Here is a 144,179-nt window from a genome sequence, read left to right as displayed (position 1 = left end):
CCTTCCAGAAGCTCATAATGGTAGGAAATAAACCAGATGGTTTCCACAGGATTCCTGTGATTTTGGTAAATAACAAACTCTGCTTGAAGGCTACCATGTCTCATTTCCAAGCATTTGGAGGAGGAGGGAATGGGGAATAGACTTTTTTTTCTTGGGGTGAGAGAAAGTGTTCTGAAATGTTATAATGGTTACACAATCTGTGAGTGTTCAAAAAATCACTGATTTATGCACTTTAGAAAGTATAGATTTAATGGTGTGTGAATTATAGCTCAGTAAAAAACTTTTTAAAAAGAATATCATGATTTTAGTTGACGTTAAAATATAAACCCTTCTTAAAATATTATCTTGCAAAAGAGCCGTAAATATTTTACCACTACAGGGGCTTCCCTGGTAGCTCAGTGGTAAAGAAACTGCCTGCAATGCAAGAGACTGCATTTGATCCCGGGTTGAGAAGATCCTCTGGAGAAGGGAATGGCAACCCACTCCAGTATTCCTGCCTGGAGAATTCCATGGACAGAGGAAACTGGTGGGCTACAGTCCATGGGGTCCCAAAGAGTCAGACACGACTGGGTGACTAATACACATGTAGGTAAATATGTCTCAGAAATAACATTGTTTTTGTGGTCTATAGCACAATGTATAGCACAGATTTAGCCTATTAAGCAATTCCTTTCTGCAAATATTTTTCATCAGGAAGGACTCTAAATATTTATTTGGCTTTCTTCAATTAAATCATGAACATTTGTAGGCAATTTGTAACAGTGACAAGTATTTTTTGAAAATTCTGAATTTGCAATAAAGAAATTACCTCTGGCTCTTGTCTCTCTTTATATCTGGGATCCAGTAATTACTGTCAATGGAACCCTCATATTCATGGATGGCAATGCTTCAATTCTAGTTAGGAATTTCAATCTTAGATAAGAACAATATTCTATGAGGTTATTAAGACTGTTTTTAAAAAACCCTCCAGTTTAATCTGGTGGCAGCATATTTACTTTTCAGTGGACTTGTAGTGACTTCAGCATACAAATACACACACACACACACACACACACAACTTCCCTCCCCCCCCAAATTTCCAAAGATCATTGAGATTCAGAGCAGTTTGAAAAATTAATCCCACAATTTTCCACACATTAAAATTGCATCCTCCCAAATTGACTAAAACAATTTATTTTTATTACTCTAAGATTATTTTTGGTGGTTGTTTCACACTAACTATTTTTGGAGCACAAAAGTCAAAATATCTATTGCACTTCTCATTTATAACTTAAAGATATATTAATGAGTGTGAAATTACCTCTTCCCAGAGACAAAAATATAAAATACAGAAAAATATTACATTAAACCTGTGGATAAATGAACATACATATGTGTCATTTCTTAACATATATGTTAAGAAAAAAGATATATCTTTTATACATATATACATAAGAGGCTTACCTTTATCTCATTATGTTTAAATAATAGTAACAGTCATAGAAAGTATACAGTTGCCAGCTAATATAATAGGTGTACTCCTGTCTCTCCGTGGTCATCTGGCTTTAAAAAGCCAAACAAACACTTAATTGCAGATACAGAAAAAGACTATAACAGCATTTCTCTAAATAGATGGAGAGGATGTGACATTTTAGACATGAGCTAGGAAGTCCTCTGGCTTTTTCCAAGTCAGATGTTGGGGCGGGCAGTTGAAGGGAAACACTCAGGGAAGGGAAGAAATTAAGACCCTCAATCAAGAGGGAGAGACTTTCCACTCAACCCTCCCTCTCACCCAGTATCCACCAGCCAAGATGCCCAGAACTGCCAAGGAGACAGAGGCTGGCGCTGTCCGCGGTGCTGAACGGCCAGCCGCGCCCACTCACCTGCAACCACCGTGGCTCCCAGAAAGCCGAGAAGGGCGGCCGGCTGCATGGCCTGGCTCGTCCAAATCTGCGCGGAGAAGAGGATAGCAGTCGGAACGGTGAATGACAAACGGATGGAAGGCGAGATGAAGATGCTCCGGGAAAACAGCCCTGTATCCTGGTCCCCGCGGTGTGGGGCGGTTGGCGCAGGCCCTGCTCTTTTAAAGGGCAAGCCAGGGCCGCAAGGCTGGGAGGGGCTGGCACCCAGGAGGCGGCGCCCCCTCGCTTAGCTCTGACGTCATGAAACGGCCTTCAGGGGCGGTGGCGCACGTAGGTAGAAATTTACGCCAGTGCAGTCGCCTCAGTGCTCCGAGTCTTCAGCGCGAGTGGGGAGTTAGGCAGAAAGGGTGGAAGGATGAGGGGAGGTAGCTCAAATCGAAGTCCAGAGGGGAGAAGAGGGAGTCCTGCTTAGATTGTCTAAATATATTTCTCTTCTTCCCCGCATCCCGCCTTCCCCAACCCCTCCAAACCCCCCAACCCCCAACCCCTCCAAACCCCCCAACCCCCAACCCCAGCCGCCAACCTCCGTATCTAGAAACGTGTTTGAGGCTGTATGGAAGTGTTGGTTGCTTCAGTCGTATCCGACTCTTTGCGACCCGATGGACTGTAGCCCCGCCAGGCTCCTCTGTCCATGGAATTCACCAGGCAAGAATACTGAAATGGGTTGCCGGTTTCTTCTCCAGGAGATCTTCCCGACCCAGGGATTGAACCCAGCTCTCCCTCATTGCAGGCAGATTCTTTACCATCTGAGCCACCAGGGAGGCTATGTATCTCTTTTCATTATCGTAGCTGGCCGATAGCCAGTTCCTATATTCAGACTTAGTTTTCTTTTCTTCTCATTATTTTATAAACTTTTTGTTATTTTTGCTTTTGACATTTAGATTAACATGTACAGGGCAGAGGTGGGGGCCACGGAAGATTTCTTATGAATTCTCTCAAAGCAGGACGACGGAGGAAATGAGGATTTTCTTTATAAACAAGGGCTTTAGAATAAACATCCTATGAGATAGCAGCATGGTCACCTTTTTTTGTTTGTTTGTTTTGGCTGAGCAAGAAGCACAGAGTCTTAACCTCTAGACCTCCAGGAATTCCCACTTTTTTAAAAAAAGCGCATAAGTCTATTTTCTATGTCTGTTTCTCCATTGTTGCCCTGTAAGTAAATTCTTCAGTACTATTTTTCTAGATTCCTTATATATGTGTTAGAATACGGTATTTATCTTTCTCTTTCTGACTCACTTCACTCTGTATAATAGGTTCTAGGAAGGAGAGGGTGAGATGTATGGAAAGAGTAACAAGGAAATGTACATCACCATATGTAAAATAGATACCCAATAGGAATTTGCTGTATGTCTCAGGAAACTCAAACAGGGGCTCTGTATCTACCTAGAGGGGTGGGATGGGGAGGGAGATGGGAGGGAGCTTCAAAAGGGAGGGGATATATGTATACCTATGGATGATTCATGTTGAGATTTCACAGAAAACAGCAAAATTCTGTAAAGCAATTATCCTTCAGTAAAAAATAAAAAATATCAACACCTAATTTTTCTGGGAATTTGTTTTTTTCTTTTTACTGAAATGACCATATTTCCCACCTGCTGTGTAGTTTAACTTTGGAAAAAACCTAGAATTCATATGTGCATGTTAATGGGCATGTTTCTGGACTCCTCTAGAATATCAATCCGTCCCATTTCAGTGGTCTATTTGTTTGTCCTTGAAGCATTTCTTTATCACAGTTTCTTTATCATCATATCTTTTAAACATGTCTTGATATCTGGTGGAAAAGTTCTTCCACCCTTATCTTTCTTTATGAAGTTATTAGTTATTCTTGGCCCTTTGCACTTTCATATAAATTTTAGAAGCAGTTTTCAATTTTCATGAAAAAAGTCTGTTAAGATCTTGATATGAGTTTATCAAATTTATAGATCGATTTTATTACAACTGACATCTTTAATCTGTGAATTGATTTGGGAACAAATGACGATAGTGGATTGACAGTTTTTTGATTGCTGTTATTGTTCTGGATATAATTTTATCTGAACTTGTACAAAATACTATTACCATAGAAAAAGAAGAGAAGCTACATGGAAAAACATATCTCAGGAATGGTCTCAAAGAAAAACTGAGAAAAACAAACCCTTAGAAACCAGGTTTTAGAAAAAAGCATAGTTTTGTACATGACTCCTGAAATAAGTTACCCATCAGGATCCAGCTAGTAAAATGAAACTACTAGAAGGAATTTAATTTAGGAAAAATAGGGATTAGAAAAGCTGAAAAGCAAATAAGAGAAAATGAGGAAACCCAAAGACTGTTAACTGCAGGCAGCTGGTATGCCCCTAGGGAATGGTAGGATAAAGAAAGGATGTGTCTTTGCTAGACCCCAAAAACATGGGCCACCCAGTGGAGTGGAAACCTTTACAGGCTATGAAGGCCATGGAATCATGGAGGAAGGGCAGTCTGGTGGGAGCTAGAATCACAGAAGAGAAGCAGCTACTGCTAGAAATGCACCCTTTCCTCCCAAGAAGAGAAATGGGAAGAAAAACCCTGACTTCTCCTCTCTTTCAGTGCAAGTACCTGTTAGTGGCTGAACATAACTGGGAATGACTGACAACAGAGACTAAAAAATACAGTTTGCAAGGAAGGAGTCAGAAAGCAAATGACAAACAAAAGGCATATACATCAAAATTGCAGGTTAGAAGTTCAGGTTCTGAATGTAGATTTTTCTCTCAAAATTTATTAATTCATTTAATTTGCTTATATCAAGCACTGTGGTAGATGCATATTACATTGGCTCCAGCAGATTACAGGGTCAGTCCCAACATTAATGGTGAAAGGAAATACACTCCTCTCCCTGCTCTAGCAGAGTTCACTAGTCAGAGAGTAAAGATGAGAGAGATGGAGGGTAGACTCCAGGTCTACAGAGGACGGGGAGAGAGCATGGCATGCTGTGAAAATGACATTACCATGGAACCTGCTGCCCTGGGGGTATACATCTACAGAATTCCCTGTGTTTGTGGTCAATAAGATAAACATTTACCTCTGTGACTTTAAGGGATTTTTTCCCTAATACAGAGTGCCATGTTAATAAGTTTTCCTTTGATAATTTGATCCTACAACACATTTAGTACCTGGTTTCTTATGTCAGGTCAGATTTGACATAATTTGACATATAACACACTTTGACATAATTAAGAAATCACAAACCAAATTCTCCTCTTAAGAGAAGAAAGAAACTTTTTTGATCCACTACATTACGGGTAATATAAATCCATATAGCTTTTAAGAAGATACATATTAATAAAAATTAACACTTCTCTTATTAAATGTTAGTTTGTTTTATAGCTATAGAGATTAGTGTGTGTTTAGTTGTTTTCTGCTGTGTTTCAGAATGGCGTTAACCATGATTAGTTCTGTAGAAATGAAGGACCAAATTTTTGAGGACTGTTTAAAAAATTAACATTTCTCAAAAAAGGTCAAGAGATAGAGCTACAACCATTCAGGTGTGACAGAACAGGGAATGTTCCTCTTGAATTTGGAGTTTGCAGAAAATTGGATGTACTATATGAACAAGTGCACTTATTTGTCTATATACTGAGGAGTATGCAAGAAACAGATATTGAGGACTAGGTGGGAAAACTACAATTTGGGTCTGGTGAGTTGATAAGACCATTAAGCGCTTGACAAATCTATTACAGTTAGTAACATATCACATGGTAGAAATTTAGAATGGAGGGTGCTTGCTGGTCTTCACATGTTCCTCCTCCTAATATACACACACAGCAGCAGCAGCAGCAGCAGCAGCAGCAGCAGCAGCAGCAGCAGATACTCCTACTTTTCTGCCCATTTCCTTGATTTCCCTCATTCTTACCATTTTGGAGCACACTGCCTTGATTTCCAGTGGCCAAAATCTGCATTTCTCTGCCTGATGGCTTTCTCTGGTTACCAGAGCCAACAGTTCTATGCAAATGGCAACCTGAAAATGCTGAGGAACTGAGGCCCCCAGGAACAGCCCTCACCCAAAGGTGAGATGTATAAAATCCCCAGACTCACAGCTCCTTCAGCTCCTTGCAAAGGCTCTGAGAGCTTCCCAGCAAGACTGAGCTTAGTCACACACAGGAGAAGTTTTTGATAGCAAGCTATATATGGATGACTTTCTTTTCCTGGTTTGCTTTTCCACTCCCCATTGTTATTTCATGGAATTATCTACAGAATAAGTTATTCAAAGTCAAGTCTTTATTTCAAGGTCTGCTTTTGGGGAAAGATGAACAATGACACATATATTCACAAACCTAAATAGAATTTTTCTTGTTATGTCTGACTGATTATTGGCTGAAGCCTCAGAGGTAGGTAACGTGGGTTTTAAGTACCCACATGTTTCAAAGAGAGGAGCCAGTCACATTTCTATAAGACTGAACTAGCAGAGTGGGTGTCACTATGTAATGGAAAACTATAGGTACAAACTTAGAAATGCAAAACTATAAAGGAACTGGTTAGAGAAAGGACTTTTTTTGAAGAGAGTTTGCAGGGAGCCCTGTACTGTTTTGTGATACTTCTTCCTATTTCTGCCAAGTCAGGGGCTGCAAGAAAACAGCTCACATAAAGTGGAGTTGTCTGCAGGAAGGGAGACTAACATTTCGTTTCCTTGCTAGATGCTTGCTGAACTGCAGAAACCCATAGACTACCTCCAATGCCACTAGAAGAAAATGGGAAGCAGATCATAGGGCAATTTGTGGCCCCAAGATTTTGAGAGTGAAGTGAGCAAGGTGGAGGTGGGCAGGAGGCCAGATGGAGTAACCTCAATGGTGAGCTGGGGAGAGAGGACAGTGGCTAGAGCATCCACACATGCAGATTTTCCCTGGGCCAAGTGAACTCCATGAAATGTTACTGGTCTCAAGTCATCCCCCAAAGCTTCTGCTTGAAGGAGCAAGGGGATCCCTGGGATGTGCTGATGATAGTAGCTGAGAGGTGTTATGAGAGGTCAGAGAGCATCATACCTGTCAGGGACTGGGGGAGTAAGGAGGTTGCCATGGAGGACACTGAAGAATCAACAAAGGTCTCTTTGGAAAGGATCAGCCAGCATCTGGAGGTGTACCCTGACAGAGGGCACTGAAAACCAAGAGAGGAGATGCTGGCCATCTCTGACACCTCCACTAACACAGTCGTTTTCCACTTCATTCCAAACCGACAGGAGCTGAAGGGAAGGGTATGGTAGGAAAGAAAGAAGCAAGGGCCAGTACTTACCTCTTCCTTATGACTGGTTCTGGGTCAGCAGCTGGAAGATAGAGGGGCTTTGAATTGGGTGAAAAATAGAAGTTTGGACTATTGCAAAATCCAGAGTTAATGAAAAGCTATTGTTTCTGCCTGAGATATCATCCAAGGATTAGGAAGGCAGCTTTGACAGAAATGCTTGAAAACAAAGAATGAAGATGTTTCCTCAGTGTACCTTCCAAGTTCATCATGTTCAAATGGTTTATGTGTAACATGGGATAGAAAAATGCTTGCACATTGTTTACACATATGAGTACTGCAATATAAAGAGGAATGCTCTGATGGGACCAGAAAACATGAAGAATCGTTGAGAGACAAAAACAGATGGGTACAGACTGAAGGGGAAAAATCACGGCTTTTAAGACATGCTTAGTCACTCAGCTGTGTCCAGCTGTTTGCAACCCCATGACCAGGCTACTCTGTTCATGGAATTTTTCAGGCAAGAAAACTTGAGTGGGTTGCCATTTCCTCCTCCATGGCTCCTAAGATTTGACTAATGATTGAAGGAGGTTTGAAGTTCTGTCACGCCCAGAAGCAGGCAGAGAATGTTGGGGTGAACGTTGAGGAGTTTGAGTAGAGTCCCTAGAGGAAGCCCATAGATTGCATGACCTTCCCCCTCCTCCAGTACTTGTACTAAGATGTCAGGACCTGCATCCTGTTCTGTTGGGTTCTTTCCACCTCTTAAGAGCAACCTCTTTCCATCTCTGATGTCTTGATGTCCAGAAGACTCTTTCTTCTCTTTTCCTGAAAATTCCTGCTCTGTATGACATTCTTCATAGGGACTTTTAAAGTTTGGTTTCATTTGAAAATATGTATTTCAATTTGCGGAATTTCTAGCAACAAGGCAGAAATAGTGGTCCTCACAGTAACTTCAGGTCAACATGTCTGATACTGGAAGTCAGATGCAGTCCTGTGCTGATTGTTTTGAAGTCTCCCTCTGGTACTCTCTCTGGCCTTTCTCTCTGTGTTCACCCTCAGGAGTCATGAAAAGTAAGTTGGTTTCACCTTGTGATTCTAAGAAATTTATTGGACTTAACAAGTTCTCTTTTCTCTGAGAAGAGGCATTCTTTTGCTAATGCTGAATTTTTAATTATTTATGGCAAATATTAGAGCATACCAACTCCCAGGCCTCTCCTCTATAAAAATGTATTCTCCAGAAAAACTCCATGTAGGCTAATTTCAGTTTTATACTTATGAATATTTTATTTCTCAGTAATTCATAATGGTCCTCAAGGAACCATTCAGTTCAGTTCAGTTCAGTTCAGTCGCTCAGTTGTGTCCAACACTTTGCAACCCCATGAATCGCAGCACGCCAGGCCTCCCTGTCCATCACCAACTCCCAGAGTTTACTCGAACTCATGTCCCTCGAGTCGGTGATGCCATCCAGCCATCTCATCCTCTGTCGCCCCCTTCTTCTCCTGCCCCCAATCCCTCCCAGCATCAGAATCTTTTCCAATGAGTCAACTCTTCGCATGAGGTGGCCAAAGTATTGGAGTTTCAGCTTTAGCATCAGTCCTTCCAATTAAGTAAATATGCATAATCAGAAACTTCCCAAGATGTAACTGACCATGTATTTGTTCTGGGTAGCATGTATATAGTAGGCCGCTTCTTATCAGTTTTATTAAAGGGTTGTTCTCCGTCTTTTTATCCCACTTTCCTAGCTGCTTTTCCTTTCTTTTGCATTCACTCACAAAGCTAAGAAAACAGCCCTGAACAATATTATCCTGCTATATAAGCACAATATTGCCTAAAATTGTAAATTACCAATGGATGAGCCAGTCTTAAAATTTTTTTTCTTTCAGAAAGCATATTATCCTATCAAGTATGAAAACAAATATTGGAAGACTTACTATATTTGGTCCTTTCTCTCCAGCAATACAATGAAGAGCTAATTTCAGAGCTAACTTAAGAAAGTACAGAGAAACCTTGTAGACATTTGACCCAAAGTGAAAAGTGATGCCTGGGTCCTACAGACTAAAGCAGAACTCTCAGGATTCATCAGACCGGAGTCTTGGGCCAGTTCTAGCCTACAGGTTGAAGAGGAGCTAAAAGGAGCATCTAAAAGACCCCACTGAATTTATAGCCCAAGGAGAGGTTGAAGAAAGATCAGAGGATGAGGGACAGCACTTGCTTCAAGGGAAATGGTTGAGTCACTGAAAAGTGAACTTGAATGCTTCCCACTCCTGAATTCACCCAAAACAGCATGAAATGGACAGACAATTTTTCTTCAAAAGCTAAAGCAATGGTTTGTTTGCATAATAAGTCAGTGTTTTATTGTGATACTCTGGACACCATTTTAAGAGTGGAAATGTAGAGGGAGAAAGAAAACAAAAAGAATATTTAAGAGACCAAGTGCCATACGCACAAGTTCCTACGCTCTGGTCTAGGTGAATTCACACGTGGGTGTTCTTGGATGCTGCTACATCTTGATTTAAGGGAAAAAGTCACAGAGGAGTAATGAAAGCCTCAGAGAAGGCATCAAAAAACCAAATCAGTCAATAGCCCCTGAGTCTCTTGTTTCCATAGCCTATTTTCCATTTCTCCCTGCCCCTCTACATGAAAGGGAGGTGCAAAGAGAATTTTGGGAGGGTAGGAGGCAGTAACTTGGGGACCATGTTCTGTCTCCTTGTCATTCTGCTTCAGTTTATGCATCCAGACCATGAGCTTAATCATCATCTTGTCCCAGTACCTGATAACATCCCATGATTCTATCTCTAAAAGTGAAATGATAATTTGCATAAAATGTGCTATCACAAAGCACTAATGAATGTTGGGAGGCTCCAAACCAAACCAATATTTCTCCTGGAGCCATTTCAGAGCAACTTGTCCTAGAGACATCCAAGGGGAGAGAATCCATGAATAGAATGTCAGGCACAACGAGAGTTTCCCCAGGGACCCACTTCAGTTAAGAGCCTTCTCAGTGTCCCTCAGCTCATACCTATGGGTTGTGGCCCACTTGGTGGGCCAACTCTGCTCTTGCTCTACAAAAAAACAATAACTCCCATAATTATATTCTTGGAGTGGGGGTGGGGCTGTTAAAGTGGACATTTCTGTGAACACTGCGAAGTGGGTGGTGGGAGGGTCTTCCAGAACTTCTGGGAGGGGCACAGGTCTTTTTTATCTCTCTTGACAGCATTTGATCCAACTTCAGTGATTAAGGTGGTGTTGATCTTGGGGTGTGACTTGACTGCCTTTGCTGATATCAACTATCCACAACTAATATACTTTACCTGCACCCATGAGCTCAGCCTTGCCTTAATCTTAGGACTTCTCTCAACCTCTGTTAGGAGAGATTCATAGAGTTCAGCATTAGGCCATGTTTCTTTCTATGTGGTTGGGCTCAACCTGGCGTCTGACTTTTTGTGACTTTTTTATTTCTGACTACTCTGCCACAAGTCTTGGGGTCATCCTCAACTCCTTTATTCTCTTACTCTACTAGTTGATCTTTAGAAAATCCTGAAGACTCTTGATTGAAAATAAGTAGAGAATCTAACTGCTGGTTTCCAGCTCTAACTACTAACACTGCTGCTACAAGTTACCATCATCCCTCAGGTAAATGGATGAATGTTCACCTCACTGCTCTTTCTGCCCCTACTCGGGTCTCTTTATAGTCCATCCTCCAGAGAGCAGCCAGAAAGAGACTGAAGTGTGTAGTTGTGTCATGTCACTACTCTACTTTGAAAATGTTCAACTGGCTCCCATCTCATTCAACCAGTCTTTCATCATCTGGCTTCTTTTACCCCTCTCGCTTCTCCACTCATATGCCCTCATGCACCTGCTCCAGCTGTACAGGCCTCTGTGCTCTTCCTAAAACATGCCAAGAATGCTTCTGCTCAGACCCTTGGTGCTTTCTGTGGATTCAATGCCACCTTTTCAGTGAGTTCTTCCCAGAACTACCCCCTCCCAATTTGCCAGCTTTCCTTATCCTTTCTCCTGATTTTTTGTTCTCCAAAAAATAAGTAAAACAGTGTACTTGTTTTACTTGTTTGCTGCCTACCTCTCCCACTAGAGTGCAGGCTCCATGAGGTCAGGGGGTTTTGCCCATTTTATTCTGTACTTTCCCTGGCATCTAGGAAAAAGCCTGGCACACACTGACTGCTCAGGGCATGTTGAGTGAGTGACTAATGCAAAACTAGATAGGGGAATCATTATTAGGGAAGACATTCAACCAATAGGGTGCTGGTCGATTATGATCTATTTTTGAGAACATTAAAACTATGGCATTGTGTAGCATTTGCTGGGTTAAATTCAAATGTTAGATTATTTTTTAAAAACTGCTCAATTATGTTTGACTTCCCTGGTGGCTCAGATGATAAATCGTCTGCCTACAATGTGGGACACCTGGGTTCAGTCCCTGGTTTGGGAAGATTCTCTGGAGAATTAATATTTTTGGAAAATTTAGAAACACTATAATAAGTGAAGATACAAAGAGGTTAGTGAGATCTGTTTTGAAACTTTACCCAGGGTCAGTCCTGTTCCTGGAGGACAAATGATGGTCTTCATGAGGCATGGGTTTCCACAGGAAGCATAGATGTTTAGTAACTGTCACAGGCTAAAGAAGCCATAGAAAGTTGCTTTTGTTTTTCTTGTCTCCCATGATTGCAATTTCATTTAAAACATAATTTTACTTTGTCTTGGCTGACAAGTCAGCTCATATGCTCATGGGGGCTTAAAAGAATGCGGCAACCTGAGCTACTGTTTGGTTGTAGAATCAGCAGTTTCTTAACTACTCTGAGGCTGAAAGTGCCCAGGGCCAAAGAGCAAGATCTGCAGCTTCTCATGCCAACTGCGTTTTCCAGCCCAGACCAGTTTAGGTGGAACAAGATGTGATCAAACCATATCAAGTTCTCAAAGAACAGTGACTGCTCTCTTAAGAATAAATTATTCTTTATCACTATGTTGGAGACAATTGTGTCTGCAGCAGATGCCCTCTGGTCCTGGGGACTGGCAAGCAAAGAGAGGGCATGAATGAAAATCATCAAGCACCTGCTTAACTTCTTGCTTCAATCCAAATCAAAATGGAAGTCTCTTTGGCTTCTACTAGCAGGAACCAAAGTTGTCCTTTGAAGCCAGGACTAAGCCTGCAAAAAGTTTACAACTCTTATACTTTAGCCAGTGTGATCAACAATGGTCATGCTCTGTTCCACTCACATTTTAGTATATGGCTAGAGGAGAGAAGAATTAAAATTTAATTTTAGATGAAATGGACCACTCATTTTGATGTAACAAGCATTTTTGTATGTGGCCTGTGATATTATGATTTGTAATAAGAAATGTATATTTTTGTCTCTGTCTCTGTTTCTGGCACAGAGCTCCTAAAACCCTTGAAATTTCCTAAGAGTGACAAAGTTGCTTTGATATTCATAACAAATCTCGTCTGATTTGAATTTATGTTAAGAAGATGACTTCTGAAAGCACCTTAGGATGGGAGCTGGTTTCCAGGGGAACTAACCATCCACATGATTGGAGAGTCAGAACTTTCAGTCTCATCCCATTTCTGAGGAAGGGACAGAGCCTGGAAGTTAAATTCATCATGACTATGTAATGACTATGTTTGACTGTGTAATGATTGACTACGTAATTAATTATGACCATGTAATGAAGCCTCCATAAAAATCCCAAAGCATGGAGTTTGGAAAGCTTCTAGGTTGGTGAACAAAAATGCTTCCATGTGCCACCACGCCAAGCCCCAAACTCCATGAGGACAGAAGCCTTGGAAACCCTTCATTTATAGTCAGTCAGTCAGAAGAACAGATACTGTAAGAGAGCAGGATGAGCACAGCCCTCAGCAGGCAGCCATTGCTATGCCTCCTCCGCTCCATGTTACTAGGCAACAGGTCTTGCTCAGCCATTGCTCAGTGCCTCAGTGCCTCAGTGGGCCCTGCCCACAAGCAACCAACTGTCAACGAGTGACTGTTAATTGTCCTGCTCAGTAATTGTTCAGCACCACAGTGGGCCCTGCCCACTGGTAACTGTCAGCGGGAGACCACTGCTGGGAAGTGATTGAGTCAAGGTCAGTGTTGCAGTGGTCATCAGGTAGAGAGTGAGGTTAGAGGCAGATTCAGGCCTTCTCCCAGAGGCCTTCTACCTTACCCAGCTTTGGGTCAGTGAGTGAGCTAGAAGGCCCAGAGACCAGACTGGGGACTATGTCCTGCAGGTCTCCAGAGCCCTCACCGAGGCCCTGCACTAGCCTTGGTCCAGCCCTTGAGGCAGCGGTGAGTCTCTCTCCCACCCCTGTCTCTGAGCCCTAATAGAAGTGGCCGTCTGCCTGGGTCACCATCTGTGAGACCTGGTCTTCCCATTTGGGTGGCCTGAGGAGACTGAGGGCCAGTTGGGTTGGGGGCCAACCCAGGGATAACAGTTGGGCATGTTGTGAGAATCTGGCCCCAAAGGAGCTGCCAACTGAGATCTGCCTCCTCTTAGCCAGGACTGGGACCTTGGAGGGTGAAAGTTGTGCCTTGGGACTTTGCCCTTTCTTGTCAGGATAGAGAATAACATTTATCTGGCAGAGATTTACAGGAACATCGTTACCTGACCATGATCTTACCTCAGGAACAAAGGATCTGACACCAGGAAGTTTACAATTAACCATGCTCATCCCTTACCTTTTGCTTTTACAGGGGCTTGCAGAAAGCATTCAGTAACTTTGGGGTTCTTAGATTATGAGCCACCCATCCCTTGGTATGAATCTGTAATAAACCTTTCTCTATTCCAAACTCTAGTATTGATGGGCCTCACTGTGCGTCAGGCACACGGACTTGCGAATTTGCTAACAATACCAACTTAGACTTGTGATTGTTACCTGAAGTGGAGGGCAGCCTCATGGAACTGAGCCCTCAACAATGGCATCTGATGCTATCTCTGGGGTTGACAATGTCAGAACTGAGTTGACTTGTAAGACTCCTAGTTGTTGTCTTACCATTGTTTAATGGTGCAACCTCTTCCCCCACCAACAAACTCATGAACTGGTTCATCAGAATCTTTATGGTCAGAGAAGGGGAGAATTAAGATTAAATTTTAATTTTAGATTAAATGAACTACTAATTCCAACGTAACAAGCATGTTCTGAGCTGCTAATTAGATATAAAGGTATATGTAGATGTAAAAGACGTAGGTTATGTAGATGCAGGTGCTGATAGAGATTATGTAGTTTATGTAGACACTGTAGTTGCTGTCAGTGACATAGATGTAAACGCATATGTAGATTCTGTAGATAGAAATACAGATGTAGATAGATATCAGTTAGAGAATAGATGCGCATGACATAGCTGTAAACATGGATGCAGATTAAAATGTTCAACTGTAGCACTATTGATATTTTGGGCTGGATAATTCTTTGCTATGAGGCGCTGTCCTAGATGCCAGGGGCCCTCCTTCCCCTACTGTCAGGTTGTGACAATCAATGATGTGTCTGGATGCTGCCAAATGCCTTTTGGGTGCAAGTTTCTGGCGTTGCAAACCAGTGATGTAAACAATGTAGATAACTGATACATGCAAATATGGATGTATCAACAGATGATGATATAAGAGTAAATATAAACTATATAACTCTAAACATAGATGTAGATGCTTTTGTATTTTTAAATCTTTATGTACTTATTTGGCCGTGCCAGGTCTTAATTGCAGCATGTGGGATCTTTGATGCATCATGTGGGGTCTTGCTGTGGCACATTGACTGTCTAGCACGTGGGCTCAGTAGTTGTGGGGCACGGACTTAGCTGCCTTGCAAGTCATGTGGAATCTTCCCAAACCAAGGATAGAACCCATATCCCCTGAACTGGCAGGCAGATTTTTAACTGCTGGACCACAGGGAAGCCCCTAGGTGACATATTTGATACGGACAATGTAGATGGCATAGATATAAATTTTATGATCTGGGCAGGAAAATGTAGATGTTACTGATACAGATGATATAGATTAGGTATAGGTGATGAGACAGATATCTAGATAGATTAAAACAGAAATGTTTCTCAGTTTGAATTTAAGTTCTTTGAAGGTGATATTCATATCTCCAAAAGCAATTTTAAGCTGTTCATTAATGATCTGTTGATTGGTTAATTAGCTCTACCACTTCAGAGCCACCCAAGTTCTCTTTACTATTTCATGTATGCTTTCTATTAAGAAAAGATTATCTTCAGGAAAGTTTATGGGAATTTAAAACCCTGAGTTATAAATAAATGTATGTGGGCAGACAGTAAATACATTGTTAAAATATCCTTCATATACTTTCTCAACATTTTATTATGAAAATTTTCAAACATGCAAAAAACTTGATGCAAATTTACAAGGGCTGTATACCCACCACATTTTACCATTAACATTTTATATTTTACCATTAACGCTTACTGTGCTTACTTATTTCATGTCTATCCATCTATCCATCCATCACCCCATCTTACTTGTTGATGCATTTCAAGAACATCCTGCACATGTTTTTAACTGATTTCCTAGAAGACTAAATTCCTGAAAACTGCTTTGACTTCATATAATTACATACTATCATTTTACTTGTGATGGTCATAGGCCACTTGAGAGTTCTGCAGAATAAATCTTTGTAGTATTGGGAAGATTGTCATAATGCTTATTAAAAATTTGAAGCTAAAGGGGATGTATGTATATATGTATATGTATGGCTAAATCCCTTCCACTATTCACCTGAAAGTATCACAACATTGTTAATCGCTATCTCCCAATACAAAATTAAAAGTTCAAAAAAAATTTAAGCTGAAATTTAAGAAAGAATAAGCCCAGAGCTTACTAAGGAGAAACACTGAGATCAGGGAGGCTGTGGCATTTCTCACACCTCTTTTGGGAGAGTTTTCAGACCAAGGGTAAGTAGATTCCTTTCAGGAATGGTTTGGTGTAGTGTTGCCTGAAGTGAAGTGAACGTCGCTCAGTCGTGTCTGATTCTTTGCGACCCCATGGACTATACAGACCATGGAATTCTCCAAGCCAGAATACAGGAGTGGGTAGCCTTTCCCTTCTCCAGGGGATCTTCCCAACCCAGGGATCAAACCTAGATCTCCCGCATTACAGGCGGATTCTTTACCAGCTGAGCCACCGGGGAAGTCTAAGAATATTGGAGTAGGTAGCCTATCCCTTCTCCAGGGGACCTTCCTGACCCAGGAATTAAACTGAGGTCTCCTGCATTGCAGGTGGATTCTTTACCAGCTGAGCTACCAGGGAAGCCCAGTATTGCCTGAAGACAGAGAAATTTCCCAGATGATCTATTAAGGTTCTTTTCAATAAAGCTAACTGATACTGAGATCACTCAGTTTTTAATAAAGGTTAATAATCAGGGTAAAAGAGGCAGGAAAAAGGATGAAAATTAGAAAGACATCAGACTCAAGCTATCCATTTATTGATATAAAGTCATATGGCAAGACTCAGATGGCCTTTCAACTCATTCAATAAATCTTGGCAGGATATTCATACATCAGACTACAACTGAGTATATGTTTCTGCATTTACCAATGTCCCAGCCTTTCTTTCTAGATATTGCCAAGTTGCCAGCTCACCACTGGCTGACTCATAGTTTACACCAATACTATCCATAGTCCTAAAGGAATGTGACATTTTCCCTTGGAGATGAGAAATACTATATCCCCTCAAGATCATATACCGAAATCATCATGTTAAGCAAATGGTAAATCTCTCCAGAAGATCAAAGCTGACAGTTTAGTTCAGATCAGTAGCTCAGTAGTGTCTAACCCTTTGTGACCCCATGGACGGCAGCACACCAGGCTTCCCTGTCCATCACCAAATCCCAGAGCTTAGTCAAACTCATGTCCATCAAGTCGGTGATGCCATTTAACCATCTCATTCTCTGTTGTTCCCCTTTCCTCCTGTCTTCAATCTTTGCCAGCATCAGGATCTTTTCCAGTGAGTCAGTTCTTCACATTAGGTGGCCAAAGTATTGGAGCTTCAGCTTCAGCATCGGTCCTTCCAATGAATATTCAGGACTGATTTCATTTAGTACTGACTGGTTTGATCTCCTTGTAATCCAAGGGACTCTCAAGAGTCTTCTCTAATGCCACACTTTGAAAGCATCAATTCTTTGGTGCTCAGCTTTCTTTATGGTCCCAATTCTCATCCATATAAGACTACTGGAAAAATCATAGCTATGACTATACGAACCTTTGTCAGCAAAGTAATGTCTCCGCTTTTTAATATACAGTCTAGGTTTGTCATAACTTCTCATCCAAGAAGCAAGTGTCTTTTAATTTCATGGCTACATTCACCATCTGCAGTGATTTTGGAGCCCAAGAAAATAGTCTCTCACTGTTTGCATTGTTTCCCCATCTATTTCCCATGAAGTGATGGGACCCGATGGCATGATCCATGATCTTTGTTTTTTGAATGTTGAGTTTTAAGCCAACTTTTTCACTCTCCTCTTTCACTTTCATCACGAGGCTCTTTAGTTCTTCATTTTCTGCCATAAGGGTGGTGTCATCTGCATATCTGAGGTTATTGTTATTTCTCCCAGCAATTATGACTCCAGCTTGTGCTTCATCCAGCCCAGCATTTTGCATGATGTACTCAGGATAGAAGTTAAACAAGCAGGGTGACAATACACAGCCTTGACGTACTCCTTTCCCAATTTTGAAGCAGTCCATTGTTCCATGTCTGGTTCTAATTGTTGCTTCTTGACCTGCATACAGATTTCTCAGGAGGCAGGTGAGGTGGTCTGGTATTCCCATCTCTTTAAAGATTTTCCACAGTTTGTTGTGATCCACACAGTCAAAGGCTTTAGGGTAGTCAATGAAGCAGATTTCTTTCTGGAATTCTCTTGCTTTTTCTATGATCCAGTCGATGATGGCAATTTGATCTCTGGTTCCTCTGCCTTTTCTAAATCCAGCTTGAACATCTGCAAGTTCTCAGTTTACGTACTGTTGAAACCTAGCTTGGAGAATTTTGAGTATTACTTTGCTAGCGTGTGAGATGAGTGCGATTGTGTGGTAGTTTGAACATTCTTTGGCATTGCGTTTTTTGGGGATTGGAATGAAAACTGACCTTTTCTAGTCCTGTGGCCAATGCTGAGTTTTATAAATTTGCTGGCATACTGAGTGAAACACTTTCACAGCATTGTCTTTCAGGATTTTAAATAGCTCAACTGGAACGCCATCACCTCCACTAGCTTTGTTTGTAGTGATGCTTCCTAAGGCCCACTTGACTTCACACTCCAGGATGTCTGGCTCTAGGTGAAAGGTCACACCAAAGCTAACAGGGACCAGTCTAAAATACACTGGCTGTGGACTATGGAGTTTCCAGCCACCTAGGTTGTTGCTGAATTGAAAGTAGGAGTGAGTCAGTCAGTGAGACTTATTCATTTTTTCCAGGGCTGTGGTCAGGGTCTGAGCTGCTAACATGTTACCAGGCAGGGCTAAAAGAGGACTAAACCACAGAGTGACCCTATAACATGGGTGGAGATGTAAACAATAAATAGTGAACAATAAATAGATGGAATAAATAGATGGAACAATAAATAGTGAAATAAGTAATCTGTACCAATTAGAAATCTGGTCTGGAGTAGACAGAGGATGCGTACCTACTGGTTGACTCTGGGAAGATTTACTCTGGGCTGAATGGATGGGGAACAGAAAGGTTATCCATGAGTCTGGAGGATGAGAGAACACAATGTAGCAGATGCTGAGGCTATCCTGCTGGTATCACCCTGGGCCTTGACATATTGCACACAGCAGCCTGATTTCCAACTGCCAGCATCTGCCTGTTTACCAAAGGTCTTCGTCTGGTGGTTTGAGTTAGCTCTGTTCAGACATGCAGCAGGCCAGAAGTGCTGGAGAATTAGTGCCTTCCCAGCTGCAACCTTCCACCAAACACTGTGGAATTGGTGCTTATATCCCAGCTCCCTAACTCCTTGTGCAGGATAACTGAGGCTTGCATTCTGTACTGACCCTCAAAGTTCCCCAATAGGGTTGAATTCAGATTTTTTGTGGTGGCACTTTCCCTAAACATGAGCTTCCTACAGGCTTCTGTCCCTCCCATCTCAGGTCCTTACTTCCCTACTCAGACAAAGTACTTGCACTTGAATTTGTATCTCAGTCTACTTCTAAGGGAACCCAAACTAAGACACACAGTTCAGTTCAGTTCAGTTGCTTAGTCATGTCCAACTCTTTCCAGCCCCGTGAATCATAGCACACCAGGCCTCCCTGTCCATCACCAACTCAAACTCACATCCATTAAGTCAGTGATGCCATCCAGCCATCTCATCCTCTGTCATCCCCTTCTCCTGCTGCCCCCAAACCCTCCCAGCATCAGAGTCTTTTCCAAAGTCAACTCTTCACATGGGGTGGCCAAAGTATTGGAGTTTCAGCTTTAGCATCATTCCTTCCAAAGAAATCCCAGGGTTGATCTCCTTCAGAATGGACTGGTTGGATCTCCTTGCAGTCCAAGGGACTCTCAAGAGTCTTCTCCAACACCACAGTTCAAAAGCATCAATTCTTCAGTGCTCAGCTTTCTTCACAGCCCAACTCTCACATCCATACATGACTACTGGAAAAACCATAGCCTTGACTAGATGGACCTTAGTTGGCAAAGTAATGTCTCTGCTTTTCAATATGCTATCTAGGTTGGTCATAACTTTCCTTTCAAGGAGTAAGCGTCTTTTAATTTCATTACTGCAATCACCATCTACAGTGATTTTGGAGCCCCAAAAAATAAAGTCTGACACTGTTTCCATTGTTTCCCCATCTATTTCCCATGAAGTGATGGGACCAGATGCCATGATCTTCGTTTTCTGAATGTTGAGCTTTAAGCCAACTTTTTCACTCTCCTCTTTCACTTTCATCAAGAGGCTTTTTAGTTCCTCTTCACTTTCTGCCATAAGGGTGATGTCATCTGCATATCTGAGGTTATTGATATTTCTCCTGGCAATCTTGATTCCAGCTTGTGCTTCTTTCAGCCCAGCATTTCTCATGATGTACTCTGCATATAAGTTAAATAAGCAGGGTGACAATATGCAGCCTTGATGTACTCCTTTTCCTGTTTGGAACCAGTCTGTTGTTCCATGATTCTGTGAAAGTGCTGCACTCAATATGCCAGCAAATTTGGAAGACTCAGCAATGGCCACAGGACTGGAAAAGGTAGGTTTCATTCCAATCCCAAAGAAAGGCATGCCAAAGAATGCTCAAACTACCACACAATTGCACTCATCTCACACACTAGTACAGTAATGCTAAAAATTCTCCAAGCCAGGCTTCAGCAATACATGAACTGTGAACTTCCAGATGTTCAAGCTGGTTTTAGAAAAGGCAGAGAAACCAGAGATCAAATTGCCCACATCCTCTGGATCATGGGAAAAGCAACAGAGTTCCAGAAAAACATCTATTTCTGCTTTATTGACTATGCCAAAGCCTTTGACTGTGTGGATCACAATAAACGAAAATTCTGAAAGAGATGGGAATACCAGACCACCTGATCTGCCTCTTGAGAAACCTGTATGCAGGTCAGGAAGCAACAGTTAGAACAGGACATGGAACAACAGACTGGTTCCAAATAGGAAAAGACACACAAGCAGTGGACAAATGCTCTGAAGGTCCCTCTGGCTTTTTTTTTTCTCTCTTGTAATCTGTTGAATAAGGATAAGAGGCTTATGGAAGTGTCCTGATGGGAGAGACTGACTGAGGGGGAAACTGGGTCTTGTTCTGAGAGCATCAGAACAAGAGGGCAGAGAGAATGAAAAACTCTGAGGGCATCAGAGGGCAGACAGAATGAAAGCCACTAATCACACTGACCATAGTCTTTTCTAACTCAATGAAACCATGAGCCATGCCGTGTAGGGCCACCCAAGATGGATAGGTCACGGTGGCGAGTTTTGACAAAATGTGGTCCACTGGAGAAGGGAATGGCAAACCAATTCAGTATTCTTTCCCTGAGAACCCCATGAACAGTATGAAAAGGCAAAAAGATATGACACTGAAAGATGAACACTTCAGGTCAGTAGGTGCCCAAAATGCTACTGGAGAAGAATGGAGAAATTACTCCAGAAAAAATGAAGAGACAGAGCCAAAGCAAAAGCAACACCCATTTGTAGACTGGTGATGGAAGTAAAGTCCGATGCTGTAAAGAACAGTGTTGCATAGGAACCTGGAATGTTAGGTCCATGAATCAAGGTAAATTGGATATGGTCAAACAGAAGATGGCAAGAGTGAACATCAACATTTTAGGAATCAGTGAACTAAAATGCACTGGAATGGGCAAATTTAACTCAGATAAGCATTATACTACTCTGGGCAAGAATCCCTCAGAAGAAATGGAGTAGCCTTCGTAGTAAAAAAAAAAAGAGTCCAAAATGCAGTACTTGGATGCAATCTAAAAAATGACAGAATGGTCTCTGTTCATTTCCAAGGCAAACCATTCGGTATCATATTGCTATGATACTGAAGTTTATGCCCCAACCAGTAATGCCAAAGAAGCTGAAGTTGAACGGTTCTATGAAGACCTACAAGACCTTCTAGAACTAACACCAAAATAAGATGTCCTTTTCATCATAGGGGACTGGAATGCAAAAGTAGGAAGTCAAGAGATACCTGGAATAACAGGCAAATTTGGCCTTGGAGTACAAAATGAAGCAGGGCCAAGGATAACAGAGTTTTGCCAAGAGAATGCACTGGTCATAGCAAACACCTCTTTCAACAACACAAGAGAAGACTCTACATATGAACATCACCAGATGGTCAATACTGAAATCAGATTGATTCTATTCTTTGCAGCTGAAGATGGAGAAACTCTATACAGTCAGCAAAAACAAGACCGGGAGCTGACTGTGGCTCAGATCATGAACTCCTTATTGCCAAACTCAGACTTAAATTGAAGAAAGTAGAGAAAACCACTAGACCATTCAGGTATGACCTAAATCAAATCCCTTATGATTATACAGTGGAAATGACAAATAGATTCAAGGGATTAGATCTGATAGAGTGCCTGAAGAACTATGGACAGAGGTTCGTGACATTGTGCAGGAGACAGTGATTAAGACAACTGCCAAGAAAAAGAAATGCAAAAAGGCAAAATGGTTGTCTGAGGAGGCCTTTAAAATAGCTGAGAAAGGAAGAGAAGCAAAAGGCAAAAGAGAAAAAGAAAGATATACCCATGTGAATGGAGAGTTCCAAAGAATAACAAGGAGGGATAAGAAAGCCTTCCTTAGTGATCAGTGAAAAGAAATAGAGGAAAAAACTAGAATGAAAAAGACTAGAGATCTCGTCAAGAAAATTAGAGATACCAAGGGAATAGTTCATGCAACAATGGGCACAATAAAGGACAGAAATGCTATGGACCTACCAGAAGCAGAAGATATTAAGAAGAGGTGGCAACAATACACAGAAGAACTATGCAAGAAAGATCTCCATGAACCAGATAACCAAGATGGTGTGATCACTCACCTAGTGCCAGACATTCTGGGTTGTGAAGTCAAGTGGGCCTTAAGAAGCATCACTACAAACAAAGCTAGTAGAGGTGACGGAATTCCAGTTGAGCTATTTCAAGTTCTAAAAGATGATGCTGTGGAAGTGCTGCATTCAATATGCCAGCAAATTTGGAAAACTCAGCAGTGGCCACAGAACAGGAAAAGATCAGTTTTCATTCCAATCCTAAAGAAAGGCAATGCAAAGAATGTTCAAACTACTGCACAATCATACTCATCTCACACACTAGCAAAGTAATTCTCCAAGCCAGACTTTAACAGTACATACCATGAACTTCCAGATGTTCAGGCTAGATTTAGAAAGGCAGAGGAATCAGAGATCAAAATGCCAACATCTGTTGGATCATAGAATAAGCAAGAGAGTTCCAGAAAAACATCTATTTCTGCTTTATTGACTATGCCAAAGCTTTTGACTGTGTGGATCACAACAAACTGTGGAAAATTCATAAAGAGGTGGGAATATCAGACCACCTCACCTGCTTCCTGAGAAACCTGTATGCAGGTCAGGAAGCAACAGTTAAAACTGGACATGGAACAAAACACTGTTTCAAAATTTGGAAAGGAGTACATCAAGTCTGTATATTGTCTCCCTGCTGATTTGACTTATATGCAGAATATATCACGTGAAACGCTGGGCTGGAAGGAGCACAAACTGGAATCAAGATTTCCAGGAGAAATATCAATAACCTCAGATATGCAGATGACACTACCCTTAGAAAACAAAGAAAAGCTAAAGAGCCTCTTGATGAAAGTGAAAGAGAGAGAGAAAAAGTTGGCTTAAAACCCAACATTCAGAAAACGAAGATCAAGGCATCTGGTCCCATCACTTCACGGCAAATAAATGGTGAGACAATGGAAACAATGACAGACTTTATTTTGGGGGGCTTCAAAATCACTGCAGATGGTGACTCCAGCCATGAAATTAAAAGGTGCTTGTTACTTGGGAGAAAAGCTATGACTAACCAACCTAGACAGCATAATTAAAAAGCAGAGACATTACTTTGCCAACAAAGATCTGTTTAGTCAAAGTTATGGTTTTTCCAGTAGTCGTGTATGGATGTGAGAATTGGACCATAAAGCTGAGCACCAAAGAATTGATGCTTTTGAAGTGTGGTGTTGGAGAAGACTCTTGAGAGTCCCTTGGACTATAAGGAGATCCAACCAGTCAATCCTAAATGAAATCAGTCCTGAATATTCATTGGAAGGACTGATGCTGGAGCTGAAATTCCAATACTTTGGCCACCTGATGCGAAGAACTGATTCATTGGAAAAGACCCTGATGCTGGGAAAGATTGAAGGTGGCAGAAAAAGGTGACAACAGAGGTTGAGATGGTTGGATGGCATCACTGACTTGATGGACATGAGATTTGAGTAGGCTCCAGGAGATGGTGATGGACAGGAAAGCCTGGCGTACTGCCATCCATGAGGCTGCAAAAAGTTGGCATACGACTGAGCAACTGAACTGAACTAAACTGTGATCTGTTAAGGCTATCAGAATGCAGAGAAGACAGGAACTGCCCAGCACTCTCTTCAGCCCAGGAAACTCAAAGACATCTTTTCTTGGTAACAAAAAAATTCTTTGCCTTTGGGAACAGCTTTCACAGTGTCAGCTCTGGCTTCATATTACTTAACCACACAGTACCACCTCCCATTGCAAATTTAAGAGACATCAAAAATACTGAGAGGTCAGTAACAGAATCCTAGCCATTGCTTTAACAAATCTCCTGTGTTCCAGCTCATATCTGCCCCAATCTGATATGTAAAAACATGATATGTAGCTTATTAATCACTAATGGAATCCTTGTAAAAGTTTTAATGCCCTTGTCAGCCACTGTGTTCACATTGAGCATCTGAGTGAATCACGTGGATAAATTGATCTTTGGTTTCCTCCGCTAAGGAGACAATCACTGAACCACTAGGACACAGATTAAAACTGTTTTTCTTTCAGTGAGGTTGAAGTCTTTGCAAAATCACCACTTAGAATAATGCTGTTTGTTTGGGGATACAGTCCACTTTTGTAGGTAGGAAATAGCTTCATATTTTGTAGAAATAAAATAACTATTGTTGTCTATGTCCTTATACTAGAAGAAGTTCAATTGCAGAGACAGAGTGTGTGCATGGGTGCTCAGCCACTAAGTTGTGTCTGACTCTTTGCAACCCCATGAACTGAGACCTGCCAAGCGTCTCTGTCCATGGGATTTTCCAGGCAAGAATACTAGAGTGGGTTGCCATTTCCTCCTCCAGGGAATCTTCCTGACCCAAGAATTGAATCTGAGTCTCCTGCATTAGCAGGCAGATTCTTTACCATGGAGACACCTGGGAAGGCCCACCACAAAGATAGAGTGGTCATCCACTATCATGGGAGGATAATTAGCATCCTAACACTCTTTCCTCTATGATGTGGGTCATATGGTAGAAGCTAGCCAAGCCAGATGGTCCTTTCTCTGATCTTTGTCTGCCAGAGGACAGTCATAGGATCCAGCCTCAGCAAGTCAGACATTCTTACCCTGGACTTTTAATTTAGACTCAGAGACAGCTTAGAATTCTATGGCAGCAGAGGCACTTGGGCTGCTGGCCTCAGCTGTGGTGGTGTCCATCAGCCAGAAAGGCAGCAAGGCCAGAGTTGGGGGCATTCACATCAAACTGTCCCTGCAGCATACCTCAGCTGTTTCTCATCCCCAGCCTCTCTCAGATCCTGTCTTTAAAATCTGGTTAACCAGCCTGCTGGTCAGTTCTGTTAGCCCCCATTATCCTTCTACTAAAGTTAGCAGGTGTCCACTCCTGTTATGTGCCATTCAGAACCCTGAGGGGCACAGAGAGCAATATTCCCATGTGTGCAGAGTTTCCCCTGTAGGTCAGAGACCTGGCTCTTGTCCAGGGAGCATCTAGATGTCTAGGTAACTAGCAAAGGGGCCTTATCTCCTTTCCTGCAGAGAGCTTGGCTGCATAATTGTTGTTTCCTTTCCCGTTCTAAAAGTCTGACTCTTCATGAAGTGTTGTACAGTGAAAGACTCAAAACTACTTGAATTTCTGCAGCCTTAGTGATAAGGAGAGGATTTCTGGGCAGGGGTTGAGGAGTGGGGGGAAGCCATTATGTGAAGCCCATAGATGGATCTTGTCCAAATCAAACAGAGTATCTCAAGTCCATATTGTGCATAGGTCCCCAAAGAGATGATTGTATCTGGTAAACAATGTTTGCTGCATATCAAGACCAAGAAAATGCACAGTTCAGTTAATAATGTTCACAGGTGTCTGTTATATGAATGGTCCCATTGGCGACAAATAATCAGATGATAAGACAGGGAGAGTGACTGGCAGTTATACATACTCAGTAATCTGAATCATTTTTGTAGCCTGGAGAGTGGGCAATGTGGTCATAACATCCATAGATCATGGGGTTTGGTGGGGAGAGTAGATATTGTTTGTTTTTAAGCTGTTCCCATGGTCACATTATAATAGTTCCAGGGAAAACCCATTTGAAGTGTTATGGATCAGGGAAACTTTCCTAGTTAATGATGAAAGTGAAAGTGAAAATCAATCAGTCATGTCTGACTCTTTGCAATCCCATGGAAAAAGTCCTTGGATTTCTCCATGGAATACTGGAGAAATACTAGTAGCCTTTCCCTTCTCCAGAGGAAGGATCTTCCCAACTCAGGGATCAAACCCAGGTCTTCTGCACTGCAGGCAGATTCTTTACCAGCTGAACCATGAGAGAAGCCCAAGAATACTGGAGTGGGTAGCCTGTCCCTTCTCCAGCAGATCTTCCTGACCCAGGACTCAAACTGGGGTCTCCTGCATTGCAGGCAGACTCTTTACCAACTGAGCTACCAGGGAAGCCGTAGTTAATGGTAAACCAATCTATTTGGAGTGGTTCAAAACAGTCCTTAAAGGAAAGGGAGACTATTATAGATTGAGAGAGGCTTAAGAGATATGTCAACCAAAAGCAATGGTAGATCCTTACTTAAATCCTGATTCAACTAAAACTGTAAGAACATGAACTAAGTACTAGATGATATCAAGGAATTACTGATGATGATATCGTAGGGATATTAGTGCTATTGTGGTGTGTTTTTTTCCCAAGTCCTTACCATTAGAGATACATACTGAATTTATGTGTGAAATAAAAGAATGTCTTAGATTTGCTTTGAAATACTCTAGCACAGTATTACTGAAAGTGTGGTTTGCGGATCAGTGCCAGTTTTCCAACTGTGCGCTATCAGTTTGTGATAAGTGCAGACATTGACAATGAGTGTGTAAAATACATTGACAATGAGTGTTTAGAAACTGTGATATACTGGAGTGGGTTGCCATTTCCTGCTCCAGGGGATCGTCCCAACCCAGGGATCAAACCTATGTCTCCTGTGTCTCCTGCATTAGCTGGAAGATTCTTGACCACTAGCAGCATCTAGGAAGACCAAGAACCTGTGATAACACTTTGCATTGTCATGGCATCCAAGCAGCAATGAGTGGCTTTGTCTCATTGACCAGAGCAGAGCCCAGTTGGATATTGTTGAACTTGCATGGTGAACGGCCTATGGTCCATGATAACTGGAAATTAAACAAAAGGGTTCTTAACTACTGATAGCTTAAAAAGAAATGCTTTAGCACACACAGAGAGGGGTGAGGGTGTAGAGTTAGATGAAAAAGAATTGCAAACATCTGGTGACTGTTGAAGCTAGGTGAAAGGCATATAGCACAATTCTCTCTATTTTTGTGAAAATTTGAAAATCTACATCATTTGGTTTATTAAAATTAACCCAATGTGTTAATTTTAAACACACACTGTCAATAAATATATTTATATCTAAACATACAGTATGTAAGTATAATACATGTGTATTTTACACACATAAAAATGATACATAATATAGAAAGATACACAGAATTCACAGCTCACATAGGTTACATAACATATGTAGTTTTATTTTACTGAGATCTTAGGTAAACAAACAAATTAATTTGCTGGATGATAAGCTTGGTGAGCTTTTATTATATAACTATAATAAACTGATTATATAATAGACAACTTGAGGCCAAGGATCCTGTGAGATACCATTTCTGTGTCTCCACAGCACTCAACCCAGGGTACTGCAGAGTTAATGGTATCCAATAAACCCTGGCTAACCAGCTAAACTCAGGAAATTGTGATGCAGAGTGGTTTAATTCTCTGTGCAATAAGAACATACCACTCAATTCAAGAATCAGTTTCCTGAATCTGCCCTCATGGAGATTTGTCACAGAACATTTGAGACTGAGAGGAACTTGGAGCTTTATAAAATGTCCTCATTTTGTAAACAGAAGTGAGGGCCGGAGAAGTTCCATGAGCCTCGCTGGACATCTCGCTTGTTAATGGCGAAGCTATTGCCTCCAGTGCCTGCAATTGGACGGTTCCTTCTGCCGTGTTGTTTCTCAGAAGATACAAATCCACCTCCCACCCCACGCCCTCTGCTCCTGGCTTAAAATTATCTGGTTTCAGATGTAGGAAAGAGACAGTTGTCAAGCTGACTCCACCAGGAGGCTGAGCAGGAGATGTGACTACAGAGCAAGTCATATCATGACTAGTATTTACCCAGCACTGCTCTGTGCCTCTGGCCTTCAGGAACTTTCTGTCTATTGGGGAAGGCAGGTGTACACATGTCAAGAGAGAGTAGTTTTGCTGTGTAGGATTAAAGCATAAAGGATTAGCTGGGTAGAGCCCTGGGGTCTGGAGAAGGGACAGAATGTCTTAGAGGACATGGAGCTTGGGAATGAGGTCAGAGAACCAAGGAGAGGGCAGAACTCTGGGTTAGAATCACACGGACCTGGGTTTATGCTTTACCCTGTTGATACTAAAGAGCTTGAGAGGTTTCTGTGGGGAACAGGATAAGACCCAATACCGGCTGGATTTAAACAGACTAAGTGTGCGGAAGTGTCTGGCAGCAGGGAGAAATATGAAAAGGGCCTAAGGAGATGAAAGTGTGGAGCAGGTGATGGCAGAGGGAAGAGAGAGAAAATGCAGGTGTGAGAATTTTGACTTCTAAGTGAAAAAACAAAAAGACAAACAAAAAACCCTGCCAACACTCCCACCCACTGTCCAAAACTATGTGACATGCCAGGTGCTGTTCTAACACCATACAAATCTGAACTAATCTGAACATCCTGAATTAGGTATTATTGTTATTCTTGCTTTACAGATGAAGAAACTGAAACAAGGAAAGTTAAGTCACATGCCCGAGGATAAACAGTAAAATCAAGATTATACCCAGCAGTCAGTCTGTCTGCTGGTCTCAGCTCTTCACTACCATTGTACACTGTAGCGAAGTAAAGGTATTAGAGGTAGAAGTCATGATGAATCCATCCTGACCAAAGGTCTTGAGTGAGTGAGTGAGTGAGTGAAGTCGCTCAGTCGTGTCCGACTCTTTGCAATGCCATGGACTGTAGCCTACCAGGCTCCTCCCTCCATGGGATTCTCCAGGCAAGAGAACTAGAGTGGGTTGCCATTTCCTTCTCCAGGGGATCTTCCCGACCCAGGGATTGAACCTGGGCCTCCAGCATTCCAGGCAGATGGTTTAACCTCTGAGCCACCAGGGAAGCCTGACCAAGTGTCTTAGAAAATGTTAATGCCATTGACAAGTTAGATACATTAAACGAGAATATTAGCCTGGGGGAAAGCAGATACATACAGCTGGTTTTTTCTACATTTTGTTTAAGCTGACAAGGCCACATCTGAGTAAAGTGTCCCATGGGAATTTAGAACTATAGGACAGGAACTTGGGAGAGATGTAGTTGCCAGTTCCCTCCTGTTAGCACTTGAAAAATGTTGTGCCTCTTCATTCTGGCCTCTGTGATATCAGATAAGAAATCTGCTATCATCTGAATTGGTTTTGCTTGTAACTATTGCGTCATTTATCTCTGGTTGCTGTTGACATTTCTTAGTTTTCAGAAGTTTAATTATGATGTGTTTGATGAGAATTTTTTTTTAGATTTATCTTATTTCAGGTTCACTTACCTCTTGAATCTGTAGGTTTCTGTTTTTCGCTATTAATTTCAGCCATTATTTCTTTGACTATCATTTAGTCTAACAGTCCTTCTTGTCACCTGCTGGGATCCTGATGATATAGGAGTGAGCTTTTGTTTGAGTGTCTGGCAGCAGGGAGAACCAGGAGGAGAGCCTAAGGAGATGAGAGTGTGGAGCAGGTGATGGCAGAGTGAAGAGAAAGAAAAGGCAGGTGTGAGAAATTTGACTTTTTAGTAAAAAAAAGGGGGGGGGGAGCAAAAAACCCCACTAACCACCCCCCACACACCCTTTTTGTTGGAGCTTTTATTACTGTCCACAGATGTCAGAAAACCAAGAGAATTTTTACTGCCCCACAGGTCCCTTCCCCACCTTCAGTCTCTTTTAGCTGTTTCTCAGATTGAGTGAATTAAATTGTTCTCAAATCCAGTGATTCCATCTTTCATCATCTTCACTCTACCACTAAACCTATCCTGTGAGTTTTTATTTTAGTGGTTGTACTTTTCAGTTCTATAGTTTTCATTTGGTTCTTTTTTTGTAATTTCTATTTCTTTGCTGAGGTTTTCTATTTTTTCGTTTTTCTAGGGATTTCATAATTGCTCGCTGAAACCATTTTATGGTGACTGCTTGAACATCTTTGCCAGATAATTCCAGCATCTGATTCATCTCACTATTGATGTCAACTGATTATCTTTTTTCATTCAAGTTTTGATTTTTCTGCTTCTTGGTATGACAAGTGATTTTTGAAATAGCATTCTGGAGATTTTGCATATAATGTTAGAAGACTGTTGATCTTATATAAATCTACTTTAGTAGGTACTCTATTTAGTTTTTTTAAGGCTTACTTTTGTAGGCTATCATTTCAATGACAGTTTAGTTTTCTGAGTCCTTGCAATGTTGTTCTGGCCCACTTTGTGCTTCTGGCTCTGCTTAAGCTCTGCTTAAGCTTATACATGTGATACTTGTATGGGTAAAGGTGTTTCCCTGGACTGCCTGATGTCATTAGGCAGATGTAGGGAGATGCCCTGGGTTACCTTCTGCCACTGCATGGAGGTCTGGAGACAGCCTGCTGGCACTACTAGTGCAAGTGTAAGGCCCTGCCTGCCAACCTGGTGTTGGGCAGTGTACGAGCTTGGTTTCTCAGTTTCTCTGTTTCTACTGACATGGGCAGATTGAGTCCACTGCTGCTGGGGGTTGGGTGGTATGCAATGGGTTGGCCTGCCTGCATTTTGCTTTTGCCACTGCTGCGGGTAGCTCAGTTTGCTGCTGTCTGTGACTGTGGGGTGAAGACGGGTTGGAAATTAATTTCTGCTTCTTGATATTGCTATGAGTGGGTTTGGCCTGCTGTTACCACTGAGTATGTATCTTCTTATTGAGGCCCTGCTATGGTTCTCTTTTCCTGGTCCTTTATCCAGAGAGAACAGGTTTTTCTTTCTTCCTCCTTTCCTTCCCTTTTCCTTCCTTCTTTCCATCTCTTGGAAAGCTTGATTGCTTTCTCTTGCTCTTTCTTCTTCTCTCTATTGCTTTTGTCTTTTTTACCTATTATCTGTTGTTGGTTTCAAGTGCAGGCTGGCTGGTACCCAGGATCTACAGAAGGTAAAAGAACACCCAGGGAATTCTCCTTGGTGTTGTTCCTCACGTCATGAGGTCCCCAGCCAGTCCACTTTCTTCTCTCCATCTTTAAAAGTCTTTAAGAGTATGATTGGCTTTTGAATTCTTTCTGTGACCTTTAGTTGCTTTCAGAGGGGAGGAGCCAAGAAAAATGAATCTGTATCATCTTCTCCTGGAACTGGAAGTTGCTTCAGGATTTGGGGCAAATGTTTTTAGTTTAAGCCACTATATTGGCTGCTGACTGCTGCTGTAATAAAGTACCACAACCATAGTGGCTTAAAACAAGACAAATATGTTATCTTTTGTTCTGGAGGTCAGAAGTCCAATAATGAATCTATAGAGAAAATCAAGGTATTACTAGAGTTGACTTCTTTGCAGAGGCTCTGGGGGAGAATTTATTCTTTGCCTTTTCAAAGAATGCTATCTGTGGTCTCCTTCCAGCAATGGCATCACTCTGACTTCTGCTTCCATCATCACCTCTCCTTCTCTGACAGTCCTTTGTTTGTTACAAAGCTAATGGATGTACTTTTGGTTACGGATGCCCCCAGCCTCCCAGCTCTTCTTCACAGAAGCAGCAGGTGTTGTTTCTTCTGCATGTCTCCAAAGATATTTCAGGCATTCACAAACATTTCGCCTTTGTTTCCCCCATAGAAATGGTAATTGACTACATATACTCTTTTCCCCAATTAATAATAGAGTTTGGAGGTATTTCCACATTAGAGTGAAAAGAACTTACTCATTCTTTTTACAGCTGCATGTTGGTCCATAATGTGGATAGTCCATAATCCATCTAATGGTTCCTTACAATGGGACATTAGAGGCCCTGCTGGGATTTGAGGGGGTGACTGACAATGGCCTTATTTTCAAGGGAGGTAGGTGCTATTCACAGTCCCGGCTGAGTAGAGCTTCAGCTGAGTATCAGTAGGATAGAGGTCAGGTTAGAAAGGGATAATGAATCAGTGAGCACAGAGCAAAAGGGGCCATCTCACAATTTCACTGTGCTCTATAATTCATAAAGGGTTTTCAGGGACATTTTATATTAATATTGAATATTCATTAACTTATGAGAGCCTCATAAAGACTCCGAGACATAACAATCACCTATTATCTATAATTGGCATAGAAGTAAACTCAGACCCAGCAGGGCTGAGTGATATGCTTGTAGGTGAACAGCAGTAGAGCCATCTCAGGGTCTTCTCTGTTTCCAAATTCCAGCATCTTGTATCATGGCTATTTCCTGGGTCCCAAAAGGAAGAGAGGAGCTGAACAGAGATAAAATGATTAAATAAAGTTCTTTGTTTGTTTGTTTTGTTGTTGTTGTTTGTGCATGGATATGTGTGTGTGTGATTTTTTTTAAGGCAAAGGAAACTTATAGATATGTGATGGAAAATGGAGAGGACATAGAAGAGGGCTGAGGATACAAGACAGTGGAGAGAGACTGTGAAAAATCAGGGAAGGGTTAGGCACTGCAACCTAGCTCCCAGGTGTTCCTGGAACAGAACATCTGAGAACTCCACACCTTATATCCAAATGGACCACACACCTAGAGAGTCAGCATGGCAAGCAGTAATCAGGATCCCAGGGGCATCCTATTGCAAAGTAACCAGAATGTTTTCATAGCTTGAATACACATGAATTACATTCTCATGAAGTAATAAAGTATGCTAAAGGCATCTGACACTAAGCTGCAGATGCTGAAGGAGGCCAAGGGAAAATAACAGCCATGGCAGGATCCTAATTCTTGTGTCTTCTGTGAATGCACCATGCACTGAGACAGCAGTTGGGAAGGATTCTCTTGGGTGTTTGGAGAATTCTTGCTTCAGCTGCTGGTAAAACCACTTTCTTCAATGCACAGCTTTCAGCTATTTAAGAAAAAAGCAATGAGAGAATAAGGCAGGTGGCTTGCAAGCAAGTAAACAGGCCTGACTCTGGTCCACCAGCCTATCTGCTGGGAGAATCATTTATCCCAAAGGGGCTGTCATGTGAGTCTCCTTAAGAGCTATCCCACGTTGAAGGTCAGGAATGGTGGCGGTAAGGAGATACCCCTCGTTCAAAGTAAGGAACAGTGGCTGTGCTTTGCTGGAGCAGATGTGAAGAGATACCCCACGCCAAGGTAAGAGAAACCCAAGTAAGATGGTAAGTGTTGCAAGAGGGCATCAGAGGGCAGACACACTGAAACCATACTCACAGAAAACTAGTCAATCTAATCACACTAGGACCACAGCCTTGTCTAACTCAGTGAAACCAAGCCATGCCTGCGGGGCAACCCAAGATGGGCGGGTCATGGTGGAGAGGCCTGACAGAATGTGGTCCACTGGAGAAGGGAATGGCAAGCCACTTCAGTATTCTTGCCTTGAGAACCCCATGAACAGTAGGAAAAGGCAAAATGATAGGATACCAAAAGAGGAACTCCCCAGGTCATTAGGTGCCCAATATGCTACTGGAGATCAGTGGAGAGATGACTCCAGAAAGAATGAAGGGATGGAGCCAAAGCAAAAACAATACCCAGTTGTGGATGTGCCTGGTGATAGAAGCAAGGTCTGATGCTGTAAAGAGCAATATTGCATAGGAACCTGGAATGTCAGGTCCATGAATCAAGGCAAATTGGAAGTGGTCAAACAAGAGATGGCAAGGGTGAACGTTGACATTCTAGGAATCAGCGAACTAAAATGGACTTGAATGGGTGAATTTAACTCAGATGACCATTACATCTACTACTGCAGGCAGGAATCCCTCAGAAGAAATGGAGTAGCCATCATGGTCAACAAAAGAGTCCGAAATGCAGTACTTGGATGCAATCTCAAAAACGACAGAATGATCTCTGTTCATCTCCAAGGCAAACCATTCAATATCACAGTTATCCAAGTCTATGCCCCAACCAGTAACTCTGAAGAAACTGAAGTTGAACGGTTTTGTGAAGACCTACAAGATCTTTTAGAACTAACACCCAAAAAAGATGTCCTTTTCATTATAGGGGACTGGAATGCAAAAGTAGGAAGTCATGAACCTGGAGTAACTGGCAAATTTGGCCTTGGAATGCGGAATGAATCAGGGCAAAGACTAATAGTGTTTTCCCAAGAAAATGCACTGGTCATAGCAAACACCCTCTTCCAACAACACAAGAGAAGACTCTACACATGGACATCACCAGATGGTCAACACCGAAATCAGATTGATTATATTCTTTGCAGCCAACGATGGAGAAACTCTATACAGTCAACAAAAACAAGACCGGGAGCTGACTGTGGCTCAGATCATGAACTCCTTATTGCCAAATTCAGACTCAAATTGAAGAAAGTAGGGAAAACCGCTAGACCATTCAGGTATGACCTAAATCAAATCCCTTATGATTATACAGTGGAAGTGAGAAATAGATTTAAGGGTCTAGATCTGATAGATAGAGTGCCTGATGAACTATGGAATGAGGTTCGTGACATTGTACAGGAGACAGGGATCAAGACCATCCCCATGGAAAAGAAATGCAAAAAAGCAAAATGGCTGTCTGGGGAGGCCTTACAAATAGCTGTGAAAAGAAGAGAGGCAAAAAGCAAAGGAGAAAAGGAAAGATATAAGCATCTAAATGCAGAGTTCCAAAGAATAGCAAGAAGAGATAAGAAAGCCTTCTTCAGCGATCAATGCAAAGAAATAGAGGAAAACAACAGATTGGGAAAGACTAGAGATCTCTTCAAGAAAATTAGAGATACCAAGGGAACATTTCATGCAAAGATGGGCTCGATAAAGGACAGAAATGGTATGGACCTAACAGAAGCAGAAGATATTAACAGGAGGTGGCAAGAATACATGGAAGAACTGTACAAAAAAGATCTTCATGACCCAGATAATCATGATGATGTGATCACTAATCTAGAGCCAGACATCTTGCAAAGTGAAGTCAAGTGGGCCTTAGAAAGCATCACTACGAACAAAGCTAGTGGAGGTGATGGAATTCCAGTTGAGCTATTTCAAATCCTGAAAGATGATGCTGTGAAAGTGCTGCACTCAATATGCCAGCAAATTTGGAAAACTCAGCAGTGGCCACAGGACTGGAAAAGGTCAGTTTTCATTCAAATCCCAAAGAAAGGCAATGCCAAAGAATGCTCAAACTACCGCACAATTGCACTCATCTCACATGCTAGTAAAGTAATGCTCAAAATTCTCCAAGCCAGGCTTCAGCAATACATGAACCGTGAACTTCCAGATGTTCAAGCTGGTTTTAGAAAAGGCAGAGGAACCAGAAATCAAACTGCCAGCATCTGCTGGATCATGGAAAAAGCAAGAGAGTTCCAGAAAAACATCAATTTCTGCTTTATTGACTATGCCAAAGCCTTTGACTGTGTGGATCACAATAAACTGTGGAAAATTCTGAAAGAGATGGGAATCCCAGACCACCTAACCTGCCTCTTGAGAAACCTGTATGCAGGTCAGGAAGCAACAGTTAGAACTGGACATGGAACAACAGACTGGTTCCAAATAGGAAAAGGAGTACGTCAAGGCTGTATATTGTCACCCTGCTTATTTTAACTTGCATGCAGAGTACATCATGAGAAACGCTGGACTGGAAGAAACACAAGCTGGAATCAAGATTGCCGGGAGAAATATCAATAACCTCAGATATGCAGATGACACCACCCTTATGGCAGAAAGTGAAGAGGAACTAAAAAGCCTCTTGATGAAAGTGAAAGAGGAGAGTGAAAAAGTTGGCTGAAAGCTCAACATTCAGAAAATGAAGATCATGGCATCTGGTCCAATCACTTCATGGGAAATAGATGGGGAAACAGTAGAAACAGTGTCAGAGTTTATTTTTTGGGGGCTCCAAAATCACTGCAGATGGTGATTGCAGCCATGAAATTTTTTTGAGGAATCACCTTACTGTTTTCCATGGTGGCTACACTAATTTGTATTTCTGCTAGTAGTACACAAGGGTTCCCTTTTTCCCACGTCCTTTCCACACAGAATTGGTAATCACAATTCTTATAGTTGTGAGGTGATATTTGTTGTAGATTTGACTTGCATTTTACAAATGCAAATTGTAATGATGAGTGACAGCTGTGATGTCACTGATGACTAGTGACGTTAAGCATCTTTTCCTGTACTTGTTGGCCATTTGCATGTCTTCTTTGGGAAAATGTCTACTCATATCCTCTCCCCATTTCTTAATTGGGTTTTATGTTTGCTTTTCTATTAAGCTGTATAATGTTTTTAATATATATATACTGTAGATTGTAAACCAACCAAACTCCAAGAAAAAACAAAAATTAAAGGAAAAAAAGGGGGGGGGGCTTTCTCTGAATGTAAACTTGCTTATGGAGATTGTGTTCTCTGACAGTTAGGGAAAGTGGTTTTCCTCTGTGAAAGAAAGTACAATCTGAGAGAGTCAACCACTGCAAAGTGACCTGGGGGAAAGGGAACAGAGAGAGAAAATGGAAAAGAAAAGTTTTAAGTCAAAATGCAGACAAAAGCAAATTGGCGTGTCATTTATTTGGAAGTATACAAAGCAGCATACAAATGAAATTGATCATATCTGCTTCATCTTGCTTCCATTTAAGTATTTAAAAGTAAATTACAACCATTATGACATTTTACTGCTGAATTCTTCAGTACACATCTCTAAGCACTAGAGATTTTTTCTACATTTTATTTTTATAAATATAAATGAGTATCACTGTTTGCCAGCCTGGACACGCTAGGTATGGGTGAAGAAGATAGAGCTCTCATTCCTTTGGTGAGGGTGGGAGATGGTGAGGTGGGGGGAGACTTAAGCCATGTACTACATTGCATTGTTACGTTCATTTGGTGAAATCAAGCTGTGAAGGTGATGCTCAGTGCTGTAGGACTACAAGGAAGGTAGTAGCCCCTCCCAGCAGTGGTGGGAGGTGGAGGGAGTATGAAAGCTTCTCTGAGGAAGGCACACTGTGGGTGGCCCTGGGGTGGGAGGAAGGTTAACATTTGGGAGCAGGGAGCTGAGAAGGATAGCTCGGGGTTAGATATGGGCTCTGGTACTTCTTCCACTCTCTATTAGCTCTCTGTGCCTGTTTCCCCATCTGTAAAATGGGGCCAGTAACGGGGGTGTTTGAAATGATGGTTAGCCTTATTAAGGAATTCATGGTCTTACCCAAAAACTGTTGGTTAAGGAGGTGGCCAGGTTTAGCAACTGAGAAGTCCCTGTGGCTGTAGCAAAGGTAAACCAATGGGATGGGCAGGACCAGCTGCTAGTCCAAGGGCAATGAGAAGCATGGAACGGGCATGTGGCAAGTCTGGGTCTATATTTCTAATTTTTCATTACTTACTCAATTGCAAATTGTGAGATGTGTTTTCATTCTGGACTGCCATGTCCCCACATCTTTGTTATCACCAGACAGGATTGATCTTTTCAGTTTCTTACCAATCATATAGACTCTAAAACGGCAACACTTTTTAAAAACTGCATTTCTGTGATGACTTACATCAAGCAGCTATTCATACCGAGCACTGGAAAAATAAACACACACAACTCACAGTTGTGAGTTGCATTTTATTCAGGGACCTTACTGAGGACTACAGCCTGGGAAGGCACCCTCAGATAGCGCTGGGGAACTGTTCCAAGAGGTAAGGGAGGAGCCTCGATATACAGGAGTTTCTGCTGGAAAACAAGCAAAAAACCATGTAGTTTGGGACTACGGGGAGATCAAACCAGTCAATCCTAAAGGAAACCAAACTTGAATATCCATTGGAAGGAGTGATGCTGAAGCTGAAGCTCCAGTACTTTGGCCACCTGATGTGAAGAGTTGACTCATTGGAAAAGATTCTGGGGCTGGGAAAGGTTGAAGGCAAAAGAAGAGGGTGACAGAGGGTGAGACGGTTAGATAGCATCACCAACTCAATGGACGTGAATTTGAGCAAACTCCAGGAGATCGTGGAGGACAGAGGAGCCTGGCATGCTATAGTCCATGGGGTCGCAAAGAGTCAGACACGGCTTAGCAACTGAACAACTACATGTAATATCTTTGAAAGTATACATCTGACATAGTAGTTTTATTTTTCTAACATAAAGTGAAAAGATAACAATGAAAATAAACATTGTCCACCTAGCAGTACCTAAAGTTCTTTTGTATACCACCAGTTGTTTGAGAAACACTGATCTGAGCAAACCATTCTAATTAGTTCTTTGAAAATCTCCACTCAGGGCTAGCTGGTAATATCTGTTGCTAGAGTGGGATGCTAGTTGATCAGGAGGTTCAGTTTGTAAAAATCTTCAAGATGTTCACTTATAAACACTCTTTTGTATGATTAAAACCAATAAAAAGTTTAAAAAGTAAACTTTGAAAACTTTAAATAAAAAGTATCACTGTATTGTTTTTTGTTAATTACCAGTAATATGATCTATTACATACATACTTCATACAAAGAAACAGACTAATAAAGTGAAAAGCAGTTACACAAATATATTAAAACATGTTTCTCCTCCTTAGAGTCTGGAGGTTCCTGCAAGCAAATCCATCCTTCCATAGACTTCTGAAATGGACCAAAGATGATATCCTAGACAGAATGTTCATAGGCTAAGATGTCAATGAAGTGATCTGTAGGGCAGAATTAGACAATGATACCAGAGACCAGAGTCTTAATATCCTTATCTCTTAGTCTATATTAAAGGAAAACAGAGATAAATGGAAAATGCCATCCTAACAGAATGAAGATCAAATTAAGGAGCGAAATTGCAGGGAAACAAATATTTTGTACTGACCTGTCACAACCACTTACTCAGATACAAGAAAGCACACACCACACTTTTTTTTTTTTTTACCCTGAAGTGATTCTGGCTTTTAGACTTCTAAATTCTCTGCTTTCAGAGTTTACCTTTTTTCTGAACACCCACAGCACTGATGTTAATCAAGGTTACAAAGTCACTGATACTAAAATATTACCACCAAATAGAAGCGGCTACTTCTTAGTATGGAAATTCAAATACCTTGTATCTTTTGTCCTTTAAAAACAGTATAAAACAATCTAGTTTCCTTCTGTTGATAGCCATGGAAAATAATCTCCAATAATTTAGTGACTGAATATGCTAAAAACTACAACATATTAAAAAGTAGAGACATCACTTTGCTGACAAAGGGCCATATAGTCAAAGCTATGGTTTTTCTAGTAGTCATGTACGGATGTGAGAGTTGAACCATGAAGAAGGCTAAGAAGTGCAAGTTGCTCAGTCATGTCTGACTCTTTGCAGCCCCATGGACTATGCAGTCCATGGAATTCTCCAGGCCAGAATACTGGAGTGAGTAGCCTTTCCCTTCTCCAGGGAATCTTCCCAACTCAGGAATTGAACTGGGGTCTCCTGCATTGCAGGTGGATTCTTTACCAACTGAGCTATCAGGGAAGCTCTGAAGAAGGCTGAGCAATGAAGAACTGATGCTTTTGAATTGTGGTGTTGGAGAAGACTCTTGGACTCCAAGGAGATCAAACCTACAGGTCAATCCTACAGGAAGCCAACTGCGAATATTCATAGGAAGGACTGATGCTGAAGCTGAATCTCCAATACTTTGGCCACCTGATGGGAAGAGCCAACTCACTGGAAAAGACCCTGATGCTGGGAAAGACTGATGGCAAAAGGAGAAAAGGGTGACAGAAGGTGAGATGGTTAGATAGCATCACCAACTCAATGGACATGAATTTGAACAAACTTTGGGAGATAGTGAAGGACAGAGGAGCCTGGTGTGCTGCAGTCCATGGGCCTGCAAAGAGTCAGACACGACTTAGTGGCTGAACAAAAACAACAGCAGTCAAGGGCATCTATGGATTAACTTCACATTAAAAAACAATAAAACTACCTGTAGTTTTTCAATTATAAGTCCTCATGGTTTGACAATTATTGGGGGGCCAGCTGAATAGGAGAAGCCCATGGAGAAAATGCAGATAACTGGTTGTCAGAGGAAGACCTGGAGTCTTGTTTTCTCAAAGGACTGTTCATTTCCTATTTTCTTCCTATTAGGTCTCCTTCCAATGGTGCTGTATTTTGAGGTGGATACTGTTCCCACATTTGTTTCTCCCAGAACTGGAAGCCATAGTGTGTAATTCCAAACTTTTAAAAGGCTTCTGTCTCCAGTCAAGAATCTACAAGACATTTGGTTTGAGAGGGCACCCTCATTCACTGTTAATATACACATGTAAGCTGATCTATGTGCATACTCTGCTTTCTGGAAACCTATGGAGTCTCATGCTAATTAAATTTCCCCTAGAGTTTCTCAAAATCTAATTACTCAGTGTTGCCAGCTTTTCTCATAGTCCCCCTGTCAAGTGATAGAACACTTTAGTGCAATTTGTGCCAATGACCTTGGAGAGAGGGGTTAGCACGAGGCTTCCGATTACAATTTCAGGGAGCTTGGTGCTGGGAGATGTCCTTCTACCAAATGAATCTCAAACAAACCTTAAGGATACAGCTGAAGAGCAGAGGACCTACCAGCACAGGCTTGCTTGGGCTATTTCAAAGCCATTCCCCTTAAAATGGAAGAAAATAATGCCATTTGCAGCAGCATGGACCTAGAGATTGTCATACTGAGTGAAATAAGTCAGAGAGAGAAAGACAAATATCATATGATATCGCTTATATGTGGAATCTGAAAAAAGGGTAGAAATGAACTCATCTACAAAACAGAAATAGAGCACAGACATAGAGAAGGGTGCAGAAGGAGGGATAAATTAGAGGATCGAGACTGACATGTATACACTACTATATATAAAATAAATGACTAATAAGGACCTACTGTAGAGCACAGAGAACTCTACTCAATATTCTACAATGGCTTATACGGAAAAAGAATTTTAAAAGGAGTGGGTATATGTATATGTGTAACTGCTTCACTTTGGTGCACACTTGAAACCAACACAACACTGTAAATCAATGATACATCAATTAAATTTTTTTAATTAAAAAAATTTTTTTTAATGAAGCTGCTCCTGACCAAGCAAGGGCAGGACAGGGGTGAGGTACCCATTGTTAGAGGGTGACAGAGGGTGTGGGCAACAGGCAGGCGGAAGCAAAAATGAGAAGAAGGAGTCCACTTGGGTAAATGATTCCTTTTCCTCTTCCACCACAAGTTGACAAGGCTGCATCCATCAATCCAGCATATCATAAATGAGTTTACACATACTTTGGTGAGTGCTACACATTTGTTTTTTTCTCACCTCTCACATTTACAATCTGGTGGGGATGAACAGACTTTTTTTCTTTTAATTTGCAAATCTTAGCTCTTATTTTAATGGTTCAAATGTTCCTTCCATATCCAGTGAGTATAAAACAGGAAACTCTGGCATTGGAGAAGCAAAGGTATGATTAAGATGTGATGCACCTTTTGGAACCATATTTAAATTATTTGGGGACACACGTTCTCACCACATGGTCACAGTTTTACAACTTGATTGAATTCTTATATTTGATTCAGCGTAAGGCTTTGTACCCTTCAAAAAAACTAAATCAAGGGACTTTTTGGCAGTCCAGTGGTTAGGACTCCACACTCCCACTGCAGGGGGCCCAGGTTCTATCCCTAGTCAGTGGGGCAAAAAAAAAAAACCCCAAAAACTCATCAATGGAAGCCTGTTCTCTTAGGTCAGTTTCTTCCAGAAGCAGACTCTGAGTCAAGGGTACACGTATAGGAGATTTATTATGGAAATACTCCCAGGAGACACCAGTAATTGAATGAGAGAAGGAGGGTGGGGAAAGGAAGGAGCCAGGAAAGGGTGAGATAGTGAAACCCCAGCTTTGATCTGACCAGGAGGGGAGCTCTTGTACTTGAATGGTGCCTCAGAGCATGTCCTTACTGGAAAGAAGGAAGATGGACCTTTAAACTCCCAAACCACTTGGTCACTGGCCTTAGGTCAAAGGGATGGCCTAAAGGCAATAAAACCACCAGACACTGCCAGCTCTCCATTTGGACTGGACTGGCTCCAGGATCAGATCACAGATGCCAGCCTTGGCCTGCAAAGCACTTAGCTGGGGGCTGGGCACACCAAGCTGGCAAGAGACCTGATGGGTTCTGGGTGATGCACCAATGGTACTGGCCATAGGGATACCCTCCTCCTGCCCCCATACACCTGCTCTCATCACCAGGCATCAGTTACTGGTCTTTCATCAAGTTCTGCTGCAAGAGGAAATGAATAATATCTTTTGAAAGTCCTGGGGTCAGCTTTTCATCCTGTAGAGACGTACTTCCTTCTCTGAGTGGGTAGAAATGGGCGTCCCTGGAATGTTTCTGTAAGATGGAGCAGCCATTCTGGTTGAAGATGACCCGAGCCATTTGAAAACTGCGGAGGGTATACTTTTGGTTCTCCTGGTCCTTCAGTTCATTGATTTTCTGAGACAGGCACTGGCAGACAGATGTGGAGAGTGAATTTCCAGAGGCTGGCTGTGGATTGCCAAATACTTCATAGAATTTATCCAGAGATTTCCGAAGACCATCATCCTCTTCCTTGGTTTCTGGTTGGCCCTTCACAGAAAGGTAAAGCCAGGAGTTCTCAGAGGTCCAGGAATCATTTTGCTCAGTATTTAGGTTACTGCTGTCTGCAAGACAAAACACATTCCAATCATCAAACACATATTTTAAAATATCAGAAAGCAAGGCAAGAGCAAATGATATTTCTTTTCAGTTAACATACTCACTGTTCCTTGGCCCTGGATGAAGCACAAGCTGGAATCAAGACTGCTGGGAGAAATATCAATAACCTCAGATACGCAAATGACACCACCCTTATGGCAGAAAGTGAAGAGGAACTAAAGAGCTTCTTGATGAAAGTAAAAAAGGAGACTGAAAAAGTAGGCTTAAAACTCAACATTCAAAAACTGAAGATCATGCCATCTGGTCCCATCACTTCATGGCAGATAGATGGGGAAACAATGGAAACAGTGACAGATTTTATTTTCCTGGGCTCCAAAATCACTACTGATGGTGACTGCAGCCATGAAATTAAAAGACGCTTGCTCCTTGGAAGAAAAGCTATGACCAACCTAGACAGCATATTAAAAAGCAGAGACATTACTTTGCTGACAAACATCTACAGAGTCAAAGCTATGGTTTTTCCAGTAGTCATGTATGGATGTGAGAGTTGGACCATAAAGAAAGCTGAGTGCCAAAAAACTGACGCTTTTGAACTGTGGTGTTGGAGAAGAATCTCGAGAGTCCCTTGGACTGCAAGGAGGTCGAACCAGCCAATCCTAAAGGAAATCAGTCCTGAATATTCATTGGAGGGACTGATGCTGAAGCTGAAGCTCCAATACTTTAGCCACCTGATGTGAAGAACTGACTCATTGGAAAAGACCCTGATGCTGGGAAAGGTTGAAGACAGTGGGAGATGGGGACGACAGTGGATGAGATGGTTGGATGGCATCACCGACTCAATGGACATGAGTTTGAGCAAGCTCCGGGAGACGGTGATGGTCAGGGAGGCCTGGAGTGCTGCAATCCATGGGGTTGCAGAGTTGGGCATGACTCAGCAACTGAACTGAACTGTTCCTTGGTAACGGGCAATGAATAGAATAACCTGATTTCAGAATCTGTTCCCACTATCTAGGGATTATGCCACTCATTTCCTCAAAATAAGAATATCTTACTTGCATGTATCAGGCAAGGGCTCTTAACCTGGGAGTCCTTATATAGAAATTCAGGGTGTTTATGAACTAGAATGGGGGAAAAACCTTATTTTCATTAACCTCTACCTGAAATTAAGAATTTCCTTCCATAAAGAATGTAGGCAACAAACTTATTAGCAGCAGCGTCTGTGACTCTGTTACCAACAGATCACAGCTATTTTTATTTCATATTAAAGTTTGTTGAAGATGTTTTAAAATATCACTTATGCTTATCACTATGTATGGACCAAACTGTCCCTCCAGAATTCATATGTTGAAGGCCTAATCCCTAATGTGACTGTAATTGGAGATGAGACTTTAAGGTTATTAAGGTTAAATTAAGTCATAAAGGTGAGGCCCTAATCAGACAGGACTTGAAGGCCTTATAAGAAGAGGAAGAGATCCCTCTCTCTCCCCTTCCCACCCCCTCCCCGCCCCCATGTGCAAGAACCATGGAAAGGACATGTGAGCATGTAAGCACACAATGAAAAGGTGATCCTCTGTAAGCAAGAAGGAAAGTCCATGCTGACACCCTGATCTCAGGCTTCCAGCCTCCAGAACCATGAGAAGATACATGCATTTCTTTTGTGTGAGCCTCCCAGTTGATTGTACTTTGTTATGGCAGCCTGAGTAGTTGAAGACACACTGCTCTGAAATCACCATAGTTATTACTTCTGATACTAGATCTTATTATATAAGTGTTAATAAAAAGCATTATATATTGATTACAATATCATATCTTTGTTCTTTAAATGTTTTAATATTTCAATATTTTTTCCTTAGTAATCCTACATATTTTAATTCATACATTTAAAAACATTATTCTGAGAAGTTGAGAAGCTATACCAGATGCCAAAGGAATTCATGGCATAAAGACAGCAATGGCCCCTAACATACAGTTCTGGGCCTTTATACAGTTCAGACATTTTCTTTTCTACTCCCTATAAGAATCCTTTAGACTCTTTACCTCTAAATTAAAGTTACCATTTTTGTGCTTTTTAAAGGAGGGGTAACAAATAAACAAAGTGATTTAATAATAAAGAAGAAACCAGATCTAAAGACAAATCTTAGTTCTTGATCTAACCTGTTCCTCTCTGGACATCCTAATTCTTAACATGGGAATCCTTTTGGTCATTTGAAACAATGTTCCTATTGATGTGTTCTAGAAAAGACTTTATACAAAAAATTAATTTGCAAGTTGCAGAATCCCTTATACAGCTAGCAGTTTTATTCTTTAAAATTTCATACTTTAAATCAAAATATATTTTCCTTTTTTCACTATGACATAAGCTTTATTAAATTACTAGCTTTAATTTCACACACACCCTACCCTTGCTAACTCAATTAATAGTTATAATAAAAATATTTGTACTTGCTAAAGATGAAGGAAGTTGAACAACACACTGGGTGAAGTTTTAGAAAAGCAGGCAGGATTTGATGTTTTGACTCTAGTTTTCCTACCAGGTAGACATGACATCTTACTGAGCTTTGGCTTTCTCATCTATAAAACAAGTTTTACTAAATGATCTCTCTCCCAGAACTTCTATGGTAATACAGGGAATGGAAACGTATAATCCAAAGAATTAGAGTATACAAAAAGAATGTGGACATAAATTCTGAGAGACACATGCAGGGCCACATGTGGACAAGCATTCACTGATTCAACACACATTTAAGAGCAATCTAATGATATCAGTGTAACTCATTACAAGTTGCTACAAAATACACAGAGGATACCGAAGACCATGGCCTTCACCTGAGACTCACACTTCAAATGGACCTCAATTAGAAAGAGAAGACATACCTCTAGACATCAAACAACTGGAAAATACTTACAGGATGTGTGTGTGTGTGTGTGTGTGTGTGTGTGTGTGTGTTGTAAATACACAAAGATGGGATGGTATTGACTGGGGACAAATGCAGTGTTAGGGAAGGATCAGCATGTAGCAGAAATAGTGAGGGGTGCCTCTTTGGAGGTTACATGCAGTCTTATGAAGGGACCAGCAATCAGGAGCCATGGAAACAGGAGGAGGGTTAGTGAACAAGGCCATGTGGCAAGAAGCAGCAGAAACTAAACAACTCCATGGCTGCTGTCAATATCCCCCTCTACTAGTTGGCTATATCTTCAGCAGCCTGAGACCCAGCATGGAGGCAGAAGGAGAGGGAATTCATAGAGTGGCCAGACAGATTCCTGGGACAGACAACAGAGACCATGGCTTTTTAAAGAATTTAGTGGCAGAGATGGTATATCCATTACACTGGATTTCAGCAAGCCTAAAACTATGTCCCAGGCCCCTCAATCATAAAAAATAAAATGCAATGTTTTAAAAAGAAAAAGAAATTTCCTTTGTTGTTGATATGCCCAGAACTTCTGCCTAAATTCTCCCCAATAAGCCCCTTACTTAACTGCAGCCTCCTGGATGGGTGGAAGGTGAGGGAAGCAGAAGCTGGCTTCTTTCTGGTCCTAGGGTCAGAGAAACAGCAGGAGAGGACTTCCTAGCCACCCGACTTGGAATGCTAAACACACTTTCCAATAGCAACTTTCTTATCCATATAGGTCAATAGGTTCTATAATGTGGAAGGTGATGTGAATAGACAGAGTGGAAAGTTTGGAATCATCTAAAGCAGAGTGATTCATTACACCGTTTCCAAAGTCAAGTAGACCCAAATTCAAATCCCTGCTCTGCCAAGTTCAAGTTGTGCAAACACTGAGTAAATTACTTAACATCTCTGAGACTCAGTCTCTTCATGTGAAAAATGGAAATACTACCAGTTATCAGCTCATGATTCTCATGTTGTGAGAACTGACTAAGATAATACATGCAAAGCACCTTGAAGAATGGCTGATTCCAGGTTGGTGGCAGGGAAGTATAAGCCCGGAACATGAATCCATAAAATAACTGAAAGTTTGATGAGAAACAGGCTATTTACAGCTCATAGTACCTCCCCATAAGATACTTATTAGTTATGAAAGGAAAAAGAATAACTTTATATATAGTGGAGAAGCATGGCAAGTATCACCCTACACAGGGGATCTAAGAGCAACATCAGTAACAGGACAAATCAAAATCATGTGTGACCTGATCCGGTGAACAAGAAGGCCCAGCATCACTTCTTGGATAGTCCTGCCAAAGGTGTAGCACCTAAAACAATTATGACGAAGCAGCAGACAAAACCAAATCAAGAGAAATTCTATAAAATGAATGGCCTGTACTCTTCCGAAGGGCCAAGTTCATGAAAACCAAAGAAAGGCTGAGCAACTGTTCCAGACTGAAGGAGACTACAGAGACAGGACAACTAAATGTAGCATGGGATTTCCTCTGGCTCCTTTTGCAGAACATTCTTGGGCCCCTTGAATGGAGTCTGGGGATTAGATGGTAGTAACGAGTTAATGTTACTTTTCTGATTTTCATGGTTTCATTGGACTTTGTAGGACAATGTCCTTATTTGTAGCAAAATCAGAGGTGGTGGGCAACAAGTTGGCAACATACTTTCAAATCATGAAAAAAAAAACTTTATGTCATACTTGCAGATTTCTATGAGTTTGAGATTGTTTCAAGAAAAACAAATTAAAACAAACCTCTGAAGGAATAATTGTTAAAATTTCTTTGGGTAGCCTACTATAAAATTAAAACAATCATAAAAGCCTTAGTCCAGGGATTGGCAAATATAGTCGCCTAACAAATGTACTGCCATTAGAGAGGTGAGGGGAAAGGGAAAAGGGAAGGATCCCACGATGGCAGGGCAAGGTGTCCCTTTCCACCTTCTTTCCCACAGATGATCTCATCCTGGGGGAAAAGGCAGGAAGCCAGGGCCTGGGGAGGGTCAATGCGAAGAAGTGGGGAGAGAAGGAGAGCTATGCAGTGACACTCCAAGTAGTAGCGTGTGTACTTATTAAATAGCTGGTCAATAACTTGCTGCTGCTGCTAAGTCGCTTCAGTCATGTCCGCCTCTGTGCAACCCCATAGAAGGCAGCCCACCAGGCTCCCCCGTGGGATTCTTCAGGCAAGAACACTGGAGTGGGCCCCCATTTCCTTCTCCAATGCATGAAAGTGAAAAGTGAAAGTGAAGTCACTCAAGTCGTGTCCAACTCAGCAACCCCATGGACTGCAGCCCACCAGGCTCCTCCGTCCATGAGATTTTCTAGGCAAGAGTACTGGAGTGGCTTGCCATTGCCTTCTCCGGGTCAATAACTTGGATATGCAGATTTAAAACTTCTCATCTGTGTTTCGTTTTTATGTTTCATTTAATTTTTGAAATTCAGTGTCCATGGAAGAACCTAAAAACCTAGACTGTCATCTCTATTTTCAGGCATATGTCAAGCAGCTGGCAACTCATCTTCAAAGAGACCCTCCTTCCCCTTTCCAGAAGAGTAATGACAATATGGATTGAGTTATTTACTATACAAGTTCTTTTGAACACTGCTTCTAGTTCATTTCAGACTTTAATTTCCTTTAAAAATTTGCTTTACCACTGACTACAAAGTCATCTCTTTAATCATGTGGCTGTGGTGAACTTTTGGATATATTACTGTTTCTTCACCAGTATACCAAGGCAGTCACTTCTCTTCCTGATGTATCTACCCACAGACAGAAGATGGATATCTGATAACTTGGTCAACTCCTGCTCAGTGGAGCGTCCTCACAGCTATATTCAAACCCCACCTTATTCTACCTGTTGCTAGAGCTCAGACTTGTAGGGCTCTCAACTGGGGATAGAAATGTCTACTCTAGGGACAGACTGGGGATGCTTTTGTGTCAGTGACTGGAAAGTGTTACTTGCATTTAGTGAGTGGGATCAAGGATGTAAATGTCCTACAGCGCATGGAAGATCCCATATATCAGAGAATCATCCTTCCCCCAAATCCCAGTAATGCCCTACAGTCCCAGGGAGTGACACTGGCTCAAAGGATTCTGGAAGGAGTGGGAACTGAATGCTGAATCCCACAGAGTTGTAACAGATTGATTTGCCTTGAGCTCTCCAAGGCATTTTTGCTATTAATACCTGCATAGTGAATGCCTTCTAGGGGGGTCACCTGTTTGTACCATGCGTTCCTTCCCTCCAAGGCTTTGAGACGGCTTTTTATTTTCTCAGTGAGGGCCCCAATCCTAATAATTCTGACATTATATAAATTGGGTGGAAATTCCCTTTCTATTTCAATATGCTTTCCATGGTGAATAGATTTCTTTAGGATTTGAAAGAAGAAAGCAGGAAGGATGGGGCTTGACATCACAATGCTTTTGCATGCGCTGCTTCCAGGGCAACTACCAGAGGTAAATTGTTAAATTTTCTTTGACCAAAGAGAGTAGTGATAATATATAGATATTTAAGATTCTTATAGACTCAAAAACTACTTTTATATCTTTAGGAGTTATAGATGCTATTTGAGTTTAGTAATCCAAGACAATCAACTAGCATGGAGCGTTTGAGATTAATGGTTGTATTCTGAGATTAATGCCATTAGCCTTCAGAAAGCCAGATATTTAATGAGAGTTTCTCCCAGTAAATCTTCCAAGGCTACTACTTCTGTGGTTGATAAATGCACAGTGGTATTTTTATCTCTGTGAAACATTTTAGCCTTCAACTTCTAAGTTTCTTTTAGATGGATTTGATATTTAGAACTCTGCCTCCTCCATGCAGAAGCATCAATAGCCGCCTACTCTGCCTTATTTGTCCAGAGTTTCTTTTACCAGCAACTGCTAATTGGGAGGATCTGTGGCTTCAAGGCTGTACAGAGCTGACAGAAATCTAACCTAACACTTAATAAAAATATGGAGAATGATCAGGATTTAAAGAAAGAAGGAATATGTGGTTTGTATAATCTCCTATGTTGCTTGGGTGGGGGTTGGGGGAGCTGACCCTTTCTCAGGGTGCTGCAGGCACTCCTAAGGGTAGCTCTGTTGCCTCAGTTTGTTTGTTGGAGGCTCCCTGGGTTCCATGTGACTCTAAGAAAAAGTCATGAGCATGAGAACAAGGAGAATGGGAGAAGGGGAACATGTCCTGGTGAGGGGTGGTCACTCACTAGCACACTTTGGATGCGCTGACTCATCTCCTTCATGACAGCAGTCAGAGGCCTCCCAACGTCCCTACATGGGTGACCTACCAATTTTAGTATATCAGGGCTGTGGCCCAAAGATCTGGAGCACCCCCTGTTAGGCTGCATCTTCCTGCTCCAAACCTCACTTACTTTTCCTTCCTTTATATCCTCTTCTTTCCTCTCATTCTTGCTGCCTCTCTCCATACTCTGTAGAGGAAAAGAGGAGTGAGCAGGATCACTGGATGAATAAGAACAAGTCCTACGTCCAGCCCTACAGACCTCAGGGAAATCAAACCGGTGCTGACACCTCTGCATCCTGACTTCTTTCCTGATCCTTGAGCTTATCAAGAATGCTCCCCCTCAAAACCAGGACTTCCCTGGTGGTCCAGTGGCTAAGACTCCATGCTCCCAATGCAGGGGATCCAGGTTCAATCCCTGACCAGGGAACTAGCTCCCATGTGCTGCAACTACGAGTTCACATGCTGCAACTAAAGATTCCACAGGCAGCAACAAAGATTCTGCATGCTGCAACTAAGACTGGTGCAGCCAGATAAATAAATATATATTTTTTTAAAAAAGAAAGAAGCTTCCCTCTTCAAAACTTTTGCACTTGCTATTCCTCCCCATGGAACTTGTTCCACATATCTGCACAATCGGTATCCACACCACCATCAGTTCTCTGTTCAGATGTTTGCTACCTTCTCAGTGAGGCCTTCTGTATTAGTGGCCTAGGGTGACCTAGGTTATGCTACATAACAAGCACATCCCAAATCTCATAAAACACCAAATGATTATTTCTTACTACTTGCACTCTGTCATACTACTAGCGGATCTGTATCATCCTTGCCCTTAGCCTAGAACCCAGGCCACTACCTCAACATTGCTTAGTGACGGCAGCAGATGGAACAGAGCATGGTAGGGCAGGCGCTGAGAGGGCACTGTCATTTCTGTTCACATATCAATGCCAATGTTAAATTGTATGGCCAAACCTGATTTCAAAAGAATGAGGAAGAAAAATTCTCCTATAGGGAGAGAAAGAGATTACTGGTGAACAATAATTCAGTCTCCCACACTTTTCTGGAGCACACTATTTAAAACTGTATTTCTTTCGCTTCCTAGATCCTAGCTATCCCTATTTCCCTCGTCTGTCTTGCAGTTTCCATATAAACCTAACAGCCTCTAATAATACATGCTTCGTTTGTTTTCTGTCGATCTTCTCCTACTCAAGGTTTTTGTCACTCTCATTATCTGTTGTATCACCACGGCCAAGCACATGGTAGATACATTTTAAAAGTTGTGCTGTTTCATTTTATTTGATAAGTTTTACTTTCAAATGTACATGTAAATGTGTGTATTACTATGGTGACCAGTATTCACTAGGGTGACTGGGATGTTTGCTCAGAAAACCCCAGTTTGTGCCTGCTGTCTCAATTACTTATTAATGGTATCCTTTTTCACTCTCAAAAGGGCCCTGGATTACAAAATCCACTATATGAACATATGTATCATGATATATTACACTTATAAGCTGATGCTGGAGGAAGGGGCAGATATATCCTGGTCAACAGTGAGACATTCCACCACACACACCTGGGGGCAAGGTAGGGGAGGGTTGAGTTTTGATGCCAGAAATAAGCCCAGTGTGGTATAAATAATGTACCTACAGATTTTTGTTTGTTTGTTTTTACTAAACCTTCTGTAGATTTGTTTTACTGTATTCTAAGAAAATCCTCTTTTTCTACCCCTGCTTTTTCACACCTGGTATTTTTCCTACCCACTTGCTGTCCAAGAAATTTTGATTACTGCCCTGCAAGTGAAGGGCTTCAGTTTACTCTACTCTATCAGCAACTTGCTTAGATTCCTCCTTCTGGTTTCATCTGGCTGTCCCCCACCCCTCAAGGAATAGCATCAGCATTGTTATTCCCCATCTCATTAGTAACATAAAATTAATGACCAGGAAAACATAAGCTTAAGCCTCCTTTTGCCTGATGGCTTATACATTTTAGAATCTGCAAACTGTTTCTTTAAGGGACATAAACCACATACTCAAGGCAAGGCGAAGAGATGCTGATATTAGGATATTTAATCCAAATTAACACTTCAAAGGATGGATGGTGTGGTCAGGTGCTTTTGAAACCACAGTCTAGGTCTGTATTTCTATCTTTTTGCAAGTAAAAGCATGGATGAATCACCCAACAGATGCCAAGGGCAGAGAACAGAGTCCTCTAAATGGCAACCGCTGAGAAATAAAATGAATGCTGAAAAGATTTAAAAAAATATGTGTCATAGGTGAACAGCCCTAAGAGTAGAAGCCCAGAGCAATTAATAAAGGTCAATCTCTACTGTCTGATTTATAAACTATCTTACTTTTATCTTGTCATTTTAAATTTTTTCTGAAGAGATTAAAATTCAAAATTTTCTGAAGAGATTAAATTCTGAAAATTACAGAGAACAACAATATCCAAGTTCACACCACTCCAGACTGACAATTACCTAATGACATATTTACTTCAAATCTTTTTTCCCTATTAAAGAAGAATTAAACAATTCAATTAAAGTTGATATATAAGTAGAAATTCCCACATAGAAACTGATTTCTTCCAGCCCATTTTTAAACTTTACATATATAAGTATCCATAAGCAAGACAGAGTGTTGCTTTATGTGTGATGGTCTTTTCAATTTCATTTTCAAGATACGAAGTTTTGCTTTATAGTATTCTAAGGTGGGAATATACTGCATTATTTTTCATCCATTCTCTTGCTGAAGGCCATGTGGGTTGTGTCTAATTTTTCACTGTCACAAACATGGCCTTAGTGAGCCCTTGTGTACTTGTGAGACTTTCTCTGGAAATATATCCAGGAGTGAAATTGCTGAGTTGAAGGAAACATGCGTTTTCAATTTCACTAGATCCTGCCAAAGCACTTCCCCAAGTGGTTGCAACATTTACAGTCCCACCAGCGCTGTCTAGCTTTTCCTGTTCCTCCATAGCTTTGCCAAACCCTGATACCGTCAGAGGCTTCAAGCTCTATCTCCTTATTGGGTTCACATTTCCCTGATTACTCCTATGCTGAGCTGCTTTTCATATGGGTTTCCTTGCTGTAAACTGTCTGTTAATGTTCTTTACCATTGTTCTTTTGAGTTTTTGTCTCTTTTCTGTCTTCTTTTTAATGGCTTATAAAATTATAAAGAAAACAATATCTTTTCTGACTTTTCTCCAATTAATCTCAAGACCAGATTTTTCCAGACTGAAGGAGATTTTTTTAAAAATGTGAGGATGAAAAAAAGACTACATGAAAAGCCTCAAGTCCTGTTTTTGTTTTAACTGCAAAGCTGCTTCCCAAGCAAAACAACTCTCGGTGTTAGTTTATCACTACCAAGAAGTGATACTGTGTTTCTACTCCATTTAATAAAATGTCATGATCCAGGGGCCGGGAACACATCCAGCTTATTGAATCTCATTTTCCAGACAAAAAAATTGGTCACTTGATGAAGGGATTGGCAAATAGAACACACAAAAAAGGCCAACAGGCTCATTATTTTTCTTAATTAAAATCATTTTCATATAACTACCATTTGCCACAATGAGGACCACTGATGGTGATGATGAGCCAGGTAGGGCGTTCAAGAGTCTCCCTAGATGATTCATAATCAACATTTAGAAACCACAAGCTTAGATACTAGATAGAAATGCTTAACAATTCTCTTCTTTACTATGAGACTGAGGCTTAGCCTGAGGCTTGATTTTAAAACAGCTTGAATTGCCTTTTCTTCTTTTCCTTCAGTTGCTCAGTTGTGTCTGACCCTTTGGAGACCCCAGTAGACCCCAGGTGAAGGCTTACCTGTCCTTCACCATCTCTCGGAGCTTGCTCAAACTCACGTCCATTGAGTGGGTAATGCCACCAACCATCTTGCTCTCTATCATTCCCTTCTCCTGCCTTCAATCTTTCCCAGCATCAGGGTCTTTTCCAATGAGTCAGTTCTTCACATCAGCTTCAGCATCAGTCCTTCCAATGAATATTCACGATTGATTTCCTTTAGAATTGATTGGTTTGATCTCCTCACAGTCCAAGACACTCTCAAGAATCTTCTCCAACACCACAGTTCAAAAGCATCAATTCTTCAGCGCTCAGCCTTCTTTATGGTCCAACTCTTACATCCATACATGACTATTGGAAAAACCATAGCTTTGACTCTACAGACCTCTGCTGGCAAAGTAATGTCTCTGCTTTTTAATATGGTGTCTAGGATGGTCATTTAACTTAGATGCAGAGTATATCATGAGAAACACTGGGCTGGAAGAAGCACAAGCTGGAATCAAGATTGCCAGGAGAAATATCAATCACCTCAGATATGCAGATGACACCACCCTTATGGCAGAAAGCGAAGAGGAACTAAAAAGCCTCTTGATGAAGGTGAAAGAGAAGAGTGAAAAAGTTGGCTTAAAGCTCAACATTCAGGAAACTAAGATCATGGCATCTGGTCCCTTCACTTCATGGCAAATAGATGGGGAAACAGTGGAAACAGTGTCAGAATTTATTTTTTTGGGCTCCAAAATCACTGCAGATGATGACTGCGGCCATGAAATTAAAAGATGCTTACTCCTTGGAAGAAAAGTTATGACCAACCTAGACAGCATATTGAAAAGCAGAGACATTACTTTGCCAACAAAGGTCTGTCTAGTCAAGGCTATGGTTTTTCCAGTAGTCATGTATGGATGTAAGAGTTGGACCATAAAGAAGGCTGAGTGCTGAAGAATTGATGTTTTTGAACTGTGGTGTTGGAGAAGACTCTTGAGAGTCCCTTGGACTGCAAGGAGATCCAACCAGTCCATTCTAAAGGAGATCAGCCCTGGGTGTTCTTTGGAAGGAATGATGCTAAAGCTGAAGCTCCAGTACTTTGGCCACCTCATGTGAATAGTTGACTCATTGGAAAAGACTCTGATGCTGGAAGGGATTGGGGGCAGGAGTAAAAGGGGACAGCAGAGGATGAGATGGCTGGATGGCATCACCGACTCAATGGACGTGAGTTTGAGTAAACTCCAGGAGATGGTGATGGATAGGGAGGCCTGTCATGCTGCGATTCATGGGGTCACAAAGAGTTGGACACAACTGAGCGACTAAACTGAATTGAACTGAACTGAGAATGGTCATAGGTTTTCTTTCAAGGAGGAAGCCTCTTTTAATTTCATGGCTGCAGTCACCATCTGCAGTGATTTTTAGAGCCCAATAAAATAAAGTCTGTCACTGTTTCCATTGCTTCCCCATCTATTTACCATGAAGTGATAGGACTAGATGCTATGATCTTTAGTTTCTGAATGTTGAGTTTTAAGCCAGCTTTTTCACTCTCCTCTTTCACCTTCATCAGGAGGCTCTTTAGTTCCTCTTCACTTTCTGCCATAAGGATGGTGTCATCTGCATATCTGAGGTTATTGATATTTCTCCCAGAAATCTTGATTCCAGCTTATGCTTCATCCAGCCCAGCATTTCACTGATGTAATCTGCATATAAGTTAAATAAGCAGGGTGACAATATACAGCCTTGATGTACTCCTTTCCCAATTTGGAACCAGTCTGTTCCATGTCTGGTTCTAACTGTTGCTTCTTGACCTGCATAGAGGTTTCTCAGGAGCCAGGTGAGATGGTCTGGTATTCCCATGTCTTTAAGAATTTTCCACAGTTTGTTGTGATCCACACGGTCAAAGGCTTTAACATAGTCAATGGTGCAGGAGTATGTTTTTCTGGAAGTCTCTTGCTTTTTCTCTGATCCAATGGATCATATTTTGTTAAGTAGCAATTAAGTTACTGGAACAGAGAACCTGACCCTTTCACTGTTAGAAAAGCCATGGGGAGTCACCTGGTTCAACTCTCTTCACTTTCTGGATCAAAACATTTTAGCTAGAGCTGGAACAAGAACTGTGGCCCCCACAAACACAGAGAACAGACTTGTGGTTGCCAAAGGATGGGCTGGTGGGTGAGGGATAGACTGGAAGTCTGCGGTTAGCAAAGGCAAACTATTACATATTGGATGGATAACAACAAGGTACAGGGATCTATATTCAATATCTTTTTTCTTTTTTTTTTTTTTTGCCGTATTGGGTCTTCATTGCAGCAAGCAGGATTCTCTCATTGTGGTACACAGCCTTAGCTGCCCCGTGACATGTGGGATCTTAGTTCCCCAACCAGTGATTGAACCCTTGTCCTCTTCATAGGGAGGCAGATTCTTATCCGCTAGACCACCAGAGAAGTCCTTGTACTCAATATCATGAGATAAATCATTATGGAAAATAATATTTAAATATATATATGTGTGTGTGTGTATATATAACTGAAACATTTTGCTGTACAATAGAAATTAACACAATATTGTAAACCAACTGTACTTCAATGTTCAGTTCAGTTCAGTTCAGTCGCTCAGTCATGTCCCATGAACTGCAGCATGCCAGGCCTCCCTGCCCATCACCAACTCCCAGCGTCCACCCAAACTCTTGTCCATTGAGTCAGTGATGCCACCCAACCATCTCATCCTCTGTTGTCCCCTTTTCCTCCTGCCCTCAATCTTTCCCAGCATCAGGGTCTTTTCAAATGAGTTAGGTCTTTGCATCAGGTGACCAAAGTATTGGAGTTTTAGCTTCAAAATCAGTCCTACCAATGAACACCCAGGACTGATCTCCCAAGATGGACTGGTTGGAGTCCAAGGGACTCTCAAGAGTCTTCTCCAACACCACAGTTCAAAAGCATTGATTCTTCGGCGCTCAGCTTTCTTTATAGTCCAACTTTCACATCCATACATGACCACTGGAAAAACCAGAGCCTTGACTAGATGGACCTTTGTTGACAAAGTGATGTCTCTGTTTTTTAATACGCTGTCTAAGTTGGTCATAACTTTCCTTCCAAGGAGTATTGTCAAAAAGAAAAAAAAACTATGACCCCTCAACCTCGTCCACATTCTGAGTACCAGGAACCCTGAGATGAGATGACCAGGTGAGGCCATCACACAAGGGACCTAAGCTTCTTCAGGAACCTTTGGGAATTATGAGCTTCAAGGTATATTTTAAAGCAATCGTTTTAAAGTATTTTTCCTCTCCCAAACTATTTTAAAACCTCATTTACATGGGAATTTTCAGCAACTTTGTTTCATATCCAGGCCTAGCTAGTAAGGAACAATTGTGAACAGAAAGGAAAAGCAAATGATTTGGATTTAGGTTGCTACAGCAACATTACTATTTTGAATATAGCTGTTTATTTCAGCAGAGTTAATTTAAATGTGAGTGGCTAATTAAAATGATGCTTGAAACGTTAACCTTAACCTTCACTGTAAGAAAAAGTAAGCACTTTAAAAATGATGCTTGAAGTGTTGCTGGAGACATACTTAGTAAGAAGATCATGCTCCTCTGCTAGAGAAGCAGAAACCTGATCTGTTTTCTTTGAAGAAGGCAGGCCTACTCACAATCTGTCCAAATCCACAAGTCAGTATTTCCTAATTGTAAGATTTAAAGGGGAACAGAATTCCTACCAAAACCGAGCCAGTTCCACTGTTGATACCACCAGTAAGACTTTCTGAGACTGACAAGGAAAGTCTGATGTTTCTCTACACACAGCAGTATTTTTGTTAGATGCATGTTTATGCAAAGGGTTTCCCTGGTAGCTCAGCAGTCAAGAATCCACCTGCAATACAGGAGACGTGAGTTCAATTCTGGGGTTGGGAAGATCCTCTGGAGAAGGAAATGGCAACCCACTCCAGTATTTTTGCCTGGAGAATTCCATGGACAGAGGAGCCTGATAAGCTATAATTGATGGGGTCGCAAAGAGTTGGACATGACTAAACAACAACAAATACTTGTGTAAACATATTTCACTCTGTATCAAATCAAAGTCAAGCATATCTATGAAGTGACAGACTGAATTGGAAGTAAACAGACCAGACCATATTTATGTATGTAAATATATCACTGAATGTTCCCTCTTCAAAGTGATCACCTTAGGGGGCAGGGGTAAGCTCTTAATTTAAAAATGTTGATGTTGCTGAGACCATTTTGGAGTTTCTTTAGAAAATGTCTTTACTTGCTCTGGAAACTTCTTCTGTATGTCCTTGTTAGTGGCAAATCTCTATCCTCAGAGGACAGAATTAGCTTTTTGGAAAATGTCAAGAGGCATTAGGAACAAAAACTGATAAATTATGTACGTGATCATGCAGAGTAACAGGGCTTGGATTAAAAAACAAGGTTTATCTCCAAAAGGAAACTACTTTTCTTATGTTTCACATGCTGGTTCTAAAAGCAGTTCCCACAAGGGAACTTCAAAGTTAGTTCTATACAATGGCAGGCAGCATGGTTTCAGTGTACATATATTTTCACATCTGCTACCTTAAAGGACAGACTAATGTGGTTTTAATTTCTGGCTATTGTGAAAAAAAAAAAAAAAAAGCTCATAATCAGAAATCAGAAATCTGAATGCTTTTGTCCTGACAGACAAGACACAGGCGGACTTTGTATTTAGAAGACTTGAATTTGAATCCTATAGTGGTCACTTACTGGGTATGTGACCATGGGAAAGTTACTGAACATCTCTGAATCTCCATGTCCTCATCTGTAAAATGGAAATAACAGCTCCTGCCTCATAGGACCACTGTAAGAACTAAATAATCTTTCAGTATAAAACCTAGTGTGGGACTTCCCTGGTGGTCCAGCGGTTATGAATTCGCTTGCCAAAGAAGGGGATATGAGTTCAATCCTTGGTCTGGGAAGATTCCACATGCTGTGGGGCTACTAATCTTGTGAGCCACAATTACTGAGCCCAAGAGCCCTAGAGCCTGTGCTCTGCAACAAGAGAAGCCATCACAAGGAGAAAGCTGCACACTGTGAAAAAGAGTAGGCCCCATTTGCTGGAAATAGAGAAACTCCATGCATAGCAATGAAGACCCAGCACAGCCATAAATCAACAAATTTTGAAAAAACCTAAAAACCTAGTGTGCCGTAAGTGTCCAACAAATATACACTACTTTATAATTATCACAGTGACAAGAGTATTACCAGCAGCAGAGTTGTTACATGTAAGTATTAAGCTATTTGTCATTTAGCATCTAGGGTTGTGTTTTATCTTTTGGCCACTCTGTATGTAGAATCTTATTTTTCTGACCACAGATCAAACCCATGCTCCCTACATTGGACACACAAAGTCCTAATCACTAGACCACCAGTGAAGTCCCAGCATCTAGGATTTTAAAAAGTGAATTGTAAATGCTGCTGTAGGTCTTCTCTGCAGTGATAAATGAATATCATAAGCAAAGTCCAGATGAACAGCATTCATTTTGGACTAGAAGGAATATCACTTTTATCTACTGCTTTATCCTGGCATCAGAATTAGTGGGATGAATCAGAGTAAACATTGCCCATCTCACAGCAGTAGGACTATGATTACGGAGAGGTCCCAAGTACATGCTATGCAAAGTGAACACAATCCCATCGTGGGTGGGAACAGCAGGTGTCTCAGTGTGTGGGCATGTCACACACAGAAGCTCAGGCTGCTGGAGCCCTCATCTGTCCCCCAAGGTGCACCAGCCCCAGAGTGTGGGTGGGACTGAAATGACTCAACCTCCAGGGAGCCTCATGGGGGGGTGGTTTTGGAAATAGATGGAGATCAAGTGAAGAACTTCAGGGAAAAGTTTATATTAATAAATATGTTGAAGAAAGAGAAACAGGCTACTTAAAAAAAAAAAAAAAAAAGGTTGAGAAACTAGGGAAGAAATTATCTGAGTTCATAGAATGACCCCCGGATAACTCAGAAGTGTAGTGTGACTTAACTTTTAAAAAGGAAGATGAAACTGGGAAATACAGTGAGAACAATTATAAGAGATATTTCTTGATTTCCTTCTCTCTCCTTCCTTTCCCCACTAACAGCTAAATCTAAGCAAGGCAAAGCTTTGAGCCTTCTCTTACGTAACAAATAATTTCAGAGAACACAAGAAACGCAGCAGAAATAGGAAAAAAGCCATAAACAAAAATATTTATATAGTATAATATACAACCTATGCAGAAAATGCTTACAAATAGAAGTGAAAGCCCCAGAAAGCTGAGGCTGACTGAATGACAGAAAATATGGGATGTGGGGGTTTAGGATGTATTTGTGTAGAAAATGTTTCTAACATGGAAACATAAGCTCGACAAGGATTAGGAGGTACAAATATGGAACTGAATTTCCGCCTTTACAAGGACGTGGCAAATAGTCCCTGTGACCAAACGTCTAAAAATGCTGGGTAAAACTTTTTAAAAAATCTCTTATAACACATGACTGAGTTAGGATAAAATAAAGAAAGTCCTTGGAGACCAAGAGGAAAATAAGAGTGGGTATTCCAAGAGGAAAGTGAGTCCTGAGCTGGTACCTAGAACCTAGTACATCAGTTTTAATGTCCATACAGCATTCAGGACACAAAGCCTAGGTCATAGCAAGATGGGGGCCTGAAAGGAAGCTCACTGCACAAGGCTGAGAGTACTGTAGCTCCACCCTCAGAGAAAAGATGAACTAGGAAAAAAATATGCCTTGAAAAGGGTTGTAGAAACTTCCCTGGTGGTCCAGTGGTTAAGACTCTGAGCTTCCACTGCAGGGGACATGGGTTCAGTCCCTGGTCAGGAAACTAGGATCCCACATGATATGCAGTGAGGCCAAAATAAATTTTAAATAAAAAATAAAAATAAAGAAAAGAATTACGCTTAAAAAAAAAACTTGTCTGTCTTGGCTTTGCTCTAAGTGGAGAGAAAAAAGAACCATCTCGCCAGAGATATAACCATGAGCCAGACCTCACATATATATGTGGCCTGAGTTGAGACTATTTTGTAGTGAAAATCCTCTAAGCCAGGTAAATATTTTAATATGGTTCCAGACTGAAGTGCACTCATATGTTTGGAGAAAGCAAATGCAAATCCTCTTAGAAGACTGTACTCTCAACTCCAAATCTCAAAAACAGTGTATATAAAGTTCCATGGAATACGAGTTTACAACAAAAACAACACTCAAAAAAACCATATTGAAACAAGGCACCTTTATTGAGAGGGAATAAACAAAAGAAACAGCACTGGAATGAAACTCATGGAAACAGATTACTGAAATTAGCACAGAATATAAAATAAATATGCTTTTTTTTAAATTTATTTTTTATTTGTTTTTATTTTATTTTTTAAAATTTATTTATTTTTTAAATTTATTATTTATTTATTTACTTTTTATTTTTTGTTAAATAAAATAGGGAATAGGCAATTTGACTAAAGAACAAGAGACTGTGAAAAATAAACAGGTAAATTAGAAACAGAAGTTTAAAAGCTTAGAAAAATGTAAAATTATAATAATATTTATTTATACTTCAGTAGCTGGGTAAAAATAGAAGATTAGACACTGCTGGACGGAGAATTACAAAATGGAAATCAGATTTGAAGATATTAGTCAGAATTTAGCACCGAGAGACAAAGAGATGGAAAAAACAAAACAAAAGAAAATTAAGAGATGTGTAAGTCAAGGTGAGATGTTCTAATTGGAATTTCAGAAAAAGACAATAGAGAGAACATAAGAAAGGCAATGCCCAATGAGTTAATGGGTGAGAATGTCTCAGAACTGATACAAGCATGAATTCTCAAATTTAACAATCACAATATTTTGTAGGCAGGCTAAATAGAAAAGATATTATTCCACTGCTTTCTTGCTTGCATTGCTGCTACTGAGACATCAACAGTCAGCTTAATTATCATTCATTTATAAGCAATCTGTCTTTTCTTTATGGCTGGTTTTCAGATTTTTATTTTTGCCTTGGAGAAGGCAATGGCACCCCACTCCAGTACTCTTGCCTGGAAAATCGCATGGACAGAGGAGGCTAGTAGGCTGCAGTCCATGGGGTCGCTAAGAGTCAGACACGACTGAGCGACTTCACTTTGACTTTTCACTTTCATGCACTGGAGAAGGAAATGGCAACCCACTCCAGCATTCTTGCCTAGAGAATCCCAGGGATGGGGGAGCCTGGTGGGCTGCTGTCTATGGGGTCACACAGAGTCGGACACGACTGAAGCGACTTAGCAGTTTGATAATATATTATCCTGTATCTATTAGGCTCTACATTTTCTTTCCTGAAAATTTCATTCTGTAATGAGTTAATTATGCAAAGTCATTCCACTTCAAAGTTGTTCTAGTTGGTTTTATTAAAAAATGTAGATGCTTTTATTAACAGTGTTTTGCAGATGTTATTTTCTCTCTCTCTAATCAACTGTTTTCATACGTTTTTCAAAAATTACTAACTTGATCTTCCTAAGTCAGCTCATGGTGCTACTCTCGTGCCTTCAGCATTACAATACTAATTGTGCACTGACCTACAGACCAAGCACCCTTTTAGAAAAAAAGGAAAATAATTATTTTTACTGTTTCATGATACTCACTCTCTTTGAAGAGATGATATAAAAGAAGCAATATAGCTTAATTTTAAGAAAGTATATTTTTGGTGGTCTAGTGGTTAAGAATTCGCTTGCCAATGCAGGGGATGTGAGTCTGATCCCTGGTTAGGGAACTAACATTGGGCACACTGAGGGGCGATTAAGCCCATGTGCCAACTACTGAGCCTGCCAGCAGCAACTACTGAGGCCTGCGCACCCTGTAGCCTATGCTCTGCAACAAGAGAAGCCACTGCAATGAGACGCCCAAGCACACACCACAACTAGAGAGTAGCTCTGTTCAACCTAACTAGAGAAGACCTGAGCACAGTGGTCATGACCCAGAGCAGACAAAAATAAATAAATAAATAATTTTTTAAAAGAAAGTAAACTTGCTTTTAGCTAGCCAATGAATTATGCCAACCATAAGAAGATAAAGAGTCAAAGGTTATGACTCACACGTTATTAGTGGTAACATTTACAGCTTTATTGATTTTTTTGTTACCTAAGGTCCTTCTTAAATTTATTCCACTTCACATACAAATGAAATAATTTTCTTCATAAACCTAGGATGGGGTACCAGTTTGTAGCTGACAATGAAGAAGGATAAGGAGGAAATGACCTCATTATACTGGTCATTCCAGACAATTACTTTTTTGACCTCTGAGTGGCAAAATCTCAAATGTATTTGAAACTTTAGCTCCTTTTAAAAGGAGCCCCACAAATCCCATGCACACAATATATTTTTCATGCACATTTCTGTTTTTCTATACCTTGACCTAGGTAGTAGCTAATTGGGTATATATATATATATATTTTTTTTTTCTTTTTACATATGTAAAATCCACCAAGCTGAAACACAAAAGACTCATGTACTTCACTGTATTTAAAAAATATTTACACACACACACACACACACACTCCCTTTCTTCAGTAAGTCTTGAATGTGGCACAGACATTAAGTTTTTTAAAAAAAGATTCACAGATGATTCTAATGTTTAACATTTAATGTCTGGTTGGGTTCTGCTGCCCCAAGACACCTAGAACACGTGTTAATTAAAATAGCCACCCAGCAAATAATTGTTTCAATAAACATGTGAATGAATGAATGAACCAACAAGCTAATAAATATCTATGTTATTCATGGTTGTAGGTATACCATTGACTGGGGTCAAAAAAAGCTCTAAGAATGTCAAAAAGGGGAGGGGGGCATGCCACATGTTTTGGGTTTCCCTGGCGGCTCAGTGTTAAAGAACTCACCTGCAATGCAGGAGATGCAGGTTGGATCCCTTGGTAGGGAAGATTTCCTGGAGGAGGAAATGGCAACCTGCTCCAGTATTCTAGCCAGGAAAATTCCATGGACAAAGGAGCCTGGTGGGCTACAATCTGTGGGGTCACAAAAAGTTAGATATAACAACTAAACATGCTACATGTTTCAGGCCCGTTAAATGCCTTATTGCTCCTCATTACAACTCTATGCGAAGGTGACTATTCCTGATCTTTAGTTGCAGCCAACATAAGTCACATTGGCTACCTTAAACAGAAAGAGAGGTGTAACACAGCTCATGATATTGTTGGGAGAACTGCAGAGACAGACTCTAAGATGAACTTTTAGGAGTTACTCCTCAAGTCACTCAGCAGAACTGGATAGACAAAGGTGCTACTGAAACCTAAAAAACCAGGAAGCTGCTGCTCCAAACACTGCTCCAAACTCAGTTTCTGCTACAATTTGGAAGTTCTCAATCAGGAAGCTGCCTGTTGAGTCAGGAAGCTATTACTACAGCAGCTGGTTTCAGAACCACGCTGCCTCTGCCATTATCCATACCAGCTAGAAATGAAATGAAGGTCCAGGCCCCATCTCTCTTCCCACATAATCTAGGCCTGAATTCAGAGGTTTATGGGAATGTATTTGATTAGCAGATCTAATTCCAGAATACTAGCTGAAAGATCTAGAAATGGAAACTTCCAACCCTGTGTAAAGCAAAAGATAATGCTAGGAGGAGGCTGGAATAGGCATTAAGTGGGCTAATTAATAGATAATGAAACTGAAGCACAGAGATTAAGAAACTTGGTCAAAGATACACAGCTAGTAAGTGGCAGGGCTAGGGTTCAAACTCAGGAAGTGGAATCAAAGACCAATAAGGCATGGGAGGAGGAGGAAGAAATGTTGCTCAGTTGTGTCTGACTCTTTGCGGCCCCATGGACTGTAGCCCACCAGGCTCCTCTGTTCATAGGTTTCTCCAGGCAAGAATACTGGAGTGGATAGCCATTCCCCTCTTCAGGGGTTCTTCCTGACTCAGGGATCGAACGTGGGTCTCCTGCATTGCAGGCATTCTTTACCACTGAGCCACCTAGGAAGCCTGAGACTAACAACCTGAGACTAAAGCTGGTGGTATATTCTCTGTTATCTGATACTTTATTTCCACACATTCTTAGCACAGTTCAGTTTGTCAGTCTGCCTCTCTGTCTCTCTCTCTCTCCATCTAGTCACCCACCCATCCATTTCTCTCTATGAGAATGACCCAGATGGCAGAATAAAAGCATTTAACGGTATCCAATATAAATACATCAATAAGTATGGACTAAGGCTGAGAGGAGTGAGAAGGGTTATTTCCAAATCATAGGATGGACATGTTGAAAGTTACCCACAAAGGACAGTGTGTCAGCTATTTTTTAAAGACTGTAATGAAAAAAAAAAAAGACTAATTCAGAAAATGCTTCATTTGACATGACAAGTTATAAATTACAAATCAGTTTGGGAAGGGTAAATATTTGCTGAAGATTAAGTGCAAGGCAAAGGTACAGCATTAAATCTGAAGTAATTAACAAGTTCAGTTTGGTATCATATACGTCCACTCCATCTTTAATGAGCACAGAGCCTCAACAACCATGAGCCATAGTCCTATCCATCTCCATGGTAAAGAAAGAAATGATAAATGTCTTCAGCATGACTTCCAATAAAGTGAGCCTGAATTAATTATTCTGTGTGCAAGTGCAAATGGATTTGGTTAAACAAATGAGACTACCCGCCAAGGACATCAGCGAGATACTGGACTGAATTCACATTAATCAAACGTACATCAGACTGAATCAGTGACATGTGCACAGAAGCAGGGCTGCTTCAAACTTATATTTTAATTCCTAATTTTTATGTTTTTAAAAGTAATATAGGCTCAGAGCTTTTAAAAGTCAGATGAGGCTAAAAGTCTGACAATGAGTAACAATACTTCCTGTCTCCTTCAGCATCCTCCCCATTGCTCAGAGTCTACATTCCTATTTGCTGTTCCTTCTGGTTTTTAAGATCTTTTTATATCTAATGAACACAATCCTATATGATAACTTATCCGTCTTAAGACACTATATGTTGACATTAGGGCCCATCACACACATGCCCCTGTGCAGAGACTTACCTTCCCTTGTTCTCTAAATACAATTATGCCCAGTTTTAAAATTAAATCAACATTTAGAGTTTTAAGTTATGATAACTGTATAAAGTTGTCACTGCTTTATTGTACAATATTTCTATTTCTGTGCTTGTTATTCCTCTTTTTACATTTGCTTGCTTTGCTACCCACACTCCCCAAGAGCCTCTCAGGTAACTTCCACATGTCCACCTGGCAGAACAGCCTCAGCTCCCCAGCCTGCTGAGCACTTGCCTCAGCAGCTCTCCACCCTCAGGCTCCAGGCCTGCTCCGTGGCTGTTGACCCAGGTCTCCCCCTTGTTGCGTTCCTAAGTTTTCTGTATTACTTCAATGATGATTTTCTCTACCCCACTTTCTGTTTTATTTTTTTGCAGATTTCTTCTGCTCCATCATTATTGCTTTCTTCTGAGTCTTTTGTTTCTTATTCATCTTGGTTTCTACATTTTATGATGAAGGATTTCCACAAATATCTGCTAATCTTGGCTGTGAGTTCATAATTTAAGGGTGAGGTATTAAAATACTAATTGGAAGCTCTTGCCATGGGTAGGGCTTATAGACTGGTGGACTTCATGTAGGGTGACTGATACTCATTTAGGTTTTCCAGAGATAGACCTACTCATCTCCAAAATGGCCATGAGGAGGCTGTTTTAGACAGAAAGGGCCAGACAGTCCTCTCTGAGGAGATGGCATTTAACTGGGAAGCCCTACATGCAATGAAAGAGGAATATCTGGGGCAGATGGGTTTCAGACAGAGGAAATGGCAAATGCAGAATCCCTGAAAGAGGGCAGGTTTAATTAGCCAGGATGAGGACCAGCCAGGAGGCCCCTGTGGCTAGAGCAGAGGACGTAATGGGAAGACAGAAAGAACGAGGTACACTTATAGCTTGTGGAAACAATTTTCACATAGACTTTGTCAGAGACATTAAAAAGCCTAATATCAAAATATTTAGTTATAGTTTATAAAAATGAATCTGAATCATTTTTACAGTACTTGACATCAGACAAAAAAAGATCATGGTGACTTGTCTTTGCTTGGTTAATCAGGCAAGCTAACAGATATGTGAAATTATTTATCTCTGTTCAAACTTGTGAAGATTATGAAAAATGAGAATCTATACCTCATAAACACTTACACTAGAGACGCTGAATGAGATATAAATCTGTTCACACATCTGAGCTAAATCAAAGAAAGCAGCTCACGTTTTTGAGAAAAATTGAAAGCTTAAAAAAAAACCCAACCAGTTTCCAAGGCAACAACAAAAAAAAAACTAGACAGAAAATATATTTTCCATCTTAAGCACTATCACATTCAAAAGCTCAGCATCTTCTGGCCCTGCTTTTAAAGTTTTATTTAACCTTCATTCAGTCATTCCTGGAGATGGGGCAAGAATTGAGAATCCACAGAACCTGAGTCTTTGTCAAAGCGGGGTGGTGGCAATGCACTAGTAAAAAGTATTTTAAGGGAGGGGAATAAACCCTCTGGTTCACAGACTAAGGCATAAGAACGACCTTCTTGAAATTATTCTTTAACTTTTCCTGTATGACATGATTTTGCAGAGAACTTCCACTTAGGAGCTGGACACCAAATGGTTACTGTGAGACTGGAAGGTCAAATAATGTGCTGGAGAATTTCCAGATCCTTCTCCTTGAACTTGTGCAATTTCAAAGGGTGACTCAGAGCTGACATTAAACACCATCTGTGCTTCTCCACCAGACACCCTGCTAAAAGCCCTGCTGTCCACAGGCTGCCAAACTCGGTCTTGACTCTCCCCTCGCCAGCTTTCTCTATCCAGAGGCTCCACTGCTTCTGGCTTCACTGCTCCATCCTCTATGAAGCCCACACAGGTTCCCAGGCAGAACCGACCCACCCACCCCACAGCCCCAGGGTCGAGTATACAGCACCCAGTGGTTCTTCCACATCTGCTGAAGGCCTGTGCGTAGCTCTTTTCTTATCTGACTGTGGCTCCCTAGAGACAGAGACGCTGTCCTAGATATTGTGGTACGTGTGCCCCACACGAGCCTGGGGGAAATGGTTTTAGTGAATAAAACAGAATGAATTACTATACTGCTCTAGATTTTAATGCTAAAGAACAATCTCAAAACACCATCAAAACAAGTAGTGAATCTGGTAAGCTGGTGGTGGGTAGAGGGAGGCAACTGTGTCTGGCTCCAGTTCAGGCCCTGGCCAGCTGTGTGACTAATTGAACCTCTCTTGTTTCCCAAACTGTGTCTGCAGAATACCACCTGTGTCCAGACAGAGGTTTAGCAGGTGTTCATTAAAAAGGGGCTTGAAGTTCAAGGTGGTGGGGTTAAAAATATAAGGTAAATCTTTTTTTTTTTCTTTTTTAAGGCAAGTCTTTTTACTGTAGACCTTTGTGTAACAGTGTCTGACCTGGAGGATGGAAGGAAGCAGAGCAGGCCAGACACCTGATAAACAATGATTCTCATTTTCTTTATTGTTGCTCTCCTCATCATCTACATTCTGTAGACTGTTTTCTATATGACTGTATACTATTTTAATTAAAAAAAAACTATTTTATTAAAAGAATTAGTCAAATTAGAATGTAACCTAATTGGATAATGATTCCTTTTCTAAAGTTACACACAATTAGTTTCACTATCAATTTTTTTCCCTTAACTTTGTAAAGTTGTATACAGGATAGGAGAACCACCCATCCTGGGTGAGGGAAAACACCACCATAAGTCTTCCTCCTGGCAGGTGGTTCTGTTCTGGCCTCCAGAGGGCTTGGGCTTGAATAGCAGCTCCCAGTCTGCCTTCCCCAAAACTGAGCACCACCTTCCTGACAATAAGGGCATAAACACCACATGTATGAACTCACCCTTAAGCAGATATCTGCATTCCACGGGTCACAAAGATGAAGGGAATCAAATGTAAACACACGTGAAGTTTTGTCTCCTCAGTGCCAGGAATAGCAGGCACATCTTAGATGAATGGGGTTCCAGGCAAAAGAACAATAGGGCCACTCAGGTCAAGGGTTAGACAAAACAGAAATGATAATGGTGCAGATCCAAACTTTAACCTTTTTCTCTTTTCTGTAACTATTTCCGTAAGAACTAACTCTTCTATAACGCTGTGTGTATGTGTGTGTGTGTGTCTCTGTGTGTGTATTACTCTGTCTCTCTCACACACACACCTCAGGACCCATATTAGATGGACTCTGTTCAGGACAATCATTTATAATAACAGGGTGAAGCAGAGGCCTAGAGATGATGCAAATATCATGAGACCCCCCAAGCAGAGCTGAGCTGAACAAACCATGTTCCCATTAAGTTATTTTAAAGGTCAAAAGAAACTGTCTGTCAGAGTTAGAGGCGTGATTTTTCTTATTAATGAACAATCTCATTTAAATGAGTATAATTTAAATACTTTAAGAATCTAAAAAGAAATTTGGGACAAAACTCAGAGGAATCGGGGGGGAAAAAACTGAAGCAGAAGAGTCTATTTTTAGGACTATTTTAAGAGGAAAAAGAAAGTGTAAAACACTGTATCTTGAGAGTCCCTTGGACTGCAAGGAGATCAAACCAGTCAATCCTAAAGGAAATCAACCCTGAATATTCATTGGAAAGACTGATGCTGAAGCGGAAGCTCCAATACTTTGGCCACCTGATGCGAAGAACTGACTCACTGGAAAAAAGCCCTGATGCTGGGAAAGACTGAGGGCAGGAGGAGAGGGGGGTGATAGAGAATGAGATGGTTGGATGGCACCATTGACTTAATGGACATAAGTTTGAGCACACTCTGAGAGATAGTGAGGGATAGGCAAGCCTGGTATGCTGCACTCCAGGGGGTTTCAAAAAGTCGGACATGACTGAGAGACGGAACAACAAACAGCACTGTATGGTGTGTACACCCAGGGGAATGACGGGTGGGCAGTGGGAGCTCCAGGTACGACAGGAGGACAGACCCGTCAGCCACACAGCACAAGGGAAGGGAAGGCAATGACCAAGTGGTTCCAGAAACAAAGACCAGCACCGACTGAGACAAGTGCCTAGAAACCTCAACCCGGAGAAGGAGACCTCTAAAATTCTTGAGCAGAGAACTAGGATTAATGGGATGTTAAAGTCTAAAAGATGTTGAAGTCTAAAAATTCTAAAAGATCTCATCCTGCTTTCAGGATGAGACTGAGAACAATACTATTAAGTATTTTAGTAAGCAGAATGTTGCTATCCTGGAAGAACTCTATGTGTTTTCAGTGATTTGGAATATAATGGACCCACCAGCAATGCTGACCTCAAAAATAAAGCAGTGGATAAGAAGCTTGAGTTAAAAATCATGACATATTCTTCTATGGCCCAGCACTTCATCTATGCTACCCCTTCACACATGGAGAGTAAAGAAAACCAAAACAGAAACACATGCAGCTTCTACTCTATCCAAGAATCCTTTAGAAATGTAGAGAATTCTCTCCTAGATTCATTTCCATTACTCTTAGGAAATTTAACAAAATAGGGGGAGAGGAGGACAGCAATGCATTAGAAGAAAAGCAAAAGAAGATAATATAGCAAAATAGCAAGAGTTTCTTTTTTGTGTTTTTTATATTTTCCATCTTCTACAGTAAACATGTAAACAAGAAAATGTTTAAACAGAGAGATCAAAGGGATTAAAGAAATCAAATTGAGACAACTCAAAGGAAGCAACACAACTGCTGCCACTTAAAAGCAAATGCTTGCTCTGGCTCAGGCATGGTCTCTGTTCATCTTCCTATCTCTTCAATGACAACAGTCATTTGTCAAATATTTACTAAGGGTTCTTTTTTTTGGCAGTACACTGAGGCATGTGGGATTTTAGTCCCCCCATCAGGGATGGAACCTGGACCCCCTGCATTGGAAGCATAGTCTTAACCACTAAACAGCCAGGGAATTCCCCTCAAATATTTATTAAATGTGCATCAAATGCCTGACCCTAGGTAGAGAAACAAAAGACCCTGGTGGAGCTGTTGTCCTCAACAAACTTGTAGTCAAGAAAGATACAAAAAAAAATACAACACCGAGAGCACTATAAAATGCTAAACCACATTCTTTTGATAACCGCTGTAATCAGAGCTTGTAAGAACAGAGTCAGAGGTGCCATAAAGAATTCACTGAACCAGGACCCCAGACCCAGCTCCTAAAGGAAATGGGGATTTGGATAAACTCCCATGGTTCTCCACAGAATGATCACAGCTAAGCTGAAGTGGTTTCAGCTTGGTAGCTCAGTGGTTTCTCTGAATAACTGAGACACACGTGTATCTGAGAGTGGAACTGCTGGGTTACAGAGTATACAAACGTTCAGTCTTTAGAAATCCTGAAATTAAGTGTCATAGCGTAGATGAGAGTGAAGGGCTTGACTCTGGTTTGGCCTGTTCCTGGCTATAATGATGGAGTCTTATATCAGGTCTGTCCAAATCTGACCTATCACCAAAGATGGTGAGCCCTCAAACCACTCTATTTTCATCTACCTTAAAAATATCATCTTCATAGACATTGCTGACACTTATTTTTTCCTAAAGAAAAGCCTGTTAAAACTAAGAAGGGCAGAAGAAATTGCACTGTTGTTAAAGGCAAATTATATTATAAAGGACAAGCTGTCTAGTAAAACAAACTTATAATTACAATTATCTTCAAAATAAATCAAATTATCTGTATAAACCCAACCACTCACTGGTAAATTAATGGAAAAACATGACAGTGTTGAGCTTTTAACTGCCTCTATTGCAAAAGCCCCAAACATAAACTTCAGTTATCAGGCAGAAAAGAGGCAATTAGTTTGCAACAGATGTATCACTAAAAACCTGTTACAGTGGAGCCCCAGAGTTATTAATTCCAAAATTTATGAAATCCATCTGTGCATTTTTTATAGGTTTTCACTTTAGACAATCCTGCTTAGATAGTCCCTCCTAACTAATTGCTTTTTATTTTGCTTTTGAGTCTTAAAAAATATTTCCAGTATATATGCTTCATATGAGCTTTATTATCTCAAACTCCAAGTTTAATTTCTTTTCCAGAACATTTTTTTTTCCATTATATTAAACCTTGGGAAAATACCAGATGACAAGATTATTGAGCAATGATAGGGCTTAAACAAATTAAGGCTTCCAGGCTGTGTTGCTACTTGTTTCCAAAAATCAATCTTTTTCAGGTTATCAAACATCACTCGTGACCTTTAAAAAAACTCCCTGAAGTCATTCATTCATAAGAAAATCTGGTTAGACTATTACAGTAGTGAATAATGTAAAATGATGCCAATGTTCAATTATAAGACCTGCTAATGATTACTACATATTTTTAGTATTACTGAATAGGACTGAAATGGTTCAAATAATAATCAAATATATTTTGCTTGGTACCATCAAATGAAACTACAAATAAACATAATAAGAGAAATGAGAAATAGAATAATTTCAGGGAAATAAGTTTCTCTCAGTAATCCCTATGAATACTGAAGGAAAAAATAATTTGTTCTTGGTACAAGACCTGCTCCCATTCAAGCAGAAAGGGTGGTTGCTCCACTGATGGTAGAGTGGGGTCATAAGGAAATGACCCCTTACAGCAGTGAGGAATGACTTGAAGAGTATGGAGAGGAACTTCATGGATCCTTCCATGGCACCTAGAATCCCTACTCTGCTGGCCTCCTGAGATTACAACATGCCACAGAGTACTGTGACCAACATGTTTATTCATTCAAGAAATATTTGTGACGGATCAATTGTGTACCGTACCCTGTCCTACAGCCTGGAGATTGTGATGAACGACACAGATAAAGCCCTCATGGAGCTAAAGATCTAGAAGAGGAGGGAAAACAGGGAATAAGTAACTCCACAGATAAATTCTAACAAGTGACATACAGGGTGCCCCGGAGAATATGACAGCAACTAAATCTGGATATTGTAGGGGGATGGGGTTGGAGATGGACTTGGTTACATACGACATGGGATAGTTAACCAGGTGATACATATACTAAATCCATTATTCATAACTAATGCCATCTGAATCTAGGTGATATTTATTGCATCTTTCCCTCAGTCATTTCAATATAACTGATTTTTTTGAGCACTTTTTAAAAAACTTTTTATTTTGTATTGCGGTATAGCCAATTAACAATGTTGGGATAGTTTCAGGTGAATAGCGAAGGGACTCAGCCACACATAGACATATATCCATTCTCCCCCAAACTCCCCTCCCATCCAGGCTGCTACATAACATTGAGCAGAGTTCCCTGTGAGCCCTTGTTTTTATTTCAACTACTTGGAGGTGCCACAAAGGAATGCAGAGTTGAGCATGGTGCGGTCTCTCTTTGAAGAGTGGAAAGTAAGTCTACAGAGCAAGCGGTCCCACAAACAAGCCTGCACACCACAACATGAACTGCACTTGTCATGAGGCTGAAAGGGAATCTAACTGGAGGCAGAGGAAGACTGCAGAGAACAAGCAAGGACATCCAGGCCAGACGCAGTGAAGATGCAGCACTTCTCCAGACCTAGGAGGAGGGAAGAGCACTCCTGAGAAAGCAAATAAGCATGAAAAGCTTAAAAATGGTACACAGGTCATGGCATGTTTTATGGGCAGCCAGCAGACTGGAGAAGTGGCAGGGGAGGGGACCAGAGTGCTGGGTATGAGGGCAGAGACAGGAGGGCTTATGGGTGGAGAGATGGGTGTGGGCCAGACAACAAGGCACCATGGCTGAAGGCCATGTGGGAGCTGCAGAGCAGAGGGACCGAGGGCACTGTGCGGACATTTTCCACCCACCCTCTGGTCTAGATGCACTCTTAGGCTGGCTCCACCCTGCTCTGCCTCAGGAGGCTGACCACATGCACAGATGGGCACTCTTGTCCTCTGCCTTGCGGCTGAGAACCAAAGGGAGGCCTGGCAGGAGATGCAAGGAGGGAGAAATGGGACCGCTTCCCTGGCTCCCTTCCTGGGTGGTTGCCATGGGCTGACCACATCCCTCCTCTAAGCTCACAACTCCTATCAGGCAGCCCACCTACCACAGCTCTCAGGCCCTGGCCATGCCTCCCCTGTGGTTTCCTCACCCTTGCTTACAGCTTTATCAAGCTTTCCTCAGATTAGCTGGTTGGGTTGAGTTATCTGTTCCTCACCGGGACCTGAACTAGTGCAGTCATGCAGCAAGGAAACTGGAAGGTGACTGAGGAAGGCATCACAGGCAAATGCAGAGAGGGAGTAGCTTGTGGCAGAAGGAGAGGACCGGGGGATGGAAGGTCATGAGGATGGAGAAGAGTCGGTGGTCAGGGAGGTGGGATGCCAGACTAGCCATAGACCACAGCACGTACGTGAACCCTGCCGTGTGCCAGGCACAATTCCACAGGCTCTAACAAAGCTCACTTAACTCTTGCAACTTCCTAATAAGGCATGCCAAACTAGTAAGTGGTGAAGCTCGAATTTAAATCCAGGCAAGTCTAGTGCCAGAGTCATGTTCTCAACCTCTGTGCTAGACTGACTGCTCTGCCTGGCAGAGAAGGACACTTCAGAATTCCAGACCCTGGAGGAGGCAAGACAATGGTGGTAAAAACTCTGAGGAAAGCCATCTGGGTAGACTGCTGAAGCAAGGCTACTGAAGAAAACCTTGCAACCCTATGCGAACTCTGCCTCAGTGACAATGTAGAATCTTACGCAGAAATCCTAAAAAAAAAAAAAAATGACCATGTCCAAATAAATTACAGTCAGTTGGAAATTCCCTGGTTGCCTAGTGGTTAGGATCCTGGGCTTTCACTGCCAAGGGCCTAGGCTCAATCCCTGGTTAGGGAACTGAGATCCTGCAAGCCTTGTGGTGTGGCCATTAAAACAAAACAAAACAAAACAATTTTCTCATAAAACCATAATTATTTTATGTTCTTAAGAAACCTCACATTATCAAAACACATATCACATAGTTATTTCAATATGGAAAAAGGAGAATTATGGTTAGAGTTGATAAGATTAGATAATTTTTCCTGTAGGATCTTCAACAATTGAGAGTTTACTTATATTTTGTTACCATCTGAAAAGAATAAGTGACTTGATCAAACACCAACAGAGAAACAAAAGAGAAACCTAAAAAATAACCTGTAGCCAAGTTCACAACCAATGAAGGCAAAGAAAAGCCCTGGACACCAGCTGGCCTTGGGCCTCTCACTCAGTATGGCTGTGTGCCTTGTGCCCTGTGGGCAGCCGCTTCCTTCCCCCAGCCCAGGGGAGCCTCCAATGGCACTCACAACTCAATCCCTACTGGTCCAGAAAACGAAAACTACGATTTCAACACACTCAGATGAATAATAACCAGTTTTCAGAACAAACTTATACAGTAAGGAAAATATTAGTCAATAATGTTTGTTTAGGGCTTCCCAGGTTGCCCAGTGGTAAAGAATCCATCTGCCAATGCAGGAGACATGGGTTCAATCCCTGAGTCAGGAAGATCCCCTGGAGAAGGGAGTGGCAACTCACATCAGTATTCTTGCCTGGGAAATCCCATAGACAGTGGAGACTGGTGGGCTACAGTTTATGGGGTCACAAGAGTCGGACACAACTCAGCACCTAAAATAACAACAACAATTGTTTGTTTTGAGTCTCCTGCAGCAGAGAAGGTCATGAAATCAACAGTGCTCTGTGATGTGTAAAAGGGCACATCCCATGACTTCTTTTAAATGGCATCTCACTATCTTAACTCTATCCTTGCTCAAATAACTTCCATAGCAACCACTTTCCTTTCCTTAGGGAGAAAGAGAGGAAGGGAAAATGCTCCCTAACCAGACTTTTCATTTGCCCGGTGGGTGGCGACATAATAAGGATGAGTTAATAACAAGTTCTTAGAAACTTGCTGCAGTCTGCAGCCACACGGTGGGTGTCAGTCACATGGTGGAGCCTGCAGCCACACGGTGGGTGTCAGACTATAGCTGCTGACTGCACTGATGGGCCTCTCCTTTATTCTGTTCTTCCTGAACATCCTCAGCTGGGGTTCCAGGCACAGGAAAGATGGGACTGCAGAGAACGATCCGTTTCTGCGGTTGTTTCCTCTACATTAAGGCAGGTTGCCACGACTGTGTGTACACTCAGCTTGCAAGAGGAGGCAGCTGGCACATGGCACTGGTTAATCAGTAATGTTCCATACATTCATATTAGCAGGAGCCAAGAAAACCTACACTACTGTGAATATTTATCCTTTCAGGTTCAACCTGCTAATTTGTTTTAAAGGAGGACACCTTCTCTTTGGGGCATAACGGGAGAGTCCATAAAGGACTTTGACAGGGATGTGGTTTAGTTGATTGTATTGCCAATTTTTAAAACTTCCTATTTTCCTGATGCCTCAACACCCTCGAGCACAGACTGCAAGCACCTGCCAGGCAACCAGATGCACAGTGTGACAAGGCTGGTCCCTTCTCGCCCTCTCTTGACTGTGACCAAGTGACATTCGAACACACCAATAAAATCCCTTCACACCTTTCACTTGTGTGGGGACCGTACCTGACCCTTGGTGCTCGTTTGTTCTCAGCCCCTGACCTGCTTGTTGCATCTGCTCCCTGAGTGCTCCTCCCACATGACCTCCTGCCCAGCCTGAGGGCCTCCCTCCTCTAGCACTGTGAGTATAATAAACCCTCTCATTTCATATGCATCTCAGAGTCTGGCTGTATGGACATCATTTTTAAGACCCCACAAGGGGCACTGACTCCGCATTTACAACATGCTAGCAATCTGGTGGTTTTGAAAAGGAAGATAAGGCCTCTGATGACCGCAGCAGTTGCAAAAACACACACGTCAATCAACATGGTAGAAAACTGGAAATTTCATCATTAAATTCTTCTATAGGTACATATTTCCTTAAAAATTCCAGTTTAGGAAAGAGATCTTTTTTTTAGGCTGGATATGGTCAATTTCAGAGAAGGCAATGGCAACCCACTCCAGTGTTCTTGCCTGGAAAATCCCATGGACGGAGTAGCCTGATAGGCTGCAGTCCATGGGGTCGCTAAGAGTCGGACACGACTGAGCGACTTCACTTTCTCTTTTCCCTTTCTTGCATTGGAGAAGGAAATGGCAACCCACTCCAGCTTCTTGCCTTGAGAATCCCAGGGACGGGGGAGCCTGGTGGGCTGCCGTCTATGGGGTTGCACAGAATCGGACATGACTGAAGCGACTTAGCAGCAGCATGGTCAATTTATGGAGAAGGCAATGGCAACCCACTCCAGTATGTTTGCCTGGAAAATCCCATGGACAGAGGAGCCTGGTGGGCTGCAGTCCATGGGGTCACAAAGAGTTGAGCATGACTGAGCGACTAACACACTTGGTCAATTTATATACCAATGTATATAATTTTAACTAAATCTGTTTCTAATGTTTCTGATCTATCTAAAAATATTGAATCCGGATTTCTTTTAATTTTTTTTCAATGACTGGTAATATTTCTCTTTCAGTTACCACTTGTTTTCATCTCATTTGATTCCCTAAGCCCGCTCCTTTTCCAAGAAGAGGTTCATTTCACTTAAGCCATAATCATGGGTAAAATTTCATGTCAAAATTCCAGTCTACTTTAAACTATATTTGACAGCCACTGTACAGAGCAGCACCTCTAGTTCTCTCGACTAAAGGGCAAAACTAGGCAATAGATAGCTGTAGGCGTTAGATCCTTGCACAAGATGGTAACTTGGGCTGAATCTTGTAGATTCTACATTGCTACTGCTTCACTTAGGAAATGACACTTTAGATCACGGCAAAAAGTAGACATACCGGTTAATAATTCATCCCAGATCTCTACTGCAGTGTTTAAAACATAGTTCTTCAATTATGGCAGAAGATGAATATTAATTCAATCATCACCTAACACCAATTTCTTGAGTAGCTGCTTTGTGTCAGGCATTAATTCTAGATATTGACAATTCAGCAGTGAATAAGAGAAATGAAGTGCTTATTCTCATGGGGCTTATGTTCCCCCTGGTAAAACAGAAAATAAATGAGTAAACAGAGACTTTAACTGGAGACTGTGATAAACCCCAGGAAGAAAGATAAAGCAGAGGAAGGGGATAGAGAACGATGTGGATGCGAAGGGCAGGATGGAGGGGGTGGGCCAACAAGGCTCCTGGGAAAGTCATATTTGAGCAGAGATCTGCAGGAAATGAGGGAACAAAACATGTTTCAGTGGAAGAACACTGCAGGCTAAAGGACCTAAAAGTGCAAAACCTGAGAGGTGGAGCTGAGCTTGTGTATGGCTGGTGAGAAGTGGGTAAGGAGGAGGGGATATAGCCAGGCAGGGAGAGGCCAGATCACGTGGGGCCCAGAGGCCAATGGAAGATACTTGGATTACGTCCAAAGTGCACTGGAAGCGTTTAAGTAGGAGAGTTAAGTGGCAGAACTGACAGTTTAGGAAAAGGTTGCTCTGGGTGCCAATGGAGAGTGAATTAAGGAGGGCAAGAAAGGGACTGCAGATTAGTTAGAAAGCTACTGCGGAGTCAGTGTAAGATGGCGGCTTGCACATGGGTGGAGTGATGGAGGTGGTAAGACGCTGCCATGCTGCTGCTGCGAAGTCACTTCAGTCGTGTCCGACTCTGTGCGACCCCATAGACGGCAGCCCACCAGGCTCCCCTGTCCCTGGGATTCTCCAGGCAAGAACACTGGAGTGGGTTGCCATTTCCTTCTCCAATGCATGAAAGTGAAAAGTGAAAGTGAAGTTGCTCAGTTGTGTCCAACCCTCAGCGACCCCATGGACTGCAGCCTTCCAGGCTCCTCCGTCCATGGGATTTTCCAGGAAAGAGTACTGGAGTGGGGTGCCATTGCCTTCTCCGAGACACTGCCATACTTGGAACATATTTGGGAGATAGAGCCTGTGGGACTGCTTGTATTGGACACAGAGGATAGGTATGAGGACTGAGGAACCGGGTGAAGAGAAGAAAATTAGGTGAGAGGTTGAGCTGTTTGTTCATCTGTTTGAAAGGGATCAAGAGTTCTATTTGAACTGAAGTTTGAGGTGCTTATTAGATGGCCATCTAGAGCTACGGAGTAGGTAGCTGAGTGTAGGTGTCTGGGGCTCAGGGAGGGCTGGCACCATGGGAGTTAAAAGACATCATCATGGGATGAGGCAGAGGGGGAAGGGGAGAGGCCTGAAGTCTGAGCCTGAGATGCTCCAGGGGTCAGAAGCAGTAAGAAGAGCCAGAACCAACAAAAGAAGCTGAGAAAGAGCAGCCAATGAGAGGGGAGAAGAAGCAAGAGGAAGGGAAGTCCCAAAAGCCAAGTGAAGAACAGATGTCCAGGAAAGGGATGACCAGCTGCATCAACCGTGCTGTCTGGTTAAACACGATGAGGACTGAGAACAGACCACGGGATCTGAGAGATAAAAGACACCACAAGTCCACAAGAAGAGCAGGGGTGTGGTGTGTGGAGGTAAGGGAGGGGAGGGGAGGCAAAAGCCCAACTGAGTGGGTTGAAGAGAAATTAGGAAGAATTAAGAGAGTGGGTCAGACAAGCTAGACTCCTCTTTCATAGCCCTTTGCTACAAAGATGAACAGAGAAATGGGGGCAGTAGTTGAGGGCAATAAGGAGTCAAATTAAAGATGAGAGATTTTATGCTGCAAAGAATGAACCAGTCAAGAGGGGGTAATAAAAAATGCAGGAGAGAAGAGATAACTGGAGGTGTGATGCCTGTGAGCAGAAGAGAGAAGATGAGAACCGCACATGAGTGGAAGGAATAGCCTTAAACAGGAACACAGACAATTAGTCACTGCCCCACATGGGGCATCTGGGGACAGAGGCAGGTGGTAGGGAATGAGAAAGTTCTTTTTCTCTTTAAATTTTCTCAGTCAAATGAGAAGCAAGAAGCAAGCCTGCTTTATGACTCATGGGGGTAATCCTTAATAAGACGCCTAAACGAACCTGCTTCCTTTAGACCCAGGCAAATAAGCGGCCTCAGGATGGACCAATGAGGGCACCAAAGCCCACAGGGCAGCCCAGTTCTCCGGTGAGAACTGCCGAACCCAGTTCTTTTTCTTTGTTTCTTTCTCTTTTTGTTTTAGTTTTTGTGACTGACTCCCATTGTAGAGTTTGTAAACTGAGCTACAATAAGTTTCAGCAAAACAATGTAATGTAGAACATTAAATTAATGCTGTTAAGTTTTTAATTTTGTTGTTTATTGTTTTGGCTTCATACTTGTATAAGCACAATAAGCCTGAATTTTTTTTTTTAATGTTAAGCATTCTCACTACACACACGAAACTTAAATGAACTCTGTGAGGTAGTGAATCTGTTATTTTCATCTTGGTAATCATTTCACAGTGTATATCAAATCATTACACTGTATACTTTAAATATATATAATTATATTACTGTCATTTATTCCTCAATAAAGTTGTAGAAAAAAAAAAAAGCTACATCTTTTTTTAAGGAGAGGAAACAGCTGGGAGAACCTGACTTAGCAGCCAGAAGAGGGCATAAGAAGGCAAATCTCTGAGGAATCAAAACCAGGCAGAGAAAAGCCCCTAATCCTTCAGCTACACTTTAAAAATTTAGAACTCTTTGATCCATTTCCTCTCAGTTTCCCTAGTGAATCCCTCTTACTTAGTGAGGGAAATATTAACGTTCCAATAAGGAAAGTAGGTAAGGACATTTACAAACAATTTATAGGTGAAAAATGGGAACTGCCAATTCAGACCAAAAATAATGTTGCATTTCACCAGTAGAGGTAGAAAGTAGACTGGTGGTTGCCAGGTGGGGGTAAGGGAAATAGGGAGTTAGTGTTTAATGGGTAGAGTTTCAGTTTGGGAAGAAGAAAAAGTTCTGGATTTGGATAGTGGTGATGACACAACAGGACACATATTGCCACTTAACTGTGTATTTTATTAATAAAAAATGGTTAATATGGCAATTTTTTAATGTTATGTGTATTTTACCACATGTGAAAAAACACTGCATTTCATTGGCAAAGAAATGCAAATTAAAACAATAAGACAGAAGTCTGTACCCATATTCTAGCCGCAGTAGGCACAGATGGCTGTGGAAGAGGTGGATGTCACCCAGGACACAGAGACCAGCCTCCTCGCAGCTTGCTGGGTGGAGGAAAAGCAATGTCATCTTCCCAGAGGGCTATGAGACTCAAATGCTTTCACACTATAGTTTGCCTGTCAAGAGCCTATTCTAAAGAACGCATCAGTACCCAGACTGAGAGTATGAAACTAAGCGCATACATATGCATTCACTGTATGCTGGAAGGCCAGAAGGGTGCCACCAAGGGATGACAACCTGGAGGAGTATCTGGAAGACAGAAAGCACAGTGGGCAGGACAGAGCATAGAACTCAAGGGTGCCGGGCACCCATACCTGTCCAGCTGAAAGAAAATGGCATGCAAAAAGGAGCTTTCGAGCAGAAATCGGAAATGATCCTGCAATCAGATGCAGGAGGAACTGGAAGGAGAAAGTGTGGGGCAGGGAGAAGGAGGAGGTCTCTCTGGATATTATAAAGGGATCAGGACAGTTGACCCAGCTTGTTCATGTTCCTCTTTCACCCTCATCAACAGGCTCTTTAGTTCCTCTTCACTTTCTGTCCTTACAGTGGTGTCACTTGCATATCTGAGGCTGTAGATATTTCTCCCAGCTATCTTCATTCCAGCTTGGGATTTATCCAGCCTGGCATTTCACATTATATACTCTGTATATAAGTTAAACGAGAAAGATGACAATATACAGTCCTGTGATCCTTTTCCAAATTTGAACCAGTCAGTTAGCTTGAAATACAACATTAAAAAAATGAAGATCATGGCATCCAGCCTCACTCAGTTCAGTTCAGTTGCTCAGTCATGTCCGACTCTCTGCAAAACCATGGACTGCAGCACACCAGACTTCCCTGTCCATCACCAACTCCTGGAACTTACCCACACTCATGTCCATCGAGTCAGTGATGCCATCAACCATCTTATCCTCTGTCATCCCCTTCTCCTCCTGCCTTCAATCTTTCCCAGTATCAGGGTCTTTTCTAATGAGTCAGTTCTGCACATCAGGTGGCCAAAGTATTGGAGTTTCAGCTTCAACATCAGTCCTTCCAGTGAATATTCAGGACTGATCTCCTTTAGAATAGACTGGTTGGGTCTCCTTGCAGTCCAAGGGACTCTCAAGAGTCTTCTCCAACACCACAGTTCAAAAGCATCAATTCTTCGGTCCTCAGCTTCCTTTATGGTCCAACTCTCACATTCATACATGACTACTGGAAAAACCATAGCTTTGACTAGAAGGACCTTTGTTGGCAAAGTAATATCTCAGCTTTTTAATATGCTGTCAAGGTTCATCAAAGCTTTTCTTCCAAGGAGCAAGCATCTTTTAATTTCATGGCTGCAGTCACTAACTGCAGTGATTTTGAAGCCCCCCAAAATAAAAGTCTGTCACTGTTTCCTTTCCTTATTTCCCCATCTATTTGCCATGAAGTGATTGGACCAGATACCATGATCTTTCCTGAATGTTGAGTTTTAAGCCAACTTTCCCACTCTCTCTTTCACTTTCATCAAGAGGTTCTTTAGTTATTCATTTTCTGCCATAAGGGTGGTATCATTTGCATATCTGAGATTATTGATATTTCTCCTGGAAATCTTGATTCCAGCTTGTGCTTCATCTAGCCCGGCATTTTGCATGATTGTACTCTGCATGTAAGCTAAATAAGCAGGGTGATAATATGCAGCCTTGATGTACTCTTTTCCCGATTTGGAACCAGTCTGTTGTTCCATGTCCAGTTCTAATTGTTGCTTCTTAACCTACATACAGATTTCTCAGGAGACAGGTCAGGTGGTCTGGTATTTCCACCTCTTTAAGAAATTTGCACAGCTTCTTGTGATCCACACAGTCAAAGGCTTTGGCGTAGTCAATAAAGCAGATGTGTTTCTGGAACTCTCTTGCTTTTTCAGTGATCCAAAGGATGTTGGCAGTTTGATCTCTGGTTCCTCTGCTTTTTCTAAATCCAGCTTGAACATCTGGAAGTTCACGGTTCACATACTACTGAAGCCTGTCTTCGAAAATTTTGAGCATTACTTTGCTAGCATGTGAGATGAGTGCAATTGTGCAGTAGTTTGAACATCCTTTGACATTGCCTTTCTTTAGGATTGGAATACAAACTGACCTTTTCCAGTCCTGTGGCCACTATTGAGTTTTCCAAATTTGCTGGCATATTGAGTGCAGCACTTTAACAGCATCATCTTTTAGGATCCAGTCCCATCACTTCATGGCAAGCAGATGGGGAAAAAGTGGAAATTGTGACAGATTTTATTTTCTTGGGTTCCAAAATCACTAGATGGTGACTGCAGCCATGAAATTAAGACACTTGCTCCTTGGAAGAAAAGCTATGACAAACCTAGATAGCATATTAAAAAGCAGAGACATAATTTTGCTGGAAAAGGTCCTTATGGTCAAGGATATTGTTTTTTCAATAGTCATGTATGGGATATGAGAGTTGGACCATAAAGAAGGCTGAGCGCCAAAGAATTGATGCTTTCAAATTGTGGTGCTGGAGAAGACTCTTGAGACATGGGTAGCAAGAAGATCAAACCAGCCAATCCTAAAGGAAGTCAATCCTGAATATGCATTAGGACTGATGCTGAAGCTGAAGCTCCAATGCTTTGACTACCTGATGGAAAGAGCCACACTGGAAAAGACACTGATGCTAGGAAGATTGAGGGCAGATGGAGAAGGGGGCGACAGGATGAGATGGCTAGATAGCATCAGTGACTCAATGACATGAATTTGAGCAAACTCCTGGAGATAGTGCAGGACAGAGGAGCCTGGTGTGCTGCAGTCCATGGGGTCACAGAGTCAGACATGACTTAGCGACTGAACAACAACAATGATGACAACAGCTGACCCAGGCCTACCCCGACGCACACCATAAACATGTTCCTTCTCAGAGCTGCCATCTCTGATGTGTGTCAGCAGGATGCAACACAAAACACATGGGACACTGATGTGCTCAGTGGCATTGTAAGAGTAAAAATATTGATAGCTGGCAAAGATAGCTAATAAATTATAGCATATCTCTATAATTCAATGTTTTTCAGTGATTAAAAATTTATTTTTGAATTTAAATGATATCAGAAAAGGCTCATGTCTAAAGGAAATAGACAACTGCAGAAATTGAATCCGGTCTGTGGAATAATCCACAGTGAAGCTCTGTATAAATGTTGATTTCTCTGATTTTGATAAATGCACTGTAGTTATATAAGAGAATGTCCCTTTTTTAGGAAACATACACTGTACTACAGTATTTATGAGTGAAGGAGCATCATGTCTACACTTACTCTCAAATGATTAACAGAAAAAATAATATACAGAAAGAATGATGAAGCAAAATGTAAGAATATTCTCAGTGGGAGAATATGAATGGAAGGTATGATTTTTTCAAAAAGCAAATAACCCAATTTAAAAAAATCCAATGATAAGGACAGATAATTCACAGGAGAATAAAAAGTCTAAGAAAATTAAATACAGTGATGCTCAAACCTTACTAGTAATCAGAGAAATGCAAATTAGAACAATGAATTCTTGTTTTTCACCCATGTCAGCAAGGATGTGGGAACACACTCACTCTCAGACATTTTTGATAGTTGTTTGGAGTGTTAACAGCACTTATATATAACAAATTTGGAAAGGTGCATGCCTTTTGATGCAGTAATTCTACCTTCTAGGCACAAAATCCCAGGGATAGGGGAGCCTGGTGGGCTGCCGTCTATGGGATTGCACAGAGTTGGACACGACTGAAGCGACTTAGCAGCAGCAGCAGTAGGCACAGAATGAAAAAATGCTGCATGCAAAATCATACATAGAGAGTGAGTTTTATTTGGCTTTAAAAAAAAAGGTATAAGTAAATCACAAAAATGGTAACAATGATTAAGAATTATCTCCAGGTTTTAAAAAGGAGAAGGGTTTCTTCTCAGTATTGCTTTTTAAAAAATGCATGAAATACTCAAGCAAGCAGGAAACATACAAAAACAAAAATAGCAAACCTTCATGTACCCATGAACCAGAGTTAAGTGATGTGAACAGTTATAAGAAAATAAGTCATTACATGTGCTTGAAGACCATCCCAACTTCTTTCCACTCTTTTCATCTTAGAGTTTCTTCTTTCTAAACTTTCTTCAAGTTTGTCTGTATTTTACAATGTTAATTTATTACCCTTATAACAAGAACAACCCTTTTGAAAAGCAGCATTGAATGGAAACAGAGAGAATGATAAAGCAAATGTAGTAAGAATATTCTCAGTGGGAAGATATGGATGGAGGGTATAATTTTTTTGAAAAGCAAATAAGCACATCATTTGCACACTGCTCAGAATGTCTGGGGGACTTTGGTAATTCCCTCTGACTATTTGTTACTGGAGAAACCAGGGTATTGTCAGGTACCTCCACTTGCATGCCATAAGACTGGCTACTTATAAGTCTCTGAGTGGAAATAAAATGCCACTTAGAAACCAGTAGCTTTCACATTTGAATGCCCAGTAACTCTTCAGTGGTCAATACCTGCTGAAATAGTAGTTGCAACATGACTGAACTCAAAGGAAAGCGGGTGCTGATAAAGTTTTCTCCTAGCCCAGCCACTTTGTAACATTGAGGAATTTAAATTCTAGAGCAAGCATATCACTTGGCCAATACCAGACCTAGAACTCATATGGAGGAGACTAAAGGAAGGGCTTTACCAGCAGCCTAACACTGGATCCCTCTTTCCCTTTGTGGAAAATGAGGGCTAAAAGGCACCATGGCTTTGATGTGTTCCCAGGATGTTCCACTGACAACAGGTTCCCTCCTCAGATTCCCCAGACCTGAAGCCTGGTCAGTGTCCCCTTCAGCGGACAGACAAGAAGGGGTTTTTCCCTTGTACTGGGTCCCTGGTCTTGCCCAGGTTGAGACTGTTCATCCAGTCCCAAAAGTCTGCGAGTGATCAATCCGTGCCTCTCAAGTGTCAGCTCTTTCGCCTGACGGATGATAGGAAACTATAGAATTGGCCTCATGCCTGGGATTTAGGGACACACACATTCACCTTCACAACCTCTCAGATCTCGATTTTCACTTTGTGTCTCTCAAGAAGACGAACAACAGAAGCAGTATATATCAACTCACCTGACCCAACATGATGGACTTTTAAATGAAATTTTGCCTGATCAAAAGCAGACATGGTAGCCAAGCCTCCAAGATGACCCCTAAGGGTCCCCATCTCCTGGAGTTCATGAAATTCTGGAATAGCCTCCTCCCATGCTGTAGCAGGGTAGGCCCATGTGACACGTAGACTATGGTAGAAGTAACGGTCTGTTCCTTCCAAGATTAGATGTATGAAAGGTACTGTGGCTTCTGTTTTGAGCATACTCCACCTCTCTCTCTCTCAACTCACTTGGGGAGAAGCCACCTGCCATGTTTTGAGGACACTCAGCAGCCCTGTGGAGGGGCCTGGAGAACGGAAAACTCTAGCCAGGAGTCACATGAGTGAATCTTCTTGGAAGCAGATCCTCTAGCGCCAGTCAAGGCTTGACTGCAACCTCATGAGACTCCTTAAGCCAGAAATCCGTAGCTAAGCCACTCCCAGATTTTTGACCCCCAGAAACTGTGAGATAATGAATGTTTGTTGTTTTAAGCTGTGGAATATTGGGGGTAATTTTTTATCACTCCCAAACTGAGTGATAACTCAGGTAACTGAACTCACTGTCCCTCAATACTCAGTATGCTACAACGAAGTTTTTACCAAGCTATGTTTGAGAGTTTAAAAAAATGTTGGCCGCATGCAGACACAGAGAAAGGACTTGGGGACACAACAGTGGGGAAGGAATTGGGGGTATAAATTGAGAGAGTAACGCTGACATATACATACTGCCATATGTAAAGTAGATAACCAGTGGGAATCTGCTCTGCAACACAGGGAGCTCAGGTCAGTGCTGTGTGATGACCTAGAGGGATGGGATGCAGGAAAAATGGAAGCGAGCCACAAGAGGGAAAGGATGTATGTATACTTACAGCTGATTCATGTTGCTGTATAGTAGAAACTAACATGACATTGTAAAGCAACTAAAATTAAAAAAATATATTGGTCACAGACTTCCACATAATTTTAAAGCCCTTTATTTAATATATCTATAATTGATGGACCCACAGTTTCTTATTTCTCAGTTGACTAAACTCTTGATAGTGAAAGATGATCCAAAGGATTACAAATTGCTGCCATACCCAAGCAAACTGTGCCTTTCAAAGTAGGATAGGGAAACACTATTTTATGAGGCTTTCAGGGTGCTGCCTCCTGCAGGCTCTCCCTGAGCACGCTGCAGAAATCCTCTGTGTGGCTCTCAGACAGCTTGATTTGGGACAATATACCAGGCTCTTAGGGATGGCCTGGCTGGCTTCATCACCGCCAGTCTCTTTCTTCAGAACACTGTAAATCAAAGGCCCCGGCTAAAGCTTATACATCAGACTTGGAGATGCAAAGAAGACAAGATCTAGGGAGGCATACATAAAACCTTCCCTGTGAGACAGCATGACAGCAGGCTAAGAGATCATCTAACATCAGCCTAAAGTAACACGTTCCCATCTTTATTTTATGAACTTTCCTTGGACTTCCACAACTGTTCCTTTTCAAACCTACCTATGGCAAACAATTCTGAGTTTACTGGTAAAAATATCCTGGTGGGAAAATGTCTTCTAATCTGGACCTTTCAGAAATGGATTTCATGGGTTTTCTATCACTAAAGGGTAAATTCCAAGACAGGAAAGACTGTTTCTAGCTCACACTTCCTCCCTAGGAAGAAGCACAGAGCTTGTTCAATGAATAGTTGGTGAATATCTATACTGAATTTACTTTCCATCTCTGAAGGCCTACGGTCGAAAGGTATCAGCTGAGTGCCTGTGGGTACAGCATGGTGCCCTTGCATTGCTCCTTAGCCGTGAGGGCCATCAAAGTTAGCACGGCACAGACCTGAAGCTGGAAAAGGCTATCAGGCCCCCATGTGTGTCCACTGGAATCCAGTAGCTCTTTAGGCACAAAAACAAATGTGTGACTTTCTTAGCAAATTAACAGCTGTTTTAAATATTCTGCAGAGTTCTGATGGTGCCTAAAATCAATAAACATTCATCAATAAATACCACATTATACGTGGTAAAGACAAAGCAGTTACAAAAGCGAGCATTACAGTGAAAAACCAAAGTTTGAGATTGAAAATAATGGATAACGGTGAGTATACAGATGATTTTTGTCCTTCTAATGTTCTGTACTTTCAAAGTCTCCTACAATTAGCATGTATTGATTTTAAAAATAAGAAGAAAATAAATGGTATTCCTGTAGGGGCAGAATCAGGTGAAAGGGGAAAAAATACTAGGCAAATTAACAAAAATGAGTCAGGGAAAGGTACCCTCTGCTGGTGAACCATAATGATGACTAGCACGAACTTCGGAGTCTGCTGTGCCCTGTTCAAATCTCACCATTGCTGCAATATTGTTATGGGCAGGTAATTTTGCCTTTGAGCCTCAGTTTCCTCATCTATAATACAGGAATAACAGTGTCTTCTTTAGGTAGAGAATGAAGATTAAATGAGATAATATGTTGAAGGATCTCAGGTCAGCAGCTATTATTTCTGTATTGTTACAGATGATAGTGAGTGACACCTTACACAACTCTTGGGGTTACTATAGCAGCCCCAACTTTCTCTCCTGATACACAGATATAGAGCTCTTCCTACCCCATTCTTCTACCACTTTCTTTATTCTGTTTTCTCTTTTCTCCACCGCTTTTGTCTCTGCCAACTGGAACCAGTAATACTCACTGGTGTGCCACTACCACTCACTGGTATGCTTAGGTCCACAGGCGGGATCTAGTTTAGTAAGTCAGGGCAAGGTCACATGATCCAGGGTTCCTGCCATATGTGATCTCAAGCTTCTTAATCACTCTTGGCAACTCTGTGTCATCTAACCTATAAAGTGGGGACAAGATCTCTGCCTTTACTTAATATGGAAAAATAGTAGAGAAAAAAATCTAAATAACCTCTCACAAAACTTCATGGCAAATAGATGGCGAAAAAGTGGAAGCAGTGACAGACTTTATTTTCTTAGGCTCTGAAATCACTGCAGACAGTAACGGAAGCCACGAAATTAAAAGACACTCGCTCCTTGGAAGAAAAGCTATACAAACCTTCACAGCATATTAAAAAGCAGAGACATCACTTTGCTGATAAAGGTCCATATAGTTAAAGCTACGGTTTTTCCAGTAGTCATGTACAGATGTGAGAGTTGGACATAAAAAAGGCTGAGCGCCAAAGAATGGATGCTCTCAAATTGGTGCTGGAGAAGACTCCTGAGAGTCCCTTGGACTGCAAGGATATGAACCAGTCAATCCAAAAGAAAATCACCCCTGAATACTCACTGGAAGGACAGATGATGAAGCTGAAGCTTCATTACTTTGGCCACCTTATGCAAAGAGCCAACTCACTAGAAAAGACCCTGATTCTGGGAATGGTTGAGGGCAGGAGGAGAAGGGGACAACAGAGGATGCGATGGCTGGATGGCATCATTGACTCAATGGACATGAGTTTGAGTCAACTCTAGGAGATAGTGAAGGATGGGGTTGCAAAGAGTCAGACAAGACTGAGCAACTGAACAACAACAAAAACCTCTGCCAGTGACACAATATCTGGTACCAGACTTGCCCTTCTGCTGTAAATAACCAGCAAATAGGACAAAATGTATGGAACAACTCTTTTCAAATACTGGACACAGGTGGTATAGGATCCCTGAGAAAAGGAAAACAAAACAAGATGCACGAGGACTGCCCCAGTTTCCTGCCTGGAGGCACTTTCTGGACCACAGTGCAGGAGTGGGATCTAAGCAGAGCCCAATAAGAAGACAGATACGAGTGTAAGGTACTTGGAATTTGTGAGGCTAAGTCCTAGAGAGGAGGGAGCTACACAGGGAAAGGGCTCCAGAGACTGCAACAGGTATTCTTTTTGCATCTTTTACTGAGCACATGATCTTGATTCATTTTGAAGGCGAACCATTTAACATCACAGTAATTCACAGTTTTTGTCCCAACCACTAATGCTGAAGAAGCTGAAGAGTCAAACAGTTCTATGAAGACCTATAAGAGCTTGTAGAACTAACAAACAAACAAAAGATGTTCTTTTCATCATAGGGATTAGAATGCAAAAGTAGGAAGTCAAGAGATACCTGGAGTAACAGGCAAGTTTGGTCTTAGAGTAAAAAATGAGGCAGGCCAAAGGATAACAGAGTTCTGTCAAGAGAATACACTGATCATAGTAAAAACCCACTTCCAACAACACAAGAGATGATGCTACACATGGACATCACAAGGTCAATACTGAAATCCGATTGATTATATTCTTTGTACCCGAAGATGGAGAAGTTTTATACAGTCAGAAAAACAAGACCGGGAGCTGACCATGGCTCAGATCATGAACTCCTTATTGCAAAATTCAGGCTTAAATTAAGAAAGGAGGGGAAATCACTAGGCTATTCAGGTAAGACCTAATTCAAATCCCTTATATTTATATATTGGAGTTGATGAATAGACTCAAGGGATTAGATCTGGCAGACAAGAGTGCTTGAAGAACTATGGACAGAGGTTTATAACACTGTACAGGAGGCAGTGACCAAAACCATCCCCAAGAAAAAGAAATGCAAAAAGGCAAAGTGGTTGTCTGAGGAGGCCTTAAAAATAGCTGAAAAAAGAAGAGAAGCAAAAGGCAGAGGAGAAAGGGAAAGATATACCCAACTGAATGCAGAGTTCCAGAGAATAGCAAGGAAAGATAAGAAGGCCTCTTTAAATGAACAATGCAAAGAAATAGAGGAAAACAATAGAATGGAAAAGACTAGAGATCTCTTCAAGAAAATCAGATATACAAGGGAACATTTCATGCAAAGACAGGCGTGATAAAGGACAGAAATGGTATGGACCTAACAGAAGATATTAAGAAGAGGTGACAAAAATGCACAGAAGAACTATGCAAAAAAGATCTTAATGACCTGGATAACCAGAATGGTGTGATCACTCACATAGAGCCAGACATCCTGGAGTGTGAAGTCAAGTGGGCCTTAGGAAACATCAGGAGGTGATGGAATTCAGCTGATCTATTTCAAACCCTAAAGATGATGCTGTGTAAGTGCTGTACTCAATATGCCAGGAAATTTGGAAAAGTCAGCAGTGGCCACAGGACTGAAAAAGGTCAGCTTTCATTCCAATCCCAAAGAAGGGCAATGCCAAAGAATATTCAAACTACCATACAATTGCATTCATTTCACATGCTAGCAAAGTAACACTCAAAATCCTTCAAGCTAGGCTTCAAAAGTATGTGAACCAAGACCTTCCAGATGTACAAGCTGGATTTAGAAAAGGCAGAAGAACCAGAGACTAAATTGCCAACATCCATTGGATCATAGAAAAAGCAAGGGAATTCCAGAAAAACATCTGCTTCTGCTTCATGACTACACTAAAGCCTTTGACTGTGTGGATCACAACAAACTGTGGAAAATTCTTAGAGATGGGAATACCAGATCACCTTACCTGCCTCCTGAGAAATCTGTATGCAGGTCAAGAAGCAACAGTTAGAACTGGATATGGAACAATGGACTGGTTCAAAATTGGGAAAGGAGTATGTCAAGACCGTATGTTGTCACCCTGCTTATTTAACTTATATACAGAGTATATCATGCGAAATTCTGGGCTGGGATGAATCTCTTGCTGGGAGAAATATCAACAATCTCAGATATTCAGATGATATCACTCTAATGACAGAAAGTGGAGAGAAACTAAAGAGCTTCTTGATGAAGGTGAAAGAGGAGAGTGAAAAAGCTGGCTTAAAACTCAACATTCAAAAAACTAAGATCATGGCATCCAGTCCCATCTGTTCATGACAAATATATAGGGAAAAAGTGGAAACAAGGGCATATTTTATTTTCTTGGGCTTCAAAATTACTATGGACAGTAACTACAGCCACGAAATTAAAAGACATTTGCTCTTTGGGAGAAAAGCTATGACAATCCTAAGTGAAAGTGAAAATGAAGTCGCTCAGTTGTGTCTGACTCTTTGCGACCCCATGGACTGTAGCCTACCAGGCTCCTCCACCCATGGAATTTTCCAGGCAAGAGTACTGGAGTAGGCTGCCATTTCCTTCTCCAGAGGATCTTCCCAACCCAGGGACTGAACCCAGGTCTCCTGCATTGCAAGCAGACACTTTACTGTCTGAGGCACCAGGGAAGCCCTTATGACAATCCTAAACACTGTATTAAAAAGCAGAGACATCACTTTGCCGACAAAGGTCTGTATAGTCAAAGCTATGGTTTTTTCAATAGTCATGTATAGAGGTGAGAGTTGGACCATAATGAAAGCTGAGCACCGAAGAATTGATACTTTTGAATTGGGGTGCTCAAGAAGACTCTCAAGAGTCCTTTGGACAGCAAAAGATCAATCCAGTCAATCCTGAAGGAAATCAACCCTGAATATTCATTGGAAAGATTGATACTGCAGCTCCAATAGTTTGCCCACCTGATGTGAAGAGCGACTCATTGGGAAAGACCCTGATTCTGGGAAAGATTGAGGGCTGGAGGGGAATGGGCATCAGAGGACGAGATTGTCGGATGGCATCACCAACTCAATGGACATGAGTTTGAGCAAACTCCGGGAGACAATGAAGAACATGGGAGCCTGGTGTGTTACTGTCCATGGCGTCACAAAGAGTCAGACAAGACTGAGCAGCTGAACAACAAGAACTGAGCACTAAGCTGTGCATATTTATGGTGAAACTCCATAAAGCTAGGCAAAGCCAGGGAAGTTGAGCTGAACAAGTCCAAAACCTTGCACAGGGCTGGAAGACTGCCATGTTCTGGCAGCCATAAGGAAGAAAACTTGCTGATCATTCAGCAGTGATCCAGTAAGGCCACATCTTGGTAATAAGCTAAACTAAGGACTGAGTAAAGGCTACACCAAAATCTCCCTAATGAACTTAAAAACAAGCCTGAAAACTAGCAAGCTGACTAACAAGTAACTTAACTGTCTGCCAAAATGAACTTCAGTACTTTTTAAAGACTGCAAAAAAAAAAAAAGAAAACATTGATGTCAACAACATATCATGAAGTCCAAGCAGCTAGTAGAACTTAACTAGACTTGAGAAGTAGAAAAATGTGACCTATATCCAGAAGAAAAATCAATCAGTAGAACTAGATCTTGAAAGGACAGAGATGATGGAATGAGCAGACAAGAACTTGAAATAGCTATTATAAATATCCTCAAGGTTCTAAAGGAAAACATGAACACTGTGAGTAAAGAAATAGGAAGATCTGTGACAGTTTTGCTTCTTTATACAGATAATTTTATTTATTTTTGGCTGCACTGGGTCTTCACAGCTGCATGAGCTTTTCTTTAGTTGGCATGAGTGGGGACTATTCTCTATTTGTGGGGTGAGGGCTTCTCATTGTGGTAGCTTCTTTGGAGGAGCATGGACTCTAAGGCACGCGGGCTTCAGTAGTTTTGCTCCCAGGTTCTAAGCATAGGCTCTGTAGTTGTGGTACACAGACTTAGTTGCTCCGCAGCATTTGAGATCTTCCCAGATCAGGGATTGAACCTGTCTCCTGCATTGGCAGGCGAATTCCTTACCACAGGGCCACGAAGGAATCCCTGTGATAGTTTTAAACTGGCCCTTTTATACTGTCAGGCATTTCAGTCATAATATTGGATCTTGAAAATGATCCAATGGAGTCCTAACCACTGGTTAGAACTAGAAAAAGTATGAACCAGGAACCAAATCAGAAGAATAAGTTCCAGAGCCACTTCTATCATTATCTTGCTATGGCACTCAGGCCCTGATTTGCATTTTCTGGAGTCTGAGATCCTCAACTGTGAACTGAAGATGTGGACCTAAGTAATATTAGTTGCTCAATTTTTCTGATTTTAAAGTCACACTGCCTCCCATTTACCCATAGGGAATGGATCCCTGAAGCACGAAAATTCATTCATACAGCACTATTATTTAGGGAATTCCATGGCAGACCAGTGGTTAGGAATCCATACTTTCACTGCCAAGGGTGCAGCTTCAATCCCTGGCTAAGATTCCATAAGCTGCATGTTGCTAAGTCACTTCAGTCGTGTCCGACTCTGTGCGACCCCATAGACGGCAGCCCACCAGGCTCCCTCATCCCTGGGATTCTCCAGGCAAGAACACTGGAGTGGGTTGCCATTTCCCTCTCCAATGCATGAAAGTGAAAAGGGAAAGTGAAGTCGCTCAGTCGTGTGCGACCCTCAGCGACCCCATGGACTGCAGCCTTCCAGGCTCCTCTGTCCATGGGATTTTCCAGGCAAGAGTACTGGAGTGGGGTGCCATTGCCTTCTCCGATAAGCTGCATAGCACAGTCAAAATATATGTCTTGTTGTCCAAGAGCCCAGTTCAGTCTGACTCTGCAACCCCATGGACCACAATATGCCAGGACTCCCTGCCCCTCACCATCTCCCGAAGTTTGCCCAAGTTCATGTCCATTAAATTGGTGATGCTATCCAGCCATCTTATCCTCTGACACCCTCTTCTTCAGCTCTCAATCTTTCCCAGCATCAGGAATTTTTCCAATGAGTCAAATATATATATATCAACCATTATTAGTCAGGTTATGTGTGACAGATCTAGGCACAGAACTTTTCTGTTTCTAAAGAGGAATCCTCAGTGGTTCTTGAATCTATCTGCCCAGGAAATCCTTATTTAAAACCAGAAAATTGTGATTCAAGGAAAATGTATCTTTTTGGTGCTATAATAATGTCACTTAAGAATTTTTTTAAAAATGTCATTAGAGAGCAGAAATTTCTTTTAAAATACTAATACTTCTATTTGTAGCCAATTCCATGTTCAGACGGTAAAGCGTCTGCCTACAATGCCAGAGACCCAGGTTTGATCACTGGGTCCAGAAGATCCTCTGGAGAAGGAAATGGCAACCCACTCCAGTACTCTTGCCTGGAAAATCCCATGGATGGAGAAGCGTGGTAGGCTACAGTCCATGGGGTTGCAAAGAGTCGGACACGACTGAGTGACTTCACTTTCTTTCTTTCTTTCTTTCTTTCTTTCCATGACCCAAAACCCATGAGCTTCAAATTCTACTAGTTGTGCCATTTTGTTGTTGTTGTTCAGCTGCCAAGTCATGTCCGACTCTGAGACCACATGGACTGCAGCATGCCAGGCTTCCCTGTCCCTCACCATCTCCCAAGTTCATGTCCATTGAATGGGTGATGCCATCCCACCATCTTATCCTCTGTTGCCCTGTTCTCCTTCTGCCTTCAGTCTTTCCCAGCATCAGGGTCTTTTCTAATGTGCCAGCTGTTTGCATCAGGTGGCCAAAGTACTGGAGCTTCAGCTTCAGCATCAGTCTTTCCAAAGAATATTCAGGGTTGATTTCCTTTAAGATTAGCTGCTTTGATCTATTAGCTTTCCAAGGGACTCTCAAGAGTTTTTTCCAGCACCACAGTTTGAAAGCATTAATTCTTCAGCACTCAGCCTTCTTTATGATCCACCTCTCACATCCGTACATGACTATCGGCAAGATCATAGTCTTGTCTATATGGACCTTGGCTGGCAGTGATGTCTTTGCTTTTCAACACACTATCTAGGTTTGTCATAGTTTTCCTGCCAAGAAGCGATCGTCTTCTAATTTCATGGCTAGAGTCACCATCCACAGTGATTTCAGAGTCCAAGAAGAGGATATCTGTCACTGCTTCCACCTTTTCCCCTTCTATTTGCCATGAAGTGATGGGACTGGAAGCCATGATCTTAGTTCTAATATTGAGTTTTAAGTGGGCTTTTTCACTCTCCCCCTTCAGCCTCATCAAGAGGTTCTTTAGTTCCTCTTCACTTTCTGCCATTAGAGTGGTATCTGTATATCTGAAGTTGTTGGTATCTCTCCCAGCAATCTTGATTGTAGCTTGTAACCCATCCAACCCAGCATTTCAAATGATGTGTTCTGCATGTAAGTTAAATAAACAGAGTGACAATAAACAGCCCTGTTGTACTCCTTTCTCAATCTGTTGTTCCATACAGGGTTCTAACTGTTGCTTCCTGACCGCATGCAGATTTCTCAGGAGACAGGTAAGATGTCTGGTATTCCCATCTTCTTAAAAAATTTGTTATGCCATTACTTTCATATAAAAACAAATTCCCAAGTACAGAGAAAGAAGTGCCATAAAGTGAGGAAAGCCACTTATGGCATGCCATAAAATAAAATAATACTGAGAAGGAATTTTCAATGGTTATAAGGAGGTTTATCAACGGTCTGTCTTCTAGAGCAGAGATTAGCAAATTTTTCCTGTAAAAGGCCATCAGTTCAGTACAGTTCAGTCACTCAGTCATGTCCGACTCTTTGCGACCCCATGAATTGCAGCACGCCAGGCCTCCCTGTCCATCACCAACTCCTGGAGTTCACCCAAACTCATGTCCATTGAGTCGGTGATACCATCCAGCCATCTCATCCTCTGCTGTCCCCTTCTCCTCCTGCCCCCAATCCCTCCCAGCATCAGAGTCTTTTCCAATGAGTGAACTCTTCGCATGAGGTGGCCAAAGTACTGGATTTTCAGCTTTAGCATCAGTTCTTCCAATGAACACCCAGGACTGAGCTCCTTTAGGATGGACTGGTTGGATCTCCTTGCACTCCAAGGGACTCTCAAGAGTCTTCTCCAACACAACAGTTCAAAAGCATCAGTTCTTCGGCACTCAGCTTTATTCACAGTCCAACCCTCACATCCATACATGACCACTGGAAAAACCATAGCCTTGACTAGACAGACCTTTGTTGGCAAAGTAATGTCTCTGCTTTTGAACATACTATCTAGGTTGGTCATAACTTTCCTGCCAAGGAGTAAGCGTCTTTTAATTTCACGGCTGCAATCACCATCTACAGTGATTTTGGAGCCCCCAAAAATTAAGTCTGACACTGTTTCCACTGTTTCCCCATCTATTTCCCATGAAGTGATGGGACCAGATGCCATGATCTTAGTTTTCTGAAAGTTGAGCTTTAAGCCAACTTTTTCACTTCCTTTTTCACTTCCTTTTTCACTTTCATCAAGAGGCTTTTGAGTTCCTCTTCACTTTCTGCCATAATGGTGGTGTCATCTGCATATGTGAGGTTATTGATATTTCTCCCGGCAATCTTGATTCCAGCTTGTGCTTCTTCCAGCCCAGCGTTTCTCATGATGCACTCTGCATAGAAGTTAAATAAGCAGGGTGACAATATACAGCCTTGACATACTCCTTTTCCTATTTGGAACCAGTCTGTTGTTCCATGTCCATAAGGCTGTACATAAACAGGCCTGGGTCAGATTTGGTCTATAGGCCATACTGCTAACCCTGGCTCTACAGTCTTATTTAGATATCATTGGTCTCTACCTCAGACTTTACCGAATTAGAATCTATGTTTTAAAACAGACTGATGACTGATATGGACATTACATTTAGCGAAGAACTGCCCTAAAGGCAGTGGTTTTTAAGTTTAGCTGCATATTGGAACTACCTGAGGAGGTTTCAAAAACTCCTGATTCCCCAGGCTGCACTCTGTATCAATTAAATCAAAGCTCTGGCAGTGGGTCCCAAGCATCAGTAATATCATTAAAGCTCCTTCCCAGGTGACACTGATCATTCTCAGCCAATGTTGAGAATCAAGGCTGAAGAGGCTCACTTAGTACAATCAAATCAACCACCAAGCTCATCTGCTAGCAGACAAAGAAGCCCAATGCCTCACCAGGCCTGCTCCCTCTCAGAGATGAATGTATTTCAGAACTACAGAAATTCCCAAGGAGCATGAATGGTGACAAACAACCTTAGATCAAACTCAATGTCTCCTCCAATCCTCTGGTGGTGTATAATTAGAAAGAATAATCTTGGAAGCACAGAACTTATTTAAAAGGATGTTACCAATTGCAGCCTCAAAAGTTGAACATTTAGCTAAAAGCAGAAAATTCAATAATCTTTCATGACTTTGGAATTATGTTAAGGAATTAATTCTACAGGGCTGTGTTCAGAAGCATTTAAAATTCAGGAACATTTACCAGGAAATATACAGATGTTCCTAAATAAACCACCACTGAGTGCTCAGTACTTTTCTTTGAGCTTCTTGGGTCCCACAGATGAGACTTACTTTTTCCAATATTAATAAATAACACTTTTAAAGATGCTTCCTGGATTGATACCCAGGCTGCCATGGATGAGAAGCAGTAATAAGTATTTTGAAAAAAGCTGGTTCAATTCTTGGTATAAAGTCAAAAGCAACCATCAGTCCTTTTTATTTGCTTCTTTTTGCTTTGTACTTTGAGGAGATAGTGCTATAAGTATATGACTATTTCTCTAATTGCTATTATCTGGTATTTGCATTTTCTCCTCTTCCAAAGAAAAGCATAGAAGAGACTCTTTATCACAGAATTAACTTTACAAGCAAAAAAAAAAAAAAAATAAAGCATTAACTTACTTCACTAATACTAAAATTCTTCCAGCCTCTACATAAGTCACATATCAGAGGCCTTTCCCAGCTGTGGTGTTTAAAATGCACCCCCATGCTCAAGCGTTTTCTTCATAGCATCAATTGATATAGTACTTATTTATTTGTTTTATTGTGTATCTATCCCTTCTGTACCCCCTCCAACCAGGACCCTAGTGCTAGAATAAAAGCTCCTTGAAGGCTGGGTCTTTATTTTGCTGTGTATGCCCAGTGCCAAGCGCAGGGTCTGACACATAACAGACACTCAGTAAACACTTATTGACTGGATGAATGAACAACACCTACTGCATTTTAAAGAATCCAGTCATCAGGAGTTCAAGTAAACAACCCAATACAATATGGAGAAAACAGAAAAGAGCTCAGCATGTTGGTGAGGTATTAACACCTAGTAAGAAAGACACACATTAGAAAAGTTCTCACTAACCTAATGATTTGCCTATAAAGCAGAGAGACAAACAGTTTAACTGAACTTGAATCTTGGTATAATCTACTAAAAATATGATTCACAAACTTTACAGAAATGTCTCCACCAGAGAAAATTTAATTGAAAGAAAAGAATAGCCAGCTACCCATTCACTTGTTCAAAGATGTTAAAATTTTTAAAAATGTTAGGAAGGACTCAAATTTTATGCACCGTAACCTCTAAGATATAGTTAGTAATAGTATTTATCACCATTTTCCAGTTACCTATTATGTGTAAGGGGACAGCAGGCAGTGCTTTACGCGCTGTATACATCAAATAGTCCTGAGCAGTGGCGTATAAACTCATGCGGAGTCGTGATGAAATTCTCACCAGTACATGGCTAAGTGAGAAAACTAGTGACTGGAGAAGACGGATCTTTATTTGGGGATGAGATTTTTCTTTCACTTTGGATATTAAAATATCCTTTTTTTCACAAAATGATGGGAAGTTTGTGGAGTGACTGATATATGCTGTTTTTAAGATCTTTCCTTGGCAAAATAAAGAGATGGCCCAATCTCTGTTGGGCTTCAAAAAAGCAGAAAGAAGGAGGACTACCCAAACACTGCCAAATGTCTGATGGGGGCAAAAATCACCTCTGGTTGAGAATCACTGGTGTGGAGTGAAAACCTGAGTTATGTAAACAAAAGAGGGAAGATGGACACATTGTTATAAGACACAGAATCATAGTAGAAGACAATCTGTCCTGGCCTGGAGCTGGAGCTGCCAAGGGTCATTCTTGGTGGCAGAGTGGCAGTCCATTCAGGAACAAGCTGGTCTGTGGCACTGGGGACCCACCTCAGGCGAGGTACACAGCTTTTTGAACACGGGGGCGCTGCTAATCAGACTGACAGTAGGGCTTTGCCACAAAAGGAAAAAGGGATTTAAGTGTGAACTCAGATTGTTCTGAGTTTATCTGCATGAATCTAATTCTAAGGAATCTGTTTAAGGAGAGCATATCTGTTAATGATATCAAGATTTACTTTAAACAGTAGTCAGTATTCATTCCGGGGAATTACAATGGGTTGCCCATTTTTGTGCAAACATGTTCATTCAGCTCCTTTCTCCTATTTACTCATACATCTAGTTCTTTAGTGAGTTTTTAAAAAGCTGTCACTTTTATCACTTATGAACACAGCCTTAGAAAGAAAAATCCACCCCAACATTTCTCACTTTCTTTTATGAGAAATTCTTTCATAGTTCCACCTCTGGAAGAACATTCTAAAGAGGTATGTGCCACAGCTCTGTATCTGCCACTATGGAAACTCACTAAACAATGTTACTCCCTTAAATTCCTTCATGGCATATTAATTTGATGTTCTAAAACAAATATTTTACCATGAAATAACTCCCAGAAAATAGTAAGATCAATCTAACTAAACTGGCTTCTCTAGCCCTTCCACCATCTGTAAATGTGTTTCTTATACTTTCTTAAAGGGATCATTTTTTGGTCATTGTATGTGTGTTAAGACACTCAGTCAAGTCTGACTCTTTTCGTGACCCCATGGACTGTAAGGGTCCGTTAGGATCCTCTGTCCATGCAATTCTTCAGGAAAGAATATTGGAGTGGGTTGCCATTTCCTTTTTGAGGGATCCTTCCCAACCCAGGATCGAACCTGGGTCCTGTAGGCTTCATTATAAATATTCTCCACTAATATCTACTAAGTCACTAATATTTAAAACAAACAGTGGGGTCTTCCCTGGTGGTACAGTGGATAGAAATCCTCCTGCCAATGCAGGGGACACAGGCTCGATCTGTGATCTGAGAAGATTCCACATGCCAAGTAGTAATGGAACCCATGTACCACAGCCACTGAGTCTGCACTCTAGAGCCTGCAGGCTGCAAATACTGAGCCTGCATGCTGCAACTACTGAAGCCTGCCTGCCCTAGAGCCTGTGCGCCTCAACAAGAGAAACAACCTCAATGAGAAGCCCGTGTACCTCAATGAAAAGAAAGCCCTCATGCAGCAGTGAAGACCCAGTGCAACCAAAAAGTAAAATAAACAAATAATTTTTAAAAATAATAAATAAAGCATGAGACTTCCCTGATGGTCCAGTGGTTAGGACTTTACCTTCCAATGCAGGAGGTACAGGTTTGATCCCGGGTTAGGGAGCTAAGCATGCCTCATGACCAAAAAACTAAAACAATTTTTTTACAAGCAATGTTGTAAAAAATTGAATAAAGACTTTAAAAAAAGGTCCATATCAAAAAAATCTAAATAAATAAATTAATTAATTAAAGCAATATAGTTCTCAAGATACGATCCAACTAACAAGAGTATTTACCCATCAAATACATTGGGTAAGATACGTATGAGGAAACCCATAACAAGGCTGTGAGAGTTAAAAAGTGGAGACAACCTAAACATCCAACAACAGACATCACATCATGTAAATTATGGTCCAACCCCACAATGGAATACTATGCAGCCACCAAAAATATGAGATCTACGTGTATTAACATGGGAAGTGCTTTAATATAGCATTAAGTGAAAAGAGTAAGATACAAAATGGTGTGTATAGTAAAATTCTATTTGCACTTCTAAAAGAAATAGATATATAAACTATTTGTATATGTGTCCATGTGGTGAATGTGTACATGTGGTGAATGAATACATGTGGTGTATGTGTATTGTGAAAACATATGTATGTTTAAGTTTATAACTGCAGAGAAAATGTCTAGAAAGATACATAAAAGTTATTTACAATCATCTCTAGGGAGGAATATAGAAGAGACACAGGACTTTTCCTTTCATGCCCTTCTGTGCTATTTATTTTAATAACTTTGTAAAAAGGATGACTAAACCTTCATCACTAGTTTCATAACTATCATACATATTCCAAAATGGGAAGCTCCCTCCCCAGATGAAGGAGTAAGTCTACAAGAAAGACACACTTTGGATTTTCTCTATAGCTCATTGTCTGAAATCCCTAATGGCTTCGAGGGGGCACAAATCCTGAAGCCTGACAAAGGAAGGCCATATGTCTAAAAGGGAAGTCTCCAGAGCACCACTTTTTCAACAGTGTTCAAATAATTTTAGAATATCTGGCTTGCCAAATTGGGAACATTCCACAGAAATAGGGCTCTAAATTATGAAACTGCTTTGAATAATGAAGTATCCTATATATTATTTTCAGAAATACTTTCAGAAGTTGGGAGTTACACTTTATTTCTGGATTTTAATTTTTCTAAACCAAAGTGATATCATTGTTCCAATTCTAAATCACAATTCAAGCACAATCAAATGTGGCCAAGAGCTGCCCTTGGCCCAGAGTAGGAAAAGGATACAAAGAAAAGGCTGACCACAAAGAACACAGCCCTGCAGCACTCCAGCTGAAAGCAGGGCACGCTGGCCTGGCATGTGGCTGCTAGCCAGCTGATTTCTAAGCCAGTGTGCTCATGCACACAATGAGAAGTCAAGGTGGAAAATTACAGGTGATGGTTACAGATCCCCCACTTGCTCTCAGGTACTAAATACAAGTCTTGTAGTGAAGGACACAATGTGTGACATTCCAGTGGAAAGGGCAGAGGGCTGGCAACCGTCACTGCGACTCTGCACCCTCTTCCGCCCTCAGGTTACTCAGTTTATATTCCCTGGATGCACAGAAACAAAAACAGGGACACCAATAAGGAGTGTTGGTAGCTTAACTGATGAGCACAGCACAGACAGACAAGACGGCTAGCTAGGACAGCCAATTCTACCATCACACTGAAGAGGCATGGTGATGCTCAGCCTCTCTGTCCATGGCCAGAGGCAGACGCCAGTGACCTCCACAGCTCCAGGGACACCACCATGGGCCTCTGTTCCACTTCCATCAAGGTTACCGTTAGATTTCTTTTAGCCCTAAACCCAGTTCCTTCAGAACTTGGGAAGTAGTTTATCGAAACTCAGTCCTGACTGGTAAGAGTGGAAATGGACACAAGCATTTATGGCAGATAATCTATTTTCTTGCAGTAATATAGGAAAATAATCAATGCTCTTAACCATCACAAGATATGGGATATATGGTTAAGAAAAAAAGACAAGCAAATATCATTTCAATATGGAGGAAGAATGTGTAATCCATAACTCTATACATTATGAACAATTGAGCCTGATGCTTAAACAAGAGTTAAAGTGTGGGGTGGGGCTGCCATTTGTGACACTTATTGAGTCTCAACCCCACTGGTTAGGTATTATTATCCCCATAGAACAGATGAAAAACTGAGGCTCAGAAGTTCTTAACATGCCTAGGGACACCCAGTAAAAAGTGATAAAGCCCTTTAAGCCCCCAACAGCTGTCCTTTCTTCCCATTCAACAGAGAAAAGGAGGTTGCCAGGCCCTCCTGTCTACCACAGGAGGCTCATCTCTGTCTGATCACAAATTTAGCAGAGAGCTCAAGCATTTATATTCCTACTTTGCTGTCTGCCCCAAACTACCTTTTCCACTATCTTAAGAAACTGAAAAATGTTCCACTTGCAGAAAGGTCAAATTTCTTTATTTCAAGAAACTAAAAGGGAGATGGAGCATTGATTGAGGGACAGTGAGCGAGAGAAACACACTCATGTTACTGCAGCTTTGTGACTGTTAGGCCAAGAGCTGGGCACAAGGTATAGCTTTCCTAAGTCTGGCAAGACAATACTACCTTCTGCAAGGGAAAGTGGGCGTTTGGAGTTAGTGTTATAAGATTTTTGTTTTTCCCTTAGCTGATCACTGGGGAACACTGACCGGGTTCCTGCTGCCTGGACTTCACAAGAATTCCTGGACTGAGCAAAGGCCTTATTCACCACCAACACATAACTCTTTTCAGTAAATAAACTGCCAAAGAGTCAATATATGGCATCTCTTCGGATGTCTGGTGCTTTTACCCCAACTGCCTTCAAACACTTCAAGTTTCCCAAGTCAACAGGAAACATCTCATACAAAATTGAACAAGATCCTGCTTCTAAACATAAATTCCTGTTAGACGCACCAGCACATGTATTCATGTATCCATGCCAGTAGCAAAATGTCAAGTGCACCAGTCTACAGGGTTAGGGGACAGGCACCTTCACCCAGGCCAGTGTCTGCCGTGGAACTCCTGTTAGGCCATCATGAAAATGTCCTGTACAATTTCTGCCAGACCAGCTCCAAGATAGCAGAAGATTACACAGGACGTGGCAGACCCTAAACATACAGAACTAGCCGGCAGGGACCCTAACGTCATGTAAAAAACACACAAGAAACTGAGTGGAAGACATATTATTCTTTCTGGGAAATATATTAATGTTTTGCGTTAATTTTAATGATCAAATCATAGGGACAGGTAGCCTTTGCTTTTGATTGAGGAGGCAGGAGATAGGCTCCCACTCCCTTTCAAACAGCAAGCCCACTACCACCTCTTCTTATCATCATTGTTTTATTCCTTTAAATGTTACATTCAAGGCCTAGGTTCCTAGTGGGGATTCCCCCAGAACCACATATTACACTTGAGGTCCCCCTCTTCCTCCACTGGGAGGAAAGTTTTTATATGTGTGTATATATATATATGTACACTTACTGTGTGTGTGTGTGTGTGTGTGTGTGTGTGTACACATCTATATATTCTTTTTCAGATTCTTTTCCATGGTAGGTTATTATAAGACATTGGATATAGTTCCCTGTGCTATACAGTAGCTTCTTGTTGTTTATCAATTTTATACATAGCAGTTTGCATATGTTAACCCCAGATTCCTAATTCATCTCCTCCCTCACCCTTGCTATCCCCTTTGGTAACCATAAGTTTGTTTTCCATGTCTGTGAGTCTATTTTCTTTGTAAATGAGTTCATTTGAATCATTTTTTAGATTCTACACTTAAGCGATATCATATGATATTTATCTTTATCTGACTTACTTCACTTAACTCTAGATAAGCTCAAGGTCCATCCACCTATCTGCAAATGGCATTATTTCATTCTTTTTAATGGCTGAGTAATACTCTTGTGTCTCTGTGTGTGTGTGTGTACATCTTTGTGAATCTTTCAGATTCTTGAAGCGATCTTCAGTCAAACAAGGTGAAGAATAAGCGTCTTCAAGCCTCTCTGGTCTTTAAGAATGTTGTGTTAAAATTCGGCCCCTCTTGAGTAATAAGTGTTGTGGGCTTATTGAGCACATGCTGAGGATACTTATGGGCTTATTGAGTGTATGCTGAGGATGAGAATACGCCCCATAAAGTGAGACGAGAAGGCCAGGGCTGGTGATCAAGCCAGATGGGATTCAAAGCAAAATGTCACCCATTTCCCCTTATCCTGGCCCTGGCTGTGGAGTGTGACAGAGAACTTGATGGTGTAAGTATTGGAGGAATCCCTGAGAAGCACTGCTGCTTGAGGGAGCCACTTGGGCAGTATTGTGTATGTGGTTATTGATGAACATACACAAAGGCAGTCTGGAGTGTTGGTTAAACAACTTAGCTGGGCCTCAGATTTCTCAGCTCTAAAATGGAGATGAGGTTTTTCCCTGGCAGTCCAGAGGTTAGGACTCTGCGCTTCTTCTGCAGGGGCACAGGTTCAATCGCTGGTTGGGGAACTAAGATCCCACATGCCAGCTGGCCAAAAAAGACAAATCTCTAAAATGGGGATGAAAACAGTATCTCTCCCCTTGCTTATTGAAGGATTACCTGAGACAGGGCCAAGAAAACAATAAACGTCAGCTATTGTGGTGACTGCAGCCATGAAATTATACGATGCTTGCTCCTTGGAAGAAAAGCTATGATCAACCTAGGCAGCATTTTAAAAAGCAGAGACATTAGTTTGCCGACAGAGGTCTGTCTAGCCAAAGCTATGGTTTTTCCAGTAGTCATGTATGGATGTGAGAGTTGGACCATAAAGAAAGCTGAGCGCCAAAGAATTGATGCTTTTGAACTGTGGTGCTGGAAAAGACTCTTGAGAGTCCCTTGTGTGGTGACCCAAGGACGAAAAAGCAGATAAAACCAAGGAGGGCCTTGGAATCCAGGAACGGAAAAACCAGACCTTTATCGTCCTTCCCTCTCCCATGTTGTAACTATTAATGGAACAGTATAACCTGTCTCCCCTCCTATCCCATAGGGAGAAGGTATTTGCCCTACTCTTCCCCCACATCAGCAAACGATCTGCAAGACCCCACCCTACTCCTTGTACCCTGGGTATAAAAGTGGACTAAGGACCCCTGTTCACTGTGGGTTCTACCCTGAGCTGGCCTGCTGTTCTAACAGCGTCTCCCACTCTAATAAACTTTATTTCCCTCTCATTTTGTCTCACATCTGGAAATTCTTTTCCAAATCGCACCTGGACCACGACACCTTGATCTGTAAGGAGATCAAACCAGTCAATCCTAAAGGAAATCAGTCCTGAATATTCTTTGGAAGGACTGATGCTGAAGCTCCAATACTTTGGCCACCTGATGCAAAGAACTGACTCACTGGAAAAGATCCTGATGCTGGGAAAGACTGAAGGCAGGAGGAGAAGGGGACGACAGAGGATGAGATGGTTGGATGGCATCACCAACTTGATGGACATGAGTTTGAACAAGCTCTGGGAGTTGGTGATGGACAGGGAAGGCTGGAGTGCTGCAGTTCATGGGGGTCACAAAGAGTCAGACACAACTGAGCAACTGAACTGAATTGAGAATCTAAAGCCCTAGGCTTCAATGCCCTTTATTTGGATCCTGCCAGTTGCTGGGTGGGAGAAATTCCTTTAAGTGATTTCACAAGGGGTCAAGACACTGAAAGTGTATCTCTGAGATAGGATAACAGGATGATGATGACAATAAATAATAACAAATAATAACAATGATTGCTTTTCTCCTGTGGTAAATTTAGAGCCATCATTTAATCAATTATTATTTATTGAGCACATACTATCTACCAGGCACTGTATCAGGCACAGTGACTTTGAATACAGGACTTTATAGAGGAGACTTTTTGTCATTTCCATAGCATATGAACTGTGTCCCCAGGCAGTCCAGTGATTAAGACTCTGCCCTTCCAACACAGAGGGCACCAGTTCAATCCCCCATCTGCGAACTCAGATTCCACATGCTACACAATACGGCCAAAAAAACTTTTTTCCCCTAAATTTTAAAATAGAACACCCCTACTTCTTCCAGGGCATGGGTGGCTAACAATCTCCCAGGCTATCCCTATTACAAGACTCTAACAAACTGCTCTGTTTGTGGTACAGGTCCCCTCCTCCTCCGTGTCTTTAGGAGCCATTCTACCTCCACAGTTCCTCCCTGTGCCCACTCTGAGCTGTGGTTTCTTCTTTCCATCAGATCTGCTCTACCTGGTCTTTTAGGGGTCGGTAAGGCTATATGCCAAACACATCCAGTTCTCCTCTCTCCAGGCCAATGACAGGACTACACTTCCTGGCTCCTTTGTGGAAATGGGGCCACATCATTAGTTTGGCGACATGGACTGTGAGTATAATTCTTGATGCTTGTCACTTCCAGAAGGGATCATTTAACTGCCAATGAGAGGCTCTCTGGAGTTCTTTTTTCCCTCTACATAGCAACGGCAGCATGTGAGATGGTGGTTAGCTCCCAGGGTGACGAGCCAGCCTGATTGCTCAAAATGAACATGCAACATGAGTGAGAAACAAATAATTATAGGGTTTAAAATAACTTAGATTTGGGGGTTGTTTGCTGTCACAGCATAACTGACTGCATGAACAGCCTTTCAGCGAGGCTCAGTTTCCGGTCCATAGTGATCACTCCTGCATCTTCTCCAGGAAAGAAACAGATATACAGTCATGTATAGATAAATACACAGATATAATTTTTTCTTATTATTTCTTAGATTCCAAAGTGGGAGGAAAAGAGTTCAAAAGAAAGAGGAAAGAGGGTGGAAAGAAAAGGAAGAGAGTGGAAACCCTACTGGCCACCTTGATCCAATCTCTGTATATAAATTATTTAAATACAAAAGTAAATAGAAGTTGCAGCTTTAAGAGCCCTTAAAGAAATCTTACAATTTGAATCTGTAAATATTCAGGTAAAAGGTTTTATTAATCTATAAAATGAAAGGCACAATAGATGTCCTGGAGAATAAAAAGCAACGCACTCTGGGGATTTTCCTGGTTAAGAGTCCACCTTTCAATGCAAGATACCACATGCGTTAGTTGCTCAGCAACGGACTGGAGCCCACTAGGCTCCTCCGACCGTAGGATTTGCTAGGAAGAATACTGAAGTGGGTTGCCATTTCCTTCCCCAGGGGATCTTCCCACCTCAAGGATCAAACCTGGGTGTCCTGCATTGCAGGCAGATTCTTTACTTTTGATCCACCAGGAAAGCCCAAGATACCAGCCTGGAGCCATAACTACAGAAAGCCTGCATACCACAGGAAGACCCAACACAACTAAAATTTTTTTTAAAAAAAAAGCAATGTGCTCTGTATAAATTTACAAGACAGTATGGGGAAAATCTTTGCTCTAGTTTAGGGTTTCTCAACCTCTGAACTACTGACATTTGGGGCTGAAAAATTCTTTACTATGGAGGAAGGGCTGGCTATCCTGTGCATTGTAGGATATTTAGCATCACCTCTGGCCTCTACTCACTAGGTTATAGGAGCACTGCCCCCATACCATTCTTACAACCAAAGATGACTCTAAGTGTTGCCAAACATCCCCTGAGGGACAATGCCACCTTCACTTGAGAACTTCAGTGCTAGTTATAGTTACAAACAGGCTTAAAGCTTCCCCTACGGACTGGATCCCTTGGACAGCAAGGAGATCTAACCAGTCAATCCTAAAGGAAATCAACCCTGAATATTCATTAGAAGGACTGATGCTGAAGCTGAAGTTCCAATTCTTTGGCCACCAGATGTGGAGAGCCAACTCATTGGAAAAGCCCTGATGCTGGGAAAGATTGAAGGCAGGAGGAGAAGGGGATGACCGGGGATGAGACAGCTGGATGGCATCACTGACTCAATGGACATGAGTTTGAGCAAACTCTGGGAGATGGTAAAGCACAGGAAAGCCTGGTATGCTACAGTCCAAGGGGTCGAAAAGAGTGGACACGACTGAGCAACTGAACAAACAGACTGGATAACAATTTTCTTTCATAAGAGATTACAGAGCATCAAGTTTATATATTGACATAACTGGACCCCAAAAAAAATCAGAACAGGTTCTGATGTTTAGGCCAATGATGTCTCAGCACCTTTTCACAATTACTTTGGGGACATAAACCTTGAGCCTGTGAGGGTACTTTTAAAAGAAAGGCTCACTGAAGCCAAATTTAAAGGAATGTAATGTTAACCCTGTTGTAACATGGCCACTCATCAGCTTCTTCCGTGACCTGTATACCATTCCCAAATCGAGAGTGGAACTGACTCCTTCACCCCCTTGAGTATGAGCTGGCCTGTGACTGCTTTGACCAGTAACACAACACAGGTGAGTCAAGTTTTTGAGAGGACTGGAAGTTTCTGATTTTTTTGTCTTGAAATACTCACTGTTGGGATTCTCCCTGTAGGAACTCAGCTGCCATGCTGGGAGAAGCCTGAGCAACCTGGGCATGGAGAGGCCACAAGCAGGCGCTCCAGCCGACAGCCCACCTGAGCTCCCAGTGGATGGCCATCATCAGCTGTCAGCCATCTGGGTAAGCAATCTTGAATATACCAGACCATCCAAGCTCCCATGTAACTGCAATCCTAGCCAACATTATTTGGAGTATAAGAACCACCCATCTGAATCAAGTCAACTCACAAAACTATGAGAGATAATAAAAAGGTGGTTTCAAACCACTAAGTTTGGGAGGAGCTGGGCAGCAACATAACCAAAACATGACCTCAGATCCAACTGCTGTTAGCGACAGAGACCAGAAGTGTCACATATACACGTGAGAAGGGCAAAAAGTCCAAGGAGTGGCCCAGGAAACAGTGAGTGGAAAAGCCGGTGACAATGGCAGAGTCTAGGACTGCAAGGCTAGGGGTATGAAATTTCCCAACTATCTCAGAGATGTCAGTGAAATCAAGTAATCGAATGTACCTGAGTGGTAAAGTAGAAGGTGACTTGCTAAACAAATGTAGACAGGTCTTCAGATACTATTCCCTGGAACGTGCAATTTTACACGATCACCATCATGGCAGATACTCTCAATAGTGTGTCCAGCACATGTGAACAATGTACTGTGTACTTTATGTACATTATTCTTAATTCTTGAAACAGTCTTAGAAGGTAAGTATGCTTTTCTCTTCCTCCACTCTCTACCTTCCTTCCTGCCTCCTTTTATCAAGAGAGTAGTTTAAAAAATGTTTTAATCGCATCATATATTGTTAGATGAAAAAGTTTCCTGCTACTACTTTGAGCAAAAACCCAGAATCCGATCCAGAATTCTGTTTTTGTTTTTCTTCCGAGGTCTTAATATGCTGAAAGACACTCAATAATCCTTTTACTGGCTAGTTGTAAACAACTTCAACTTCTCATGCCTGCTGAAGGTTGAGTTAATATTTTAAAAGTCATATGTAAGTTTGTGGTCTAATACTGGGAGAGACCAAGTATCTTTCAACTCACCTCCCTTGTTCTAATTCACCATGCAAATGTTTAATGAGTATCTATGATGTGGGTACACACCATGTTGCCTCCTCACTAGATTAAATCTGCAAACAGATCATAAGCAGGAAGATTCTATCTGGATGGATTTAAACAGCCTCAGGTTGTGGCAAGTGTGGTGGCTACAATTTAGCAGAAGGAAAGACATTTACTTTCTACCATTCTGTAAGTGATAGTCAGTCAGTTGTGTCTGACTCTTTGCGACCCCATGCACTGTAGCCCTCAGCCTCCTCTGTCCATGGAATTCTCCAGGCAAGAATACTGGAGTGAGTACTCTTCTCCAGAGGATCTTCCCAACCCAGGTATCGAATCTACATCTCCTACGTTGCAGGCAGATTCTTTGCCGTCTGAGCCACCAGGGAAGACCATTCTATAAAGCTCCTGGATATACAACACAAGACACAGTATTCAGTCAAAGCATGCACTTATTCAGTGCTTCCTGGATGAATAAAAAGCATTAAATAGACAGTAATATGAATGTGTGGAAACGATGTAAGACAACCGTGTTCACTGCAGAATAAGTATGATCAGCTGGTATTATTACAGGTCATACTGACTCTACAAAATTAAGTATATTTTCAAAATTCTCATTTATAGCATTATATAGCCAATTCCAGATTTGTTTTTCCCCAATTTTGGAACCCTGCTAATTTCTACTTTTGCTCAGGCTGCTACTATCGTGGGATGACTGCAGGGAGTTATCACATAATCCACATCCATCAGTTCCAAGTTTGATAAATGCCACATTTCGATCACTCATTCTTTGAAGGTTGAAATCACGATTAGCCATGGACTTGGCCATAAAGATTAATGATCTTCTCATATTCACAAAATAACTCAAATTCAAATTTAGGAAATTAGCTGAAAGTTTATAGGCAGAGGTAAAGCAATGGAAAAGTATAGGGTACTTCTGAGATGTACCATGAAAGGAAAAACTCAGCTGTAATCACTTTAAATCATAACTGAGAAGTTACCAATTGCTTATTATAAATTACTATTACCAACAGAGCAATTAAAAAAAATAATTTAAAACTCCACAGGTAATTTTAAGAGTACTCACATTGAGAAAACAGGTCTACTAGTAAAGTTAAAAAAATTTTTTTCTCTAAGATCTGATTAATTTGGTTTAATTTACTATTATTTTAAATGCAAAATAACATGCTAAGTTCTAACCTTTGAGTAATATTTTTTAGTATCTCTAGAATGTATCAATTCTACAGCTAATCTTTTCGTAGAAGATTCTGATAAGGGACAGTAAGAAGACATCTGTTCTTTTCTTGAATGAATTTGTTCATTTTTACATGTTCTGCACAGCCATGAAAGTTATACTGCCTGGTTTTGTTCCCTCTTATTTTAAGTTTTATTTAGAACTTTGCATATTTTATTTTCCCAACCGGACCATAAACCCTTTGTGTATAGGACTCATCTATTCTGAGTATTTTATATCACTCTCAATCTAAGAGCATAGAACTTGATACAGAGACAACAATATGAAAAACTGCTTCATTTGACTGGTTAGACCTATAAAAACCAAGCCATATATTCTCACAGACTCAGCTCTGCTAAAAGCCACCCAAAATTAAGTGAGAACCTTCATCATGATTATTTGTAAAGGCTACTTAGGAGCATCTGCAAATACTAATCAAAGCACTCTGCAAATGAGAAGGCATCCACTGACAATCACAACATTAGAAATGAAGAGTTTATATGAGAACAGGATTAGATGATTTGCCTAACAATGTGTTCAAAGTTAGTAGAAAATATATATATTAATAGCAAATGCTAGGAAGTAATTCTACAGATACTTTGGGTCAGGGTTAATAACTTCTCTGTAAGGGCTCTGTCCCAGTACAAATCACCTTTTTGCTCAGTACTGAGCAACATGAAGGACAAGGCTTGGTCTACTCCTGAAAGGAATTCGGTAAAGAAGACATGGGAGTCCAGAAACACCCTGAGAGGCAGTATTGGCTCTAACAGCAGCAGCAGTAACGGCAGCAAGCCTTATTCAGTGTGATAAGCTCCAGGCGCCTCACTCAATTCTCAGGCCAGTAGGAAATAGGCAACCATTCTCATTCCACCAGTGAGGAAATTGAGGAAAGCAGAGCAACTTGTCCAAGGTCAGAAAGCCAGTAGGTATAAACTGCAAGTCAAAGACAAACTACTTCAACTCCCAAAATAAAAGAATGAAGAATACAGTCTTCTAAAGAGTCAGGGCAACATTTGAAAGCAGAGGGAAAGGATAAAAGTAAATAAATAGTAATAAGACAACTGGCTCCCATTTGGAATTGCCCCATACCTTTCACCAAAGTAAAGATTTCAAAGTAAACAAACAAACAAACTATTCCTTAAAAACGCCAGGAGGGACTTCCCTGGCAGTCCAGTGGTTAAGACTCCAGGATTGTACTGCAGGGGGCATGGGTTCCATCCCTGATAGGGGAACTAAGAGCCTGCATGCCATGTGGCAGAGTCAATAAATATAATACCAGAAGTATCTAATTATATAATCTTGGGAGTAAGAATGATTTTCTAAATATTATACCAAAGTAGAAGCATTGATTGATAAAACTGACTATGTAAGAACCTAAAATCTCTACACACACACACAATGTATTTATCTGTAATTATCAGAATTCGGAGGAACAAACAGCCATTAATAGGGAGATAGTTAATGAACTTCCCTGGTGGTACAGAGGTTAAGAATCCCTCTGTCAATGCAGGGAACATGAGTTCAATCCCTGATCTGGGAATATTCCACAAACTGTGGGGCAACTAAGCCCGCATGCCACAGCTACTGAAGCCCACTCACCTAGAGCCCATGCAGACAGCAAGAATCGCCACCGCAGTGAGAAGCCTGTGCGCCATGATGAAGCAGCCCCCACTCACCAAGGCTAGAGAAAGCGCTGGTGCAGCAACAAACACCCAGCAGAGCCAGAGAGAAATAAATCAGGAATCTTTAAAACTGGGAGACAGTTAGTATATTATAGGATATTTGCACTCCAAAACACTATGCAGACCCTAAAAGGACTGAGATATTAACACTTAATAATGGCTGTGATAGAATGTGGTATTTCAAAAGACAAGTTGCAAGACGGTGTTTTTGTCAGAGATATTTTGGGTAAAAATTGTACATAAACAACTGCACTAAAATACATACATTCACACGCGTAGATTTACCCATGCTGAGACACGTTTATGGGTACACTACCAAAAACCAAATACACACAACACTACCAGTTACCACTAGAGAAAGGGGAAGGTGAGACTACAGAATGTCCCATTTCTACTTCCTTTTGGCCTGCAGTATTTTACTTAAAATATATATATATATATTATTTTGGTCATTTTAGAGAAAACAAACTTTAATCAATATATACATTTAATAATCAACAAAGATATGCAGATGATAACACTCAAATGGCAGAAAGTAAAGAGGAACTAAGGAGCCTCTTGATGAGGGTGAAAGAGGAGAGTGAAAAAGCTGGCTTGAAACTCAACATTCAAAAAACTAAGATTATGGCATTCAGTCCCATCACTTCATGGCAAATAGATGAGGAAAAAGTGGAAGAAGTGACAGATTTTATTTTCTTGGGCTCCAAACTCACTGCAGATGGTGACTGCAGTCATGAAATTAAAAGATACTTGCTCCTTGGATGGAAAGTTAGGACAAATCTAGACAGCATATTAAAAAAGCAGAGACAAAGCATTTATGCTTTAATTAAAAATAAATAAAAGAAAAAAGAAAAAGCAGAGACATCATCTTGCAGACAAAGATCTGTCCAGTCAAAGCTATGGTTTTTCCAGTAGTCATGTACAGAGTTTGACAATACAGAAGGCTGAGCACTGAAGAATTGATGTTTTCAAATTGTGGTGCTGGAGAAGACTCTTGAGAGTCCCTTGGACTCCAAGGAGATCAAACCAATCAATCCTAAAGGAAATCAACCCTAAATATTCATTGAAAGGACTGATGCTGAAGCTGAAACTCCAATACTTTGGCCACCTGCTGTGAAGAGCCAACTCATTGAAAAGGACCCTGATGCTGGCAAACTTTGAAAGCAAAAGGAGAAGAGAGCAACAGAGGAGGAGATGGTTAGATAGCATCACTGATTCAATGGACGTGAATTTGAGCAAACTCCAGGAGATGGTGGAGGATAGAGGAGCCTGGTATCCATGGGGTCACAAAGAGTCAGACATGACTTAGCTATTGAACAACAACATTAAAATTAAAAGGCAAAACTGGAAAAAATAACTGCACTCCTGACGTATAAAGAACTTTCATAAATTAGTAAGAAAAGATGAAAATCCTAATAGAAAACAATTCATAGAAGAAAAAACATGTCCAAGAAAATATAGAGAAATGCAAATTAAAACAAGAAATCCTCTATGGCCATACCACCCTGAACATGCCCATCTCATCTGATCTCGGAAGCTAAGTAGGGTTGGGCATGCCTAGTACTTGGATGGGAAAACAAGAAATTACTTTTTGCCTGTGAAAAAATTATCAAAGTATTTTAAAACTGTAATGTTAATGTCGATATAAGTCTGGGAAAAAAGTGATTTTTTTGGCCCCAAAAGCACTGTAGATAAGTGGTATCAAACTGTTTGTATCCTTCTGCAACTTGTCTTTTTTTTTGCTCATCATTAATGACCTGGACTTCTCTGGCAGCTCAGACAGTAAAGAATCTGCCTTCAATGCAGGAGACCCAGGTTCAATCCCTGGGTCGGGAAGACCCCCTAGAGAAGGGAACGGTTACCCCACTCCAGTATTCTTGCCTGGAGAATCCCCATGAACACACAAGCCTGGAGAGCTATACGACAGAGCAATTAACACTTTCACTTTCAATGATTTATGTAAGTTGACAGTGTGTGTGTAATAATTACACAGGTAGCTCTTGTTCATTCATCTTAACTGCAATATCAGATGCAGTTATACATTCACCTTAATTTGTTTATCCATTCTCCTCTGGTAGACACTACTTTGTGTCCATTTTTTTTTTCTTCTGTTTTAAGCAATGTCACAATCAATGTTGCTGTAAATAAATTGTGGAGTGCAGGTGCTGAGATTCCTCTATTGAGTGTTTACTGAGAAGAGTAAACTGAATAGGTGGGGAAAGACTATGAGTATCTTCACTTTGCTTTCCACGGGCTCATAGAAACTGACCCTACCAACAGCTCTAAGAATTTTATTCCTCTGCATCTCCAGCTCTATTAGCAGACATTAACTTCAGCTTAGCAAATGAATGTAAAATGGTATCTAGTTATTGTTTTATTTTGCAATTTCTTGATTACTAGTGGGGCTGATTTATATGCTTGCTGGTCATTTGGGTTTTTTTCTTCTGTGAATTGCATCTTCTTATTTTTTTTTAAAGAGATTTTTATCCCTTTTGTTCTAGAGAACAAACAAGCAATAAATACATATATATATATATATAAAATTTACTATGATACAGCAATTCTTCTTATAGGAATGTAATTTGAAGAATAATTTAAGGGTAATTTAATTTAATATACAAGGGTTTAATAATTAAATTTCAAAAATAAATTAAATAATTCAATATACAAGGGTTTAATCAGAAGGATGTTGAACACAACTCTTTATAATAGCAAAACATTAGAAACAGTGAAAATAATCAAGGATTGGGAACTGTTTATTTGTATCATGTTTTTAAAAGTTCTTTCAGAGAAATATAAGGCACAAGGAAAAGGTGATCTGACAAGCATTTTAAAAGAAAAAGGATCAGTGTTTCTTGAGATGTCCAAAGGTTTTTTCCTTTTTGAGTTTTACTGAGATAATTAAAGATTTAAATGCAGCGCTAAGAAATATATAGACAGATTTTGTGAACGTTTACCCTCCTTCACCTACCGTATTTCAAGTGTAGTACACTGACATGGATAAATCTAACCATCTTATTCACAGTTCCCAGTTTTCCTTAAAGTCATTTATGTGTATCTACTCAATTTTATCACATGCATAATTTCACATATCCATTCACAGTCAAGATACAGAATACTTTCCTCACTACAAGGATCCCTTATGTTGCCCTCTATGCTGCTGCTGCTAAGTCGCTTCAGTTGTGTCCGACTCTGTGCGATCCCATAGACAGCAGCCCACCAGGCTCCTCTGTCCCTGGGATTCTCCAGGCAAGAATACTGGAGTTGGCTGCCATTTCCTTCTCCATGTTGCCCTCTATAACCAGGCCCATATCCTCCTGTCTACCCCAACGTCCATGTCATCCACTAATCTGCTCTCCAATTTCTAAAACTAATATTTCAAAATATTATAAACATGGAATACAGTATGGGAATTAGCTGTTTTTCCCACACAGCCTAACTCCCTGGCGATTTACCCAAGCTGCTGTGCATATGGCCAGCTCATTCCTCTTTACTGCAGAGCAGTGTTCTATGGTGTGAATGCACCACACTTTTAACAATTCTCCTGTGGAAGGATATCTGAGTGGTTCAAGTTTTTAGCTATTATGAATAAACCTGCGATGAACATTCCTGTATGGGATGGGTTTTTGCACCAATCTAAGTTTTCATTTCTTTCAGAATTTTTTAAACGTCCAAGAATGCACATGTGGTAACTGCTAAAACATTTTCCGGAGTGGCTGAACCATTTTACATCCCCACCAGCAATGCACAAATGACCCAGTTTCTCTATCCCCTCATCAGCATTTGGTACTGTCATTATTTTCTATCTTAGCATTCAGATAGGTATCATTATGGTTTTAATTTATATTTCCCTGTGGCAAATGATGTTGAACATATTTTTCACATCAGAGAAATGTCTCTTTTGTCCGTCTTGTAATTGGGTTATTTTTTTTCTGTTGAGTTTTGAGAGTTTTTTTTAATGTGCTCTAGAGATAGTACTCCTTTGTCAGGTATCAAACTTGCAAATACTTTCTCCCTGTGTGTTTCTTATCTTTTCATCCTCTTCATATGGGCTTTCACAGAGCAAAAGCTTTTAACTTCAATGAGGTTCAATTCGTCAATTTTTTTGGCTATTGTATTTTCATTCTACCATTTACCTTTGCTTATTTTTCTAATTGTTTGCTAAGATTTTCTATTTTTCATTTATTTCCAGAGAACTTGTAATTGATTGTCAAGCATTTTTATGTTGGTTAATTTAAAGCCCTTGTCATTTAATACCAAATCTGTGATTCATCTCACTGTTGGTGTGTCGTTGTGACTTTTCAGCTCTTGGTATGTATGACAGGTGATTTGGGGTTGTATCCTGAACATTCTGTCTGTTATGTTTTAAGAATATTTTTTAGAGAAGCCTCCATTTCCTTCTTTGGGGGATCTTCCAAACCAAGGGATTGAACCCTGGTCTCCTGCATTGCAGGCAGATTCTTTTCTGTCTGAGCCACCAGGGAAGCCCGAGGGAATCTTGGTCTTATTTCAAAATCCTTCATTTTAGCAGACAACCCTTTTCTTTAGGTTCAGCATGCAGGTTCTGGCCTGCTTTCTGTGGGCTGTGATCTGATTTTCAGATTCTGCATTTCATTTTGGTTTGTCTGGTGCTGCTGAGGACACTACAGGTGCCTGCCAGTATTGTCTGAGGGCCTGGCCTGGCCTACGGATGTTCCTTGGCAGGGGGAGATCTCAAGCCCTGTGGCAGGCTTCCCAGGCAGGCTGCTTATGGAGGTAGGGTTCCCCTTTCCAGTGTCCCCTTCTTTACTGCCCCCCAGCTGCTCCAGTGAATATGGGTGAAGGAGGGGAGTCTCAAGCCCATGAAGATAAAGAGACTTCCCAGGCTAGGTCACTTACAGTGCTAGCAGAACCCCTGTTTATGCCTCCTGGATGCCTAGGTCTGGCTTAGTAGGGGAGGGGCATCTTGCGCCCAGTGGAGGAGAGTGCTTGTCTTGGTTATTTACTGTTATGGGTCCCCTATAGATGACCCCTTGCTGGGAGCTGGGTTTTCCTGATACTTTTGGATGGACAATGAGTCAATTGTGGGGAGAGAAGATCCTATGTGACCCCTTCCTGTTGCTTGATGTAGGTCAGGGTGTATCCGTCCTGGCACCTTCTCTATGCTGCTCCCTCAGTCTTAGGACCCCCAGACCAATTCATCCTCTTCTTACCACTGCAAATGCTCTCCTTTGGTTGTCACTTGCATTTCCAGGGTTTATAATTATACTTAGCAGAGAAAAGCAGGAAGAAATGGATCTACACTATTTTGTCAGATTACAGAGTTTTTAAATTTCTTACCCTTTATTGCTTCTATAATTTCATCAACAAGGCATACTTAAATCCTTTGATTTTATCACTTCAGAAAAAGATACAACTTTAACTTGGCAAATGTGCAAAACAAAACAAAAAATCAGATAGCGTTCTTTGTATTTGTATTCTACCCTGAGAATAATCAAGACGTGAAAAGATGCACTAACTAGGCCTAATTAACAAGTTAGCGTCTTCTCAGACTTCAAATGAGTAAAATGATCTCTAACAACTTTGTTTCAAGGTGCAAAAAACTGCAAATAATGAATTACAAAGGCATGCAAAAAACTGCAAAGAATGAATTACAAAGGTTTACAAAGGCTTGGAAGATCCCATGGACGAAGGAGCGTTGGTGGGTTACAGCCCATGGAGTCGGGAGCAGTCGGACACGACTGAGCGACTTCACTTTCACTTTTTACTTTCATGCATTGGAGAAGGAAATGGCAACCCACTGCAGTGTTCTTGCCTGGAGAATCCCAGGGATGGGGAGGCCTGGCGGGCTGCCATCTATGGGGTCGCACAGAGTCAGACATGACTGAAGCGACATAGCAGCAGCAGCAGCAGCAACATACGGATACTGTGTGCGCACGCTAAGCTGCTCTGGTTGTGTCCAGCTCTTTGTAAGGCCACAGACTGTAGCCCGCCAGGCTTCTCTGAGGCAAGAATACTGGAGTGGGTGGGGTGCCCTCCTCCAGGGATCTTCCCAACCCAGGGATCAAACCCTGGTCTCTTTATGTCTACCTGCATTGACAGGTAGGTTATTTATATATGGTATATTTAAATTCTTTTCCTCTGCAAGGGTCAGAAACATAAAAAAAATAGCCACTAGAGGGCAGAAGACTCAAACTCTGCCCCACAGCAAGAGTTTGCTGGCCAAACTGCCAAACTCCAGAACCAGAGCGGCTGCTTAAACCTTACTGGCTAAAACACATGGAATACTATTTTAACCCATTCTTCACCAAACTCTACTTCCAAAATGGCATTGGCCATGGATAACTTCCTCGTCTTTGTATCTATATTGTGCATAACATGCCCTAATGTTTCCCAAAAAGTTCTTTGTAACTAGACATAACAATTACTGAATATATTGTAGAGAAACACAGCTAAACTTCTTTCCTTTTTTTGTTTTTAGAATTTAAATTTTCCACTTGTATTATTTTGTAAGCAGGAAAAAACTCACAATACCAAAACATATACTTTCTCAAAAAACAAAAAAGAATGCAGTTTTCTTAAGAAAAGAGCTTTAAAAGGCAGTCATTAGGAATATCCTTAAAACTATAATCTCATGTACTACAACTAGATCTTTGCTGAAAAAATATGAAGGAAACAACTCTACTTGAAACATACTTCATGATGGGAAAATGTGGTGATAATTCTCTACTCTCAGTAGCATTACATCTCCTCACAGATGTTCTGTTTCCATGTGATTTTCTTACCAAAAAATAAAAGGAAAAAAGAAAAAGACTGGGGGCTTTAGAGAGAGACCAGTTTGGGCTAATCTGAATACTTTCTTTCTTTACCATGCCTTGGGGCTTGCAGGGTCTTAGTTCTGACTAGGGATTGAACCTGAGCCCTCGGCAGTGAAAGCCCAGAATCCTAACCACTAGGATGCCACCTTGAACACTTTTCAAATCAGAGTTGGGCAAATCTACAGGACTTACATAAGAATGCATGCTATTTAACATAGACTATTTCTTGTCCTACAGCACCCATAAGCTCAGTCCCAGCTTAAATTTGACAGTAAAGTTATAAACTGCTGGTGGAGGTACTGTGATACTTAATATCTATTTTAAAATCTTGTCAAATTTCACTTAATGTGTTGTTCACTTATTCAGCCAGCCTCCACTGAGGAGGCTCCACCTACTGTGTGCCAGTCACTGTGCTTTAGACCAAGCAGAGAGCTAAACCAGGAACCCAGAGAGGCAAGCATCAGAGTCCCAGGAATGAATTAAAGCACATTTATCCTTAACAGTTATGTTCCAATAAACTGTGTTCTTATAACTTTGAGCATATTAGCAAAACCCAGCTCTATCAAAATCTCCAAGGAGCTTATGGGTCAGGAAAGAAAGGGCACTCAGCAAAAAAAAAAAAAAATATATATATATATATATATATATATATATATATATATATATATGATTTACAGCTTCAAAGGGCAAAGAGCCAAGAATACGAAGTGTTCCATAGCCAGATAAGAAAATTTTTCTGTTCAGACAGAGCTATCAAGAATTCCATCCATCCCAGCAAAGTTAAAAATTCCGGCTTTGTTTTCCTTCGATTTTAACATAAGAAGGTGGATCTATCCTTGTGTAAGAAATTTATTCAAAAAGGCAATGCTTTCTTTCTGATTGGTCTACAGATAGAGCTTCTTCAACAATGGAAAGATGAGAGACTGACAAGGGAACTCAGCGGCCAGTGGGCACAATGCTGGTCAACAAACCAGAGTCCCAGTGGCCTGAGAGAGTGCTGAGACTGCTGTGAAAATACTGCTGTGAAGCCTCTTAGCAGAAAGAGGCTCACACGGACTCTGCAAAAGACGTAACTGCAAATATTTAAGACAAAATTACTTAGTAGTTATTCACATCTTGATGTCGGCATTTCTTTAAAGCTCTACCTTAAAGTCAACATGACCCAGATTTGAGTCTCAGTTTAAAGGCAGAGGAACCAGAGATCAAATTGCCAGCACTGCTGGATCATCGAAAAAATAAGAGTTCCAGAAAAACATCTACTTCTGCTTTATTGACTATCCCAAAGCCTTTGACTGTGTGGATCACAAGAAACTGTGGAAAATTCTGAAAGATGGGAATATCAGACCACCTGACCTGCCTCTTCAGAAACCTGTATGTAGGTCAGGAAGCAACAGTTAGAACTGGACATGGAACAACAGACTGTTTCCAAATAGGAAAAGGAGTACATCAAGGCTGTATATTGTCACCCTGCTTATTTAACTTCTATGCAGAGTACATCATGAGAAACGCTGGGCTGGATGAAGCATAAGCTGGAATCAAGATTGCCAGGAGAGAGATATCAAATAACCTCAGATATGCAGATGACATCACCTTTATGGCAGAAAGTGAGGAAGAACTAAAGAACCTCTTGTTGAAAGTCAAAGAGGAGAGTGAAAAAGTTGGCTTAAAGCTCAACATTCAGAAAACTAAGATCATGGCATCCAGTCCCATCACTTCATGGCAAATAGATGAGGAAACAATGGAAAAAGTGGCGGACTTTATTTTGGGGGGCTCCAAAATCACTGCAGATGGTGATTGCAGCCATGAAATGCTGAGTGCCGAAGAACTGATGCTTTTGAACTGTGTTGGAGAAGACTCTTGAGGGTTCCTCGGACTGCAAGGAGATCCAACCAGTCCATCCTAAAGGAGATCAGTCGAGTGTTCATTGGAAAGACTGATGTTGAAGCTGAAACCCCAATACTTTGGCCACCTGATGCAAAGAGCTGACTCATTTGAAAAGACCCTGATGCCAGGAAAGATTGAAGGCAGGAGAAGAAGGGATGACAGAGGATAAGATGGTTGAATGGCATCACCGACACAATGGACATGAGTTTGAGTAAACTCTGGCAGTTGGTGATGGATAGGGAAGCCTGGCGTGCTGCAGTCCATGGGGTCGCAAAGAGTTGGATACAACTGAGCAACTGAACTGAACTAAACTGAACTTTCCATATTTTGGGGGGTAACATATTAATATGTTACATACTGACCTTTCTATGACTCTGTTTTCTTATGGGTAACATAGAGATCATAACAGTTTCTATTTCTTGGGGTAGTTCTGAGAATCAGAAGGAACCAAGCACGTACAATGCATAGCACAGTGCCTAGAATGCAGGTGTAAATAAATGATAAACTACTGATCTTCCTGTCTCCTTTTAATTGTATACAGTCTTCTCTGTTCTACAAATACATGACGATGAATGCAACTAGTGATAGTGTATGTTCGTTTCCACTGAGTTGTTTCCTCAAACTGTAGGAAGACACAGCTGAGTGACAAGTCATGAAGGAACATTCACTTGGAAAAGCCCCTGGAGAGAGCTATGCGTTAGACCATGGGGCCACTTATGTATGGCTGAACTGAAGATATAAATGCATGTCTCAACAGGATCAAGGCCTGTTTTTTATAACTATAACTGCAGGCAGAGTGCACAGAAGTAAACAAATCTCTTCTCCCCCTGCAAATGACCTTGACACTCAAAAGTAAAGATGATGAGAGATGGCACAGATCATAAACAGCATTCTTGAGCCTTAAAAATAATTCTATTAATACTCAGTTATCATTTCTACTGACTGTTTAGTATCTACAATTTAGCAAGTTAGAATACAAAACTATATCTTTTTATTTTAAAAAAGAGAGATAGAAAAGTCAGTTGAAGTAGCTTCTATGAGGGTCACCAAGGAAATAGGAGTTGCCCAGTCACTATGTGACTTTGGGTGACTTTCTTCATTATCCTGGGGTTCAAGTTCCCCTTACAGAAAACAAGACAACTAGGAGAGCTTGGTGGGTTTTTTCTTTTATATATATATTTATTTTATTATTTGGCTCCACTGGGCCTTAGTAGTGGCATGCAGTATCTTTAGATGCAGCATATAAACTCTTAGTTGCAGCCTGTGGGATCTAATCCCCTGATCAAAACTGGGCCCCCAACATTGGGAGCTCGGAGTCTTAGCCACTGGACCACCGGGAAGTCCCAAGCTTTGTGATTTTCAAACCTTTTGTTGGTCCTGACATCCTTTCTTCCAATGAATGATTATGTGGAAGCTGATATGGATGGGCAGGAGTGGAGAGTCCAGGGCCCCTATAAGCTCACTACTGTCTCCAGTCCTGACCTGTAGCTCTCAAAGGGCTGCCTGGAGCACAGTTTGGGTACTCTGGCTCATAAGCTGTACCACTCTCTAACTCTGCAGGGCTTAATCATGTACACTTATGGTTTATCCTTCACTCTCCGGGCCACACAATTAGGATACACTGCTGCCTTCCAACAGAGGCAAGAAGTTCAAAACCCATTTAGAACTTGAAAATTAAGCATAGATGGCTGGATCTGCATAACTAAATCCAGGAAGTGGTAACAAATGCAGAGATGCATTGCCATGAAGAATACTCAAACCTTCCAAATAAAACCCATCAACTTGACATGTGATAGGAAGTTTCAGATTTTGCTCTATGATTTCTCAGAGAATGGGTTCATCAGTCTCCTTCCTTCCCTTCCTGACTGTATCTTAGATCCAATTTAGAGGATGCTGAGCCATTAGCCGCTAGGTTGGGTCCTATTTAATACAGCTATAAAGAAAATGTCTTTAACATTATATCCATGTCTGAAATATACCGACTCCTGTTTAAAATGATAACACCACATCCAGAATTCTATAATTACTATGTAAATTCTATTTTGAGATTTTAAATTTAAGAGCTTATAATTTCTTATGGAAATGAAATTTGTAAGAATTATAAATGGATTTTGCACACAGGAAAAAGATATCCTTATCTACTCTTAATAAATTCCTTGGATGAAATGCCTAACTACACAGGATATAAAATGGCCTTTGAAGACTGGGATGTTGACAGATTCCAAAAGAAGAATAAGAAGCATCAAACCACTATTTACTTTAAATTTATAGCCACTCGTTAGCAGGGCCTTTAATCATCAAAGACACTATGTTTAATATTCAACTTGCTGTATACACTCAACCAATTTCCCCCGCAACTGCTCTTGGAAGTTCAAGTTGAGTAAAGGACTGAAGTTTTCCACATCCACACCGCAAAGTCAAAGCAACAAATGCAGAACGCCTTGCATTAGAACGCATTGTGGGTGCTCTCCAGGACAAAGGTTTGCGAGGGCCCTGATGACACAGGCCACATGAGCTACCCAGAGTTTATCAAGCTAGAGTGGTACACACAAGACTGTCTCCAGGAAGTCTTTGTGACCTTGAGTTTGAGAGGTTTCTCCAAGACTATTTGCCATTAGATTTGGGCTTCCATCCTGTTTACTGTATGCTTTCTTTGAGCCCAGTAACAAAAGACAAAGGGAACATGTATCTAAGAGGCAGGGAGCTCAAGTCCATCAGCTAACTGACAGGTGCAATTCATTAATCTCTGGAGTGGACTGGTGCTGACTAGGGACACAAGAGTATATGCAAGGAGAGTGTAGCTAAGGCACTAAGGCCTGACTTAGCATAGGAACAGGCCTGACAGGAATGGCAGACTTGTGTTAATGAGTAGTTAGATACCAGCAGGGGCCTGTAGTCAGCTGGTTTGTTCCTGCACAGCCTTGCCAGTTGTTAAAATACTGTAATACTGCTGAAGTGAAGTGAAGTGAAGTGAAGTTGCTCAGTCGTGTCCGACTCTGCGACCCCATGGACTGTAGCCTATCAGGCTCCTCCATCTGTGGGATTTTCCAGGCAAGAGTGCTGGAGTGGACTGCCATTTCCTTCTCCAGGGAATCTTCCCGATCCAGGAATCGAACCCAGGTCTCCCACATTGCAGGTAGATGCTTTACTGTCTGAGCCACCACGGAAGCCCCAAGTGGTTGTTAAATATTTTGAACAAATATCGCAGACATCAGATTACACAGTCCTGAAAAGGAGGTACAGAAGCCTTGAGAGGAGCTGGCAGAAAAGTAGACCAGGACATCTCAAGGGGACTTAAACAGAGAGCATGAAGGAAGCAGTATTTCAGGAGGACCTTCTTAACATGTGGGTCTTCTGCGTGATCGCCCCAGGAAGTGCAGAGAGAGGGCGTTTTGTAATCCTGTGCCTGGTGGAGGTGACAAGTTGCTGTTTGCTCCCGGCACTTCATGGGAAGTGGCTCATTGGTCACTTCATGATAGATAATCTCTGTTTATTTAGACAGAGCCTGGCCTCACCTGCCTTAGATACCCAGATGGAACTGACTAATACTATAATACTAATTTTCCTGACTAATACGTCTTGGAAATCTCAGTCCCTGCCCCAGAGCACAGGCAGTGAGATAGCAGCTGGACGTAAAGAGATAAGGGCAGAGGACTATCCATTCTGGTTCGCTCCAGCAGGAGCAGTGGGGGTACAAGTCACGGCCCAGGAATGAGGAAGAGTCTTGTGTGAGGTGAGGTGGGAGGAGGGAGAGCAGGGCCTCCTCCAGAAGCCGGGTCAGTGACAGGCCCCAGCAAAGGCAGCTGTGCAGGGACACAGGGTCCTTACAGAAGCAGCCAAACCAGGGCCAGACAAGCACAGCTCACAAGGACAGGGAGCGAGTCGCAGGGTGGGTGCGCCCGATGCAGGTGACCCTGGTGACTGTAACTGGAAACCTTTGCCCGTTCACCAGTCCCTGGAAGAACAGTTTCCTAACAACACACAGAAACGAAATGCAAACCAAGAATGAAGTCAGCTTGGGAAGTGGATGTGCTGAGGAGCTGTGACAGGATGACCACCATAAGGACGCTCACAGATAGCGGCACGCAGACGGGCCAAGATTCTGACAAACTGTGGGTCCAGAGGTACTGGGCCAACACATGGACTGGAGTCTCCAGAGGGCTGTGGAACCACAACCCGCAAGAACATGCAGCGAAGGGAGGAAACGCACTCCCTCTGCATTGCCTGGGGAGATCCCCCAGAAGCAATAGCGAATGCACAGCTCAGGTCAGAGCAGACCCCATCGGGCTGGGCACCTGAAGCAGCGGCTCCCCCAGGGGCTGGGGCTGTCCACCCCATGTTCATGGCCTGGTAACAGCCAGACTACCAGTGACAACCTAAGTTTACTTTGTAGAAAATCTTCTCACAATAGGCAGCTCTGGAATGTTTACAACAAAATAACCAGTTTTCTATGTAAGCATCCCTCAGTGATGTTAGAATGAAGTCCTTCTGTGGTAGATAAACCTGAGCCCGAATTATTTCCGTACAGCATAAACTATTAGACGCAGGCTGTTAAACAAACAGATGGTGGCCTCTCGTTGGACCGCAGTATACTGTCCCCCCGTTTCTTGTAGGCAAGACTCCAGCTTCCATGACTTTCCTTGACTTCCAGAGAGTAGATGTGAACTTTCTCAAAGGAGGAACAGCCAAGAAACCACCTGAAGCAAGATTAAAGGGACCAGGGAAGCTCATCCAGGTTAGGAGACCTGAGACACTGCACACACCCTAATCTTGTCAGCAACCAAACACTAAAGTATTGTTATAAAAGAAGCTCAGTCTGTGTCCCACTCTTTGTGATCCCAGGCACTGTAGCCTACCAGGCTCCTCCATCCATGGGGTTTTCCAGGAAAGGGTACTGGAGTGGGTTGCCATTTCCTTCTCCAGGGAATCTTCCCAACTCAGGGATCAAACCGGGGTCTCCCACATTGTAGGCAAACGCTTTACCATCTGAGCCACCAAGCTTTGTTATAAAGTGAAGTCACTCGGTCGTGTCCGACTCTTTGCGACCCCATGGACTGTAGCCTATCAGGTTCCTCCATCCATGGGACTTTCCAGGCAAGAATACTGGAGTGGATTGCCATTTCCTTCTCCAGGAAATCTTCCCAACCCAGGGACTGAACCCAGGTCTCCGGCATTGTAGGCAGACACTTTACTGTTTGAGCCACCAGGGAAGCATAGTTTTTATGCTTTACCATCTCAGCCACCAAGCTTTGTTATAAAACTACACATCAAATCCTCTCAGATTGGGACACATAGTTTTTGAGGCAGGAGCCTGCTGTGTCCCTCTTTGCCTAGCAAAGCAATAAAGCTTCACTTTTCTACTTAAACCAAAACAGTCTCTAAAGTTTGATTAGGCAGTTGTGTACAGACAGGCTAAGTTATTGGCATCAGCTTCACCTAATTCAGTGTTGCCTATGACTCCCAACACTCACACTGTCATCCACAGTCAATCTTCCAAAGTCATCCATAACCAGCCTTAAGCAATGTGTGTGGGGGGAGGGGGGAGGGGAGTGGAGACATTTTATGTTATGATCAACTTCAGTACCAAATCCACAGGGCCTGTCTCATAATGAAATCATAATAATAACAGTTAGCATTTACTTATCCATTTTTTTTAAAAAAACTTTGTTTTTGAGGGTTTTCCTGTTAGTGTGTGCTGGTTTGTTGTTTTTTTTTTTGAGGGTTTTTATTTTCAAAACCTGCCATCCTGAAATTTATGTTCTAGCTGGGGGAGACAAATAAACAATAAAATACATAAGGTGCCCAATGGCACTATGGGCTATGGAAAAGAATAAAGCCATAAAGGGAAGAATAAAGAATAAAGGGAAGGATGTGATGAGGAAGCAATGGCAGGAGAGAGGCAAGGATGGACCTCTCTGAAGGGTGAGCTTGGAGGGTGGCAGCCCAGGCCAGTGTGGAGGTGGGTCGGGTGGTACAAGGTAAGGTCAGAGAGGCCAGGCCCAGGACCCAGGGGCATGGCTCCAGGTAAGTCTTGGTTGTTGTTGTTGTAGTGGTTTTAGTCACTAGACCCCATGGACTGTAGCCTGCCAGGCTCCTCCATCCATGGGATTCTCCAGGCAAGAATACTGGAGTGGGTTGCCATTCCCTTCTCCAGGGGATCTTCCCGACCCAGGGATCAAACCCAGGTCTCCTGCACTGCAGGCAGATGCTCAGAGAGTACTCTGAGCTACCAGGGAAGGAGGTCATGTCCAACTCTTTTGCAACCCCATGGACTGTCCCATTAATTGTAGCCACCAGGCTCCCTGGTGGCTTAGACGGTACAGCATCTGCCTACAGTGTGGGAGACCGGGTTCAATCCCTGGGTCGGGAAGATCCCCTGGAGAAGGAAATGGCAACCCACTCCAGTATCCTTGCCTGGAAAATCTCATGGACAGAGAAGCCTGGTGGGCTGCAGTCCACAGGGTTTCAAAGAGTTGCGCACGACTGAGCGACTAACACTTACTTACTTAGGCTCCTCTGTCCATGATATTTCCCAGGCAAGAAAACTGGAGTGGGTTGCTGTTTCCTTCTCCAGGGGATCTTCCTGACCCAGGGACAGCACCCATGTCTCCTGCATTTCACAGGGATTGTCTACCATTGAGTCACCTGGGAAGCCCAAGTTCTGTTAAGTTTGGATTAAGTTCTGAGTCAGATAAGAAGCTACCAAGGGACTAACATAATATGACTTACATTTTAAAAGGATCCTTTGGTGTGTTAAGAAGAAACTGTAGGAGGATAGATTACATGTGGGAAAAGCTAGTTAGGAGATTTAACAATAACCCAGAACACAGATGACAGTAGCAGGGACCAAGGTGTAGCAGTGGAGATGACATAGTCTAGATTTACGCTGTGGCAAATTGACAGGATTTGCTGATGGACTGGATATGAGATTAAAGAGAAAGAAAGAAGTTGAGGATGACTCCTAGGATTCTGCCTAAGTGAGCAAAAGGATGGAAGCACTTTTTTGAGGTGAGAGAGTCTCAAAGAACAGGTACGTATATGTATACATAAAGGGGTAAAAGAATTAGGAATTTGGTTTAGGGTATGTATTGTGGCTCAGCAGGTAAAGAATCCGCCTGCAATGCAGGAGACCTGGGTTCGATCCTAGGGTTGGGAAGATCCCATGGAGAAAGGAAAGCCTGGAGAATTCCATGGACTGTATAGTCTAAGAGGTTGCAAAGAGTTAGACACGACTGAGCAACTTTCACTTCATTTCATGTCAAATTTGGAAACTCTAATAGAAATCTAAGCGATGACTAAAGAGAAATTCTTTTACCCAAAGCTCTCTTGCCTCATCTCCAGTTCTGCTTGTTTACATTTTCCCCCCATCTCACTCCTGTTCATTTCTCCATTCCGAACGTCTTAAACCACATCCTGCCTCTCTAGCCATGTTGAAACACCTGTTGTTGTTGTTTTTTCTTTTTTTAAAGAATCACCGTGAGTGTGCTTATTGGTTGGTGACATTTAAGTACATAGTTAGTCTAAATGCCAAGCCAGAGATCCAAGCTGGAGAGAGAAATCTGGGACTCAGCAGAGCACTGAGGGCATTTAAGGCTCTGACACTGGATAAAATCACTCAGGAAGTGTGTGATGACAGAGTAAAGAGCTGACGACTCAGCCCCAGGCTCTCCAACACTAAAGGGCTGGAGAGGAAGGAATCAGGCTAAAGAGACTAAAAATAAATAGACAAGTAAGAAGATGCTACTTCCCTGAAAGCCCAACGAAGAAAGAATTCAAGAAGGAAAAAAGTCAATGCTGCTGACAGATCAAGAAGGAGAAGGCTTAGGAACTTCCCTGGTGATCCAGTGACTAAGAATCCATACTCCCAATGCAAGTAGTATGGGTTTGATCCCTGGTCAGGGAACTAGATCCCACATGCTGCAACTAAGGGTCCCATGTGCCAGCAACCAAGACCTGGTTCAGCCAAATAAATAAATATTTAAAGAAAAGAATAAGAAGAAGGCTTTTGATCTAACAATGACCTTGACAAGAGTTATTTCCATGGAGTAATGGAGTTAGAAGCCAGGGTGGAGGGTTTCAGGAGAAACAAGAAAAAGAGGAACTGGAAATAGCAAGTGTAGATGACTCTCTTGAGGGTTTTTCTGTAGCAGAGAACAGAGGAATGAGACTATCAGTAGAGGGGGATTTGGGGTCTAGGGTGGGTATTTTGTGAAGATGGGAGCTATTAAAACATGTCTGTACAATCATGAGAATGACCAGTAAAGAAACCCCTGATGCAGGAGATTACCAGAAGTGCTGATGCGGGGCAGATGGAAGGAGACAGGAAGAGAACACTAGACAGGGACGGGTCTCCCACAGAAACAAGAGGGAAGAGGGAAGGAAGCTGATGGGTGTGGGGTGGGAGGGTGTGCTCATTCTCTTCTGAGAGCTTCTGTTTTCTTGATGAAATAGGAAACCAAGAGCAGCTGAGAGAAAGGTTGAAGGAGGTAATGGGGATCTGCAAAGAGAGGAGAAATACTACACAGTGACCCAGGAGGGTGAACATGTTGGGGAAAAACTGTGTGATGGATGGGCAACAAGGAGGCTCCACTTGAGATGGGAGGCTGTGAAGTTAGATGGAACTTGTCATGAAGATGTAGAGAAAAGGGGACACTTGTATGTTGTTGACGAGAATGTAAATTGGTGCAGCCACTAATGCGTGGAGTTTAGCCACTCCACACTAAAACAGTATGGAGTTTTCTTAAAAACCAAAAGCAACTGTCATATGACCCAAAAATTCCACTCCTGGGTATACATCTGAAAAAACCAAAATCAGTAATTCAAGAAGATATATGTATGGCAATATTCACAGCAGCACTACTTATAATTGCTAAGATATGCAAGCAACTTAAGAGTCCATCAACAGATGAATGAAAAAAGAAGATGGAGTATGTATATACCATGGAATACTACTCAGCCATAAACAAGGGCAAAATTTTGCCATTTGCAACAACATGAATGGACTTGGGGAGTATCAGGCTAAGTTAAATGTCAGACCACTTATATACATAGCATTTAAAAAACAAAACAAACTAGTAAGTATAACAAAAAAGAAACAGACACACAGATATAGAGAACAAACTAGTGATTACTAGTGGGGAGAAGAAGAGGAGGAGGGGTAAGATGCAAAGAGGATTAAGTGGTACAAGTTATTATGCAAAAAATAAATACACTATAAGGATATACCATATAATGGGGAATATCACCAATATCTTATAACAGCTGTAAATGGAGTATAACCTTTAAAAATTTTGAATCACTATGTTGTATACTTGTAACTTATATAATATTGAATGTCAACTATACTTCAAATTATAAAAAAAAAAAGGAGTCTCGTCACTGTGGTGGTGTGTTAAGAGGCCAGGAGCTAAACACATGAAGAGCTGGGTTTCCAAAGTCCACCATGTGCCAGGCATTATGCCTCATACACTTTGACTTTCATTATGGCTGCCCCATGAGAAGGTAGGCATTACTATCTCCATTTTACAAATGAGGGAACCTACACAGAGAGGCCAAACGATGTACCCAAACCACAGAAAAAAGCAGAACCAGAATGCAAACCAGGCAGTCTAAAGCAGCACCACCACCACCCATGCTATGCAAAACAGCTGCCTCAGATTGGAGTTCTCCTTTCCATCTTCAGACCTTTATAACAGCTTCCAAAATAACCTTGTTTCCATGAAATGTTTAGATTTTAAATCCAATATAAACCTTTCAATGGTCACCTCAATTCAAAGCAGTTAACAGTTGTTCTCTTTGGGATGACAAGTAATGCAGAGGCAGCAGGATGGGAGGGAAAGAGGAAAGGTTAAATGAACTACAATTCTGAGCCTAGAACAAAAAGGATAAGAAATGTTAGTTCTTGCTTAGAACTAAAGGAGGCTGACTGATCCCAATTACTATGTCCTAAAAATCAGAATAGATCTTCAATAAATGGTGTTGGGAAATCTGGACAGTTACATGTAAAAGAATGAAATGAGAAAACTTCCTAACACCATACACAAAGATAAACTCACGATGGATTAAAGACCTAAATGTAAGACCAGAAACTATAAAACTCTTAGAGGAAAACATAGGCAGAACACCCAATGACATAAATCAAAGCAAGATCCTGTATGACCCACATCCTAGAGTAACAGAAATAAAAACATAAGTAAACAAGTGGGACCTGATTAAACTTAAAAACTTTTGCACAGCCAAAGAAACTATAAGCAAGGTGAAAAGACAAGCCTCAGAATGGGAGAAAATAACAGCAAATGAAACAACTGACAAAGGATTAATTTCCAAAATATACAAGCAGCTCATACAACTCGATACCAGAAAAACAAACAACCCAATCAAAAAGTGGGGAAAAGGCCTAAACAGACATTTCTCCAAAGAAGTCACACAGATGGCTAACACACACGTGAAAAGATGTTCTACATCGCTCATTATTAGAGAAGTGCAAGTCACAACTACAGTGAGATATCACCTCACACTGGTCAGAACGGCCCTCAACAAAAAGTCTACAAACAACAAATGCTGGAGAAGGTGTGGAGAAAAGGGAACGTTCTTGCACTGTTGATGGGAATGTAAATTTATACAGCCACTATGGAAGACGTATGGACATTCCTTAAAAAACTAGGAATAAAACCACCATAGGACCCAGCAATCCCATTCCTAGGCGTATACCCTGAGGAAACCAAAACTGAAAGAGACACATGCATACCATTGTTCACTGCAGCACTATTTACAACAGCTAGTACATGGAAGCAACCGAGATGTCCATCAACAAATGAATGGATAAAGAAGTTGTGGTACATATACACAATGGAATATTACTCAGCCATAAAAAGGAACGCATTTGAGTCAATTCTAATGAGGTGGATAAACCTAGAACCTATTATACAGAGTGAAGTGAGTCAGAAACATAAAGATAAATACCGTATTCTAACACATATATACGGAATCTAGAAAAATGGTACTGAAGAATTTATTTACAGGGCAACAATGGAGAAACAGACAGAAAATAGACAAATGGACATGGGGAGAGGGGAGAAGAGGATGAGATGAATGGAAAGAGTAACATGGAAAGTTACATTACCATATGTAAAACAGATAGCCAACAGGAATTTGCTGTATGGCTCAGGAAACTCAAACAGGGGCTCTGTATCAACCTAGAGGGGTGGGATAGGGAGCGAGCTTCAAAAGGGAGGGGATATATGTATACCTATGGCTGATTCACGTTGAGGTTTGACAGAAAACTGCAAAATTCTGTAAAGCAATTATCCTTCAATAAAAGGTAAATTAATTTTAAAAAATCAGAACAGAACCATAAAGGAGTTTAAAAGTATTTTTTTTCCCCACCGAATTCTTAAAGACAATGACAGGCACACATCTTACTTGCTGGCAACGCGGGTGATGTTGCCAGATGATGAACTCATCCTCTTTACGGCCAACATTTTCTTAGTGCCTGAGTGCTCTTTAAAAATACATATTTGGAAATAAATACAATTTTCCATATTAGAAAAAAATACTATTTGGGTTCCTTAATATTAAAAACAACAGTAATAATAGCACCAGAATAACAGCAACTATCTATGTATGGCAAACACTATGATGGGTCCCTTATTCTGTTCCCTGAGTTAAACCTACTCCACGAGGCAAGCATTCTGCTTCCCATTCTGTAGACAATTCTAGAGCTCAGAGGGGTTGAGAAATATGACCCAAGTCACATAACCAGTAAGTGGCAGAACTCTGAATCTGCGAACATCTGGGCCTGGATTAGGCAATAAACAGGGAGGAGACAGGCTTACAACCAGAAACAGTCACTAACTAGGTCAAAGAACTGTCACTAAACTTAAATAATAGACTTTTAAGCAATTCAGTCAGGGAAACTTACAAAAGGGTTGTTGCCTAAATTCAGAGTATACTTCATAAGAGGAACACTAAAGTCTCCATGACACACAAGCCCATATGGCTATTTTCTGAAGTGTTTTTTTATTTATTTATTTTAATTGGAGGCCAATTACTTTACAATATTGTCATTGTTTTTGCCATACATTGACATGAATCACCCATGGGTGTACATGTGTTCCCCATCTTGAACACCCCTCCCACTTCCCTCTTTCTGAAATTTTAAAAGAACAAAACATAACAAAAAAACAATTCCACTCTCTCCCTATTGAACCAAGTGTTCCCTGCCTCTAAATGTATTTGGAGGGAGATCAGAAAGAGACTCAGACAAAAGGGCCTCCAGGAAACCACTCCTTGCCCTGGTTTCACCAGGGAGGCTGTCCTTTGAAGTCTCTCCCAACAGTTTCACTTAGATGTTTTTCTCTCCAAAACAAGGAATGATTCCTCAGAGATCCACCACTGGAAGGCAGAGAAACAACATTCGTGTATGTCAGGAGTTTTTTGTTTGTTTAATATTAGTTCTGCTTTAAACTTTGCTTCTTACCTGGATCCACATCAGAAGAGCAAGGAATAGAACAAGCTTCCTCAGAACTAAAAGCCTCACTGTTGGTCTCCTGGCTGGGTCTCTGCAACACATAATCCCTTATGTCGTAAGCTGATGGCAGGTCCAAAGCATTGCTCTCCTCTGTCTGGCTACCTGGAGTGGTCTCTTGGGTTGCCATAGTCCTGCATGAAAAAAATGAGACAATTCAATATAGAAGGCATTGCATGAGAGAAGCCTCCATTACAGCCATGGCTTAAAGCAACTTAAAGGCCAAATACCAGTAGAATCAGAATAATTTACTCTCCTGTTATTAATGGTTTTCTTTGTCTTCGTTTTAGATCCAGTATTTTTTCACTATGTCTCTCCATTATGAGAAATAAATAATTACCAGTACAGAAAGAAACCATAAATAATTTCAGCTGGAAAATGAACTGCATGTCTGATAAGGATGAAATACTGTGCACCAGTACAATCCAAGGACTGAATAAATGTTTAACAATATGGGAAATTGTCCATATATATTAAATGGAAAAAGATTTAAAAACTACAGGTAGGGTTTCATCCAGATTTTATAAAATATCATGTGTGAGATGTGTCTGTATGAAATATACAGACCTATAGCTAGAAAGGGCTTTCCAAGTGGCACTAATGGTAAAGAACCCACCTTCCAAAGCAGGAGACGTAAGAGACTGGAGTTCAACCCCTGGGATGGGAAGATCCCCTGGAGGAGAGCATCGCAACCCACTCCAGTATTCTTGCCTGGAGAATCTCATGAAGAAGAGCCTGGAGGGCTACAGTCCATAGGACTGCAAAGAAGAGGACACGACTGAAGTAACTTAGCATGCATGTACACACCCACATGGCTAGAAAAAACAAGTCTGGAAGGGTATGAAAAGTAAAAGTGAAAGTGTTAGTAGCTCAGTCATGTCCAACTCTTTGTGACCCCATGGACTGCAGCCTGCCAGGCTCCTCAGTCCATGGAATTCTCCAGTATACTCCATCTTAATTCCAGTGATAATTAATTCAGTGGTTTAATTCTTGGGTAGTGAGATTACAGGTGACTTGCATCTTCTTCTGTAACCTTCAGACAACTGTTAACATGCCAGGCCTCGAGGATACAAAGGTGAGTATGATAGATACTTCCTTTGAGTTGCTTACGTTTGGAGGATCCAAACACAGAGACAGACAATGCTAACACCATGTTAAGGTGGAGAGACACCCAGAGAAGGGCAGTAGGCCTTCTGAAGGAGACTGTCCCCAGGCATGAGGCAGGCCATGGCTGGCTCCCAGAGGAACTAGCTTGGCCCACTCCAAGTAGCAAGGGGTGTCGGAAGTGTGAAGTGAGAGTCAAGGACTGTCACATATTGGTTAACTGGGGAGGGACAAACCTCTGGTTGCAGATGGATGGCCATGGGACCTCTGCTCTTCCTTACCAGCTCTAGGAAGGACAGCAAGGCTTGGATTTGTCAACAACTTGGATATACACATCCTCTAGCTGAGCTCTGAAGACCTCAAAGGCGGATTACTGGGTCCAGCATTTGGACAATTCTTATTAAAAACTAGGTGTCCCTTACCCCACCTGGTTAATGTCTACCTGAGGAACTTTGAGTATGATAGATACTTCCTTTGAGTTGCTTACGTTTGGATGATCCAAACACAGAGACAGACAATGCTAACACATGATAAGGTGGAGAGACACCCAGAGAGGGGTAGAGCCTTTGGAAGGCTCTTTGCCAGCCCTGCCCACCTCTCTGTAAAGTAATTATAGGCCTGGGGAGATCATGGACCCTCTGCTACTCTCTGCCTCATCAGCTGTCATCAGTAAACCTTACTAAGGTCAACATTATGCCTTGTGACTGCCGTGGGCCATCAAGCACCACGAAGAGAAGACACGTGGTCAGATCTGCAGATTTGGCAGCCGAACAGCAACGGATTTGCAGGGCCTAAGTAAGCCCAGCGGCAGGCAATTTCAGAAGCAACAGGAATTCAATCACCTGCTGTGGTCCCAGGGAGGAAGAGCATGTGAATGAGGGCAGGACACTAGCAACCAAGAGCAAAGGGCAGGTTAAGAACATATTTAGGAACAGAGATGAGTGTCAAACTTAATAACTAAATGGATAAAGGGGCTAAAGAGGAACCAGGAGTCAACAAGGAGTGACAGCTTCAGTGATGGGGCTATATTATCAATTGACTTAGAGCAGACAGGAGAAACACAGGCTTGGGAGGAGGCAGTATTCCAAATTATGGAATACTATCCAGCTGTTAAAATGACTGTCTGAATGACAGAAGCAATTTCAGAATAACATGAACAGTATACTAATATGAGAAGTTAACATTTATTGAGTGCTTATTGGAGGCCAGGCACTGTGCTAAGAGCTTCCTCCACAACAGTCCAGTGAGGCAGGCAATCTTTTACATATCACCCTCATTTACAGTCAGATAGTCAGTCCTCAAACATGGCAGAAGCAGAGTAACTCACCCAAGGAAACCTGTGTAGAAAGTATCAACCTAGGATGAACCCAGCTCCAAGACCTGCCAGCCTTCTGTGCCTGCAGAGCCTCCTGACTGCAGCCCAAACTACCACCTGATCAGGCAAAAATAGGGAGGTATAAAAACAAATCAACAGAGAGACATGGCAAGGTCATTCTTGTCTCAGGGCACCCAGTTACATGCCATTGTGGACATTCCTTCAGGCAGACAGTGAGCCAAGACATCAGCCGATTGTTTCTGAAAGGAGTGATCAAGGTTCCCAAAGAGTAAGAACATCCTGTCTTTGCACAGGTGCTGAATTAGCCTACTAAGCCTGAAGTTTCAGCAAACATATCTGCTGCAGGCATCTGTGGCTTCTCCTTCTGCTCTCATCTTACCAAACACTGCTCTAGAGGCTTCTGGAAGGGAACAAGCAGGTCAGTGAATGACAACCAAGTATCCTGCCTGTCTACAAAGGTATCTTGGAATCAGCCAAGGGTCTCCTGCATTGCAGGCAGATTCTTAACCAACTGAGCTATGTATGTGGCTTACATACATACAATGTAATATTCTGCCATATAAAAGAATAAATCTTGCCATTTGCAGCAATGTGAACGGACCTAGGGAGAAGGCAATGGCACCCCACTCCAGTACTCTTACCTGGAAAATCCCATGGGCGGAGGAGCCTGGTATGCTCCAGTCCATGGGGTCGCTAAGAGTTGGACATGACTGAGCGACTTCACTTTCACTTTTCACTTTCATGCATTGGAGAAGGAAATGGCAACCCACTCCAGTGTTCTCACCTGGAGAATCCCGGAGACGGGGGAGCCTGGTGGGCTGCCGTCTATGGGGTCACACAGAGTCGGATACAACTGAAGCGACTTAGCAGCAGCAACAGCAGAATGGACATAGAGGGCATTATAAATGAAATGAGTCAGAGAAAGACAAATACTTTATGATCTCTCTTATATGTAGACTCCAAAAAAGCTTTATATATATATATATAATATATTGTATTATATAATGTATATACATGTGGCTTCCCTGATAGCTCAGTTGGTTTTGGTTTTGGATTAAAAAAAATCACTGCCAAGACCTATATCACCTCTATTTTCTTATAGGATTTTTACTGTTTTAGGTCTTAAATTCAAGTCTTTTATCCATTTGAGTTAATTTTTGTGTATAGTGGTCCAGTTTCATTCTTTTACATGTAGCTGCCAATTTTCCCAGCACTCTGTATTGAAAAGACTATCCTTTCCCCATTGAATATGCTTGTCTCCTTATCATAAACTAACTGATCATATATGTATAGGTTTATTTCTGAACTCTCTATTCTGTTCTACTGATTTATGTGTTCCATTTATGCCAATACCATACTGTTTTAATTATTATAGCTTTGTAATATAAATCAGGGAGCATGATACCTGCAGCTTTGTTCTCAAGATTGCTACGGCTATTCAGCATCTTTCATAGTTCCACAAATTTTAGTGTTTTGTTGTTGTTTTATTACTGTGAAAAATGTCATTGGGATTTTGATAGATATTGCATTGAATATCATATTGTTTGGGGTAGCATGGACATTTTAATATTAATTCTTTCAATCCATGAGCACAGAATCTTTCATTTATTTGTGTCTTCTTTAATTTCTTTCATTAATATCTTATAGTTTTCACTATACAGATCTTTCATTTTCTTGGTTAAATTTATTCCTAGGTAAAAACAAAAAAAATTTAAGAAGAAAATTTATTCTAAGGTATTTTATTCTTTTTGATGCAGCTGTAAATGGGATTGTAGTCTTAATTTCTCTTTCCAATAGTTCACTGTGTAACAGATTTTTTTGTGTTGATTTTGTATCTCACAACTTCGCTGAATTTATTAGTTCTAATGGTTTGTTGACAGAGGTTTTAGGGTTTTCCATTCATAATATCATGTCATTTGCAAATAGTGACGGTTTTACTTATTTTCCAATTGAGATGCCTTTCGCTTCTTTTCTTGCCTAACTGCTCTGGCTATAGCTTCCAATACTATGGTGAATAGAAGTGGCAAGTGTAGCCATCATTGTCTTGTTCCTGACCTTAGCTGTGGGCTTGTCACACATGGTCTTTGCCTAGATTTCACAATTAACATTTTACTATGATTCTCTTTTTCAGATACAGCTATCCAACCCTCTATTACTCTATCAATTCACCTTATTTTTATATATATTTCCATTTTAAAATTGATAATAATGAAAGCTTCTGAGGGGATGCTTAAGATATAATCAGTTTGCATTTTCAAAGGCTTACTCTGTCAGCTGAGTGAAACATGAATCAGAGGAGAGTAAGCATGAAGCAGGGAACCCAGCTAGGAAAATCTGCAGAAATGTCCTAAGATATGCAGGGGCTCTGGATTGGAGAGACAGATCTCACTCTTTAGCTGTCATCCTGGGTGGTCACTTAACCTCAGTTTCCTCATTGATAAAAATGGTTGTCATAAGAATTATACAAAATTTATGCACATAAAATACTTAGTATAGTCTCTGCACTCAATAATGGCTAGCTTCAAGAAGTAAAAATAGTAATAATTAAAAAACAAATCATAAGCTCCTCTCTTCCCAGACTATCACCAGCCAATTTGCCCCTCTATTTCCCATTCTGTAGCCATCTTGCTTCTTTCATTCTTTACCAGTATATTCTACGGTCTACAATCTTATTAATACCCTGATCTTCCCCACCCTGCCCATCCTGTCTTTTCCTCAACTATCTACCTACTGGACATGAGAGTCATCAAACAGGTGAGGGCAGACTGACTCACTCTAAGTATCTGAGTACCCACATATAACGGGGTGGCGGGGCAAATAAATCCTGAGATGTTTATTTCATAACTTTCTCTCAGTCCCCTGCTTTTTAAAAATATTTACTTATTTGGATGCCCCAGGTTTTAGTTGCTGCATGTGGAATCTAGTTTCCTGACCAGTGATCAAACCCAGGCCCTTTGCATTGGTAGCACAGAACCTTAGCCACTGGACCAAAGGAAAGTCCCTCAACACTTCCATGTTTTCTCTGAGTGAGTGAGTGAAGTCGCTCAGTCACATCCGACTCTTTGCGACCCCATGGACTGTAGTCTATCAGGCTCCTCCATCCACAGGATTTTCCAGGCAATAGTACTGGAGTGGGTTGCCATTTCCTTCTCCAGGGTATCTTCCCAACCCAGGGACTGAACCCAGATCTCCCTCATTATAGACACACACTTTACCATCTGAGCCACCAGGGAAGTCCTTATGTTTTTTCTACTCTTCTTCAATTGGACCTTCCCCATCACTCTCACAATTTTCTCTTCATTTCAATAGATCATCTTTCTTCCCAACTGACAAGGAAACAGAATCTAGCAGAGGAACTTCATCTCCATCAAAACATAATAAAGGCTCCCATATCTGTGCTCAGTCATGTCCAACTCTTTGCAACCCCATGGACTTGCAAAGCACTTCTGTTCATGGAATTTTTCCAGGCAAGAATACTAGAGCAGGTTGCCATTCCCTTCTCCAGGGAATCTTCCTGACCTAGGAATTGAACCTGGGTCTCCTAAATTGCAGATTCTTTACCATCTGAGCCAATTGTGTGGCAAAGGCCAACCACTAAACCTGGGCTTTAGATTCAACTCTCTGGACTTTTCCAGAAGCCTTAAGTGATGATAATCCCTTCTCTGGCTTCTGTTTCACTGGATCTTCACTTACACTTTTTAAATTGCTCCCATTTTCAATAAAAACTGGTATGTAAAAGAATGTCCTTATTCTTTGGAATGGTACCCCAATATTTCAGCTTTAGAGAAACATGATGTCTGCAACATATTCATTTATATTTTTGTTGTTGTTCAGTCAGTCAGACTTGTCTGACTCTTTGTGACCCCATGGACTGCAGCATGCCAGGCTTCCTTGTCCATCACCAACTCCTGGAGTTTGCTCCATGAGTTTGCAGACTCATATCCATTGAGTCCATAATGCCATCCAAACATCTCATCCTCTGTTGCCCTCTTCTCCTTCTGCCCTCAATCTCTCCCAGCATCAGAGTCTTTTCCAATGAATCAGCTCTTCGCATCAGGTGGCTGAAGTACTGGAGCTTCAGCTTCAGCATCGGTCCTTCCAATGAATATTCAGGGTTCCTTTTCCTTTAGGATTGACTAGCTTGATCTCCTTGCTTGATCTCCTTTTCCTTTAGGGTTGACTGCTTGATCTCCCCCTATCCAAGGGACTCTCAAGAGCCTTAAAAATAGCTGAGAAAAGAAGAGAAAGTGAAAAGGCAAAGGATAAAAGATATACCCATCTGAATGCAGAGTTCCAAAGAATAGCAAGGAGAGATAAGAAAGCCTTCTTAAGTGAACAATGCAAAGAAATTGAGGAAAGCAACAGAATGGAAAACACTAGCGATCTCTTCAAGAAAATAAGAGATACCAAGGGAACATTTCATGCAAAGATGGGCAAAATAAAGGACAGAAATGGCAAGGACCTAACAGAAGCAGGAGGCATTTAGAAGAGGTGGCAAGAATACACAGAACTATACAAAATGATCTTAATGACCTGGATAACCACAATGGTGTGGTCACTAACCTAGAGCCAGATATCCTGGAGTGTGAAGTCAAGTGGGCCTTAAGAAGCATTAATATGAACAAAGTTAGTGGAAGTGATGGAATTCAAGCTGAGCTATTTAAAATCCTAAAAGATTATGTTGTTAAAGTGTTGTACTCAATATGCCAGCAAATTTGGAAAACACAGCAGTGACCACAGGACTGGAAAAGTCAGCTTTCATTCCAATCCCAAAGAAGAGCAATGCCAAAGAATGTTCAAACTACCCACAATTACATTCATTTTGCATGCTAGCAAGGTAATGCTCAAAATCCTTCAAGCTAGGCTTCAACAATATATGAACTGAAAACTTCCAGATATGTGTACATGTATAAGAGAGAGAATGATAAAGTAAATGGGGCAAGTGTAGACAATTGGTGAATCTGGAAAATGTTATTTGAGAGTTCCTTGTACTAGTCTTGCAATTTTCTGAAAGGGTAAAATTATACCAATATGAAAAATTGTCAAAAAAGTAAAGCAAAAAGAAAACCTTTGACACCTGCCTTCCTTACAGCCAATCTCCTCTCACTTCCACAGACTTCTCAGGAGTCTAGAATTGTCTCATTTCCTCATCTCCACCAACTCAATCTCTCCACCATAACTTCTAGAAACTCCTTCTTCTGACATTCTTTCTTTACGTTTCAGGAAGCCACTCATCGGACTGATATCCCATCTCTGCCTGCTCTGTGGTTCATCTTCCACCTCCAACTGGACTTCTTCAAGGATCAGTCCAAGGCTTTCTCTTCTTCTTTACTCCTCTGAAACATTAATTACCACTCAGAAATGTCTAGTCTAGTTCCCCAACCTCAGAATCGTTTCTTTCTGACAGGTTTTCCAACAAGCCCTGCTTCTTCCCACTGAACCTATCCTTCCTTCTTGTAGATAACTATTCTAAAAAGTGGAACACTTCCAAGTTTACTCTATGAGCCCAGTATTATCCTAACACCAAAACTAGACAAAGACATCACAAGAAAACTATAGACAAATATTATGAATACAGACAAAACTAGCAACATATAAAAAGGATTATACTCTGTGATCAAGCAGAACTTACCCCAGAAATGCAAAGTTACTTTAACATCTGTAAACCAATGTAATACACTATAATAGAATAAGGGACAAAACCCACAACAGACACACACACACACAATAATTTGACAAAGTCAAATACCCACTCACTATCAAAACACTCAACAAGCTAGGAATAGAAGGGAATGTCCTCAATCTGATAAAGAGCAATTTTTTTTTTTCTGGCCACTCCTTGCAGCATGCACAACTTCCCCCAACCAGGGACCAAATCCATGCCCCCTAGCCACTGGACCACCAGGGAAGTCCTAAAGGGCATTTTTTTTTTTTTTCTAAAGGGAATTTTTGAAAAACCTGTAGCTAGCATGGAACTTCATGGTGAAAGACTGAATGTTTTTGCATTAAGACTGGCAACAATATTAACTGCTTTCATAATTTCTATACAACATTGTACTGAAGGTTTTAGCTGCACAATTAGGCAAGAAAATGAAATAAAAATTTTCCAGATAGGACAGAGAAAAGTAAAACTACTTCTATTAGCAGAATACATGATCTTATGTATAGAAAGTCCAAATGAATCCACTTAAAAAAAACTAGTAGAATAAATAAACAAGTTAATCAAGGTTGCAGGATACAAGATCAACACAGAAAAATCATTTGTATGTATATACACTAGCAGTAAACAATCTAAAAATGAAATTAGGTCTTCCCTAGTGGTCCAGTGGTTAAGAATTTGTCTGTCAATACAGAGATACAGCTTTGACCCCTGGTCCAAGAAGATCCCACATGCCTCAGGGCAACTAAGCCTTTGCACCACAACTACTTAGCCTGTGCTTTAGAGCCCATGTTCTACAACAAAAGAAGTCACCACAACGAGAGGCCCATGCACTGCAACTGGAGACTAGCCCCAGCTCGTCGCAACTAGAGAAAGCCCAGGCGAAGCAACAAAGACCCAGTGCAACCAAAGATAAATAGAATAAACAAAAATAAATTGTAAAAAAGATAAACATAAAATAATAATATAATTTCATTTACAAAAGCATAAAAAGAATAAAATACTGTAGCCCAATCATTAAAGACTCTGCCTGCAATGCAGGAGACCTGAGTTCTATTCCTGGGTTGGGAAGAACTCCTGGAGAAGGAAATGGCAACCCACTCCAGTATTCCTGCCTGGAGAATCCCATGGACAGAGGAGCCTGGTGGGCTCCATGAGTTCATGAGGTCTCAAGACTTGGACACAGCTTAGCAACAAAACCACCATACATTTAATGAAAAACATGTAAAGCATGTACACTGAAAACTATTTTAAAATGTTGAAAGAAACTAAAGACCTAAGTGAATGGAAAGACATCCTATGTTCACAGAATAGAACACTTACTATTTTAAAATGACAATATTGCCCAAACTGATGTATGGATCAATACAATTCTTACAAAATCTGTTGGCTTTTTCTAAAATTTGCAGATGCTGACAAAACTATTTTAAAAATTCATATGGAAATGCAAGGGGTCCATAAAGCCAAACAATCTTAAAAACAAAGAACACGAAGTTATAGTATCCATACTTTTCGATTTCAAAACCAACTACAAACAAGCAAACCACCATCTACAAGCTTCAGTAATCAAGGCTGTAGGATTGAAATAAGGACAGTCATAGAGGTCAATGTAATAAAACTGAGAGTTTTGATGTAAAATTTTATATTTATGGTCAACTGATTTTCTCCAGCATGCAAGACAATTCCACAGGACAAAAACAGTCTTTTCAACACTGAGACAACTGGATATCCATATACAAAAAAAGGTAAAATAGCTCAAGTACTTTGGAAAACAGTTTAGCAGTTCCTCAGTTGTTAGAGTTACACTTGGATCAGGCAATTCCATTCCTAGGTATCAATATATATATTCAAGAGAAACAAAAACGTGTGTCTGCACAAACTGTACACAGATGT

The 144,179-nt window shown here is 41.4% G+C and overlaps 2 protein-coding genes across 2 annotated transcripts in view; both read right to left on the bottom strand.

The window, feature by feature from the left end:
- CHGB (chromogranin B) overlaps positions 1-1,911 on the bottom strand; it is a 16,727-nt gene extending 14,816 nt beyond the window's left edge. Inside the window, exon 1 of the mRNA XM_052651264.1 lies at positions 1,863-1,911. Coding sequence (XP_052507224.1) covers positions 1,863-1,911 — 49 coding nt within the window. The remainder of the gene's footprint in view (positions 1-1,862) is intronic.
- A 40,284-nt stretch (positions 1,912-42,195) lies between these two features.
- Positions 42,196-134,317, bottom strand: SHLD1 (shieldin complex subunit 1). The gene is made up of 2 exons (XM_052651246.1): positions 134,140-134,317; positions 42,196-42,746 (listed from the first exon to the last, which is right to left on the bottom strand). The coding sequence occupies exons 1-2, from the start codon at positions 134,315-134,317 to the stop codon at positions 42,304-42,306; spliced, it is 621 nt and encodes a 206-aa protein (XP_052507206.1). The 3' UTR covers positions 42,196-42,303.
- Between the last annotated feature and the right edge of the window lie 9,862 nt (positions 134,318-144,179).

Source organism: Budorcas taxicolor, chromosome 13 (assembly GCF_023091745.1).
Source record: "Budorcas taxicolor isolate Tak-1 chromosome 13, Takin1.1, whole genome shotgun sequence".
NCBI classification, from domain to species: domain Eukaryota; kingdom Metazoa; phylum Chordata; class Mammalia; order Artiodactyla; family Bovidae; genus Budorcas; species Budorcas taxicolor.
The sequence above is the reverse complement of the archived record's forward strand: the minus strand, read 5'-3'. Positions and strand labels throughout refer to the sequence as shown.

What these genes read in the sequence shown, in the direction of transcription:
- SHLD1 (XM_052651246.1), bottom strand. Translation starts at nt 134,317, where the DNA reads ATGGCAACCCAAGAGACCACTCCAGGTAGCCAGACAGAGGAGAGCAAT. An exon ending in CTCTTCTGATGTGGATCCAG is followed by an intron (nt 42,747 to 134,139) that starts GTAAGAAGCAAA and finishes TTTGTCTTGCAG; the next exon opens with ACAGCAGTAACCTAAATACT.